The following is a 144,179-nucleotide window of genomic DNA, read 5'->3' on the forward strand; positions in this document are numbered from 1 at the left end:
TTTAATTTAAAAGAGAAGCATTCAAATTAAATGAGACTTGGCATAAAACCTCACAAAACATCATGACATCATCAAATCATGAAAGCAGGATTGGGATTTAAGGAAACAATCCTTAGTAGGAGCATGGAAATACCATTTCTGGCTAAAACAGCACTTCGCTATACAAATTTTAAGTGAAGGCCATAGAAGGATTCTAACTGCAGAACTCCTAGAAGGAAAGAAAATACTATAATAAGGAACAAAAATGTTTAATCTATATAATAGCTGTTCTCTAAGGTTACTTACACCTTTATGTGTGTTTTATATACATGACTGAACACTCGTTTTTATTGATTTGCAACCAGCAAAGCCATTGCTACCAGTTTTAGTGTAGGAAGCAAGTACTCTAGAAAAATAATTTGAGAAAAGGCCCTGTATTTATGGATAATCAGTCATTTCTTAACCAAAATCTGTTACCAAGAAAGTAAATATTAATACATGGCCACAAAACTACCAATTCCCTCAAAAATGCACAGAAATGAGTGAGTTATAAAAAATTGGCAGGTGGGGATTTGTGATTCGTGTATAAGAGACCCCCCCCCCCCATTCCAGCTGTTGATAGCTGTGCCTGGGCTGTTGGAACCCATGGCTCTGGTCTCACTGTATGACACATGGTAAGCTCACCAGGGTCTCAGCAAGAGTTTGTAAGGGGAGAAAGTGACACTTTTTTTGGTACAAAATGTGGGATTTCATCCAAGTATTTCAGCAGGGCCTCACTTTGGAGAAAACCTAATATAGAAATTCCCAACTTACGAAATGAATATATTTGGGGATTATTTCTTACTCAAGGTAAATCACCAAGGCTATAACCATTGACTCATTTATATTATGTGTGACAGTATTGATTCTAACGAGGCATTCACTATTTACACAAATTTACACACACACAGAATTTAGGATCAGAGCTCGAGGTCAGACATGAGAGACATTATTACAAGCGAAAAACTGGCCGTCGGACTCTACCATTCACTTAGAGGTCCTTGTTTCCCAGATTATACATGAAGGGGAATTGGCCTAGTCTCTTTTAACTCTAAAATTGTATGATTCTCTGATTTTTCTGAGTCAGGTCTGCGGCTGCATCAGTGGATGTAGAAGTTCCTCGTTCCTTCGTGTGTTCCTTTCCGCAGACCTCCTATTTTGAATAGTGATTTGGACCAATGCTCTAGGAACCACACAAGCAGTGGACTCCCTGTGGTTCTAGAACTATGGCTAACTGCACATCTGGATTTTTATGGACATGTCAATCATAAATCATCTTTCAATCTCCAAACACCAGTACAGAAGTCCATGTAAGTACTGAAGTATTCTAAGGCAAAATACAAACAATGGTTTACAAATACAAAAGAAAATAATAGTTTGTCTTTTCTAAAATCCCAAAAAAAAGTGACTACATACAATTTTCTCAATTTCTTGTGTTTTTCCATATAGTTTCTCACGTTTGAAGTGCCTGCTCCCACAGGTCTATTGAAGGAGGAGAGCAATACAAACGGGCAACAAATTAATATATCTGGATAGACATAGAAGACCACTGACTTTCAGTTCACTAATTTATTTATGCCTGGAAACTTATGGCTGCAATTTTCCATTCCTACATAAACTCTCATCACTTATTAATTCAACAACTGTATCTTGAACTCTTACTATGTTCCAGGTCTTGTGCTGGACAGTGGATACCAGACGTGACAACCACACAGGCTCTTCGCCTCATGAAAGTGACAGCTAGCGTAGACCTAAATGTTAAATAAATGATTATACCAAATACATATACAATCAAAAGTTGTGCTAAATGTCATGAAGGAGAAGAGAACAATATTAAGAGAGAGAATAGGTCTCCCAGGCCAGAATTTGGGATCCCGGAATCTTCAAAACAAGTCATTTTTGTATAAGATGCTTCCTATACGTCAGACACCATAACTAAGGCCAGGCCGGGGAACGCAGGACATCCTGTCTCTCCTTTCCCTATCTCTCTTTTCCTTCCTCATCCCCAGGTGCCCACGTACCAACTTCTTTCCTTTCTCCTCCTTCAGAACAAACAAACAAATAAACAGGCCCCCATGTCCATCCAATTATGAAAACCAATACCTAAGAAGTCTACTACTCTCCTGGGAATGAGCCAGGCATCAGAACTCAGGGTGGTAGGCCAGGTCCCAAACCCTATATTCATTTTTCGTCCTCATTTTCCTTGGTTTCTTGGCAGCATTTCACACAGTTGACTATTACCTCTTTCTGGAAACATAACGCCCTTGGCACGCTCTCCCCACGCCCTCCCCCATTTCTCTAGCCTCCTGTTCTCCACCCGATCTCTAAATGTTGGAATTGCTCAGGGTTCGGTCCTGGGCACTCTCTGTCCTTGATTACTCTCCTTTTCTCCTTGATTAGTCATGTCTATTCACACGGCTTCAAATGTCATCTGTGAATGATAACTCTCAAATGTATCTCATGCTGAAATCACTCTTCTGAGCTCCATTTAAAACTTTAATTCTTTTTTTTTTTTTTTTTTTTTTTTAGTAAAGGAAGCTCTATGCCCGATATGGGGCTCAAACTCATGACCCTGAGATTAAGAGTTACATGCTCCACCAACTGAGCCAGCCAGGCACCCCAAAACTAATGCTTAATTCACATTTTTAAAATCCTGTTCTTTCAGTCTATCCGACTGTGTTTAGTATCACCACCATCCACCCAGCCGTACCAGTCAGAAGCTTAGGAGCAAGCTTGATGTCCTAACTTCCCCTTCTTCATGCATGCCATCATATAACCTTGAATCAGCCCACATCCTCTCATCACCTCTTGCAGCACACTGAGCCTAACTATCATCGTTTCTTACCCGGACCACTATAGTAATCTAAGAGTTCACTTACATTCCCTTCTCTATGAGACAGCCATTTTCTCCAGGTTAAAAACCTTCAATGGCCTCCTACAGTACTTTGAAAAAAAAGTCCAAATATTTTACTAAGAGTCCTGCATGATGACCTCTGCAAGCCTCTCCAACCTCACCTTGGGCCATTTCTCTTTTGTTCATTGTGCCTAAAACATCCTGATTTCCTCTTCACTTCCTTATTTATGCCAAGGTCCTTCCTATCTCAGGGCCTTTGGGCATGCTCTTTCCTCTGCAAGGAATACAATTAACCTTTACTTTTCACATAGTTGGCTCCTTATTCCTTGAGGCTTAGTTCAAATATCCCTTTCCCAGGTCTTCTCTGATTATTCTCTGTATCAAGGCTCTCTTGAGAAGGAGAACCAGTAGGATGGGTAGATAGATAGATAGATAGATAGATAAATTCGATCCATCCATCCATCCATCCATCCATACACACGTATACATACATTATAGGGGTAACAAATCTGAAATCTGCAGGTCAGCAGCAGGCTGAAAACTCAGTTAGAAACCGATGCTGTAATCCTGAGGCTTATTTCTTATCTTCCTCAGGGAAATCTGTTTTGCTTGTAAAGCCTTTCAGCTGATCCGATGAGGCCCAGCCTCATTGTCTAGAATGATCTCCTTTATTTAAAGTCAACTGATTTTATATATTAACCACATATGCAAAATATCTCCACAGCAACACCTAGCTTAGTATTTGGTTGAAAAACTGGGTACTATAGCCTTAATGAGTTGACACATAAAATCAACCATCATTCCCTGCTAGAAAGATTGGACTCTTTTCAATCTTTATTTCTATGCTGTTAGCATATGCATTTTATTTCCTCATGCCAGGTACCTCGATAAGGACCTAGAATTTTTTCCTCATTACTACTCCCAAGGCTGGACTGAGGTACTTTTGACATGCAGTAGAATTTCTGGGCGAGGGAACCGCTTCCACAAATTCCCCCTTCCTTGTATTTTTCCAGTCAAAAATTTTGCCACTTAGAGATAATACTTAAGTGTCAACCACTGTCAAAATGTAAACTCCATTAGTGGTAGTAATAATAATCTTGTTACTGGACATTCTAAGCTGGTCTTGACTTCCTCCTCTCTCCTCACTGTGGCCTCCTATGGCTCTGAATCTTCTTTCTTTGGTACTTGAGCCTAATTAGTTAGGAATATTTAACTAATGTCTGATGTTCCCCAAATTAGCACCCAGATGTGTTACTTAGTACTTGAGAATCCTGAAATTTTCCTTGCAAGAAAATGGGTGTCTTTTTTTTTTTTTTATAATGACTTATAACAGTAAAGTACCTTTCTCCTTACACCACAGTAGGAAGAATACACATTATAAAATGACAGGGGAAAACACGTGGGAGACACAGAGAGCCTCGACCATTTTCCAGTAATTAATTGATAGGCTTGTCCTACTGGAAATAATGCAAAATCTACCCCTTCCTTCCCAAAGAATGGGAGAGAGGGTAAAAATACATAGTTCACCAACTGTAGTCAAGTAGTAACTTCTTTAGCTATAATTATGCGAAGGTTCCCAAACTTGGTAAAATCTAGGGTATTTGCAATTGGGAAACATATCAAGACCAGAAATGATTTTCATATTAATTCTCATCAGTATCAAATAAGTGGCACCCACCTGCAGTCTTTGCACATTTAAGTGGGGTGGGGGTGGGGGTAGATGGCGAGCTGGATTGTGAATCTCCTGGGCCACTTGGTTTGCCTCCTCCTTGTGATAATGATCTTCCACTCAACCAACTGAGCACCTCGGAGGGTGGGAGAAGGCAGTTGTAGGGACAGGATATTATCTTCAATTTGGTCTACTTTGCTTTTCTTTAGAAGGGAACAGAGGTTGGAATTAATGAGGTAGAAATGAGATTCTGAATTATCAGTGCATTTCAATTATCTCTGCTCACCCTTGCAGGTTGACTGCACTCAATTTCCTTTAGACTTCCCTAGGTAGAGAAGTCTAGACTCATGAGAAAGAATTATTTCTTTTTCATGGGAGCTTTATTCCCTGTATCCCTATATCTACCTCTATTATTTTAAAGGGAGGTTTAAAAAATTTAATGAGGCCTAAGTAGAAAAACATTTTTATTTTGTTTGTTATAGAAAGCCTTGAAGACATTTTTGTCAATAGAGAAAGGGTTTCCCCTGGTGTCTTTGGACCATATTTCTGAAAAGCTTCTTCACATCACTTCCCTACGTGTGTTCCCTGGACTAGAGGAATGTAACATAATATACCCTCTATGTACTACTTTCTTCCTCAGTTCCTTCTGTCCTTGTTGGAGAAATAGCTTTCATTCTTTAAGACTGCTTTTAAGTTCTAATGTCAGAGAACTTCTGCAAAAACTAGATATGGGCTTGATGTGCAGCGGATCGAGAAGTTGAAATAACATGTCTGCATACAACAGCAGTGAAAAGTCGAGTATGTTCTAGCTCTGTGGGTACAGTAAACAATGATAAACCAGACAGAGATCATAAAGTTCTTTTTTGTTTTTTTTTTTAAGGAAAAGAAAGAGTATAGCTAGGAAAGAAAGAAGAAGGGCTTTTGTCTCTGGTTGACCAGCTAGCTCAAAGATTTTATCAGAAATAGTAAAAATTGCAGCAATTTAATGATGACTTACAAGAAGGAGAGTGCCATTGGTTTAAGACCCTTTGTTGGGTATTTTTTGAGGCCCTGGAGTGGGCCTGCAAGGAGGTAAAGTTTGGGGTAAAGAGAAGTGAGGAACAGGAATTCCAGTCAGAATCTGGCAGGGGGACAAAGGTCAGAACGAGCACAGTGATGGGGGCGGGGGTAGACACTGAGGAAGGTTGTCTGCCCTACCCAAGGGAGGGGCTGCCTCACCCGAGAAGGATATAAGCCTCCTTTTCTCTGAAGAAGGGTCAGGGACAGTCCTCAGTGTGATGGAGTAGTGGCTTGTGCTGGTTCTGTCTGGCAGAGAGCCTTCATGAAGGGCTTTTGAGCTGCCAAGGAAATTAGGCCCCAGTTCAGCCAAGTTAAAATTCAACCCTCCACCTCCAACCCCACCCCTTCAAGATCCTTTAAAATTGGACCATAAGACCTTTAAAATTGCCGGAATAATGCGGCAGAGAAGAAAAGATTAACGGTTTTCCCTAAGCAATTAATTTGGGCCTGCTATTTGAATAACTAATGTTCTAGTATCCTCTTAATTTGTTTTCCACTTAAAATTCAAAGGCTCATAACTACTCTATATGAGGACGAGTTCTGGAGTTTTCCATCTATCTGTCACCTATATAGAGAAATTATATAGTTACACACACACACACACACACTGTCAGAGTTACAATCTTATTTCCCTCATTCAGTTTCTAATACATTCTGACCTGGTACCCTTCAACTTTTAAGTAGTGAAGACAGTAGAGGAAATCTTAGCATTTGATTTTCAGCTCATCAAAAACATAGCTGTATATGCAAGTTGTGTAGGAAAGCACAGAATTATCCTACCACTTGAAAAAAAGATTGGCCATTTCCTCCAGGAAAAAAAAAGTTGGCCCAAGAATCTTGTATTGTTCTCCGTCTTCTTTTTTCCTCTTAATTCCTGAAACCTACCAAGAAGATCCCAGGGAATGAGTCAAGTTTCCAGGTTTGGTTCTTGGTTATTCCAAAACACTCCTTTTTGGGATATACAGGGATGTGTGGATCTTTATTAGATATGGTCTTTGCCCAAACGCCTAAGTCAGTCTGTTTTCTTGCTGTTATCTTCAAGTGAAATCCAAATCTCTAGGAGGAACTTAAAAAAAACAAAAACAGAAAACACCTGGTCTGGCACCCAGAACCTTAAGGGCCGAAAGCCAGAGCAGATTCTCCAACTATAAGAATCAAACCATTCATCGTCTGGCCTTTGGGTCTGCCAGCCAAGAGGGAACAGGAAGCTTGCTGTGAGTCCAAGACTGTGGAATGCAAAACCCCAAGCAGTTACTTGCTGTGGTTTTAAGCTTTGTCCTGAGAGTTAAGAACAATGTGAATGCTCTTCTAAATAACATTCTAGTCAATAAATACCCAACTGGCACCTGAAGTCTTTGAACCTACTCTGGTAGGCACTCTTTACATGATATTTCAACACCATATTCGTCTTTAAAGCAAATTTAATACGAGTACTTGTGTACCAAGTGCCCAGATTGCCTGCCTGATTAGGTTGCTATTTAAGACTGAGCAGATCAAATACCCTCCCTAAAAATCCTTAGTAGGCATTTTGATGCCTTATGGAAACCTCAGCTAGCCATTGGACAACCTTTCTCATATTTATAGTTTACAGATTTGTATGGGGTTGAGGGGACAGTTTGAGAAGGAACCAAGTTTGTTGCGGTTAACATAGATGTGCATTTAGACTATATGCTTGCTGGCAATCCAATGTAATAGCTTATTTCCAAATCCTTTCTTGGAAGAGGAATTCAGATTACATAATCATGAAAAACAAACCTGTTGCCACCCAGCATGAGCTAACATGCTACAGTACTTTATGGCCTCAGTTATTAAGCCGGCACCCAGTTTCTTGCACCGAGGAGAACGCTGGGAAAGTGAGGATCTGCCAGCTTTGTTAAAGTAATGCCCTTCGTGGTAATGACATAGGCAATTCACCTTTCTCCTTAGATCACAGTACCTTAGGACTGTGTGATCATTAGTAACTGAGAAGCCTATTAGAGCAATTCTTCGAGTTAGCTCGTCTTAGTAGAAAAGACCATCTTGGATGTTTCCAGTCATCCTCAAGATTCCCCTCGAATGCATCTTGGCGGTGCAGGCACCCCCGAGCAAGTGAAGTCATGAGCTCTGATCCGACGTAGCCGTTCACGAGCATAAATTGTCTATTAAATTCAACCAAAGAATTCTGGTGTTTTGGGTTTTCAACTGTTTTCATTCAGGTGGGCTTGGGGATAAAAGCCACTAAACTAAATTCTAATCTATATATCCTGGCTTAAGAGCCATACACAGGTAACCCTGTGATTAACACACCTAATAAACTTGCTACGAGGTGTAAAAGTCACCTTTATTTTTCCAGTAGAAATTACAGATGATTAGGTGACGATCTACCCAGAACAGTGAGTACCAATAGCTATCTTTTTTTTTTTTTAAAGATTTTATTGGTTTATTTGAGAGAGAGAGAGAGCACAAGTAGGGGGAGAGGGACAGAGAGAGAGGGAGAAGCAGACTCAGCGCCGAGCAGAGAGCCTGACTCAGGCCTCTATCCCAGGACCCGAGATCATGACCTGGGCCAAGGCAGATGCTTAACTACTGAGCCACTCAGGCGCGCCACCAACAGTTATCTTTTCAATAGTCACTGTGTGGCATGCTGCTAAGAGCTTTACACAGACGATCCACTGAATTCTCATAAGAACCCTAGTAGGTAGATAAGGGTGAAGAGAGTAATTTGCCCAATGTCTCACAGCCGTAGTGGTGGTGCTGGGACGTGTTCTTCCATCTGCTGCATACCCTGCACTGGGCTGTCTCCTGGTTATCACACAGCCCAGGAATCCACACCAACACACTCTCCAGGTGCCGTGGTCAGTGGGTCACTGTTATACATCCAGAATACGTATTCTGTCCATGTGGCTTTTTCATGAAATAATACCTTTTTTCATGGTAATTAAAGAAACATACGCAAATCTGAAAAGTGTTGGTTACCTGGTGTTTTTTTTTTTTTAACACTCAAGTCTTCCTGTTTTCTGGTTTTAAGATCTCAGAAGTAAATTCTCAAAATATAAGGGTAATTTTAGATACACTTTCTCTCCCAAGTATCTGGCTAGCCGATACTAGCCATGAGGGAGAAGTGAGGTCCCCTCAGCAGCTACTCCTTCTCCAACTTCTAGGAGGCAAAGGGGACAGGAACAAACAGTTTACTCAATTTATTTTTTTTTTAAGATTTTATTTATTTATTTAACAGAGATAGAGACAGCCAGCGAGACAGGGAACACAAGCAGGGGGAGTGGGAGAGGAAGAAGCAGGCTCCCAGCGGAGGAGCCTGATGTGGGGCTCGATCCCATAACGCCGGGATCACGCCCTGAGCCGAAGGCAGACGCCCAACCGTTGTGCCACCCAGGCGCCCCAACAGTTTACTCAATTTATTTGTGGTTCATTTGCACTCTGCCTCATCCACGGAGCTTCTAGATGAGGCAAAAGCAGAGTGGCTATTCTCTAGCTGTGTCTCTCCTCTCCTCTCCTGATGTCTTTCTTTCACCAGATACCAGGAGAGTACAGTTTGATGCGTTTCCGCTATTTGAATAGGGGCCCTTGGATCTGTCTTTCACAAATTCTACACACATTTATTGAAAGCATACTATGCACCTGGCTGTGAAGTAGGTATTAAGGGTTCAACACTCAGCTTTTTTTGGTGGCTACGTAGTGAACTGGATTCTGGTAAAGTCAGGCAGGCCTCACTCTGCTCAAATATCACATTTACTCTCAAAGGCAGTAGTAGTTCTAGGGTTGTGAAGTCTGGAGGTTAGTTAGGAATTAGGAAGGGTTAGCAGTGTAAAGAAGTCATGGCTCCCCTGGGGAGAAAGGGAAAGGAAGGGTATCCTCATAAGATATTTGTCTATGATTTTTCTGGTTTGAGAAGGGAGGGCTGGAATATAAGGGAGCCACAAAAGTTGCTGTCTGTTTACTTTGTGATATACTAAAGGTAAAGAGTACCTTTCCCGAAACCGTGGCTCAGAGGCTCAGTATTTATGATTTCCCTTCATCCCCATGACGACTAGGCCTCACCTAAACACACTGGGGTCTGAATTCATGTAATAGCTGTTGGGTGACCACCAAGTTAGGCTTGGCTGAGACTGTCACAGTTTCAGCCTTTAGCCCACCTCCCGGAAACCCCTCCTTCCTGGGCATTTGGTCACGCTGGTCATCCTAACTACTCCTTGAAATTCAGAAAGCTAAACCTATGTGACCTTCGTATGAGGGTTTTATTTTGCTGAGAATCAACTGAGACAGTTTTAAAATGTTATATCCTCAGGTTTTTTTTTTTTCCATGTCCTATACCCTAAAATAAAAACAAAAGAACCTCCATCCAAATCCATTAAAAAATATTCCAGAACTATTCTCACCAATTTAGGGCATGAATGATTTAACTGTTTCTCCAGTTTGGGTTTAAAGTAGAATGACTATACAATTTAGCTGCCTAATTAAGATATTTTTGAGAATAAAAGGGGGGCTAAATTATTTAAAATGTGTAATCGTAACATATATATTTGCCAACAAATTGGTTTTTTTATATTGTTGGATCTTTTAAAAAAAAGAATTCTTTCTTAAAAACATATATACCCATGTATATTAAAATAAAAGATTTGAAGCATTTATGTTGATTATCAGAATATTAAAAATAGCCTAAGCAGGATATTGTTATTGGTATATACTCATATACTTTATCTAGTTTCTTATCTTTATCATTTGCTAATACCCAGAAATATTGAGGTATTTCTGAAGAATGTATTTCTTCAGTAGGGTCTTATTATAGATGTATTTTTTTAAATAAATTTGCCACATTCCTTATCAGTTCATCCCTCTCTAGCCCACAGTATTTTCAACTGAGAACAAATAGTAAGTTCAGAACAAATTCTGCTAAATGGAGGAAATTCTCAATTCCCTTCTTTTTATTCTGAAATGTGTAAGTATTTCAGCCAAGCTATTTTCATAGATGACTTTTGTTTGCTTCTTTTCAGAGTAGATTTCTTTAGCAAATACTTTTATAAGACAAAACTTGTCAGTAAGTTGTCTCTCTTTATACTTTAAAATATTTTATATATGGGGCGCCTGGGTGGCACAGCGGTTAAGCGTCTGCCTTTGGCTCAGGGCGTGATCCCAGGGTCCTGGGATCGAGCCCTGCATCAGGCTCCTCTGCTGGGAGAGCCTGCTTCTTCCTCTCCCACTCCCCCTGCTTGTGTTCCCTCTCTCGCTGGCTGTCTCTATCTCTGTCAAATAAATTAATAAAATCTTTAAAAAAAATAAAAAAATAAAATATTTTATATAATGTCGATGCTTCAAAATTGTTAGCTTTTATGATTTCATTCCATTCTACCACAGAATATACATTTATGAAATTAAACAAGGAGCTCCGTCAAAAGATTATTCCACAAGTCTGGATATTCAAGGCACAATTGTATAACTTCAAAATTAAATCTTGTAAATTGATGAAGTTCTCATTGTGTTTTCAATTCTTTCTTTGTTTTTCTAGGATAAATTTCAATATTTCCTTGTTTCCAATTTTTTTTAAAAGATTTTATTTATTTATTCAACAGAGATAGAGACAGCCAGCGAGAGAGGGAACACAAGCAGGGGGAGTGGGAGAGGAAGAAGCAGGCTCCCAGCAGAGGAGCCTGATGTGGGGCTCGATCCCGTAATGCCGGGATCACGCCCTGAGCCGAAGGCAGACGCTTAACCTCTGTGCCACCCAGGCACCCTGCAAATTTTGTTTTTTAATAACCACAATCCTCTAAAAGCTTCATGGAATATTTCTGCTCTATAGACATCTTATTTAGCATGAAATTTATTGACAAAAGATAGAATGTATGCAGAATTTATATTTACGATACTCATAAAACAAATAATTTTATCTTCAAAGTTAAACTTTTTAATTGAATTTACAGTAGTATTTACAAGATGGCCAGATGAACTTTTTTTACTTTGATTCCATGAATTTCGTGAAAAACATTGAACACTTACTGAAATTAATCAATTTGTAATTGGAAGCATCTGTTGACACATAAGGAAAGAGTCATTTAGCTGTCTGCAGAGTTCTTCTGTTAATTAAACCAAACACATTAACAGCTATTGCTTCATATTTCATACTTGTCCAAGAAAATCTTAAAAGGATGTCTCACGTTTAAAGTAAATCCTGGGGCATCTACAGCACATTCATTTTTTCCCCCCTTGTTTTCATTGCTACAGGTCTCATGGTGGATAGTAAAGGGGCAAACATTTTAGGTACATTATATATTCCTCATCAACAGCACTGAGAAATGAGAATTCTGTACTTAATTTGTTCACTAAACACACGTTTGCTTTGTTTTGTTTCTTGAGTTCATTGCTGCTGAGAGGGTTCACTGCAAAATCTTTAAGATGTATTACCAAACAATAAATAAAGACTCGTAGACTTACACTATCTACTATATGACAAAACCGTTTTAGCAGGATTGTTCACACTGCTCTATAGAAGCCCTTTGACAGGCACGCTTAACCCCCACTTCCACTTCTATCTCACATTCACCAGATTTCTCATTTCTTACATTCCACAGTGATCCTACCCACTGGCCTACTGGCAGCCTACTGGCTTCATCATCTCATCATCTCCCAGGCCTCTGGACTAAGGCACGACTGCCCCAGATGGCCACTAGGGGCAGCAGCAACAAACACTTCTCCCAATCACAGGACCCAAAGCTGTCCAATGCCACCTGTACGCAACCACTCTTTATCAGCCAGCATCCTGTGTGCTACCTTTAAAGTGCCGAAGTTGGTTCACTGTGTCAAGAAAGTTTTAGAAAAAGTGAGAGGAGTTAGCACTGATAGTTCAGATTTAACCTCTTGTTACATGTTGAACCCTGTTTATTGCACACATATATACCACACACTCCTAGGGAAGACCATGGTGGAAAACGGAAGTACGAAGTGACCTGCCAAACCCATCCTGGTTTATTCTAACACACCTGCTAATAATAATATCTCCTAAAAGCAACAACAATAACAACGACAGCTCTGGGACACATGTTAAACCAGAGGGATGCCAGCACAGTAGAAGTGAACGAAGAAGTACATTCGCTTTGTCTGTTGACCACAGGAATGCTTCATAAAGTGAATTTCTGCGCTCTCTCTTAAACCTATTAAATCAGAACTAGATATAACCTCCAATTTTGCATTTTAGAAAAGCTTTCCCTGATATTCTTAGGGACACTAACGTTTTATTCCTGGTTTAGAAAATACCTTCACCTTTTATTTCAAGGTGTCAAACCCGCTGATTACAGAGATCGGGAGAATCATGCACTTCACTGCATGGTAAACCTAACACCTGGATCAAAACTGTTATTGAAAGTGAGCTGGAGACAAATTGAACTTAAATTCAGTCACGTGACGATAAATACTGTCATCTCCTTCGGCAAACTTGTCTTGCAAGTCGGGAGATTTATTTTTGGCTGTATCATTGTCTTTTTGGAAACTTGGGCCTGTGATAACAGCCACATTCTTTCTTTGCGGATCAGGTTTCCAGCCAAAGAATAGAAAATACAATGAACATTGATTTTAATAGTTTGGAAGAAATAAGCACCAGGTAAGCATTTTTTTTTAAATGAAATGCTCCTGAAATTTTTTAAATATGTAAATTATTTCACTTCATTTATAATAGTTGCAAGAATCATAAGATGTGTCTCTAATTTCTGTAAGGTAATTGATTCCAGGTGATGAGGTTTTATCTGTTTCAACTATTTTCTGTATTTGCATTTTTTTTGCCAGTAACTTGTGAATTTTTAGAACTATCTTAATCTCACTGTTCTCAGCTACAAAATGAGGATTTTAGCCTAGTGGATGTCCAATATTCATTCTAGTTTCTTAGATTCGTCTTTCACATCTTTTTGAATGTTTGGAATTTCTTATCATGTGCATGTGTTATTTTATTATTTTGTTAATAATTATGGGCCATTATTTTTTCTGTTATTTTCCTCTACTTTAAACAAGCAAATGTTAGCTTGAAAAGGGAGTAAACAGTAACATTAGATACATAGAGGAAATGGACTGAGAGGGATAGAAAAGCTAAGGTAGTGAGTCAGGGAATGTGGTACAGTTATTTTTAAAGATATTCTAAGGTATAGGGAATCACCTAGTGGTGGAAAGAGAAAACGCTTTGTGAAAGTTGAGGATCCTTTTTGTACTTTAATTCAGTCCAGATCCCTGAGTAGTGCCCATATGGTTTGTAATCAGTGTACTTAAAACGGTATATACCAAGACGTTGACTATTTATTTTTTGTAACCAATTTTTTAAAATCATACTAATATGTTGAATATGTAATATTTATCCTCAGGCTTTTTTTTTCCTAGAGGGATCAAAAATGCCCTCATATCAAGTTTTGAAAATTAATTCTTGTCCCAAAGAATGTGTTCAATTCATGGTTCTGTAGTCAAAAGAAATCTAGATATGCACAAAACAAGCATGAAAGCATGACCCTTATCTCCCAGAAACGCCTGGTCTAAAACTATCAGAACCAGGCAAATCTATTATGATCACACTTCTAATTTCACAGATGAGGTAGCTGAGGTTCCATCTACATAACGGAAGCTTTTGCAACATTTGAGAAACCGAGATAGATTTTTCATTTGTTGAAAATAATAAATCATATGTATATGACACCTTCCGTTTAGTTTGGGTTCTCCTCAAAGCAGAGACTAAGATAAAGACTAGGATGGAAGGAGTTTACTTGGGTGATAATTCCAGGAAGCAAAGTGGGGACCAGGGAGAGTGAGACAGGGAAAGAGGAAAGGTCAGGAGAAGGGTGTGATTTCTCAACCGTCACTGCCAAGTGCTTGATTTCTCCACCATCTTTCAGAATCACACGTGTGAAAGATGAAATACTGAGCTATCTATCCGCTGTGTCCTGACCACGTTCACTGAGGATTAGCCCAGAAGCTATAATTACCCCTATATTTTCAGGCTGTGCTTGTGTGGTGGGTTGGCAGGCTCCTTTAGCTCCAGAGAAATCCGTGGATCAGAGAAGTGGAGTGACCCATGGCTTGCGCTTGGTGGGGAGGCGTCTGAGTGCACACAGAGCTGTCTACTACAGCTGTGGCTGAAATCACAGGTGGGCAAAGGGGATGTCCTAAAAGTACTTGCTATGACCACACCTTACCCTGCTCATTTGTCCCCGTATTAAGTTTACTCTGTCATTGTACCTTCAAGTGGTGGCCGCAATCTCTAAAGCTGTTGTACAGAAGAATTACTAGAATAAGCCACAGTGGTTCCTGCTATCACAGCTGGTCCCAAGGCCATGACCGATACCAACTCTCTGCTCCATCCGTTCTAGATTTTTCCATTCTTGGCCAACATCAACAGATCTAATTTATTTGCCTGGTGGGGTATTCCAGAACTTCGTCTCAGAGTGGTCAAGCCTTTGTGGTTGCCTTGCCCTTGTTGGACTGTGGTGGCTGCAATGACTTGTTCACTGTTATTATCAGACCTAAAGGCCCATAGGAATACCTCCAGTGATTCCTCTGAGTTCCAGACATATTCTTCCTGCCCCTTTATGTAACAGCAAGCCTAGTTTCTCACAATAATCTGGGTTGATTAGCCTCACCAGTATTGTAACTCCTTTCTTTGCCTGCTGGTTCAATCCCATTAAAAAAAAAAAAAAAAAAAAAAAACAAAGACCAGTTGTAGCTTCAGGGTTTGTGGGACCCTTTTGTGTCACTAGGAGTAGTGTTCCCCACTCCCCACTTTATCCAGTAGAGCCCAAAGTAGAATGGGAAACACATATGGGTTATTGGGGGTGGTAGTGAGAAGGGCTAATTTTTGTTCCATTCCTTAGAATCTGGACCTGGATATTCTAGCTATTGAGAACACAATTTGCGATACTGGCTCAATACAGATAGTACATTATGTAGGATGTTTCCCACCGGAAGTTATGCCTAAACTAGCACCTTAATAGGCTATTCCAATGTGGTATCTGTCTTCGTTTCCTAGGGCTGCTGTCACAAAGTACCAAAACCGAGTGGCTTCAAACAATAGACATTTATTGTCTCTCAGCTCTGGAAAAGTCTGGGATCACAGTGTCGGCAGGGTTGTTCCCTCTGAGGGCTGTGGGGGAGAACTTGTTCTCTGCCTCTCTCCCAGCTGCAGGGAGTTGGCCAGCACTCCTTGATGTCCCTTGGCTTGCGGCAACTCCATTCTTTTCTTGGCATTCTCCCCGTGTCTCTGTTTCTGTGTCCAAATATCCCCTTTTTATAAGGACATTGTCCTATTGGATTAGGGCTCACCCAAAGACCTCGTGTTAACTGATTACATCTGAAACAACCCTGTTTCCAATCAAGGTCACATTCTGAGGTGCTAGGGATTAGGACTTCAACATGTGAAATTATGGGGGACACTATTCCACCCATAACAGCATCAGACCAGCTACTTCCAGGAAATAGGCAGGATATGGTAGAATCAGCAATCCTATGGTCACGTACGTATTTCTCAATGGGTCCTCTGGTCTAAGGCAATTTTATGCAAGATCCTATCACTGTAAGTAAGGTATTCTGTTAGCCCTCAGAAAGGAAAGCTGGCAGAGGCTCTGTAGAAAGAAAAGATAAACCCACATCTGGTGTAGGTATTGATTCCTTCAGAGTGGAGTTGGGATTCAATGGAAAACTGACTTGCCACCAAAAAGCTGGTTATTTCTATATCTATAATGCAAAGATATCTAGAAAATCTACAAATGTTTGATAAACAATATACTTCTAAATAACCGATAGGTGAAATACAAAATCATGAGGGAAATTAGAAAATACTTGAACTGAATGAAAATGAAAAGACAAACAAAAATTTTGTCATCCATTTCTCCAAAGAAGACATACAAATGGCCAACAGACACATGAAAAAAATGCCCCACATCACTAATCATCAGGGAAAAACAAATCAAAACCACAAGGAGACACCACCTCACACCGGTCAGAATGGCTAAAATTAACAAGTCAGTAAATGACAGATGTTGATAAAGATGTGGAGAAAGGGAAATCCTCTTACACTGTTGGTGGGAATGCAAACTGGTGCAGCCACTCTGGAAAACAGTATGGAAGTTTCTCAGAAAGTTGAAAATAGAGCTACCCCACAACCTAGCAATTGCATTCCTAGGTATTTACCCCAAAGATACAAAAGTAGTGGTCCGAAGGGGCAGGTCCAATGTCTATAGCAGCAATGTCCACAATAGCCAAACTATGGAAAGAGCCCAGATGTCCATCAGCAGATGAGTGGATAAAGATGTAGTGTATAATATACACAACAGAATATTACCCAGCCATCAGAAAATGAAACCTTGCCATTTGCAACAATGTGGATGGAACTAGAGGGTGTTATGCTAAGTGAAATAAGTCCATCCGAGAAAGATAATTATCATGTGATTTCACTCATATACGGAATTTAAGAAACAAAACAGAGGAGCATAGGGGAAGGGAGGGAAAAATAGAACAAGATGAAATCAGAGACAGAGACAAACCATAAGAGACTCTTAATCATAGGAAACAAACTGAGGGTTGCTGGAGGGGAGGGGATAGGGTAACTGGGTGATGGGCATTAAGGAGGGCACATGATGTAATGAGCACTGGGTATTATATACAACTGATGAATCATTAAACTCTACCTCTGAAACTAAGAATACACTATATGTCAATTAATTGAATTTAAATAAAAAATTTGTGTCATCAGGTAAAGTTAATATAAATTTTAAATGCTTATGTTAGCAAAAGAAGAAAGGTCTAAAATCAGTTATCTAAACTTCCATTTTAAGCAGTGAATAAAAGAAAATTAAACTTAAGGTAAGTATAAAGAGCAAAAATCAATGAAGCAGAAAATGGACAAATATTAGAAAAAACTCAATAAGATCAAAAGCTGGTTCTTTGAAAAGATCAATAAGATTGATAAAATTCAAGCTGGATTGATGAGATAGAGGGCGGTGGAGAGAACACAAATTATTAGCATCCAAAATGAAAGGAAAAAGATAATTACATACAATAAAGTCACTAAAAGGATGATAATAGGAAATTTTGAAAAACTAAGTTTCCAAAATTTTGGCAACCTAGATGAAACAGAAAAATTCCTTGAAAGACACAAACTACTGAAATTGGATAAAGTAAAAACAGAACACTTTAAAAACCTCTTTTCAATTAAAAATTTTAATTCCGAATTGGAAACCTGCATAGAGAAAACTCCAGGCCCAAGCACTAAAGAATAAATGACACGAATTCTATATAAACTTCCTGATAGAGATGAGGAGGAAATGCTTCTCAACTAATTTTATGAGGTCAGATTTTTTTTTTAAATATTTTATTTATTTATTTGATAGTGAGACAGAGAGCAGAAGAGACTCCCCGCTGAGCAGGGAGCTCGACGTGGGGCTCGATCCCAGGACCCTGGGATCATGACCTTAGTGGAAGGCAGACACTTAACTGACTGAGCCACCCAGGTGCCCCTATGAGGTCAGATTTAACTTGATACCAAAACCAGGCCAGTTTTAATCTTATTTAATGATATGACAAGATAGGGGCAGCTGGCTGGCTCTGTTGGTACAGCAGGCAACTCTTGATCTCAGGGTTGTAAGTTTGGGTCCCATATTGGGTATAGAGATTACTTAAAAATAAAATCTTTAAAAAAATGATGTAACAAGATGGAAAACTATGAACCAGTATCTCTCCAATACATAGTTGCAAAAATCTTCGAGAAATATTAGCACTCCTCATCAATACATAAAAAGGGTAGCATACCATAACCAAATGGAGCATATAACAGTAATCCAAGGTTGCTTTAACATTTGAAAATCAAACAATGCAATCCACATGATATCTAAATAAAGGAGAACTACCGTAGGATCGTCTCAATAAGTGCAGCAAAAGGATTTGATAAAATCTCATACCTAACCATAATAAAAACTGTCAACAAACTGAAACAGAAAGAAACTTCTTCAGTCTGATAAAGGGCATCTATAAAAATGTACAGCTATCATCATACTTAATGGTGAAAGGCTGGATGTTTTTCCTGAGATCAGAAAGACAAAAAAGATGTCCGCTCTCATTATATCCATTTGACATCACACTTGAGGTCTTAACCAGTGGACTAAGGAAGGGAAGAAAAAATAAATAGAAAGCATACAGACTGCAAATGAAGAAGTAAAACCATGTTGATTCACAGATAACACATGTAGAAAATAGTAACGTATAAAAAAGCCACTAGACCTATTAAGAGATGTTATGAGTTAACTTGTACCCCACTCGCCAATTCATGTGTTGAAATCCTAATTCCTAGTACCTCAGATTGTGACTTTAATTGGAGACAGGGTCTTTACAGGGTTAAAATGAGGTCATGAGGTCGGGGCCTGTTTATAGACTGAATGTTTGTGGCCTCCGCAAATACATATGTTGACATTCTAACTCCAGTGTGATGGTATCAGGACGTGAGGCTTTGGGAGGTAATTACGTCATGAGGGTGGAACCTTTGTGCATGATATTAGTGCCATTATAAGAAGAGACACCAGAGAACCTCCTCTTTCTCCTCTTTCTGCTCTGCCGTGTAAGGAGGCAAGAAGATGGCCATCTGGTGAGGAAGAAGGCTCTCGCCAGAACCCAAACATGCTGGCACACCTGATTTCAGCCTTCCTAGGCTTCAGAATTGTGAGAAATAAATTTTGTCACTTAAGCCACCCAGTCTATGGTAATTTATGATAGCAGCCTGAAAGAAGGCAGGCTCTAATCTAATCTGAGTGAAGTCTTCACAGAAAGGGGGAATTTGGAGTTGCCATGCATATAGGGAGAATGCCATGTGAGTATGAAGACAAGCCAAAGAGAAAGGCCTGGAACAGATTCTTTCCTTATAGCCTTCAGAGGGACTCAATCCTGACAACACATTGATTTTGGACTTCTAGCCTTAAGAAGTTTCTGTTGTTTAAGGATCCAGTTTGTGATGCCTTGTTATAGCAGTCCTAGCCAATAGAAGTCAGCTTAGCAAGTCTGCAAGATGCAAGGTCATTTTATAAAAATAAATTGATTTCTTTATACAAGCAACAAAATACTAGAAACTAAAAATTTTAAAAATCCACTTACAATAACATGCAGAAAAGGAAACACTTATGGATGAATATAACATTTCTTAGATAAGTCTCAAAAAACCATGACCTATAGGGGCGCCTGGGTGGCACAGCGGTTAAGAGTCTGCCTTCGGCTCAGGGCGTGATCCCGGCGTTCTGGGATCGAGCCCCACATCAGGCTCTTCCGCTGTGAGCCTGCTTCTTCCTCTCCCACTCCCCCTGCTTGTGTTCCCTCTCTAGCTGGCTGTCTCTATCCTGTCGAATAAATAAATAAAATCTTAAAAAAAAAAAAACAAAAAACATGACCTATAAAACAGAAAATTAAATTGACTCTATCAAAATCAAAAGTTTCTGCTTTTGAAAAGCAGCATTAAGATTTTGAAAAGACAAACAACACATTTGGAGAAAATGTTTGCAAAATATGTATCTGACAAAGGCTTTGTGTCCAGAATATATGAGAAATTATAGGAAGAAGACCAACAACTCAATAAAAATAAAGGCAAAATATTTTAAGAGATACTTCACAAGAGAAGACATACAACTAGCTAATAAGCACGTCAACAGATGGTCAACATATTAGTCATCAGAAAAATTCAAATTAAATCCACCGTGAGCTAACATTCACACCAAGTAGAATGGCATAAATTAAAGACTGCCAATAGCAAGCATTGGTGAGATGTGGATCTGATCAAACATTCATGCACTGTAAAACATACAACTGCTTTGGGAAAGATTTTGGGCCTTTCTTAAAAATTTAAGCATTCACTTACTCTTTGATGCAGTAATTTCACTCATACGTATTTTACAGGAGAAATGAAAGCATACGTTCACGCAAAAGCTTGTACGTGAAAATATGGAAGCTTTATTCATAACAGTTCCAAATAGGAAACAACACAAATCAACAAGTAAATGGCTAAACCAATTGTATATCCATGCAGAGAAATATTACTAAAAAGTTAAAAGATAGGTAAATACAAGTACAGTAAGTCTCAAAACATTATGAGTCTCGAAAACATTATGCAGAGCAAAAGAAGCCAGATACAAAAGAGTAGGCATTATGTAATTCCAGTTATATGAAGCTCTAAAATATATATTTATAGATTTAATGGATAGTGAGAGAAAGCAGATCAGTGGTTGGAGTTGTCTTGGACTTTTGGGCAGTGGGTAGGAAAGGGGCACAAGGAAATCTTCTAGTGTGAAGGATTATTTATATTTTGATTTTGATGTTGCTTATGGAGGTGCATATACTTTTCAAAATTCATTGCACTATACACCTGAAATTAGTGTATTTTATACGACTTATATCTCAATAAACATTTAAAAATAAGGTCTAGATTTTCAAAAATGGATAAAAACAAAATAAAATCATGCTGCTTGCAAGAGAAGCATCTAAAGCAATATAGACACAGAAATGTTGCAAATAAGAAGCTGGAAAAATATATTCCACCTAATACTAACCACAATTGACTCTAAAACAAACACATCAAAATGACAACCTCTTCACCAGAGCCACCATCCAGATAGCTCTCCTTCGTCACAGCACCAACACTGTAGGGAGAGAGACAATCTCATAATTAGATTCATATAAAATTGTAAAATGGTTTAAGTCTTCATTTAGCTGAAGCATTATTATGAAATCATAAAAAATAAATTGCTGCTTCCAATAGTAGTTTGTATTGTCTTCATGACTCAGAGAGACAGCCTTCATTTACAGAAAGAACTTTTATGTTTTGGGGAGGGGGATAATTGATTAAAAGGTGAATGACAACTTACGTAATCAGATCTAAAAAGGAAATGCAGTGTGATGAAAGAGGTATGATGATTGGACAGAGTGTAGCTTCAGAAAGTAGTTATTAAAGAGAAAGATTTGAGCCGTGGTAAGGGCTATGAGGAAGACTCAGGAAGGTAGGAGCAGTGGATGATTATTATTTACAAGGGCACAACTCAGAGTGGAGTTCCTGAGACACAAGAGGCTCCAGAACACAGAGCCTTTGAGTCAGAAATATGCTTCCTGTGGTTGTAGCAGGAAAAATGGATTTGGGCAAATTTATAGATGTGGGTGACAGGCCGTTGCAGGTGTTCCTGTCAGACATCTTTCATTTTCTGTCAACTGGGAGATGTGGTCATCCTTCTGAGAGCCAGAGTAGAGATAGTAGCTGGAGGAGATTAGAGAAATTTTGGACTTGGGAGAAAGGACTGTGGAGCAGCATCGAGACCCCAGTTAGAGGTCATATATTTAAAGTGGTTCCTATTGGGGTGCCTGCGTGGCTTAGTCGGTTAAGTGTCGGATCTTGATTTCAGCTCAGATTATGATCTTGAGGTCCTGCGATCAAGCCTCACATCCAGCTCCATGCCCAGTGTGGAGCCAACTTGGGGTTCCAACTCTCCTTCTCCCCTTCTCCCACTCGTGCTTGTGTGCTCTCTTTTTCTCTCTCTAAAATAAATAAATAAATCTTTAAAAAACAAAATAAAGTGGTTCCTATCTGCACATTCCTGGGACTTTTCTCCAGCCCCATTCTGGAGCAACAGTGCTCTTAGGAAGAGTCTGAACAGGTGCATGCTTATAGGTTTGAGGAGACAGAACAGGAGGCAAGAGAGTTGAAGATACCAGCAGAAGAGTGGTTTAAGTGATGGACCCTGCAATCTAAGCCGGAGAGGAAAAGATAGAAAGACTCAAGGGCACGGATTCATAGGCAGAAAGTAGAGATAGTGGATGAATAGCCCAGAGAGAGTAGACCCGCTCAAGGAGGGAGCAGCTTTAAAAGGAGAAGTGAGGGAGTTGAAAATGACTGTCCGAAGACATCTGCATTTTGTTGGATGGGATTCACCCCCTTCAGCCCCTAAAAATAGAGGCAGGGGAAGGAAATCATAATTGAAGTCACAGAATAGCCTTCATCACACGATTCCCCTGTTCAAGAAGTCAATGTATTTCTTTACTGGTTATTATAGATGAATGTAGTACAAGGCTTGGCTACACAGTGACTCCTCAATAGGTGACTACTAAAAAATGAATAAATAAGTAGTAAATGCAATCCTTGAAAATCCCCTGTTATGTCTTCCTAGTTCTGTTTTCCTTAGGGAGCTAATAGTTGAATAATTACCCCCTAGGAAGCAATGAAGTTGTGATTAGTGTTGTGATTAGTGTTGGAGTCAAATCCCAGAACAGCCAGATGCTAGACTAATCATAGCAGTGCCCAGTAAAAGTTCTCCCTACCTACTGGCTCCCTCTTCATTTTGGGGGGATTCAAGGATAGTGGAGAACAAGGTCTTTCTCCAGATGGTAGTTTTACATCCTAAGATGGTCTTATTTTTTATCTGCAAAGTTACTAGGGAGTTACTAGAGATACAAAAATGAATCAAAACTGATTTCACTCTACAAGAATTTTCGAGACTGCTAGGAGAGACAGACAGACAGACATAAATATAATGTATACACCAATTTCTAGGAAAGATGTAGGAAATAATTATTTCTAAGGGGTGGATGAGAATAGGGAAGTTTTATGTAGAAAGTGGCATTTGAATTGGGTACTGAAAGATGAGCAGAAAAGGTAAGGAACAGTCTAGATATAGGTAACCACCTAATGAACGGTGGAGAGAGGGTTACAGAAAGCTTGGAATCTATTGAGGAGGACAACAGCATCAGAGATATATTAATTTAACAATTCAGTGTTTTGGTCCTGTCTTTAGAAGCTTATTTTTTTTAATTGAATAGGGAAATAGAACAAGTACATAAAAACACACAAAACTAGTGGGCTCCATAGTAAGGAGAGATTACATCCAGTTCTGGAAATTCTTCTGGCTGCAATGTCCTTCCTTGGAATCCGGCTAACAAGCGTTCAGACTCACCTCTTCAGAATATGATCATAGAGGACAGCAGTTAAGAGTGAGATCCTGTATGTCCTAGATTCAATTTCAAATTAGGGAGCTTCTATGTGCCTCAGCTAACTTTTAAATAAAATGGAAATACTTTCCTCAAAGAATTGTTAAGAATGACACTGGATGAAGAATGCACAGCAAGCATCATACCTCGTATCTATGTCCTAAAATAAGTAGATAGCTAGAGTGTTCGCCAGACTGCAAAATTCCGCTGGCTGTAGGCGATAGACCACACCCTCCTAATCAGCCTGCCGGGTTACCGGCTTTTGCCAAAGTAGCGGTTCAAAAAGTTTTACAGCCTCTGAAAAAGCACGTGGTCTCCGCCCTCCCACAACAACAAAAAACCACTCTAACTCTAGCTCCGGCTCCAGGTGGTGAGGGCTTGATTTTTAAATCCATCCGAAAGAGCCAATCAGAGCCGGCAGTCCGAGTGCACGGAAGCCGATTGGCCCATTACTACTTACGGTGACCAATAGGCTTGGAGGATGAGTTTGGTCAGCCCCGGAAGCGGGCGAATCGAAAACCGGTGGCGGCCGCGGGCAGTTTGAATTGGAATGTGGACTGAAGCCCGCGGAGGCTGCACCGGAGCCCGACTCTCTGAGGGGTCGTCTTTCCCTCCCCGCCAGCAAGGTGAGTGTCCTGCGTGGGTCGGGGCTTCGGCGGCGGGCGTTGGCGGGGGAGGGGGCGGCTGACTTTCTGCCCGAGGATCCTGGGCGTGGATGCCTGTGGGATCTTGCTCCCGGGCCCGGTGGGTGCAGGCGACCGCCCCCTCCCACCTGACGGGACTGGAGGATCCGCCCGGATTAGATTTTTTGGGCTGTCGGCGCCCCTCTGCTCCTCGGAGAGATGTGCTCGCACTAGTGTCCGCAGACCCTGCTCGGTCAGGAGCTCGCACTTTGGGGGATCAGTTTCTTACTCTTTAAGATACATGAATTGGAGACTAGCAGATATTTCCTAGCAGCCGTCTACGTCCAGAGCCCGTGGCTCCTTTTTGAAATTTGGACGTCGGTCCTTTGTTCATGGAGGAAATGAAAGCTTGGGTTTTGATCTGCGCGGCACGTTGGCGTGCCTATTGTTAGTTGCGAAGCATTTCTCTTGTCTTCCACATTTATTTGGACACGCTTGAGTGCCTGGCTCTGCTATGTTATGAAGACCCAGAAATAAATAAATGACGAGTCCTATCCTTGAGCTTTGTCTAGAGGAGCAGAGTCTTCACTCTTAGGCTCAGCCATGGCACTGTAGGCGGCGACTTGGGAAGCTCCTTTTAAAGGGAAAGCGTGAAAGTAGGCCTCCAGTGCTGGGGATGGGTGGTTCGGGCATAAAGAGTGCCCTCCCCATATTTAAGATAGAAAGAGCATTTTCTGCAAAATCCTCCTTGCAGGAACCTCGACACCCAGAGCTTTTCTTCACCTACCCACCCTCCTTTACACCTGCTGCTCATCTTAATCTGGAGATTTAACACTTTTTGTCCTTTGCCCCGGTGGCTCCATACAGACTGTGGTTGATGCCTTAATCCGATAAAAATTAGCTTGGGTCTGGGGATTGTTTTAACCACTTCTTTATAGCTGTATTTTAGGCTTTGAAATGGAAAAGCTTTCAACTTGCTAGTTTTCCTTCTGTTTATTTTCCTCCTCTCTATCATCTTTCTAAATTGATCCTTTTAGTATTTTGTTGGTGATGGCGTCTTGACGTAATGATTTCAGTGGCTTGCAGAAGTGTTTAGAACGGTTATGGTTGTGTGCCTCTGGGGTATTGTACTCCCACCCCTGCATGAGCAGGCTAGATTGGAATGGAGGGAGAAGCCTAGTGTGACAGTGTAAACTGTCCTTTGTTGGTGGAGAGGCATAAGGTTTCTTTCAGCAGTTTTTGGGCAGATGGGAGTGGAGTTTAAGATGCTGTGTTCAAAGAACTGAGATCTGGAAAAAGAAAAAAATTAAACTGACAGAGAAAACAGTGCCTTCCAAGGCTTAATATCTCAACTATGTTTTCCATGAACTTTGCTCTTTCTCTTAACTTTTGAACATCTCTTTATCATTCTTGTAATTTTATCAACTGTTTATTAGTTCTGATAAAGTTTCATTGGTACAGTCAATTGAAGCAAGACGCTAAAATGTTTGTGCACTTCATTTAGTAAAAAACAGATTCTCACCTTGCCCAAATAGCCGGAAAACGAATGCTTTTCTTTCACTGAAGTTCTAGAGGCTAATGAATAAAGAACAATTGCCATACTTTTCTCCCAGCTGTTTTAAATTTCCTAAGATGTGGCTGAGAAGGAGGTAGGCCACTTCCCTCTTGGTGCCCGAGGCTGAAATAAACAAATGAAGTGTTTTCGGGGATTAATATAATAGCTAACAGGTACCGAATGCTTATCAGGAAATACAGTACTGTTGTAAGGCTTTGGGAAGTTACCGCCATTATTATCCACACTTTACAAATGAGGAAACTGAGGCACAGAGCAGTTAAATAACATGGCCAAGGTCACATATCTTGTAGGTGGCTGAGCTGAGATTTGAATTACTGAGGCTTTACCGCAGTTTGCAGTGATTCTAGCACTAATATGGCATTCGCTCTTTGCTCATTTGTGCATTAATTCAACACATGATAACTGCTGGGAAGCGGGGGGCTGTGCCATGACAAACTATGACCAGGAGCTATGGCCAGGTTAGGGATCTCCCCAGGGAAGACTTCCCAGAGGAAGAGGGACGAAGTATGCATGGCAATGATGTGAAGAGGGAAAGAAGAGCATTTGCAAAATAACTTATCATGAGTTTTGTTTGTTTATAGGACCTATTTCTCCTGCAACCTCCTGTTTTGTATCATGAAAACAAAGTGAGCGGTAGAAAGCAGGTAGCTAAGAAGTCAAACCTGAGAAATAGGAAAAACAGAGAGCCAGGGAAGCCACACGAGCATCTTGGGTACCTCACAATCAGAGCTGTTGGTGGTCATCTTTCAGGGGGTGGAGAAGATAGATGTTATACTTCCTGATATGTAGAAACGTGAAGCTTGGAAACTCCTTAGAGACTCCTTCGTTTCTAAGACTTTTTGGACTCTTTTTACGACAGTAAGACTCACAGTCTGCTTATTCTTTCCAGATTATTTTTAAATGTGAATAGTGAAGAAAGGAGAGCAACATGAGCTGGGCTTTGGAAGAATGGAAGGAGGGCCTGCCTACAAGAGCTCTTCAAAAAATTCAAGAGCTGGAAGGCCAGCTGGACAAGCTGAAGAAAGAGAGGCAGCAAAGGCAGTTCCAGTTGGAGACTCTGGAGGCCGCGCTGCAGAAGCAGAAGCAGAAGGTATCACTGCAAAGCTAGCATTTAAAGTCGTTCACTCAGTATTTGGATTATTTGATCTGGGTCTGAAGTTTTGAGGAAAGGGGGTGTGCTTTCTTCGGGTGGTAATCCGCCCCTCTCCTTTTTCTCCAGGCTCTGTCCCTTGCTTCTGCTTACCTGCTAATATTGAGAGCTCCATTTTAATTCTGTTTGGGACCACACATGGGACATTGCTTTTGGATTCCATACCAACGTGGCCAAAATTCTCTGGCTCTGAATTTGGGGGCCAATATTAGCACTCTTTGTAGTCCAGATGGATATTGCTCCCCGAGGGTGGGCTTTTCACCTTGGTATTCCCAGACTTCTCTTCTGGGCTAGGAAATGAAAACTAGAACAGTGCTCTTTCCTTCCCTTTGCATTGGCCAAAAAGGTAGTGGTACAGTCACTGCTTCTAAAACGGCTCCGCTAGTGGGAGAATTTTTACAACAACTGGCTTCAGGGACTGGACTTTCTTTTTTTCTTTTTTAAGATTTTATGTATTTCAGAGAGAGGGAGAAAGAGAGCATGAGTGGGAGGAGGAACAGAGAGATAAGTAGACTCCCCGCTGACCAGGGAGCCCAACCAGGGGCTCTATCCCAGGACCCTGAGATCATGAGCGAGCCAAAGTCAGATGCTTAACTGACTGAGCCACTCAGATGCCCCAATGGCCAGACTTTAAAATTAATTTCTAAGGAAGATTTATAGGGTTTATTTTTGATTTTGTTATACTTGAAAGGACATTAAGCCTCCCTTTCCAGGAGGGGTACATATAGCCCTGACGAAAGACAATGTAATTCATGACTTTGTAGAACTTTTCTATCTACAGGCTTCAAAGTGAGGTCATTTAAAGTGGCTGTGTTCTTGGGGTGCCTGTGGGGCCCCACCACTTAAGCATCTGACTCTTGGTTTCAGCTCAGGTCATGATCCCAGGGTTGTGAGATTGAGCCCCGGTCAGGCTCCGGACTCAACATGGAATCTGCTCGGACTTTCTCTCCTTCACCCTCTGCCCCTTTGCCCTGTGCTTGTGCTCTCTCTCAAAGAAATAAATCTTTACAAAAAAATTTTTGTGTTCTTGAAGGAGCACTGACTTGTGGATTACAGCAACCACATCTCAGAATAATTAATCATGGGTGTTATGCTCAGATTTACAAATACTTGGTAAATTCACGAAGTAAGAGACCCATTTCTTTCTGCATGTTCTCCATAAGGTTGAGAATGAAAAAACCGAGGGCGCAAACCTAAAAAGGGAGAACCAAAGCTTGATGGAAATATGTGAGAATCTGGAGAAGACCAAGCAGAAAATTTCTCACGAACTTCAAGTCAAGGAGTCACAAGTGAATTTCCAAGAAGGGCAACTGAACTCCAGCAAAAAACAAATAGAAAAACTGGAACAGGAACTGAAAAGGTAATTATTTTTGAGTGGTATTAATGTGGATATTCTTTACGTGTATTCATTGGATGCTTTTATCTTTTCATTTAATGATGTAATTATATGTTGCAGTCATTTTCCCAGTGAAATAAACAATGACTTGAGGAAAATTAATTCTACTGTACTTCAGTCCTATCATTGCATGGCTCAGTACTACGTAAATTCATTAAATGGCTTCTCGCTTATTCATTTATTCATTCAAGATGTATTTATTAAGCTGCTTCGTGGGCCAGATGCTGTGTTTGTTACTGGATGATGTGGTTTAAATAATACCAAATCTCTCAACAGCGAGTACTGGAAGATGGAGGGGAGTTAAGCACGGCTAATACTGATGGCTTATGTTTCTTTCTCTGAGTGGAAAAGCTGTTGTAGAGAATGTCAAAAGACCTAGGAACACTGAGGGCCCAGTTGAGGTTGGAGACCAGGAATTTATAGTGGGACCCATCCATAGAGTTGTATGCCTTTTTTTTTTTTCCATTTACCATCTGGGATGTAAATGCTGAGAATGTGAATGGGAGGATGGGCTTATGGTTGTTTTTGGCCAGGGTCATGGGATGGAAGATGGTGGAATAATTGAGGTTGCTGGGAAGAGAGTGGTTAAAATCGTGTGCCGTGGAATCTAAGCTGGAGACGGAAGGAAGTGTCCTCAAGAAGAAGTTTCCATTGAGATTCCCATCTTCCATCTTAAGTGGAACCATAAGCCATAACCAGTTTGCCAGTTTAAGCAATAAAACACAGTGCTTATGACTTATTTTCCATTAAAAAATCCCCAAACAACTTGAGACATTAATCAAAATAAATCCAGTGGGACCAAAATACTGTTAGCTTGTAGATGGTATCTTCTTCTTCTAACAGTGGAATTTTGTCAAAATAACAAGGAGTAATACAGGTGGAAAGCAAAGTGGACGTTAGCAGATTGTCCCATTGTTGATTCTGCTAATACACACCCAGAAATTAAAAAAAAACAAAAACAAAAACTTTCATTTTGAAATAACTTTAGATTTATAGAAACCATTATTAACATCTTACATAAGCAAAGTGCGATAACCAAACCATAAATAAACATTGATTCAATACCATTAACTAAACTATTGACCTTATTTGAATGTCACTAGTTTTTCCAGTCCTGTGTTTTCTCTGATCCAGGATTCCACATTACATTTAGTTGATATTTTTTCTTTTTTTTAAAGATTTTATTTATTTATTCGACAGAGATAGAGACAGCCAGTAAGAGAGGGAACACAAGCAGGGGGAGTGGGAGAGGAAGAAGCAGGCTCATAGCGGAGGAGCCTGATGTGGGGCTCAATCCCATAACGCCAGGATCACGCCCTGAGCCGAAGGCAGACGCTTAACCGCTGTGCCACCCAGGCGCCCCTAGTTGATATTTTCTTAGTCTCTTTCTAAGCTATGACCATTTCTTGTGTTTTGTGTCCTTGAAATTTTTGAAGAGTCCTAGTCAGCTCTTTTGTAGAATAGTCCTCAATTTAGGTTTGTCTACTGATGAGATCAGGGCTTTTCAGCAGTGGCATAGTTCACATTTGGTACTAGATAGTCCTTTGCTATGGAAGGCTGTCCTGTGCGTTGTAGGACACTTGACAGCATTCCTGGCCTCTTACCCACTAGATGCCAGTAGCACCTCTCCCACCTGCATGTTTTGGTAATCAAACATGTCTCTAAGTATTGCCAAATGTCTTTTGGGAGGGTAAAGTCATCCTGGATTGAGAACCACTGGGTCAGACTGAGGTTATGAATTTTGGGTGAGAATACCACAGAAGTGGTGATGTGCCTTTCTCAGTATATCCTATAGGGGGTTCGTGCCCTACTAAGATTTTTACCCTGATTCCTTGGCTGAGATGTTGTTTGGGTTTCTCCACTGTGAAGTTACACTATTTTTCCCTTTGTAATTAATAAATATCTTGATACTAAGAAGTTCTTTTTCCCTAATGTGGCTGCAATAATCTTAATTCTACTTACTTCTCAAATATATTTTGGAAAGTTAAAACACTTTATAGTTACTCTTGTCTTCCTGTGAAGATAATTTAGGTACACAGAAATCTCTTCCTAATTTTGTTTCCTACCCACATAGGAAGGTGGCTCTCTGTAAGTTGCATGTTGGAATGATAAATAACTTCTATCTCATTGAGTTTTTTGTTTTCTTGTTTACTGTCTGCCATACCAGACTCCATGAGAACAGGGACTTGGTCAGTGTTACTGGTGTACCCCGTTCACCTGGCAGGCCCTCAAATTTTATTTGTCGAATGAATAAATGAAAGATAGGTAGTTGTTCTTGGAAAACACATGCTAGAGAAGTAGGAAGCTTACTTTCTGAATGCCAGAATAGTTTTCTTTGAAAGCATATTTTGACTGCTGGTTTTAGAAATACTGGTTTTATTTTTATTTTTAAAGATCTTATTTATTTATTTATTTATTTGAGAGAGAGAGAGAGAGAGAGAGACAGAGCAAGTGAGCAAGCAAGCTGAGGGAGGGGCAAAGAGGGAGAGAGAAAGAAAGAATCCCAAGCAGACTCCCCGTCGAGTGTGAGACCGATGCAGGGCTTGATCCCATGACTCTGGGATCATGACCTGAATGGAAACCAAGAGTCGGTCTCTTAACCGGCTGAGCCACCTAGCCACCCCAGAAATACTGGTCTTAATAATTTAGACAGAAATGTTTGTATTTTTAACATTTTAGGTAAACATATTTTTATATACATGTCTGTATTTTATTGCAAAGTGACATTTGGTGGCAATACTTGCAGGTATAAAGTGTCCAGAGTTGTGTGTGATACCTAGCAACTTGTAAGTGTTAACATTATTATTATTAGTTGTTATAGTTGGGGTTAGGATAGCACATTTAGTTTTAAAGTATTTTTATTGGGGCGCCTGGGTAGCGCAGTCGTTAAAGCGTCTGCCTTCGGCTCAGGGCGTGATCATGGCATTCCAGGATCGAGTCCCGCATCAGGCTCCTCTGCTGGGAGCCTGCTTCTTCCTCTCCCACTCCCCCTGCTGTGTTCCCTCTCTCACTGGCTGTCTCTCTGTCACATAAATAAATAAAATCTTTAAAAAAAAAAGTATTTTTATTATCTGTGATGTAGATATAGATGTTTATAAATGTTTATAAACTTTATAAACCTCAGACTGTAAAAACTTTATTAAGAGTTCAGTTTTCTAGAATATAAAAACTATAAACTACAAAAACTATTGAGTGTATTCAAATTCGCAAAACTAATCTTCACATGTAGGGCAGAAACTTATTTTCTCCATCAGTGGCCATTGATTAGGTTTCTGGAAGGTCTCAAACAAGTTAGGCTGAACCATTTGAAATGTTGGTCAAAAACTGTTGAGTAGGGACATCTAGGTGGCTCGGTCAGTTGGGCGTCTGCCTTCAGTTAAGGTCATGATCTCAGGGTCCTGGGATTGAGCCCCACATCAGACTCCCTGCTCAGCAGGGAACCTGTTTCTCCCTCTTCCTCTGCCTGCCACTCTCCCTGCTTGTGCTCTCTCTCTCTCTCTGTGAAATAAATAACTAAAATCTTAAAAAAAAACAAAACTGTTGAATATTGACAATCTTGTACAGTTAAACTTAATAGAAAACAGCTTAACTTAGTGCTGTTTTGGTGGCAGTTTTTGTTTTTCTTCATAGGAAATAGGAGAAATAAAGGTTTATAGAAATAATAGGGTATAGTTTTATATTTAAAATAAATAAACTTTTTTTTCTAATGAAAGGATAGGCACATTTCTAATGAAATGTGAATTTAAGAGGAAAAAGAAACACTGATTTTTCAAGGTTCTTTAAAATTCATCCCTAAAATCACCAAACTTGCTACACCTTTGGTATTCTATAGACCTGGACCATTCATCATGGTAGCTACTTGCTACATGTGGCTATTAAGTGCTTGAAATGTGGCTATTATAAATTGAGATGTGACAGGGCACCTGGGTGGCTCAGTCGGTTAAGTGTCTGCCTTCGACTCAGGTCATGACACCAGGGTCCTGGGGTTGAGCCCTGCCATCGGGTTCCCTGCTCAGCAGGGAATCTGCTTCTCCTTCTCCCTCAGCCCCTCTCCCCTGCTTGTGCACTCTCTCTCTCTAATAAAGAAAGAAAGAAAGAATCTAAATAATTCTAAATAAGTAAAGAAAATCTTTTAAAAAAAACACACAAATTGAGATGTGCTATAAGATTGCAATGCACACCAAATTGTGAAGATTCAGTAGAAAAAAAATGTAAAATATCTCAATAATTTTAGTATTGACTATTAATTGAAATGATAGTGTTTTGGAAATACGGAGTTAAATAAAATACTAAGATTAAATGCATTTGTTTCTTGTTGCTCTTTACATGTTGGTAGAACCTTTCTATTGGACAGTGCTGTTACCTACCATAAGTTCGAATGTGATGATTTGATTTGCAGAGCAAGCCTTCTCAGCCCAGACATTGCTTTTTCCTTCCCGGACCGAGTTTGGAGCAGGGTGGAGCTAGGGCTCTGGAGCACTTTCACTCCTTGTTCTGAGCAACATGTCCATGAGAGAGAGACTGCTGCACATCGTTAGCTGTTCTATGGGTGTTCATTTCTTGTGTTGAGCTAAAATCAGAGACATTATAGACTTGTGAGAATTGAATCCTCTTAACTCAGGTTGCTTGATTCTGAAAGGTGTTCAGAACTTAAGTGATAGAAATATTCTGTACATATGTACAATATATAGCTTACTTTTCCCATTTCTTTGTGACTGTTTCCAGCCCTGTCTTCTCTAAATGCACTATGTTAACTTGATTTTTGTGTCTGTGTTTTTAAAATGTCATGAAATATGTGGCAAGTCTATGTTTTTGGAATGCCTTAATATCACAAGTGATGTCATTCAGGTTTGTGATTTGAGCCCGTGCTTCAGTGACACTAGCATCTGTTTCTGAAATTCTGGGTTTTTTTTGTTTTTGTTTTTAAATATTCCTGTGTCTTTCTTTGGCTTGGAGTATAAAATTGGCTCAGAACATATCCCTAGCCTCCCAAGTCTAAAACCATATTGTCATTACAGATCTTCATTTTAACCTTTATAACATTGTAATTGTTGGCTGTTTCCCCAACCAGACTGAGTTCCTTTGAAGAGGGGAGACTGAGTTTAGATCTGTCCCATAAGTTAGCTCTTATTAAATGTCTGTTGGACCAATGAAGTGGTAAGAATTCTTAGAGGGTGGAGTTTTTGTAAGTTTATTACCCTCTGGGAACAGGGTGGGGGGTGCTGGCATTCGGTAGCATTTGCTCTGATTTGCTTCCTCTTGGGTCCTTTTCTAACAGGTGTAAATCTGAACTTGAGAGAAGCCAACAAGCCGCACAGGCTGCAGATGTCTCTGTGTATTCATCCAGCACACCACAAAAAATCTTTGCAACTCCACTAACCCCAAGTCAATATTATAGTGGTAAGGATTTTTTCCTTTCATAGCTCCTTTACTGGGATTTTAATCCGGTCAAAGAAATCAATTAACTCATCTTTGAATTCAACTTTTAAGTTGGGCATTTAAAAAAAAAACCAACCTTTTAATTTGGGCATGAATGGGCTACATACCCATTTGTGTATCTGTATCTGAGCTTCCAGGTTAAGCCTTTAAACTTTTCATTTTATCCTGTAGTGTGTTTTAAAAATAATTCAGGTTCAGAATATTCCAACCCAGCATCTGTTTACTTAGTGTACCACAGTATTCATTTCTAGACCTTTGTAATGAATAATTCCTGATCTGTGAATTCCTTCATGAAATCAATGACCGAAGTAAAACTGTGTCTCATTGTCTTTGTTTAGGTTCCAAGTATGAAGATCTAAAAGAAAAATATAATAAAGAGGTTGAAGAACGAAAAAGATTAGAGGCAGAGGTTAAAGCCTTGCAGGCTAAAGTAAGTTAATTATGGGCCTTATAATAGAGTGTGCTATTGAAGAAGTACTTTGATATATAGGAGTCCAAGGTTGGAGAAGCATCTGGTTCGTGTAGAGCTTGGCACATTTTTCTTACCTTGAGAAGATAAAGTTCCTGGCTGATTACATTAGTTATAATTACTTTTTGGTTTTAAAAGCAAGTAGGAGTAAAAAAATAGTGTGGGGAGATCAGTTTATCCCTAAGCATTAGATGTTCATCAAATTCTACCGAGACTGTAGCCACATAGTTATTTCCCTGTTGAGATCTAACGGTAAGGAGAGGGTAGGACCAGGGTCATTCCAGACACTCACTGGCTGGCTTTATCACCTAGAGGCCATTGATTGCTTCCCGTTCAGTCCTTACTGATTGCCGCAAGAGACATGGGGTTTGAACGTCATTATTCATGAAATGTTTATTTAGAGGAGAACATTATCAAGATAATCTCCCCAGGGGCACCTGGGTGGCTCAGTCCTTAAGCATCTGCCCTCGGCTCGGGGCGTGATCCCAGAGATCCGGGATCGAGCCCCACATCCGGCTCCCTGCGCCACTGGGAGCCTGCTTCTTCCTCTCCCACTCCCCCTGCTTGTGTTCCCTCTCTCACTGGCTGTCTCTCTCTCTGTCAAATAAATAAAGTCTTTAAAAAAAAAAAAAAAAGATAATCTCCCCAGTTCTGTTAAATAAGTTGCTGGAGAGGGTTTTAAACTCCATTTTGGTATGGGTAAATAGGCAGAGAGGTGGGCGAAGAGGTTTGTTTAATGTCAGCAAAAGAAACAAAATGCAGGTTTTGGAAACCCCTGCTTCTAGTTTAGGGACCGACCCTAAATATACCTGCTATCTGTAGAATTTACCCTTACCATTTCTGCTTCTGTGATGTTATTTGCTAAAAAAAGTGGGGGGAGGGGGGACAACAACATAAATCCCAGTTTTGCACTTAATGTTGTATTCCTGTTAACCATAAGAACTCGCTGAGATGGGACAATTCAAACAGTTTAAGGCTGGATTTATAAGTAGATAACTTACATACTGAGGATCACAAAGTACCTATGAGAGCTTTAACACTTTAAATTATTCTCATGCCTTTAACCCTTGTTTGGAAGTCACCAGGATTCTGATATGTAGCAAAGGTATTACTTCTCATGGTGAATAAAAATTAACAGTAATTCTCTGGTTTGTCTTAGAAATATCATGTACTTTGTGATCCAGTCCAGTCATTGGTGCCCACTTTTGCTCCTGGCTTTGATTCTCAGAGATTTTTTTGGTGGAGAAATTTGATTCTCTGCAAACACAAACCTCTCCGTGTGGCAAGAAAAGCTTTTGCTATAAAAAATTTAATGCACCATCTATAGCCATGTCTCGATATTTGTCAGAATGGAGGTAGACGGGCGCCTGGGTGGCGCAGTCGTTAAGCGTCTGCCTTCGGCTCAGGGCGTGATCCCGGCATTCGGGGATCGAGCCCCACATCAGGCTCCTCTGCTGGGAGCCTGCTTCTTCCTCTCCCACTCCTCCTGTTTGGGTTCCCTCTCTCACTGGCTGTCCGTCTCTGTCAAATAAATAAAATCTTAAAAAAAAAAAAAAAGAATGGAGGTAGAGAGAAGAACAAAAGAAGGAGATAAGGGGGGTTTATTTGATGAGCACTGAGAAATACATAGAATTGTTGGATCATTGTATACCTGAAACTAATAGGACACTGTATGTTAACTATTTGGAATTAAAAAAATAAAGAATTCAAAGCAGTAGCAAATCCCCAAATGTGTGTTATATAACATAAAACACCTTATATGACATTTTTTGGGAATGGTATGGTGGAAAGTGAGATTCTTGAAAGAGTTCTTCAGGTTAATATTTAATTTTGATCCTCTTTATGCAAAGCTGAGGGGGTGGTGACCAAGGACAGGCAAAGGACACCAAATTTCAGAACTCAAAATGGTAGTGAATATTCACTTGTATTTAACGGAGTATATAAGGAATGCAGAATAGATATAAACACTGAGCCCATTTTAATAGATTGGGACTCAAATGGTACTGGCTTAAGTCTTCAATGCTGAAATCTAACCATTAGACAGTTCCTGCCCTGGATATTGGGACCTAATGGTTCCCTTGACTTGATGAACATTCTTTCTTGGTATGCAGTGGAAGTGGTAACTTCTTGGCATTATGTCTTATGTTCTACCTGAAAATAAATAGCCTTGAATATTGAGATGTTTAAAGGGCTCTAAAGAGTTTCTATCTTTACAGAAAGCGAGTCAGGCTATTCCCCAAAGCACAATGAATCACCGGGACATTGCACGACATCAGGCTTCCTCATCTGTGTTCTCATGGCAACAAGAAAAGACCCCAACTCGGCTTTCACTGAATGCACTAAAAACTCCGATTAGGAGAGATTTCTCTGCATCTCACTTTTCTGGGGAACAAGAGGTGACTCCGAGTAGATCAACTTTGCAAACAGGGAAAAGAGATGCTAATAGCAGTTTCTGTGATAATTCAAGCAATTCTCATCTTTTGGACCAATTAAAAGCCCAGAATCAAGGTAACTTTTTGAGCTAAATTAAATTGAAATTAAATTTTCCTGAGATAATTTCTGAGGTGATTCCAGACGTTCTTAGTCCCAAAAGGTGCTTGTGTGTTTTGTCAGACACATCAAAGCTCAACATCTTAATCTGGTGATGTGAAACACTGTTTTTGGGATAAAAGATACCACAGTTTTGTAATGTCCTTTCATTTGTACTAAAAAGCTGGTGCCCTGAAGCCTACAAAAGTAGTCTGAGTGGCTTTGTCTTTCCAGAAGTAGGGTGAATAGGTCAGTTACAGTTGTCACGCACCCACGCTTCTCCTTTGGCTTCTTTCGTGGCCCATGGACCAAGCCTGGGGTCTGGCCAGCGTTGGCCAGAGGTGTGGCATGTGTCTGCGGGGCAGCTTTGCTCTGCACTGCCAGGTTGTCCATATGGGAGCAAACCTGTGACCTTGGCTGGGGTACCACACCACAGCTAACAACCAAGGGCACCAGGTGGTTTGGCATCTACTCTGCAGACGACGATAATTTCCAGTGCTATGATCTATTGAAAATCACCGTCGGTGTTCACCGGTGAGAACTGTCATGCTGCCAGTGCCGTTGGAACTGGTATTGTGTATATGTAGGAAAAAAAATGAAAAGAATTATTGTTAATTTTGGCAGTATAGGAGGTTCACACTGTCTTGGTCTTTATTGGAGGTGAAGTTACCAGAGAATACAGGAGGGTGAATTTTGTACTGCTTAGCACTCATTTGCATTGATATGGACACAAAACACATATTAGTTTGCCAGTGTATAAAAGCAAGTGGTAATTTTAACGTGGGGGTATGATATGGGTTGCACTTTTTGCAGCCTCAGTAAGATACTCCTCATGATTTTAGAAAACCATTTTCTTTCCCAAGTTTCTCTGAAAACATTAGGAAGTTTGTTTCTCCTGCTTCCTATGGGATATTTGAATACAAATGACAATAGAGACTAATTATTTGAATTAAATCCAGTTAAAGTAGCTTCCGTGTTAAGTGTGAATTGATTTATATTTGTCCCACCAGAGATTTCAGAGCAGAGTAGTAACATAAATGATACATTCTGAATTGAGTTGTAAATTTTTTTGAAAAATATATATTAATTCAAGTGTGGGTTTTTTCTTTGTGATTTAAGAGCTAAGGAACAAGATTAGTGATTTGGAACTACATCTGCAAGGACAAGAAAAAGAAATGAAAGGCCAAGCGAATAAATGTCAAGAACTCCAACTCCAACTGGAGAAAGCAAAAGCAGAATTAATTGAAAAAGAGAAAGCCCTGAATAAAAGTAGGGATGAACTGGTGAGATCGACAGCACAGTATGACCAGGCATCAGCCAAGGTACTGGACTTTTCATGAGTTGTTGAAAGACTACATTTCATCATACAGGTCTTTGGAAATTCTTTTCATACAATACTTTAACACTTAAATTTATGAAATAAATGTTAGCGATGAACCTCATTAGTACATACTAGGCAGTATTGGTGCAGCTGAACTAGTAAGTTCTTTTAGAGTTGGGTAGATGTGGGGTCAAATCTGGACTGCATGTTTTCCAGGCAGAGTGATTTGGGCAAGTCACTGATCTCTTGTCCATCTAAGAGGCTGGGGAAGAATAAATATTATGTATGTATGGCACTTGACACATACAAAAGGCGACTAAGTAATGGAGCTTTAAAAGAAGCAGGGACGGCTGGGTGGCTCAGTTGGTTAAACAGCTGCCTTCTGTTCAGGTCATGATCCCAGGGTCCTGAGATCGAGTCCCACATTGGGCTCCCTGCTTAGTGGAGAGTCTGCTTCTCCCTCTGCCTGTCGCTCCCTGTGCTTGTGCTCTCTCTCTCTGTCTGATAAATAAATAAAATCCTGAGAGAGAGAGAGGGAGAGAGAGAAAGAGACAGAAAAAGAAAGAAAGGAAGAAAGAAAGAAAGGGAAATGTGAGACTTTAAGAAGTAGTCAAGAGGGCAGACTAGCTGGTAGAGTCAAGAGTTTTTGAGGTTTACAATGAGAACCTTGCAGAATTAATCCTGTTAGACGCTTGTCTGATGTGGGCCTAAGAAATCTACTTTTAATAAACTCTAGATATTTCTAAGGCAGTAGGTAAGAACCACTATAGTAGGTAGACTTATATCTCCTGTTTGCCTCTTGAGGGCAGGTTCTTTTTTTTTTTTTTTTTTTTTTTTTTTTATTTTAAAGTAATTGTAGATTCACATGTAATCGTACAAAATAATAGCTTGTTAATATGGTGGGTTACATTCACTGCTTTTCAAATATTTCAACAAGCTTTGTATCCTTGGAATAAACCCTACACTACCGTGGTATAGAATTCTTTTTATATATTTCTGGATTTTATTTTATTTACTTATTTTTTTTAAGATTTTATTTATTTATTTGAGAGAGAGAGAGACAGCCAGCGAGAGAGGGAACACAAGCAGGGGGAGTGAGAGAGGAAGAAGGAGGCTCCCAGCAGAGGATCCTGATGCAGGGCTCGATCCCAGAACACTGGGATCACACCCTGAGCAGAAGGCAGATGCTTAACAACTGAGCCACCCAGGCGCCCCTGGTTTTTATTTGCTAATAAATTTTGAGGATTTTTGTGTCTAGAATCAGGAGAGATATTGGTCAGCTGTTTTCTATTTTTCTGGCGTTAGTGTTTGTATCAGAGGTCATACTAGCTTCATAAAATGAATTGGGAACCATTCCCACCATTCTGTTTTTTGGAAGAGATTGTGTAGAATCAGTGTTATTTCTTCTTTATGTGTTTGATGGAATTCTCCATGAAACCATCTGGTCCTGGAGATTTTTTGGGGGGAGTTTTAAAATTACAAATTTAAGGGGGACCTGGGTGGCACAGTTGATCGAATGTCTGACTCTTGGTTTCGGCTCAGGTCATGATTGCATGGGTCACGAGATCAAACCCCACATTGGGCTCTGCACTCAGTGTGGAGTCTGCTTGAGATTCTCTTCCTCTCCTGCTTCTCCTGCTCATGCACTCTCTCTCTCGCTCTCAAATATGTAAGTCTTTAAAAAATTACAAATTTAATTTTTAAAATATGTAGCTATTAAAATTATTTATGTCATACTGGATGAGTTGGAATAGCTTGTGTTTTTAGAGGAAATGGTCCATTTTATCCAAATTTTTAAACTTAAAAATGTAGCTATTTGTAGTATTTTCTTATTCTTTTGATGTTGTTAGGTCAGGTGATATTCTCTGTTTCTGATATTTCTGTCATTTTCTCTTTGTCAGTCTTGCTAGAGATGTGTCAATTTTGTCAGTTGTTAATAACAATAAAATTTGTCAATTTGTTGATCTTTTATTGATCTTTCCAAAGAATCAGCTCTTTGGTTCATTTATTTTCTTTTTTCAACCTTATGTATCTTTGCTCTGTTATTTCCCTCTGCTTGCTTTAGGTTTATTTTGCTCTTCTTTTTCTAGGTTGTTGAGGTGGGGAGCTTAGATGATTGATTTGAGAATTTTCTTTTTCAGTGTAGGCATTTAAAGCTATAAATTTCCCTCAGTACTTCTTTAGCTGTGTCCCACAAATTTTGATACATTGACCGGAATAAGAATAAAAATACAAGATATTTTTAGAACACTTTGCTTGAGACTTCCTCTTTATCCCATGGACTACTTAGAAATACCTTGTTAAATTTCCAAGTGTTTGGAAATTTTCTTCTTTCTGTTATTGAATTCCATTCTGTTCAGGGAACATAGTCTATGATTTCAATTCTTCTAAGTTTGTTGAGGCTTATTTTATGGCCTAAGATGATGTTCTATCTTGGTATATGTTTCAAGGGCACCTGGGGGGGGGGAGTATATTCTGTTAGTGGGTGAAGTGTTTTAAAATTATCCTTAGCCCCAAATTATCTGTTGGTTGATGGTGTTGTTGAATTCTTCTATATTTTTGCTCATTTCCTATCAGTTGTTGAAAGAACGATGGTGAGAGTCTTCCGTGATTGTTGATTTACCTATTTCTCCTGTCAGTTTTAAGTTTTCACCTCACATATTTTATATCTTTGTTGTTTGGTGCATACACATTTAGGATTGCTATGTCTTCTTGGCAGATTGACCTTTATCATTATATAATAGCCCTCACTGTCTCTGGAAATTTTCTTTATTCTTGAGTCTACTCTTTCTGATTTTAACTTAGCCACTCCAGCTTTCCTTCAATGTTTGCATGATGTATTTCCTTCTGTCTTTTGACTTTCAGCCTATCTTTTTATTATTATATTTGAAGTGAATTTTGTATAGACTGCAAATAGTTGGGTATATTTTTAAATTCACTTTTCCACCATCTGTCTTTTAATTGCATGTTTAGGCCATTTACATTTAATGTAATTATTGACTGGTCATGGTTTAAAACTGCCGTCTTATTTTTTGTTTTCTATTTCTTTTCGTTTTTCATTTTGTTGTTTCCTGTGGGTTACTCAAACATTTTGTAGAATTCCATTTTAATATCTAGTGTTTTTAGGTTTCTTTCTTTCTTTCTTTCTTTCTTTCTTTCTTTCTTTCCTTCTTTTTACTTTTTTTTTTTTTTTAGTAACATATAATGTATTATTTGTTTCAGGGGTACAGGTCTGTGATTCATTAGTCTTACACAATTCACGGCACTCACCATAGCACATACCCTCCCCAATGTCCATCACCCAACCACCCCATCCTTCCCACCCTCCTCCACTCCAGCAACCCTCAGTTTGTTTCCTGAGATTAAGAGTCTCTTATGGTTTTTCTCCCTCTCTGGTTTCGTCTTATTTCATTTTTTCCTTTCTTTCCCTATGATCCTCTACCTTGTTTCTCAAATTTCACATATCAGTGAGATCATATGATAATTGTCTTTCTCTGACTTATTTTGTTTAGTATAATACCTTCTAGTTCCATCCACGTCATTGCAAGTAGCAAGATTTCATCTTGGGTTTTCCACATAAGTATCGTATCGTCTTCAAAGAGTGAGTTTGACTTCTTTGCCAATTCGGATGCCTTTTATTTCTTTTTGTTGTCTGATTGCTGAGGCTAGGACTTCTAGTACTATGTTGAATAGCAATGGTGATGGTGGACATCCCTGATGTGTTCCTGACCTTAGGGGAAACGCTCTCAGTTTTTCCCCATTGAGAATGATATTCACTGTGGGTTTTTCATAGATGGCTTTTATGATATTGAGGTATGTACCCTCTATCCCTACACTGTGAAAAGTTTTAATCAAGAAAGGATGCTGTATTTTGTCAAATGCTTTTTCTGCATCTGTTGAGAATATCATGTTCTTGTTCTTTCTTTTATTAAAATGTAGTGTATCACATTGATTGATTTGTGGATGTTTAACCCCTTGCAGCCCAGGAATAAATCCTACTTGGTCGTGGTGAATAATCCTTTTAATGTACTGTTGGATCCTATTGGCTAGTGTTTTGGTGAGAATTTTTGCATCCATGTTCATCAGGGATATTGGTCTGTAATTCTCCTTTTTGTTGGGATCTTTGGTTTTGGGATCAGGGTAATGCTGGCCTCATAGAATGAGTTTGGAAGTTTTCCTTCCATTTCAATTTTTTGGAACAGTTTCAGAAGAATAGGTAGTAATTCTTTAAATGTTTGGTAGAATTCCCCTTGGAAGCCATCTGGCCCTGGGCTTTTGTTTGTTGGGAGATTTTTGATTACTGCTTCAATTTCCTTGCTGGTTATGGGTCTGTTCAGGTTTTCTATTTCTCCCTGGTTCGGTTTGGTAGTTTATACGTCTCTGAGAATGCATCCATGTCTTCCAGATTGTCTAATTTGTTGGCATATAGTTGCTCATGATATGTTCTTGTAATTGTTAGTATTTCTTTGATGTTGGTTGTGATCTTTCTCTGTCATGTGATCTCTTTCATTCATGGTTTTATTTATTTGAGTCCTTTCTCTTTTCTTTTTGATAAGTCTGGACAGGGGTTTATCGATCTCATTAATTCTTTCAAAGAACGAACTAGTTTTGTTGATCTGTTCTACTGTTCTTTTGGTTTCTATTTCATTGATTTCTGCTCTGATCTTTATTATTTCTCTTCTCCTGCTGGATTTAGGCTTTATTTGCTGTTCTTTCTCCAGCTCCTTTAGGTGTAGGGTTAGGTTGAGTATTTGAGACTTTTCTTGTTTCTTGAGAAAGGCCTGTATTGCTATATTCTTTCCTCTTAGGACCATCTTTGCTGCATCCCAAAGATTTTGAACAATTGTGTTTTCATTTTCATTTGTTTCCATGAATTTTTAAAAGTCTTCTTTAATTTTTCTGGTTGACCCATTCATTCTTTAGTAGGATGCTTTTTAGCCTCCATGTATATGAGTTCTTTCCAACTTTCCTCTTGTGATTGAGTTCGAGTTTCAAAGCATTGTGGTCTGAAAATACACAGGGAATGATCCCCATCTTTTGGTACCTGTTGAGACCTGATTTGTGACCCAGGGTGTGATCTATTCTGGAGAATGTTCCATGTGCACTAGAGAAGAATGGTTTGGGATGGAATGTTCTGACTATATCTGTGAAGTCCATCTGGCCCAGTGTGTCATTTAAAGCCCTGATTTCCTTGTTGATATTTTGCTTAGATGATCTGTCCAATTCAGTGAGTGGGTGTTAAAGTCCCCTACTATTATTGTATTATTGTCAATGTGTTTCTTTGATTTTGTTATTAATTGGCTTATTTAATTGGCAGCTCCCATGTTAGGGGCATAAATATTTACAATTGTTAGATCTTCTTGTTGGATAAACCCTTTAAGTATGATACAGTGTCCTTCCTCATCTCTTATTATAGTCTTTGGTTTAAAATCTAATTTGTCTGATATAAGGATTGCCACCCCAGCTTTCTTTTGATGTCCATCAGCATGGTAAATGGTTTTCCACCCCCTCACTTTAAATCTGGAGGTGTCTTTGGGTCTAAAATGAATCTCTTGCAGACAGCATATCAATGGGTCTTGTTTTTTAATCCAATCTGATACCCTGTGTCTTTTGATTGGGGCATTTAGCCCATTTACATTCAGGGTAACTATTGAAAGATACAAATTTAGTGACATTATATTGCCTGTAGGGTGACTGTTACTGTATATTGTCTCTGTTTCTTTCTGGTCTATGTTACTTTTAGGCTCTCTCTTTGCTTAGAGGACCCCTTTCAATATTTCTTTGTAGGGCTGGTTTGGTGATCAAAATTCTTTTAGTTTCTGTTTGTCTTGGAAGCTTTTTATCTCTCCTTCTATTTTCAGTGGCAGCCTAGCTGGATATAGTATTCTTTGCTGCATCTTGTTTGGTGCCCTGAATATATCATGCCAGTCCTTTCTGGCCTGCCAGGTCTCTGTGGATAGGTCTGCTCCCAATCTGATGTTTTTACTATTGTAGGTTACAGACCTCTTGTCCTGAGCTGCTTTCAGGATTTTCTCTTTGTCTCTGAGATTTGTAAGTTTTACTATTAGATGTTGGGGTGTTGACCTATTTTTTATTTTTGAGGGGGGTTCTCTGTGCCTCCTGGATTTTGATACCTGTTTCCTTCCCCAAATTAGGGAAGTTCTCTGCTATAATTTGCTTCAATATACCTTCTGCCCTCTCTTTCTCTTTCCTTTTCTTCTGGGATCCCAATTATTCTAATATTGTTTTGCTTTATGGTATCACTTATCTCTCGAATTCTCGCCTCGTGATCCAGCAGTTGTTTATCTCTCTTTTTCTCAGCTTCTTTATTCTCCAGCATTTGGGATTCTATATCACTAATTCTCTCTTCCACTTCATTTATCCTAGCAGTTAGAGCCTCCATTTTTTTATTGCACCTCATTAATAGCCTTTTTGATTTCGACTTGGCTAGATTTTATTTCTCCAGAAAGAGATTCTTTAGTTATCTTCTATGCTTTTTTCAAGCCCAGCTAGCATCTTTATAATTGTCATTCCGAACTCTAGTTCCGACATCTTACTAATGTCCATGTTGGTTAGGTCCCTGGCAGTCGGTACTGCATTTTGTTCTCTTTTTTTTTGAGATGAGTTTTTCCATTTTGTCATTTTGTCCCGAGAAGAATAGATGAACAAGAGAACAAAATGCTAAAAGGGTAACGACCCCAGAAAAATATACACTAAACAAATCAGAAGAGACCCGAAAGCAGGGGGAAAAGACAAAAAAAAAAAAAAAATATATATATATATATATATATATCATCAGACTGGTGAATAGAACAGAGGGCACACACTAGATTTTGAGTGTATTTTGGCCTGTTAGAAGAAACTGCCTCCCAAAATTTTAGAGAAAGAAAAACTTATATATATATATACACACAAAAATAAGGGCAAAATACACTGTAAGGATGAATATGACTGTAAAAATGAAAATTAAAAAAGATTTTAAAAGAATTGATAAGTTGATTGAAAAAAAAAAGAAAAATTAAAAAAAAAGAATGTGATCAGGCAGGTGAATAGAATAAAGCCATACACTAGATTTTGAGTGTATTTTGGTCTGTTAGAAGAAACTGCATCCCAAAATTTTAAAGAAAGAAAAGCTTATATATATATATATATACATACATATATATATATACATATATATATATATACATACATATATATATATACATATATATATATATACATATATATATATATGTATATATATATACACAAAAAATACAGCTAAATACAATGAAGGGATAGCATATGAGCGTAAAAATGAAAATTAAAAAAGATTTTTAAAAAGGAATTGATAAGAAGTTGGTTGAACAAGGAAAGAAGAAAAATTAAAAAAAAAAGAAATAGAAAAAGAAAAATAAAGAAAATTTTAAAAATTAACTTTGAAAGACAAGAATCATGGGGAAAAAAGCCATGAATTCTCTGTGCTGTATTCCCCTAGCGCTGGAGTTTTGCAGTTTTCCTTAATCAGTGAACTTGGTCTTGGCTGCATGTTCTTGCTGATCTTCTGGGGGAGGCACCCGTTGCATTGAGTCTCAGGTGTCTTTGCCCCAGGTGGAATTGCACCGCCCTTGCCAGGGGCCAGGCTAAGTCATCTGCTTGGGTTTGCTCTAGGTAGCTTTTGTTCCCTGAAGGCTTTCTGCACAGCTTTAGAGGATGAGAATGTAAATGGCGGCCTCTCAATCTCTAGCCCTGGAGGAGCTGAGAGCTGGGGGTGGGGAGCCCTCCTCAGTGAGCTCTCAGAGAAAAGCAGTCACTCACTCTGGTCTCCCGGGTCTCTGTCCTCACTCCGTGCTCATCCGGCCTGTGACTGTTTCTATCTCTGGCACATGGCCCCATTTGGAGTCTCCAAACCCAGTAGATTCCTGCGTCACACTCCGGTGCTGCACCTCGGGGAGGAAGGGGAGTCTCCCTTGATCTGCCGCTTGTTGGGCCCCAGCTCCAAGAGCAGTGGCCTGACTGTGCTGCAGGTCATGGTTTATGGCCACCCTGAGCTGAGAGCCCACTCCTCAGCTCACTCTTTGCGACCAGCTTCCCCGCTTTGTTACCTGGGAGCTCTTCGTCTCTCAGGCCGCCACAGTCTTTCTGTGACCGCAAGGGTCCTGAGACCACACTGGCCCAGCGAGGATTCCACCCCCTGCTTAGCCACTGGAGTGCCATTCCCTCACCGGAGCAGACTTCTAGAAGTTCTGATTTTGGGCTCCGCTGCTCTATCACTTGCCTGCAGCTGGCTGACGGCGGCTCCCCCCCACCGCTGGCAGTCTGTCTTTCCGTATATCACCTCAGATTTACTTTTCTGTTCATTGAGTTGTTGCTATTCTTTTCTTTGTCCTCCAGTTGAGTTGGTAGATGTTCAGAATGCTCTGATAACTACCTAGCTGAATTCCTGGGACCAGACAAAATGTGGGTCTCCGCTCCTCCGCCATCTTGCTAGCCCTCCCTAGATGTGTTCCTCTGTAGAGCTTTGGTAGTGACTGCTCTAGATACTACACCTTATATACACATCCTTTATCGGTTTGTTGGTGTTGTCATGTAAGCAGCTCTAATGGATTACAGAAAATTTACTCCTCTTTTCATCCATTTACCCTCCCGTATTTATAATACAATTTTCTTAAGCGTTTTCTCTACCTACATTCAGAACTACATCGGACAGTGTTATAATTTTTGCTTTAACTGTCTAACATAACTTAGACTTTCTTTCTCTTCCAGTTTTCTATCGTTTATACCAATATTGTTGCTTACCTCGTTTTTCCTTCTTTCCCGATTCCTTCCAAGGTTCCTTCTTTCATCATTTTCTTTTTGTTTAGGGAACTTCTTTTAGCCATTTTTTAAGGTTTGGTCTACTAGCCACATATTCTCTTCGTTTTCCTTTCTCTGGAAATGTCTTGATACTTCATTCTGGAAGGTGTTTCCTCAGGATACAGGGATTCTGGGTTGACGGTTCTCTTCTTTCAGCACCGTCATGTTTTTCTCTTGGGTCCCAAAGCCCCTAGTCACTCAGTCTTCTCCCCTTTCAGAGCTTTCTTAATGTTTGTGCAGGGTTTTGAATTGTTCTCGATGGGAGAGATCGGGAAATGTATGTTTACTCTATCTTCCTGGAAGTGGTAGTCTAGGGTTATTTTTTAGACATTCTCCTAGTGCAATGCTTTGCACAAACACACTGTTCATAAATACTAATTCATTGTATGAGAATGCAGTGGAGGGTCAATGGGACCATGACTTACCTGGACCTATATGTTTACTCACTTTGTGCAGTCTGAGTATGTAGGTTGGTTTTCTAAGCTAGAAAGGCTTGAATTTGAGCCCTGCTTCTGCCACATCCCAATCGTTTTGCTTTTGAATTCTGAGCTTCCATTGCCTAATCAATAAAATGGTGTTAAAAATGTCTGTGTCATAGGCTTGTAAAGATTGAGATAACTTGTAAAGGCTTTAGCATAGTGCCTGGCACATCGTGAGTTTATAATAATACATTAGTTATTATTGCATTGAGTTCCTTGTCATTTAAGCTTATTTTCAGTTGCATTTCTGCCAACTCAGGCATTCCTATAGGTAAGAATTAACTTATCCTATTATACTTTGTCTTACTGGTTTTGGTGTGACAGGCTCACTGAATCTTTGTTCTCTCTAGCATATGTGATAAGGTCTCTTCTTACAAGATCATGAATTAAAACTTTTGACTAGGACAGTGCTGAGAACACATCTCTGGCTTTCTTTTAGAAACCTTCCTCCAGGTTCTTAAGACTCATTTGTTTAGTGCTTTCTGGATTCCTTTTTCCCAGTGAGCGACAAATCTCCCTAACTAACAATTCAGACTACCTTTCTCCCTCTTGCCTCTTAGGATAGTAGGACTCGGTCAAATGTGTTGCTGAAAGCAAATTATGCTTTCTTTGTGCTGTTCCTTGACCTACCATTAGAGTTATCCATTAAGTAAAATGGAGCTGATTTAATCAAAATCAATACCATGTGCTTTTGTGAGCATATGCTGTTTCTCCTATGCTTCTTTTCCAAGTATTTGCAAACTGTGTGGGATACAAAGTTTGATCATGTAGAAACACTGAGGCTGGCAGCAAACCTGGAGTTCAGCACCCACATTTCACAGATGAAAACTCAGGCCCAGGGCGCTGAGTGAGCCCCCAGGGTCGTATACGACATAGCTTCAAGGATTTAGCTCTGGACACTATTTTAGAATATTATGGAACATTCATGACACCTAGTGGTCAGCTACTCTTACATGGATTGTGCATTGTCCGTATCAGAATGTCATTGTAAAAAATTTAAATAAAATATAAGTATCTTCTAAAGGCTCTTTTTAAACCTGTTTTGTAGTAAGAAAGTTGTTACTTGGTGTTATACGCAAACAATGAATCATGGAACACTTCATCAAAAACTAAGAATGTACTCTATGGTGACTAACGTTAGATAATAAAAAATTAAAAAAAAATAGGGGTGCCTGGGTGGCTCAGTGGTTAAGCATCTGCCTTCAGCTCACGCCATGATCCCGGCGTTCTGGGATTGAGCCCCACATCAGGCTCCTCCGCTGGAAGCCTGCTTCTTCCTCTCCCACTCCCCCTGCCTGTGTTACCTCTCTCACTGGCTGTCTCTATCTCTGTCAAATGAATAAATAAAATCTAAAAATAAAATAAAATAAAATAAAAAAAATTAAAATAAGATGGCGGGCGGAGAAAGAAAGTTGTTAGTGGAATGTGTTGCAGTTTGAAGGAGGACCAGCAGAGGGCACCAAGGGTTTATTCATCTCTGCCTTGCCATGGGTCTTTTCCCCCTGAGAATTGTCAACCACCAAAATTTGGACCATCATCTGGGCAGTGATTTTTGTCTGGGTTGTTTACTGCCGCATCCCCCGTGCCTAGCACAGTGTTTGACATATAGTAGGCTCTCGATAAATATTTGTTGGATCCATATTTGTTACTATGAATAATTTCTGTGATACTTTTCTTTGGGGATTTAAAATTTCAAGAACAGTAAAGATAATGGAAAGGTGTCTTAATGGCTCAATTATTTTTCTTTTTGAATTTGGTATATTTGAATTTCTGATAGTTGGAAAATCATTTAGTCATTAATGACTGGCTTTGCTTTTTTCATCTTTGGTTAGTTAATAATTGGTGTCTGGTCTTCTGGCAAAGTATTACATAGTGTTTTCTTTTCCTCCAATTTTTCTATTAAATTTCTAATATTTCCAATAGTTCTGATTGAGATTATAGTGATTCTCAGAGAAATACTTTTGAAGAGAGATTTGCCAAATTGGGGCACATTTCTTTTAGACCAGGGGGGTTCTCCCTCACCCACACGAAATGTTCTTATTCTTTCCTGGAACTTTAGAGTTGTTTGGTAGAGCGTTTTAAGGATTTGAACACTGTGGGGAAGATTCAGAGGAATGGGTTTCAGTACTTGATGATTTAAGGCCATTTTGTTCCAATTTAATTTTAGAAGGGCAGCCTAAGTTTTGATTTAGCTCATGTTTTAAAACTTATTTTAAGGGTATTGGCTATGTACAAAGGCAACAAGAAAAAGTTCTTTGTGTTGCTTATGGCAGCTTGCTTAAAAACTAGTTGTGATATTCTCTGGAGTGCAGTGAACCTTCAAAAATTGAAAATGGCATAGTGGGAGCTTTGCGGAAAGAGGCATTTTAATATTGAAATTTCTCACGAAATCTATTATGCTTGAAACAGACTATCATTTGAGGGTCATGGGTACCCACTGATTATTTCACAGCTTGAAAACTACACAGGTCCACATCACTGCATTTGAACGTCTCATTTCTATGCAACAAAATATTAGATGAACCTTTATTCAGAAATGCTGATTTCTTTTTTCGTAGTGCAAATTATGAAGGAGTTATTTAAATGGTCTAATATTTTATATCTTTTTTCTAATATTTCTCAAATACAAACTTTAGGTGTGCTAAAATAATTATAGTGGTTTTAGTATTTGTTGATCATTTTATTTTATTCTGTTTGTTTGCTTTTTAAAATTTTATTTATTTAATTAGGGGTACCTGGGTGGCTCAGATGGTTAAGCGTCTGCCTTTGGCTCAGGTCATGATCTCTGGGTCCTGGGATCGAGCCCCATGTCAGGCTCCCGACACAGCGGGGAGTCTGCTTCTCCCTCTGCCTCGCCCCACTGCTCGCACTCTCTCTCTTTCCATCTCTCTCTCAAGGGAATAAATAAAAATCTTTTTTTAAAAAAGTTTTATTAAGTAATCTCGACACCCAATGTGGGGCTTGAACTCACAGCCCCAAGATCAAGAGTCACAAGGCCCTACTGACTGAGCCAGTGAGGCACCCCTGCTGATCACTTAAAATTCAACTTTTAGTGAAACAAAAATGTGAAAACACAAAGATGAACTTGAACCAGATCTTAGGACTAATTTTTCTAAAATTCAAAATATTTCCTTCTCACTTTGAATAATTTTGTATTGACCATTTTTATTTGTTGTTAAGTGTACTGCATTGGAACAGAAACTGAAAAGATTGTCTGAAGACTTGAGTTGTCAGAGACAAAATGCAGAAAGCGCCAGGTGTTCTCTGGAACAGAAACTCAAGGAGAAAGAAAAGGAGTTTCAAGAGGTAAGGTGAATGGATTCATGAGGAGTTTGCCTGGAAGGCTCTTGTTGGGCATTTCATAGTTTCGTCATTTGAAAAGAGTGGCTGTTTGTTATCACTTGGGGTGTTCTGCGAGTGGGGAACTCCTTTGTGAGGAAGAGGTTGCCCATATTTTCCTTCACACTTCCATCTTTCAGTTTTCGATTGGAGAAGCGACTCAGTAGTCAGAATGTTCTTTTTTATCTGTGTCCTCTGATTTCTTGTAAAACCTGTGGGTTGGCAAATACATTAGAGAGGTAGTTGATACAGTGGGGAAAGACGTTGGCAGACATGTTAGGGCTGAAGACTCCTTTCCAGAAGTATTGCTGCCAGTGGAAATTGAATTAACTTGGCAGGATGTATCCTATGGGGTGAGGCTCTCTAGTCTTTCAATAAGAGTGCCTGGAAATGGAAATGTGTTACCCGATGTGGTTATCAAAGTTGATTGATGGCATATCCTTGCTGTCATTCTAAATTGTAAGTGGTATTATGATGTTTGGTATCTTCAACCCCATTTTTGAGTGTCTGATTTCCTAGCTGAGTTGTGACCATGACAGCTCAGGTCTACTCCCTTTTGCCCCTGGACTTGTCGAAAGAGAGATGAAGAATTTAATATTGGGGATGGGATGGAAGCTGGCTGGTCTCCGTGTGGTCAACCAGCAGACTCCTTCCCCTTCCCTCCGAAGGCCTGTGTTTGATCACTGGGACCAGTGCTAAAAACAGTTTATGCTTATCATTAAGTGAATGGTCGGCCTGACTCCCTGTTGTCTCCTGCTCTTTCAGCCAGCATGGCCATCCCATAGGAGGCTTGCCACCCACCCTGGTGTCTCCTTGTCACCCGTCGGCAGTCCGACTGATGCTTGTGCCTTTGATGTTTCAGGAGCTGTCCCGGCAACAGCGTACCTTCCAAGCCCTGGACCAGGAGTGTGCACAGATGAAAGCCAGACTCACGCAGGAGTTACAGCAAGCCAAGAACACTCACAACATCCTGCAGGCTGACCTGGATAAAGTAGGGAGCTGGCTTATTTCTCTCCTCAATTTGTCTCCCTTTTCCTTATTCATGCATTTTCTACACCGCTGCTGAATGGCTCTATCCTCCCTTTCCTTACTTAACCGAAGAAGAGAGCAAAGTGAGTCTAAGTCTGGGTTTTTGCATTGATAGAAAGAGGGGAGGGAGTGAGGATCTCAGACCTGAAGGTCCGTGCAGGGGTGTGATATTCTGGTGGTTCTTGCGTGTGTCACCAGGTGGGAGCCCTCCCCAGTAATTTATGCTCCTCAAACAGTCAAAGTGCTGAAAACTATAATCCGTTTACTTATTTAACACTTACTCCAAAAATGATCTCATCCAGTATCATGGCTTTGCCTCTCATCTTTATGATGGCAACCCTTATATTATCTTCAGCCGGGACGCCTGTTCTAAACTGCACGCTTGTGAGTGTGTACCTGATATTTCCACTCGCCTGTCCAACAGGCATCTCCTGCTTAGCGGGGTAATAGGGGAACACCCGCTATCTGTTTTAAATGTGCTTCTCCCGTAGTCTTCTTTATCCCAGTAAACAGCAATTCCATCCTTCACATCGCTGAGGCCTAATCACTGTGTCATTGTCAACTCTGCTTTTCTCTCACACCCCAGTCTTCCATTAGGATTCTTCTGACTACACTTTTATTTACACACACAGACATGTGTGTGTGTGTGTGTGTGTGTGTATTTGTGTGTGTCTGTATGTGCCTATGTGTTTTTGCATATGTGTGGATATTATACGTATAGCTATATTTAAACCTTTGTGTTAATATGCAAAATCTACCTAGAACAAATTTACAACTCAGTAAATTATTATAAGGAATGCTCTCTTAGAACCATTATCTGTGTCAGGGCATAGAATCTTGTCAGCTACCCCCAGAAACCCTCCATGTGCTCCCTCCCCCCCTCCCTGCTAAGAATAAACCTGACTTGTATGACTTTTTTAAAAGGGAGTAAATATAAGTTATGTTTTATTGGTTTTCAGGTTCTAGAATAGAGATAGGAACAAAACACTTAATCATAGTTAGAGAATATAATGTGTATGTTACAGAATATAATGTACAAAATTTACCAAACTTGTCTGTTCTTTGCCAATCTGTATATTTGTGTGAATTACGAAATGGTGTGTCCTCCTGTCCCGCCTGCCCGCCTGCCCCCATGAGGACTATGAATGAATGAATGGTGCCCCCTGGAGTTGCCTGCAAAACCATAAACTCAGGCCCTGGATAAATGAGCACAACTTGAAGAGTAGAGAGAAGACAAAAAGATTGCTAGAAACACATGTTTATACGTTTTACCTAATAGGGAGTCAAGATACATATTTTAAGTTATTGGATCAAGAAAAAGAGATTTAAGTTTATTATTTAAAATTGTTATATTAAGGCAATGGAAGAAGCCAATGTATTTTTTACTAAAATTTGTAAATTGTATGGGGCGCCTGGGTGGCTCAGTCATTAAGCGTCTGCCTTCGGCCCAGGGCGTGATCCCAGGGTGCTGGGATCGAGCCCCGCATTGGGCTCCCTGCTCAGCTGGGAAGCCTGCTTCTTTCTCTCCTACTCGCCCTGCTTGTGTTCCCTCTCTTGCTGGCTGTCTCTCTCTCTGTCAGATGAATAAATAAAATCTTAAAAAAATTTTTTTTGTAAATTGTAGGGGAGGAAGGTATTACTGTATGTGGGAATCCACTGATAAATCCATAATGTTGTTATAGGATTGGTATTCGATTAATGAAAGTAGCCATCAGAGGAGTAAAAATAGAAATGATAAAAAACTGTATATAAAAAGGGGGATGGTATTGGACAGAAATCAGTTTTTTATTTCCTGCCGTTCGCTGTGGTGGTTTTTTTATCGTGCATTTAGGTTACTTTTATAATCCTTTTCAGCAGTAGCACTGCACATTTATGAACCAATGACGATGGCCAATACATAGTTTTATAAAAGCTATACCAACCTTGAGTTTTGCTTATCTCTGGACTATACAGTTAAGCAATTTTGTTTTATTTTGGCTTTTGCCTACTTTTAGTTTTTCCAGGTAGTCCTGTGTAATATGCTTTATAAATAAAATAAATATTAGACTGCCATCAACAACTGGAATGTTGTTAGTAAACTCTTCCGTCCCTTCCCTCTGATACTGTTATCTCCCTGAATTTCTGTCTCATGAACGTTGGTGTCTAGCTTTGTGTTTTACTGTTCACCATCGCCGGTCCCCTATCTGGTCTAAGACACTGTCATTTTTCACCTGGATTACTGTACTAGCCTCCTCGCCGCTCTCCCTCCTTCGGGACTTGCTCCTCACAGTCGGTTTTCAACCAGCTGCTGGAGTGAGTCTTTTAAAGTGTAAGTCCCTATGACGTCACTCCTCTACTCACAACTGCAATCATTTTCCGTCTCTCTCCTAGGAGGAGCCACGTCCTTCCAAGGGTCTGCAGGGCCCTGTGGCCTTCCCACCACCTCACTCATAGGCCTCCTCGCTGTTGGAGCACGTTCCGCTTGTGCTCTCCCGGGAAGCGCTGTGTACAGACAGATCTGTAGGGCGTTTACCTACCTCGCTTGCATGAGCTTTCTGCTCTAACATCATTTTATCAATGACATCTGCTCTGGTCACCACATAGATTCCTACCCTCCAGTACTTTCTGTTTCCTTTCCCTTACTGAACTTGTATCCATAGGGCATATCATCTGATGAGGACAGGCTTTTTTCTGTTTAGCTCCCAGCTCGACCTGCAACATGCAAACACTGAATACCATAGCCGGAAAATGGCAGGTGGATTGCAGGTGTTCATGCTTTTCTTGACTTGACCCATGTTGCTCGACAGGGTGATGTATTCTGTTTTATTATTAGTAGTAGTATTTTTAAGATTTTATTTATTGAGAGAGAGCGTGAGCAAGCACGAGCCAGGGGGAGGGGGGAGAGGCAGAGGCAGAGGGAGAAGCAGGCTCTCCGCTGAGCAGGGAGCCTGATGTGGGACTTGATCCCAGGACCCTGGGATCACAACCCGAGCTGAAGGCAGAGGCTTAACCGACTGAGCCACCTAGGCACCCTAGGGTGACACATTCTGGAGTTTTCTCGGAATATGTCTGGTATTCATCTATAGTCAGAGTTCCATTTATTTTCTTAGTGCTTGCTTCTTCGTTTATTTTCCAAAATTAAGGCTCTGCCATTTAGATAGAGTCTCATTTTATGGAAAATATTGGTTAACTCTCAAATTCAGGATATAACCAGGTGGACATGTTGACCTCTCTTAATAGAGAAACCAGAGATGGGAATGCAGCCAAAATGAGAGAGGTGACACTCCCTGACATCTGTTTGTACTAGGAGTTAGTCCCCTACCCAGCTATTCAAGGTTGGGAAAACAAAACAAAACAAACCCCCAAACAAACAAAAAACTCCTTTCCCAGGATAAATTGTTACTGTTTAATGGGCTTCCTCCAAGGCCTTTAAAAAAAAAGGGCTTTTTGGTTTTTTTTTTTTTTTTTTTTTTTTTTTGCTTAAGCCTTGCTTTTATTAGATGTTTTGTAGTTTATTTAATTATTCTATGGGTGGATGTTTAGGTTCTCAACATTTTCTTGTTCATCGTAACCCTGGTGGTAACATCCCTGAGTAATGTTATGGTGTTTCTGTGTTGGTCTTTCTGTAGGACAGGTTTCCACGTGTGAAATTGACCATCTCTGGGGCAGGTGTATTCTCCCTTGTGATCGATTCTGATGAATTGCCCTCCAAAAAATTGTAATGTACCTTCTCACCTGGTCAGTGTAAGAGAGGTCCTGCTTTCACCCCTCCTTGTTAATAGGAGATAGTCCTGGTTTTATAAATTTTGCCAACTAAGTGAAAAAGTCATCTATCGTTGTTTCATTTCATTCTTCCTTGATTACCACTGAGGATGTTTCTTTCAGAAGTTGATTTGCCGTTTGTATTTTTTTGTAAAAAATGGTCTCGTTCTATTATTTACTCTTAAAAAGTCGGTTTACCTTTTTCTAAATTGAGCCATAGACATGCTTTGTTGTATCATGGATATATAACTTTTAATCTGTCATATGGCGAATATGTTCTTCCAGTTTGTTTCTTAGCTCAACTTTTGTTTTGGTTGTTTATTACTGTTTCATTGTTTCATTTTTTTGTGGTTAAATTTGTTTTTTTCTCTCTCTGTGGCTCCCTCCCCAGCCCCAGCCCTTTTTCATTTTCTGTCTGCTGAGCCCCAAGTTGATCGGATGGTATTTCAAGTTAAACCTATAATGTTGTATCCAGCTGTGACATAGATCATGTCTCATCCAAAATAGATGGTGTCAGTTATATATTCCATGACTGTTTTATTTAAGAATAAATAATTTATTTAAAAAGTGAAGAACATAAAAATGAAATTTTCCTTTGTTTCCTCTTTGCAGGTCACATCAGGAAAGTACCAGCTAGAAAAAACTTTGGAAGAGTTTAAGCAGAAGTTCTGCAGAGCCGAACAGGCGTTACAGGCGAGTCAGGTCAAGGAAAATGAGCTGAGGAGAAGCAGTGAAGTAAGTATGGAATCAAGATGAGAAGTTATCAGCTTCTGTGTGGGGTGAAGTGGGAGGGGACAAGAGAATTCCTACACTGTTTCTCCGTTGTTTATCATGACCGTACATAATTTTCCTTTTTATTTGTCAGAAATATTACCAAGTGTTTTGTATATAACCTATGGCATAGAACATACGTGCTTTTTTCCCCACTTTCCTTTCGAATATGATTACTAATAAGCAACCAGCAATTATAGGTAAACATGGCTTGTATTAAGATCATGTAGTACTTTTTCTTTTTTTTAAGATTATTTTATAGATTACCCGAGGGATGGAAAGAAGTGGAAAGAAATAGAATTTTCTATTTTAAGAGGAAAGAGACAAAATTGGTGATGGAAAGTATAATTTAAATCCCCTGTCTAAGGGTTGGCTTTTGAGTCATCAAATATTAAAAACCTTGTGGCAAGCCATAGATTTAAATAAACAAAAGCAATGACAGATGAAGGATTTGTAGATTTAAAATTCTTGTAAGGGGTTTCTGGGTGGCTCTGTTGGTTAAACCTTGGACTCCTGATTTCAGCTCAGGTCCCTATCTCAAGGTGGTGAGGTTGAACCCTGTGTCAGGCTCCGCAGTGAGCATGGAGCCTGTTTGATATTCTCTCCCTCTGCTCCAGCCCCCACTTGTGTGTGTTCTCTTTCTCTCTCTCTCTCAAAAAAAAACCAAAAAACAAAAAAAAAAAACCACACCAAAAAAAACCCAACCCAAACCAAAACCAACAAGTCATTGTTAGTTGTTGCCCTACTTTCCAAAGTCATGTTGGCATGTGCAAGGTTGACAGTGTCCTTTTTTTTTGGAGATTCATGCTTATTACACAAAACGGTGGATGAAGTTTCTCCAGTGGCTTGGATACGAGGAGAGTGACCTGATGTTGTTATGGGGGCTTTATCCATACTTACTTTAATTCGGCTTTTCTCTTCATTTAGTGGCCTGGAGTTTGTTTTATTTATTTATTTATTTTAAAGAGGGAAAGTAGAGGTTGAAGGGACAGAGGGAGAGAGAGAATCCTAAGCCGACGCCCCGCCCAGCACAGAGCTTGATGGACAGGTCGATCCCACCACCCTGAGATCATGACTTGAGCTGAAATAAAGAGTCGGACGCTTAACTGGCTGAGGTGCCCTGGCCTGGAGTTTATCTTAAAGGGCTTATTTGAGAACTATTTAGGGATAGTTAGTAGATTGAAACAGCCTGACTAAAACCATAAATCAGCACTGTAATCTTACAAAGAAGTATAGCAGAACAGGAGTTTTTTTCTCAAATGTCACAGGAAACAGTTTTTCCCACTTCTTTAAATCTTCTGCAATCATTTTTTAGACCAAAGATTCTTTAAAAAAAAAAAAAAACGGAATTCTATATAAAAAACGCTTCTCTATCAGATGGGGAAAGTCTACATGTATTTATCCCCACAGCTTTGAGAAGTGTATCCTGATTGCAAAATCTGAACATCTGTCAGTAGCAAAGAGGTGATCGCTAGAGCAGCAGGCCTCGGAGGGGTCATGCTGCTGGGGACAGGAGGCCACAGCTCCAGCCGCCCAAGTGGCAGCAAACTTCGTGTCAGATGATGGTTTCATCAGCGACCATTTTCAAATGGGAGTGTTTGTTTCAGCAAAACAAATGTTTGCCTTTTTGGCCAGTGGGGACCAACCAACAGATGCTTCTGCTAACATTTCCACAGGCAGACTGGCACCGAACTCTTCCCCCTGTGAGCTTTCCTTCCAGCCAGAAACTCTCCCGCGACTCCACTGGCTGCCTCGTGGAAACATCTTGTAGAAGCAGTAGTCTGGTGAAGAGGGTCCAGACACTGTTTGCCCGGCCAAGTCACAGTAGTGGGCTGGACATTGTCTTGCAGGTGTTTCTGAAGACATGTGCGCCCCCACGGGGTCTGGTTTGCCCACTGTAGAGCTCATCCAGCAGGAACTCTAGCCTGGGGGTCAAATGCATATCATGTTGCACTTAGATTTCATCTATTTCTCCGTCTGGTGAAAGTGCCTAGCCCAGGGCTAAGGGATTCAAGCTCTATTGACCTCCATTTATGTTTGTGGATATGTGTCTTCTGTTGAGGATGATAACAAGAATTCCAAAGGTTTAACTGGCTCTTGCATTTTGAATTGGGATTGGCCTTAGAAAAGTGATTTACCCAGCAGAACGGTAGCTTTAGAGGAAGGGAGACCTGAGATTGCATCATTTTCTGCCACCTCCCTGCTGTATGGCCTTCGGACAATGACCTAGGCCTTCTGAGTCCGACTTCACTCATCTGCATCTAGGGGCTAATAATACCCTTCCCTTTTCCAAACTGTATTAATGATAAAGTTAAATATTCTATGTAATGTGCTTAGACCAGTGCCCAGCACATGAGTGTTTATTAGCAAAGTATTGCAGGCTACCCGTTCATTGTCCTGGTCTCCACAACAGCTATGACCTTTTGATGTTCCTGCCGTTTGCTGTCCCCTGTAGGCACAGAAAGTGATGAGCAGGGGATAGTGCCTTTGAGATTTTTCACATTAAACATTTTGCCTGTTCTACTCCTCTCTCACTCTGGTATCTTTCTGTGTCGAATTCCAAGTAAGGACAAACAAGCCTAGCATGCTTCTAGGGTTTGGATGCTGAAATAATGCGACAGTTGCAATGAAATTTTCCTTGTCTGCGTTTAGTAAACAGGCTGCTCACAACAAGAAAATATCCGTACTAGAAATGTGATTTCATGGCCCAATCAATGGTAAAATGAACATCTATATCAAAGTGAAAGGAGGCTTTAGGTAAGCTGCTCATCCCACATCTGGTACCAGCCCTCGCATGGGGGGTAGGCACTATAATATCATCATGTGATAGCCAAGATGAGGGAACACTTGCCCAGAGACCTCCCTGAGCTTGGGGAGCTCTAGTATACAAGGTTCTCTGAGGAGCTTGGCCTGGCAGGCAAGAATGATGAGGTGGAAGGGGACAGACACATCCTCTGTATCCCTCCCTTGTTCATGATAGAGATTTCGTCCCAGCAGGGGGCGTATTCAGCTCCATTCATGGATGGGATCATGAAATGCTACACAGTAACTGAAATTTGTTTTGTCTGGCCCTAGGAAATGATGCTTCCCTTGTTGCTCCTAAACTGAATTGATCTGGGTGGAATTGCTTGCTAAGCTGTAATGCTGGTTTGTGGTAATAGGGATTTTTGTTGTGTTTTTCTAGACTAGTGCCCAATTTTGCAAATCATTTGAGGACACAAGAGATGCCTAGGAGAATACATCCTTGTATGCTTAACTCATTGTTGCTAACGAGCTAGCCCATCAAGTCTTAAGTGGCTGTGGCCTCGCAGGAAACTAATTGCTGATGAAGGGCAGCCTACAGATCCATTTTCAGACGTCCATTTCCCCACATTTCGGCCTAAAATTCTTGGGTTGGTCGTAGCCATAGTATTATAAGCCTGCTGGGTCCCAGGAAACTAATTGCTGATGAAGGGCAGCCTACAGATCCATTTTCAGATGTCCATTTCCCCACATTTCGGCCTAAAATTCTTGGGTTGGTCGTAGCCATAGTATTATAAGCCTGCTGGGTCCCAGGAAACTAATTGCTGATGAAGGGCAGCCTACAGATCCATTTTCAGATGTCCATTTCCCCACATTTCGGCCTAAAATTCTTGGGTTGGTCGTAGCCATAGTATTATAAGCCTGCTGGGTCCCAGGATTGGCTGAACATTGTGTTAGAAACAACTATTTACGGAGCCTGAGCCAGAGTAGAGAAAGACATGTTAATCTTCCCATCGAGCTGATTACTCATTTACATGACCCCAGTTATGGACAGAGATGGAGAGAGACCAACAGACATATAAACAAGCATAAGTTGCCCCCTTCCCTTTCTCTTCTCCTTCTTTTTACCTGGCTTCCTTCTGTTGGGATGCCCTCAGCTTTGAACAGTGTCTTCTCAGCTTTGTGGCCCCTCGTCCAGATGCAGATGCCACTTGATTGGATTAATTTTTTAGGGTGAGAAAATATGTCATAGGTTGCACAATAAAAATGGGAAATCAACACAGGTGGTTAAACAAACTGGTTACAATTTTACATTGAACTCATTCCGCTAATCTTAGCCCAGATCACGCAGATCTGGCTGCAGTCAAATTTGGGGAAGAAATGCTAATAATAATGCTCCATTACCCTTGTTGAAGTGCTTTAAGGTAGTTTTCCTTTCACATCTGTGATCTAATCTGAGTGGTGATTACTCTGAGCCTGGAGAGCAGACAAGCGATTATAGTTTCTATAGTTTAATGTTGCTCGTTCAAGTCCGCAACATCCGTGCACCTTGATGGTCACTCTTGGCAGAATTTAACACTGACTGGGGTGAACGTTTGCCTCTCAGTCTTGAGATCAGTCGGAGATGCCCGTCAGTCCTGATTGATAGTGTCCATTTAGCTCACGGAAGGGAGGCAGGATTAGGACAAAGGAGCCAGAGGAGTGTAACTACAACAGGCTCTGTCTTATTCTGAGGATGAAATGAACATATATGCACGAACACAGCAGCTGCCAGGAAGTTTTCAAGTACGTTCTACTAGCAGATTCTCCCTCTTCTTGAATTTGGCTTTGCTGCATGGGTACCCATCTGCTGGTAGTAACCAGACTGATAATTGAAGGCAACCTTCCAGCACAGCTTTGCCAGGGCCATCTGTTTTCTAACGGGGCTGTAGGGTTTTGGAGGATGGGTCTTAATTGTTTCTTTAAGATTCAGAAATTTCCCCTTCTTCTCAGGGGGCGTGTTTTTGAAGTGCAGTTTTAAAAAAAATGGTAGCCTTATGAAATGTTTTCCCCCTGAGGATGTGAGGAGCTTGGTTCTGCCTGTTTGTAACAATATATGCCAATCCCCGGTGGTCCAGAGAGTGGCATAGAATATAGGCTGAGATACTTATCACCTATACAGTCATCGAAGGTTGAAAAACAGACTGAGGAATATAATTAGCGGATTTATTTATTGGGCAAGTCTTATGTGGTTGATAAGCAATAGTGTTTTTATTTTATTTTAGATTATTTACTTATTTATTTGAAAGAGAGAGAGTGAGCACGAGCAAGGGAGGGAGAGGGAGAAGCAGACCCCCCACTGAGAAGGGAGCCCAACACAGGGCTCGATCCCAGGACCCTGGGATCATGACCTGAGCTGAAGGTAGATGCTTAACGGACTGAGCCACCCAGGTGCTCCGGCATTACTGTTTTTATTTGGCATGTAAATAAACTTTGCTTGGTTTTAAGATTCAAAAATAGTCATAGTCATAGAATGGACACACACAGGAGTCTCTGCTACTTTTTTGTATGGCTACTTCTCCTAATCACGTACCCAAAGAACCTGTTTTCACCGTGAAAGCTCAGCTTCCCCATGTAGAATGATTTCTTCCTTCCATGTATCTGTCCTCTGTTTTTCCATAGCATACTCCACCTCTCTTTAGTATTTAGCACATCCTGGTTTGATCTGGGTGGTTAGAATCAAGTCCTGCCCCACCGGAGTCGGAGACCTGCCCTGAGGGCAGAAGACTCTAGTCTTATTTATGTTTGCATCTTTCATAACACCCTTCCCAGCATCTTGCACACTGTAGATTTTCTTAATAAAAACTTAATGCTCATAAGGATATCCTCATTACAGTAAGCCTTAAGATGGTTTTACAGTGAAAAATAAAAAATCATGTCATGTGCATTTTGGTTTATTAGCACATCAGATCTTTGCAAAAATGAATTTGATCATTCAGGTGTGATGGAAGCTTGGAGCGTGTTTCTTTGAGGATCTTGTACAAAGGATTTTCCTATGAGTTAACTCTTTAACAAGCATAGGGACATCCAGAAAGTTCAAAGAAGTGTTTCTTGAAGGGAAAAGATTATTGTCCATTTTGGGGTTTGTGCTTTTGTTTTGAGTTCTATTCATAAAACCATCTGATTGAAGTAAGAATGTCTAACTTCATTAAGTGCTCAAAGGGAAAGTGAGATTCCTCCCCTAGTGAGATACACAAATAGTCCTATTAGGGACCCTTATAAGGCAGAAGTCATAACTAGCTTGAGTGTTTTTGATTATAACCAATTAAATGTGTGCTTTAGGAAGCGAAGAAGGAATACAGCCTCCTTAAGGGTCAGTCTGAGCAGCGGGCCAGAGAAGTCTGCCACCTGGAGGAAGAGCTGAGGAAGGCCAAACAGAGTTTGAGCCAGAGCCAGAATGTGGCAGAAGAAATGAGGGGTAAGTAAACTGAGCGTTTGGAGGTATTTTTCTAAGCTGATATCCCATGAGGGAGGATGGATGGCCTTAGAAACATTTTTTGATTTTTCTATATATCTTCCCAGAAAGATGTCTGCCGTTGAGGTGGTGAAAGCTTTCTCTCTTCCACTTTTTAGTTTCAGAGTGATAGTTAGATTTTTTTTTTTTTAATTGGAGCACACGGAGTCCCTGTGAAACCAGAAGGGTAAATATTCTCCATACAATAGTAAATTGTTGGTGTTGTCTCTCACCCCAGAGTGTTATTCTTTGTGTCTCAAGTGTGTTTGTTCGTTTTATCCAGACAGCTCATCTCCTTGCTTGTTATCATTTCCCAGATGATGGAAAAATCCTGTATTAAATGCATGTTTTCCCAGCCCTTAATGACCATTGTTCTTTCGATGACTTACTTGACTGAGTGATTTTATTTCCTCACTTCCCGCACAGACACCGTATAATGCTGCACGCACAAGAGCCCACCATTTCACATGTATCTGTATTTACTGTATGTCTTTTATGTACATTAATTTTCTCAGCTGGCGTATTTGCACCTTGAGGACCTCTTTTAACTTGCCTTGTGGAATGTGCACCACACTTCTCTGTGACTCCTTTCTCTTTTAAACTCTGATCTCTCTAAGAGGGCTTTCAATTCTTCCACAGCAGGGGGTAAAAATGTCAGTCTTCAGCTTTCTTGAAAGAAGACTATAAGAAAAGGAAGGGCGAGGGCATTTTTCAGTGTTGGTCACCAGTGTCGTCGTGTGAGTTCCTCACAAGCGAAGTGGAATGATGGCTTGGGAAGACAGAAGCACAAGGGCCATCAACTCTCAGTAGGTAGACTGAGATTAACAGGTTAAAACTAGGAATTGGGGGCTCCCGGGTGGCTCAGTTGGTTAAGTGTCTGCCTTCTGCTCAGGTCATGATCCCAGGGTCCTGGGATCGAGCCCCACATCAGGCTTCCTGCTCAGCAGGGGTCTGCTTCTCCCTCTCCTCCCCTCTTGCGCTCTCCCTTGCTATCTCTGTCTCTCTCAAATACATAAATAAAATCTTAAAAAAATAAAATAAAATAAAACTAGGAATTGTTTTCCTTGTAGTGTAACAAGTGAGTTTATCATACATGCTAGCTTTATCATTTTCTACTGAGATTCTCAACGCTTATACTCCCCCAACGTATTTGAGGAACATGGAGCCTTCCCATCACTGCTGAATGAAAGCACTGTCGTATTTCCAACTAGGAGGGGCCCGTGGGTAGCTATGAGGTCCTAGGGGGAAAACAAAGTAGCAGTGGAGTCTGGAAAATCTTCCATTTGATCGTCCTATTCATAGACACCAACGGTGAGGGGCTGGGATGTGGGAGACATTGTTCCTCAACAGTACCTATAGGCCTTGGGGGTTGTTGATACACAGCATCATTTACTCTTTTGTACTTAAGTCCAAGCCTATGGATATTTGGCTAACATGGTGCAATAATTACCCACTTTCCTGGGGCATCAGAATTACTCCATAGTGAACTAGAATATTTCCACCTCAATGCCTCTCTTCTCACAGGTTTCTTTCTCTGAATAAGTATTTCAGAAGGGGAAAAATACACATTTGTGAACATATAAAAGAAAAGAAGTTTCAAGTACTTAGGAAAATAACCTCTTGCTTTTTTATGCAGCAACACTTTATTAAGTTTAGAAAGAAGATGAAGAAATGTCTTGCCATCCTTTTTTTTTTTTTTTTTTTAATTTTATTTTATTTGTCAGAGCGAGTGAGCACGACACAAACGGGAGCAGCAGGCAGAGGCAAAAGCAGGCTCCCCGCTGAGCAGGGAGCCTGATGTGGGGCCCCATCCCAGGACCCTGGGACCATGACCTGAGCCGATAGCAGACGCTTAACCCACTGAGCCACCCAGGGGTCCCTCTTATCCTTATAAGGACCATTTCCTCATTGTCTGTTTGTAAGCTCAGATAATTATCAGGTGATCTACTTTCCAGGAGGTACCCAGGCAATAATTCTGATTGTTACAGGGCTTGAGAAGCTGTTCGTTTGTTTGGATTTTTTTTAAAAGAGTTTAGAATTCTTGCAGAATAAATATTTATTAAAAACATGACAACCGATTTTTTTTTTTTTAATAGCTAAGAATGCCTCTCAGGAAACCATGTTAAGAGATCTTCAAGAAAAAGTCAATCAGCAAGAGAATTCCTTGACTTTAGACAAACTGAAGCTTGCCTTGGTTGATCTGGAAAAGCAGCGAGATTGCTCTCAAGACCTTTTGAAGAAAAGGGAGCATCACATTGAACAACTGAACGATAAGTTAAGCAAAATGGAGAAAGAGTCCGAAGCTTTACTGATTGCCTTGGAGTTAAAAAAGAAAGAATATGAAGAATTGAAAGAAGAGAAGACTCTGTTTGCTCGTTGGAAAAGTGAAAACGAACAACTTTTAAGTCAGCTGGAATCAGAAAAGGGAAGCTTGCAGAGTAAAATTAATCACTTGGAAACTTGTCTCAAGACACAACAAATAAAAAGTCACGAATACAATGAGAAAGTAAGAACACTGGAGATGGAAAGTGAAAATCTCCATGTTGAGATCCGAAACCTTCACAACATGATAGACAGCAAGACCGTGGAGGTAGAGACACAGAAACAAGCTTACGCAGACCTGCAACAGAAAGCCGAGTTCTCGGACCAGAAACACAAGAAGGAAACAGAGAATATGTGCCTGAAGATTTCTGAGCTTACTGGGCAAGTGGAAGATCTCGAACACAAGCTGCAGTTACTGTCGAGTGAAGTCATAGACAAAGACCAGCGTTACCAAGACTTGCAGGCTGAATACGAGAGCCTCGGGGATCTGCTAAAATCCAAAGACTCTTCTCTTGTGACAAATGAGGCTCATCACAGAAGTCTTTTGGCTTTTGAACAGCAGTCTGCAATGAATAATTCCTTTGTAAATATAATTGGAGAACAAGGAAGCACGCCTTCAGAGAGGAGCAAATGCCATCTAGAAGCACTCCCAAGTCCAAAAAGTTCAGCCATCTTACAAAATCGAGTCTTGTCTCTCGAGTTTTCATTAGAGTCTCAAAAGCAGATGAACTCAGATCTACAAAAGCAGTGTGAAGAGTTGGTGCAAATCAGAGGAGAAATAGAAGAAAATCTCATTAAAGCAGAGCAGATGCATCAAAGTTTTGTGGCTGAAACAAGTCAACGCATTAGTAAGTTACAAGAAGACACTTCTGTTCATCAGAATGCTTTTGCTGAAACTTTAGTTGCCCTGGAGAACAAGGAAAGAGAGATCCAACTTTTGAATGAAAAATTAGAAACTGAGCAAGCAGAGATTCAAGAATTAAAAAAGAGTAACCATTTACTTCAAGAATCTCTAAAGGCACTACAACTATTGTCTGAAACCTTGAGCTCGGAGAAAAAGGAAATGAGTTCCACTATTTCCTTAAACAGAAAGGAAATTGAAGATCTGACCCAAGAGAATGAGACTCTCAAGGAAATTAATGCAACCTTAAATCAAGAGAAGATTAACTTACTCCAAAAAAGTGAGAGTTTCTCAAACTGTATAGATGAAAGAGATAAAAGCATTTCAGAGTTATCCAATCAGTATAAGCAAGAAAGACTTATTTTACAACAAAGATGTGAAGAAACAGGACGTGCATTTGAGGATCTTAGTGAAAAATATCAAGCAGCTCAAGAAAAGAACTCTCAGTTAGAATGCTTGCTAAATGAGTGCACTAGTGCTTGTGAAAATAGACAAAAGGAACTGGACCATCTAAAGGAAACATTTGCAAGGGAACAGGAAGTGTTTGTAACAAAATTAGCGTTAGCTGAAGAAACAAACCAGAATCTAGTACTGGAGTTGGGGGCAGTGCAGCAAGATCTGAGATCGGAGATTGCGGATATCCAAAACAATTCCAAGAGCGAGGCGGATGGCTTAAAGCAAGAAATCATGACCTTAAAGGAAGAACACAGTAAGATGCAAAAGGAACTTAATGCCTTAATGCAAGAGAATGAGCACCTGATGATGTTAATGGAGACGAAACAAGAGCATCAAATTCTAGAATCAGAAGCAATTAGCGACTCTGTAGAAGGAGAGAGTGAGATAAATAAATGTCATGTTCAACTTCCGATGGATCTTGAAGTTAAAGATCCTTCTCTAGACTGTTATAATGCACAGCTGATGCAATTAGAAGCAATGAGGAGAAATAGGGAATTGAAACTTCAGGAAAGTGAGAAGGATAAGGAACGCCTACAGCACGAACTACAGACAATTGGAATAGAACTGGAAACTGGAAATTTGCAACGAGACGCTCAGTCACAAGAACTTAGTGGCCCTAAAGACTGTGACATAGGTACAGAAGAAAAGTATATTTCAGTGCTTCATGAGCTGTCAGCAAGTCAAAATGACAATGTGCTTCTGCAGTGCTCTCTACAAACAGCAATGAGCAAGCTGAGTGAGCTAGAGAAGATGTGTGAGATGCTGCAGGTCGAAAAGCTTGAGCTAATGTCTGAGCTGAATGATTCAAGATCAGAATGCATCACAACAACTAGTAAAATGGCAGAGGAGATGGAGAAACTAGTAAATGAAGTTAAAATACCAAATGACGAAAATGACCTTCTCCAAGGTGAGTTGGTGAAAGACATGGTGGAAGGTGAATCTGATGAACGACAAAATGAGCAGAAACGTGCGTCCTTCAATCCTTTGGATGACAGTAATTGTTATGAGCACTTGACATTGTCCAACAAAGAAGTCCAAATGCACTTCGCTGAATTACAGGAGAAATTCTCGTCTTTACAAAGCGAACACAAAGTTTTATATGATCAGCACCGTCAAGTGAGCTCGAAGATGTCAGAGCTACAGTCTTATGTGGACACATTAAAGGCTGAAAATTCGATCTTGTCAACAAGTCTGAGAAACTTCCAAGGTGACTTAGTAAAGGAGGAGATGCTGGGACCCGAGGAAGGGCATTTTCTGTCATTATCATTCTCTTGTGTGACAGACAGCCCTAGCCTTACACGTTTGGGGGAATCCTCTTTTTGCAAAGACCTTTTAGACCAGACAGGAGAAACATCACTTTTGAACAATTTAGAAGGGACTATTTCAGCAAACCAGTCTAATATAGAGGAAGGATCTTGCTGCAGTCCAGGGGAAGAGAAGAATCTGACCAGGAAAGAAATTCTGTCTGCCCCAGCAAGGAGCGTTGAAGAACTTGAGACCCTCTGTCAGATGTACCTGGAATCCCTCAAAAAGCTAGAAGACAAAATTGAAAGTCAGGAGATTATGAAAAATAAGGAAATTAAAGAGCTCGAGCAATTATTAAGTTCTGAAAGGGAAGAGCTCGACTGTCTCAGGAAGCAGTATTTGTCAGAAAATGAACAGTGGCAACAGAAGCTGACAAGCGTGACCATGGAGATGGAGTCCAAGTTGGCAGCAGAAAAGAAGCAGACTGAACACCTGTCATTTGAGCTCGAAGTAGCACGACTCCAGCTACAAGGTCTGGATTTGAGTTCTCGGTCTTTGCTTGGCCCTGACATAGAAGAAGTAAGTACCTGGGATTTACATGCTATTTCTCTAGTTACATGCCCAGTAGGTACTCGAGAAATGTTTGTTGAATTGAAATCTATATTAAATCAAACATAAAATATTTTTAGAGTTCAAGGGTATAAAAACAAAATATACCAAAGGTTTTGTTTTGTTTAAACAAAGCACAACTTTGGACAAAGTAAGCCTGATTGGGACCAGGGGGATGTAAATTTCTATAATGATTCCACTCAAACATTACTATATGGGAAATTACTAAAGATATATTTTAAAGTCTCCTGGGGAAAATTATATTATGGAGTCAAAGTCATCTTCAGGATGTGTATGTTTTCACTCTTTGTGAGTTAATAAACCACAGTTAAATATTAAATTAGAGTTTATGGATGGCAATATGATACGAATATTAAGTTTTCTTGCCCTTTTCAGACTATTTTAATATTACAGAGTTAAAGTCATGAAACTAAATGCAGGAGTTTATTACATATTACTGAATAATTTTCTTATCAGCTTGCTCTGATACAAATCTATGATTTATCAGTCATTTAAAGAGACATCTCTTTCTTTATGGAATATGAACTTGTTTAGTCGTAACTTTGCCCTTTCTAGTCTACCAGCTAAACTAATAATGCTGTACCGTCAGCGAGTCTCACTTGCTTCCCTCTGTCTGCCTCAGTAAGGTAGGGAGGGCAGGTGGTGACATGACGGTCATAGTGGTCACAACAGTAGATCCCCATTTCATAGATGAGAAGAAGGTGAGGTCCATGTAATTTATCCAAGAATATGGAGAGTGCTGGCTCTGTGATTAAGTCCTTGGGGGTGGGGATCTGGTCATGATCTGGTCATGAACTTTTCTCAGTGAAGAATATCGTAAATGCCGAAGATGGAAGCTGAACATTTTATATGGAATTTGTTAGCCTCTTACTTGATAATCACGAAAAGAAATTTTATATGTAGGCTATCAAGAATATCTCTAGCAAGAAAAAATTATGAAAGTTAAGTATGTTATAATTTAGATGATCAAATAACTGACCTGAAGGGTTTGTCTTTGTGATAAATACCTTACCCAGTGTCTTGCCTGTGGAGAATACTTACTCAATGTTTGTTTAATTGCATTGGATATTTGGATGGAGAGAGAAGAACGAGGTGGGAAATATATCATTTGAAGAGATGTGTTTAGCAGAAGCAAGAAGCCAGTTTCTATAAAGTAATAATTAAGCCAATTTATTCTATTTTGATTCCTCTTGAAAAATAAAATGAATTCTCATTTTATATTACAACTACAGGCTCTTCAGGTTGGAAACAATAGCTGTGATGTGAAAGAATCAGAAGAACATACTTTGGAAACTAAAGAGAGAACACCAAAACATGACATTCATCAGATCTGTGAAGAAGGTGTTCAGCAGGACCTCAATCTGGAGATGGAAAAAGTAACCAAGACCAGTCCAGTCAGATTCACAGAAGAATGGTCTAGGGAACAGTCCCTAGAAACCCCAGCAGAAGACAAAACCGAGGGCTGTTTAGAACGCATTTCTGACTTGTCCTTTTCTGGTCCTAATGCTCTGGTACCTATGGATTTTCTGGAGACCCAGGTCACCATTCAGAATCTTCAACTGCCCGTAAAAGAGTCATCAAATGAGCATTTGAGGTTACTTCACATCATAGAGGAACGTGACAAAAAAGTTGAAAGCTTACTAAATGAAATAAAAGAGTTAGACTCAAAACTCCATGTACAGAAAGCACAAATAACCGCCAAGATGGAAGCATGTATAGAATTAGAAAAAATGGTTGAGGAACTCAAGAAAGAAAAATCAAACCTAAGTGAAAGATTGGAATCCTTTTCTTGTGACAAGCAGAAGTTACACCAGAGAACAGAAAGTTTGGAAGGCCTCAATTCTAGTTTAGAAATATGCGCAGATAAATTGTCACATGCAATTATTGAAGATAGTGTGGCCAAGGTGAACGACAACTGGAGAGAGCGATTTCTTGATGTGGAAAATGAGCTAAAGAGGATCCAGTCTGAAAAAGGTAGCATTGAGCATCACGCCCTCTCTTTGGAAGCTGACTTAGAGACAGTTCAGACAGAGAAGCTATATTTAGAAAAAGACAATGAAAATCAGCAGAACGTTATAATCCGCCTTGAAGAAGAACTCTCTGTGGTCACCAGTGAGAGAAACCGGCTTCATGGAGAATTAGATACTTTGTCAAAAGAAAATAAAGAACTGGATCTGATGTCTGAAAAGATGAAGCAGAAAATCCGAGAGCTCGAATCTCATCAAGGTGAAGGTCACATTGATGTGGCTGGAGCTGAGGTAAGGGACCAAACACAGCTCATTGAGACGTTGTCCTCCGATGTCACCAAGCTGTTGGAAGAGAACACTCATCTCCAGGAGCAGCTGCAGAATGTGGAAAAGGACTCACAGGCCCTGTCTTTGGTAAAAAGTGAGTTGGAAATCCAAATCGAACAACTGAGTCGAGAGAAGGAGTCACTTGCAAGGGAATCTGAAAGCCTGCAGACCAGACTGCATGAATCAGAACATGAGAAGCTGACCGTCACCAAGGCCTTGGAGGGTGCACTGCTGGAGAAGGGTGAGGTTGCCGTGAGGCTGAGCTCAACGCAGGAGGAAGTGTACCAGCTAAGACAAGGCATTGAGAAGCTGAGGGTCCGCATCGAAGCTGATGACAAGAAGCAGCTCCATGTCCTAGAGAAACTGAGAGCGAGCGAGCGTAAGGCTGATTCTCTTCAGGATAAAGTCGAGAACCTTGAAAGAGAACTGCAGATGTCGGAGGAAAACCAAGAGCTGGTGATTCTCGATGCTGAGAGTTCCAAAGCTGAGGTGGAGGCCCTAAAAACACAGATGGAATTGATGACCAAAAGCCTGAGAGATCTGGAATTAGACCTTGGCACGATAAGGTTCGAAAAAGAAAATCTGGTAAAACAACTACAAGAAAAACAAGGTCAGGTGTCTGAATTAGACACACTACTCTCTTCATTGAAAGGTCGGTTAGAAGAAGAGGAACAAGAAAAAATTGAGATGAGAGAAGAATCCAAAGCTGCATTGGAAATGCTTCAAACACAATTGAAAGAGCTCAATGAAGAAGTGATAGCCTTGTGTCATGACCAAGAAATCCAGAAGGTCGAAGAACAGAGTCTGGACCCCTCAGTGCAGGAAATACATCAGCTGAGGAACAGCATTGAAAAGCTGAAAGCCCGCCTAGAAGCTGATGAAAAGGAACAGCTCCAGGTCTTAGGAAAACTGACAGAAAGTGAGCATCACGTTGACCTGCTTAAGGATAGAGTAGAGAACCTTGAAAGAGAACTAGAGAGATCAAGGGAAAACCAAGAGCGTGTGATTCTTGAGGCTGAGAATTCCAAAGCAGAGGTGGGGACTCTAAAAGCAAAAATAGAGGAGATGGCCCAAACCCTGAGAGATTTGGAATTAGATCTTGTCCATATAAGGTCAGAAAAAGAAAATGTGATAAAAGAATTACAGAAGGAGCAAGGACGGGTATCTGAATTAGAAATATTAAATTCTTCCTTTGAAAATCTATTGCAAGAAAAAGAGCAAGAAAAGGTACAGATGAAAGAAGAATCTAAAATTGCAGTGGAGACGCTTCAAACCCAATTAAAGGAGCTAAATGAGAAAGTGGCGGCCTTGTGTCATGACCAAGACACCTGGAAGGCCCAGGCACAGAGTCTACGCAGTCAAGTAGATGCTCTTGGATATGAGAAGGCTCAGTTGCTCCAAGGCCTTGACGAGGTCAAGAATAACTACCTTAATGTGCAGTCTTCTGCGAATGGCCTCCTTCAGCAAGTAGAAGATGGCAAACAGAAGTTAGAGAAGAAGGACGAAGAAATCAGCATACTGAAAAACCAAGTTCAAGACCGAGAGCAGCTCGCCTCTAAACTGTCCCAGGTGGAAGGAGAACAGCAGCTTTGGAAGAAGCAAAAAGTGGAACTGGAAAATCTGATGGTAGAATTGGAGGAGAAGATCCGAGTGCTGCAATCCAAAAATGACACTTTGCAAGACACCTTAGAAGCACTGCAGGATTCCCACAGGGATCTGGAGAAAGAGCTCGAATTGACAAAAATGGAAAACGTGTCCTTTGTTGAAAAAGTAAGTGGCTTAACCTATCTACATTTGAATATGTAGTCACGAGGGAGGGAAACCACTGTGTGGATTAGATTTCCTTCTGGACAGTGTTGGCAGTATCGGAACAAACTCTGTAGAGGTTTTAAGTTTGCGGGGCGTTGAACTTCTGGGACGTTGAGTTGGCTCGAGCGGTAGTGACTCTGGTTTGGCACACATTTACATGGGACACTTCTATGGATTAGGCCAGGTTTTCAACGTGGCACCTGGACACGGGAGAAGCTTTGGGTTAGGCATAGTTCCTGGTTCTCATTATAGTACTCTTTCTTACAGTACATTAGAGTCATAGCTTCCCAATACCCAGCTGGGAACTACTGCCAAGGAGACTAGAACAGTTACTAGTGAGGGTCAGGAGGGAGCCCAATTACCCCTGCCCTGCCTTTTTGCCTTCAGGAGAAAGTACTATCAAAGGTAACAGTAACCAACAGAACCCTTGTGCTACCCAGGGTATGTCTTGGGGATTTTACGCTTTCAGCCCCTCTTACACCTTCTCTTTGGGCAACCTCTTGTTTTGTTAGCTGGTGGCTAAAGGGGAAAATCTGCCATCATGGGGCTCAATTAGTAATGAAAAATTAAGTTTTTGCCCTCTAGGCTTACATACTGATCTAGGAAAATGATTGCTTCAAATTCACTTTTTACTGGGCAAATATTAAAAGGAAAAAGGAGTGTCCAGAAAACGGGATCAATCATAACTATAATATTTTCCAGGAATTTCAAGTATTGACACAGCTTGCAAAAGATGGCAGTTATGATAGAGATCATCTGGCAAATTCTGCCAGGCTCTTTCAACATCAGGGGCAAATGCCAATGATAGGACTTTAATTGGTTTTAACTAATCCTAGGCATGTTTCTTGCAGATTAGTATGGCATCAAGGGATTAGTAGAGATCCCAGAACTGATAAAAATATAAGATGCTACCTCATACAATGGTCTCTAATGTTTATGTTTAATACAAATTAATACCTTTATGAAGGATTTTAAGACTTTGTAATATTATCTTTCCTTGTCATTGCTTTCCTTATTGCCGTCTTTTATTAAACCTTGGCTGAGAAGAAAAGGTAAGCTTGCCAGTAGGTTTTGAGGGTAGTAGTTGAGTGGATTAGTAAAGGGAGGATTAGCCTGGTTCCATTTTATTACTGAAGGTGAAAGGAAATGTTACGAGTGTGTTGTATCTGAGTGATTAATTTGCGTAAAACAGGTAACCCAAAGCAGATCCTAACGAAAGATGAAATTTCAGGTAAATGCAATGACTGGGAAGGAAACTGAGCTGCAGAGGGAAATGCGCGAGATGGCGCAGAAAACAACCGAGCTGAAAGAAGAATATTTCGGGGAGAAAAATCGGCTAACCGAAGAATTAAATATAATGTCGCAGGAAATAAAGAGCAGCAAGGTAAGTTTCTCTGTGACACACTCATGACACTCCGATATTGCACCCTCTCCCTGTTTGTTTTCGTAAGACCTGGAAGGTACCAGACTTTTTAGCTTTTAAAATAGCCCCGCACTTGGGTCTTGATGAGACTTGCACTCCTCTTCACCCTCCAGCCCTGTCAGGGAGCCCAGAAGGAGGCCCAAGTGGCTTTGGCACCCGTGAAAATTCCTGTCATGGAGCCCCAATTTTTTTTCATAGAAGGCGAGCCTGGTACTACTTTAACTCGCATCAGAAATAGATTTCATGCAGCTTTCCCCAGGTTTATCGGCTTTTCTAGCCTGCCTCGGATGAGGAGCCAGAACGTTGCCAGAGACAGATGCCCCGATCTTGCTGAGAACCGCAAAGTCACGGGAAGTCACAGAGAGATGTGAAGTTGGAACAGTCTCGGGATGTTATTTTAGGGCAGGGTTCCTGTGGCAGATCTGTAGCATCTGGGCCGCCCTCCCCACTGCTGTTTGCAGAGCACATGTTGCTGATTCATGCCCTCCCCTCCTCCGGAAACTTCACACCGGGGCCCCCGGAGCAGCTACCATGCACGAGAAGCTGCAGGTGCAATGAAACCTGTTTGCCAGACCCGGTTAAACCGTGAACACTCGCATACCAATAACGTCCTCATGCACATTCAGCCCCGGGAAGTACTTAGCAAAGGGTCACGAGACAGAGTTGTGATTGTGACCCCAATCACCAAGAGTTGACATGCTATTGGTAAGAGCCTGTGTTAAGGAGTTGGGGAAATTCGTACTTTAAATGTGGTATTTAATCTAATGAAAATCAAAAAGGTTTGGCATCTCATCTCAGCGCTTGACTCCTGGAATTTTCTGGCAATGGTGCATGGAAGGAGTTTGTACAAATGATATTTGAGTACTGCACATGCTGGAATTTCCTTTGGTTCTGAGCAGCTTGGGAGTATCCTGGCTGGAATCTGGTTTACAGGCTCTGCTAAAAGGAAAAGGGAGGTGTTTAGCCTCAAGTCCATAGTGCTGTGCTGTGGTTTCTGCCCTCAGAGACCTTACAGTCTAGACACACAGTAAATCATTAAATAGGAGCTATAGAAGAGAATCATAATCTCACAAGTGCCATAAATGAATCAAACAAGATTCTTTACTGCAGACTAATTGGGAACCGGGGTGTGTGCCCACCTAATTTAGGTGGGGAGGTCAGAGAATGTCACCTGCAGGGTGAGGGGTCAGCCGCGCGAGGAACAGTGCAGAGGAAGGAAGCTTCTAGGTCTAGACAGTAGTGTGGCAACATCTCTGATATTGGAAAAATCTTAGTTTTGTTTTTCTTTTGGTTTTTTTTTTTTTTTTTTTTTTTTTTTTTTTTTTTTTTTTTAGAAATTGAAAGGAAGCCATTGTGAGACAGAAAATGATAAGAAAAATGACTGGAGGGTCTAAAGCCAGGTTGGAGGGCGTGAGTCAGGGGAGATGAGGAAGTGGAGGCTCATGTATAGAGACATGTAGCAACAGTCGTTGGGGATCAGGCACGGAGAACACGGGCCCCGGAGCTGGAGTCTTGCCTGTCTCACACAGTGAAGGGAGAGGGGCAGAAGAGCTGAGGGCATTTGGAAGGAAATGCTCACAGTGATAGAACATGGAATCGAAGCTGGTCAAGGAAGTCTGGAGGGGCTTGAGTGCGATGGTGGGGGTGGTAGGGATGCTGCTGATGACGTCAAGGAATTAGTGCAACGCAAGCACTTCAGTGAACGAGCCTGGAAAGCCTCAGAGGGTATGGTCCAGAGTGGTTCAGCTAAAGCTGGGTTCTCAGAGAGTCTGGGGTCCCAGGGGATATGACCTTGGGGGTGGTTGGGCTGGAGCAGAAGAAATTGTCATCGGAGGTGAAGTCACAATTTCAAGGGAGTACATCACTAAGGGCTACAGCACTCTTCTATACAGATTTTGTCTTATCTGTAAATTCTTTTGTTTTCTTTTTTTCATTTTAGTACTCAGTATTTCCTAAAGCTATATATCCAAGTTCCTAATTATTTTCCCGTGATTTTTTTACTTTTCTCATTAGGGTCAATTGAAGGAGCTCATGCTAGAAAATAGTGAATTGAAGAAGAATTTGGATTATATACACAAGGACCAGATGGAAAAGGAAGAGAAAGTGCAAGAAGAAAGAGCTGAATATCAGCTACAGCTGCAGGAAGCTGAAAAGAAACACCAGGCTCTGCTTCTGGATACAAACAAACAGGTAAAACGTGGGGTTTGGTTCCTGGAGGAGCCGGAGAGTGGTGAGTTGACCATGGTAATGAGGCATTTTTTGCAAGAAGGTCAATGTTCTGCACTATTGCGTGATACGGTCTTCTAAAGGGTCTCATCATATTACCTGCACTGTCTTCCCCAGTTACCGCACAGGTCTTATTTTACAATGTGAAATAATATTTTCTTTCATCTTGGAATAGATTAATAGCAGGGTCCAAAGACTATTTGAAATGGTCCTTGGGACAGCAGTTTTCTTTATTGTTTGTTTTCCTTTAAATTTTTTTAGCTGAGCCTCCTGACTAAAGTAACATTTTTTCATCCTAGTACGAAATGGAAATCCAGACATATCGAGAGAAACTGTCTTCTCAGGAAGAATGTCTCAGCTTGCAGAAGGCAGAGGTAGATCTCTTAAAGTCCAGTAAAGAAGAACTCAATAATTCTTTGAAAGCTACCACTCAGATTTTAGAAGAATTGAAGAAAACCAAGGTATGTTCCTTTTTTATTGCTTCATGACTTAGAATGATTCATACAGGTAATGGTGGTTTTCATCGCATGGAATTAATGCTTCCATTTCAATTGTTATGACATTTTTTGTTTTTGTAGTCAAAAATAAAAGCATCAGTTCTCTGCTGAGTTATTTTTTAAAAATCAGTGGATGATCTGCAATCTCACGGCTTGAATAAACTTTATGCATTGCTCATGAATCCTCTCAAATTAGAGGATGGTAAAAGACTTTCTCTAGATTCATATGAAGATCGAGGTGATAGCAGATTAGAACAGGCCTCTCCAGCTGTAGATAATAATTTCATGGGTAATTCCAAGGTCTTGCTTGATTGGTCTCCCGAGTTCACTACCATCACCAAACCCACTTTTCCCGTGGCTCATGGGGAGATCAAGGTAGACCAGAGCGCTTGGTCGTGCACACATCTGTACGTTCTCCTCTTCCTCTGCACGCAAGGATCATAAAACTTTCTCCTTTCCAAAAAAACAAGAGGTGAACCATAGTCTTAGGATTGTTCAATTATAGGTGGTGCTGCAGAATTCTACTTCTTAGAAAGAGAGGCTTTTTGATTCATTCCTATAGATATTTTTCATAAGATGAATACCATCCAGGATGTATAATAACAAACCTGGGAGGTAAATATCTGCAAAAGTCTACTTGAAGGTGATTTAAATTGCAAAAATTAGGATAATCGTATATCCAATACATTGAAACAGAAAAGTAGGGGTAACCTTCTTATGTCTGTAGCTCTTAAATAATTCTCAAGGTGAAGGAAGTATACCAATAAAATATAAACTAAGAAAAGTCAGGGTAACATTCACAATCACTAATGTTCTGCTGCTACAAAATGAAACATGTTAGGTTTAATAACAGAAAGAAGAGCTTCAGGTCTACTTTTTTATTTACTCACTTTCTCTCTTTTAAAAAAATTGAGGTAAAATTGGTATATAATATTTCAGTTTCAGGTATGCTTTCTGCTTGTCTAATCTTTGACAGTTCTGTGGGGAATGCCTATATTTACACATACTGTGTACAAAATGACTTGTCAGTTGAGCCCATTCAGAGTGCATATAATTTTAATGAGGTCCAGTTAATAAGCACTTTTGAAATGGAATTAAGTAGATCTCTAATCCAATTATGGTTGGAATCAGAAATAAAAATCCTGAAAATGCAGATTTCTTGCAAAACTGCTAATATTATTCCAAGATGAAATAATATACAAAGAATGAAATCTACTTGGAACATGAATGTGATGCTCAGGTTCTTTTTCTTTTATTAAATAGTTTGGTCTACCTTTGTATGTTCATGATCTCTTACAGAAACTCGTAGAACTAGCTTATTTTAGAAGTCTGCATTTTTTAGATATTACATAATACAATTCATGTGCCATATATTACATAATATCCCTGCAAGGTATGGGGTAATACTTCATAATCAAATTCATATTTCTGCAACAAATTGTAGGACTATTTTCACAAGGTGGGATAAATAAAGACTATAGATAAATACCTCTGTATCTGTTCAGGTCAGGTTTTTCCTCTAAATCATTGTCTGAGCTTTTGTTTGGAATTTGCAGATATGGTTAAGGAATCGTGAACTTGTACTCCTGAGAAGCGTATGATGCTATCATTCTCCCACCATTCTATTCGTTTTCTATTTGAGCAACTGTAGAGTTTAAGTATTGTGAGCCATAATATTATTGGGCCTTCACTTGGTGTCACCAAGACAAATGCCATCTTGGGTATTGAAATTGTGCAATGGCATAGACTACAAATGGAAATACAGTTCTATCATTGAGAAGTTTTGCTTTTTTTTTTTTTTTAGATTTATTTATTTATTTGAGAGAGACAGAGTGAACACGCAGAGGGGAGGGGCAGAGGGAGGGGAAAGAGAATCTCCAGCAGACTCTGTGTTGAGCGGGGAGCTCAACGTAGGGCTCGATCTCATGACCTGGAGATCAGGACCTGAGCCGAAACCAAGAGTCAGCCGCTCAACTGAGTGCACCACCTAGGCACCCCCATCATCAAGAAGTTTTGACCCACCAAGAATATGCCCACATATCTCCCATTCTAACCCCCCAGGTGTGATTCCCATTGGACAAACCCAGACACGGTGGGCTCCTTAATAGAACACTATCTCAGAAACCAAGATTTAGGCTTGCCGATACTCAGAAAGTGACAAAACCACAGTGTCTACTGGGGAGACCTAGGAAACCAATAGAGAAGATGAATTGGTATATTTTGAACATCATAATTCTTAAATTTATAATATATGATTCTTAATTATATCTCATGATTATTTTCCGAAATGCTCATACAAAGAAATTCAAGGTTTTAAATTCAAGGTTTTGTTTCGTAGGCAGACAACGTAAAATATACAAATCAGTTGAAGAAGGAAAATGAACGTGCCCAGGGGAAAATAAAATTGTTGATCAAATCCTGTAAACAGCTGGAAGAGGAGAAGGAGATGTTGCAGAAAGAGCTGTCTCACCTGGAAGCTGCACAAGAGAAACAAAAGACAGGTAGCCATTGATTGGGCACATCCACGATCCAAAGCTCTTTTCCACTAGTGAAACCATACACGTATGGTGTGTAGGCACAGAAATGTTTTCAGTGCGTGTTTTTTTGTTTTGTTCTGTTTCAGTTTTATTTATTTATTTTCATTATGTTCAGTTAGCCGCCATATAGTACAGTACATCGTTAGTTTTTGATGTAGCGTTCAACGATTCGTTAGTTGCGCACAACACCCGATGCTCATCACAGCCGGCGCGGTGTTCTGTTACTGCGTATCGATTTCCAGCAGTTATCCATTTTCCAGTTTCTACGTTTTGTGCTCAGTTTAGGGTCATGGGATTAATAGGATTCAGAATGAAGTCTGCATTTTGAAATAGAATTATTGTATCTTCTGTTCTACAAAACATACGAAAAACTGGCAGCACTTTTTGCTAATAAGCTGTTCCTAGAAGAGTTTGCATGTGGATGTCCATTTATGCAAGCCCTACGTCAAAGGCAGATCGACATTCTGAGCTGGCATTGGTGGTTTATCAGCAGCTGATTCTGGTTGTCCTTGGCCCATCCTCGTGGGTCAATTAAATGGAAGGCTTAGGGGCTATATGTTTGGGTGTGGAAGTAAAAAAAGAAATGGCAACTGTCATTGTCAGTTTTTTCCACTTGTGTCTTCGGAGTAGAATGCTTTCACTGTGTGGAAAGATGATTGCAAGTATAGTATGAGGGACCTTCTCGACCACAGCTTCACATGGGGGGTCAGTGATCTTCCCTGCTGAGAAGAGCATTTGGAGTGTATTGTGGATTCAGGGAATTTTTCCAATGGATTTGGTGCCAACCAGGCCCAGCTACAAGTTGACCAGGACTCCCACCTTTGAAGCATCCCCCAAGCACTTGTCCATCAGATCCTCCATTGCTTAAAAATGGTTTTCAGAGCTGTTTTTGACTCGTCTTGTCACTAACCCTCTTCTGTTGCCCAAAACTCTTCCACCAGGCTTCATATTCTTTACCAACTTTTATTGTTCATTCACTTATGCTGGAAAAGAATGGGCAGGGGAAAATTGGGAATGAGATCAATTAATTCATCTGATCTCATATGGACTGCAAGGAAGTGTTGACGGGGTGGCTGGAATACGAGTTTGAGATTTTGATGGTTTTTCTTTAAGCTATCTTAGTCAAAGTCATGCAGTCTAGAATATCTACCTTGATATGATCCCTCCCAAACAAGACTTGTTTGGTCTATAAGAACACATACAGGTATATCTCCCCCACTTCTCTTAAGCGAAAATCAAAGAACAAACTTGAGCTTATCTGCTTTATGATGCCCAGTGTTGATTAGAGAAGCGTCAAGTGACGTGCGGTGTGTCACTTTATTTTTGACAGGTACTGTTGTGGATTCTAATGTAGAGGATTTAATGGCTGAGATAAAAGAACTGAAAGAAACTCTTGAAGAAAAAAACAAGGAGGCCGATGAATATCTGGATAAGTACTGTTCCCTGCTCATAAGCCACGAGAAGTTAGAGAAAGCCAAAGAGATGCTGGAGACACAAGTTGCACGTCTGAGTTCACAGTCTAAACTTAATCTCCAGCATTCTCCTTTGCTAAATTCAGTTGTTCCAGAAGCCTCTCCAGCCCCTTCTGCTACTGAAAAGAAGTTGTCATCCAGCCAAAGTAAAGCTTCAGGCAAAAGGCAAAGGTCCACTGGGATTCGGGAAGATGGTGGAGGCACAGCGCCTTCTACCCCGGAGACATTTTCTAAGAAGAGTAGGAAAGCAGTCAAAAGTGGTATTCACCCCGCAGAGGATGCCAGAGACACTGAGTTTGAGCCAGAAGGACTTCCAGAAGTTGTAAAGAAAGGTAGGCATTTAAAAGCAAAATCATTTGTGTTCTTTTGAAATGCCCTATAAAAATCCACATACAAAAAGACAGGAGCATTTACGTTTTAGATTATTGTGCAGCAATACTAAATGGTTTTCAGAAACAACAGTCCACCTTGAAGTTGGTACGGTATACTTTCCTTTCTGCAGGAGAAAAGGGCTAGGATCTAATGACTCACGTTACAACACAAAATGTGCTAGGAGATTTCTAAAATGACTACTCAAAACCTGTTTGGAATTTGATGTTTCTCTGCTGAAAAATCCCCAAACTGAGGACATTCTTCAAGCTTTTTCACCTTTAGTCTACATCTCACCCGGGTAGGAGGTGAGCTGGGGGATGGGCCCCCTTGGTTGGAGCCACTAAACTGCTTTTTATTTTCTTAATTTAAACCCAGTGATCCTTAAACTGTGTCCCAGGGACTGGGGCCAGTCTAGGCACAGTTTATTACTGGTCTGTGACCAAAAAAAGTCATGTTCAGAAATCAAGAGTAAGAATTGAGAAATTTTCATAGCAATTTGACCTCGTTGCAACATGCAAACACATCGTGAGTTTTCTGTTGGTTCATTCTTGTGTTATGCAGAAGTTATCATTCCACAGCAGGTTGGAAATCACCCCCCACCCCTTTCCCTCAAAGAAATATCAACACTGAGTCTTTGCCGTAGATGATTTGAGGAGCACTGTTCTGAGTAACTGGCCCTTAGGAAGTCTGGCGCCAAAGTAGCTATCTCTTTCTCATTACTGCTTTTTATTTATAATTAAAGGGTTAAACGCAAAACCAAATGCTGCTTAAGTTAGCCATCAGCACGGCTCTGGAGTGTGTGTGACATGCCAACCATTAGTGTCATTGGGATTGACTTTCTCCTCTTACGTACCTCCAGTCATGTCCACTCGCACTGTGGAGGGAGACTGTGTGAGCAGACGGTGAAATCCCTCTTTTATGGGGTCGGCTGTCTCCTCCCACCTAGTCTCTGCCTGAGTTGCCGGGGCTGTTACCATTTTACCTTTTCTTGTTTTAAACAAGAGCTGGCTTCCCACCCCCTTTCTATTTGATCCTCCCTTTTTATCTCCAATCCAGATTTTATGGGAAGGCTTGCTGGTATGTTCTTCAGATCTTAGAAAAATGAGAGTTAAGACATCTAATTAGAAGAAGAAGAAGCAGGGGGAAAAAAATTCTGTTTAATGTTATTTTCCCTTTTCCATTGTGTTTTCTTGTGTGTCTGGTAAGAGAAAACCCACTAGTTACTTGTTTGATTTAGCAACTGTGAAGTCAATCTCTTGTCTGCTGTGGCCGGCAGAAAGTGTTTCTGGAGTTACTCTTATATTGGTGAGAACTTCACCTGATACCGATTGTTTCCATTGTAGATTCAGTTGGACCTAGCAACGTTGACAGCCAGCCTTTTTTGCCCTTAGGGTTTGCTGATATCCCAACGGGAAAGGCAAGCCCGTATGTCCTGCGGAGAACAACCATGCCGACTCGGACCAGCCCCCGCCTGGCTGCACAAAAGTTAGCACCATCCCCACTAAGTCTCAACAAAGAAAATCATGCTGAGACCTCCCAACCAACAGCTGGTGGCAGCAGATCACAGAAGGTAACTCCTAGGAACGTGTACCTGCCGTCCCAAATCCGGGAAATTACAGTGTTATCGGGCAAGGGTCTGACACTGACTCAGGGGCTCTTTAAAGTCTGACCTTCTTCTCCAATCAGTGTAAGTAAGCCAGTCCTGAGGACAGTAGTGAGCCGACCCGAGGATAAACATTACATTATCCTGCACCTACAGTCTCCTCCTTGATCCAACAGGCCACTTAGAGTTGGATGGAAAATGTTAAATGAGGAGAAATCATAGATCAGAACTCAAAGGGTTTGTAAGCATGTGTTAAGCAGTACATTGAAGGAATTGAAGAGGTTGTCTTTTTTTTGGCCACAGGCATTGCTCATTGCTTGTTTCACACTTTTTCCTCTAACCGTTTGGCCCCCCCAGCTGCCAATTCTTTTTTTCCTAACTTTTTTACTCCTTTACTTTACAAAAAGCAAATACTTCAGCAGACATCTAAAGAAAGGAGCTCTGTTGACACATTGCTCTATTTTGATTGTTGATGGCAGAGCTATGATCTCAGTGACCTCTGTGTACCTTGCAAATGGCCCAGTAAATGTTATTTAAAGCATCGAGAATATTGGCTTTGCAGATCTTTATTATACCATAAGATATACTAGCATTATGTATGCAAAGTATATGCATTTTATTGTACTCACGGTATAATAAAGTATTACAGAAGCATTATAGAAGAAAGAAGGAAGTAAAGTTAATAAAGATCTAACCTGCTCAGGTTTATAACACTATCTTTCACTTCCACAGTCTTGTTCTTCTCCCCAGTGTTTCTCAAACAAGGGGTCACAGGAACATTGTTGGAAGTTGCTGGAATAGCTCTAAGAATTCTAAAAGTTTTATGATTTTACTTTGATTGCTCACTTATTGCTCACTTATTACTTTGCTCACTTAACTATACAGTGTGAGTATCTTGACCCAGAGACAAAACTCTGAAAGTGTCGTAACCCCTATTTGTGTCATGTAATAATTCTTTAAGTGGGCATGCTCATTAGGATTTTAGATACCAAAATAACAAAGACATTGGGGATTAGCTGCATCAAAACAAGAACGTATTTGTAAATGTTTGTTCTGTTGATGTATAAGAGCCGTAAGCATTAAGGAATGTATACCTAGTATTAAGTTTTTTCAAAACTTACATTGTAGTAAAATTTTTATTAATTCAGGGGTGAGGAAGAAGGGTCTGAGGTTCTCTTTCACTTATTAAAACAGGTCCATCCATTACTTGTATTAGAAATATTGACCGTTGTGTGCAAATCCTCCCCCCACCCCAAACCCCACTTTTCTTTCTTTCTTTCTTTTTCTCCCTCCTTCACATTTGGCTCTATCTTTTGAATGCTGGTAACAACAGAACACTGGCGAGTGTGCTGGAGTAGGACTTGACTTTCCAGTGACCGTAAGAACAGCTCCTTTTCCCAAAAGCAACCAGTGTTCCTAAAGAGGGAAGCTTCCAAGCTTGACCCAAAGCTCTCCGCCCCCGGCTAAGTCCTGACCTGCACATCGGGTCTGGGTTCTGGTGTAGGCTGTGCCATTTCCTTAGATGGGTGGCTGAGTGGGAGCCACTCCTCACCCCTGCATACAAGCTAACCCATTCCTGCTTGTGTCACACTTCTGAAGATGAAATGAAGTATTTGTTCGGCTCTCTGAAAACAGAAAATCTTGACACGTACATAGGACTCTACTTCGACCTTTTAAGGTGGCTCGCTTTATTGTCGCTCCTGGCTTAGACAGCTGCCTTCTGAGCTGCAGTATGAGGTCTGCGAGGCTCTGGATGATGATTCCGCTTCCCCTGTGTCCTCGTGTCTGACACAGGGTCGGGCATTCAGCCGCTAGTTTGTTGAATGACTGGAGCTGCTCATGTCCTAAAGTGATTATGATAGGAGATGTTTAAAGGTATGTTAGGAAATCCTCTCATGAGGTCACCACTTGGGTCATTTTTTTCTTCTTTTATGAGGACTCGGTGCAAAGGCAGTTTCCATGCAGCGTTCAGACTTACTATCCAGGAGCGAGCGCTTTGCACACTAGGGGGCCTGCTTTCCACGCTGCTTGGAGCCTGTTGAGTCCAGAGGCGTAACCACGGTTTCCTGCAGATTTGTGTTCGGTGCTCCGGCTCCGGGCTGCAGCGAGTGCCAGCTGTTACGAATCGTGAAGCACTTTTGTGCACTTGTGCAAATGAATGGGGACCTTCCTCTTGAGAGGAGGTCACGGGAGACTTCATGGTTAGATGCAAACTCTTCAAAACCCAGCCTATTGATTTTTAATTTAATTCAGCATTTTCTATAAAATGCTTACCGCATCAGTTAAGCAAATTTCATCATTCAGGTTGAGAGGTCCAAGGTGTATCTTTTCCAGAAGCAGTTGCTTAGAAACGCAGGATGATGAGCGCTTGCCTGAAGGACCTGGCTGAGGTCTGAGAGAGACATTTCCCTAGGTCATTTAGCAGGACCTTTAGTGACATCTGTCGGGTTCAAGGGGGGAGATGCGAAGTTGGTGAGGATCATTCTCTGTGATGTCACTGGGATGAGTAAGCCCAGGAGCTCCTCGTTTGCTGGGGACAAGCGAGTTGTGATTGCAGAATTGACCTGAACCTGGGGTTGGTGGTCGGTGCCCGAGGACCTGCCTCTAAATTGTGGAGGATGATGGTGATGCCGTCACCACGGCGTCGGTCCGCGGGCTAGCGGGGCCTTGTGTTTCTTACTCTGAATGAGGTTCATTTTCACTGAGCCATCCATGTGCTTGTCCTCTGGCCACTGCGGATGCAGACAGAGTTTGTAGGACAGTCAGGATAGGGGCCTGCCGCGGGGCTCCATCCCAGCACCCGGATCATGACCTGAGCTGAAGGCAGACACTTAACCGACTGAGCCACCCAGGTGTCCCCACACTTAATCGTTCAAATACTTGGTGAATTGGACCTCATCTACTTCTAGAGACAAGTCTGAGGCTAACTGACCAACACGAGGATCAAGTTCACGGTTTAAACTGATCACGGACTATAATTTCCTTAGTTCAGTATAGAGAAATTGAGTCTAGAGGGGGAAGACAACGGGTGGGCTTTGGCTATTTCGTTGGGATTAAGAAAGAGTTTTACTGGCTCAGATATTCTTTTCCCAATGTGAGTGATCTCTCTCTCTCTTTTTTAAATGGTGAACCTGAGTATCCGACTTTCCTGCATCCGATGGGTTCACGGGAAATGCCTGTCTTTTCTATCACTTTCTACTTAAAAAAAGAAAAAAGAGTGCCAGTAAAACTCTGTTTTTTTCCTTTAACTTTCCATGGATGGTAATTTTCCACTAAGTCCTGATCGTGAGAGGCTGCTCCTTTCAAGTGTCCTGCATATAATCTGAGTTAGAGGCAAGCTTTCCAGGGATTTGATCTGTTGGCCAGATTTACTATGTCTTCTGTAATGAAAAGTATTTAGCTGCCTTTTAAAACCACATACTTCCTACGGAAAGAATATAAATGGGGAAATAATTTCCATTCTTTTTTCTTGCTGCTTCGGAAGGAGGTCACTGGAGTCCGTTGCTCTTTGTCACAATAGCTCCTTCTCCCTGCAGGGACTGAACATGGGTTGCCTTGTTAAGAGTGCCCTTCCTCTTTACCTTTTAAAGATCTTCCTGCTGGAATCCTCCACTCTTGCCTGTAACGTTGGCTAAATGAAGCTTTTCTGTCGTTCATCTGTCTTGCTCCTCTTTCTCTTTCCTGACCCCATATCTTCTGTCATGACTGTGTAAACCGCAGAAACTCTTGACTGTACCAGCTACCCTGCCCTTTTTTAAAGTTTCACATTCTTTCTTCCCTTCCCTACCCTTCCTTTCCCTTCTCCCCCTCCCCTCCACTTCCCTGCGCTCCCCTGCCCTTCCCTTTTTTTGAAGATTTTATTTATTTATTTATTTATTTATTTATTTATTTATTTATTTATTTATCAGACAGAGAGAGAGAGAACACAAGCAGGGGGAGCGACAGGCAAAGGGAGAAGCAGGCTCCCCGCTGAGCAGGGAGCCCGGTGCAGAACTTGATCCCAGGACCCTGGAATCATGACCTGAACTGAAGGCAGACGCTTAATCGACTGAGCCACCCAGGTGTCCCAAAGCTTCACATTTTCTGAGATCCCTCTTCCTCCTAAAAGGCAGGGCATTAGAAAGGGGATTTACTCTTTTTGGACTTTATTATTTATTCTGCTATAATCCAAATTCAGTATGAAAACAAAACAAAAATATAAGATGAGGGCCATCTGGGTGGCTCAGTTGGTTAAGCGTCTACCTTCGGCTCAGGTCAGGATCTCAGAGTCCTGAGATCGAGTCCCATGTGGGGTTCCCTGCTCAGCGGGGAGTCTGCTTCTCCCTCTGCCCCTCCCACCTGCTCGTGCTCTATCTCTCTCAAATAAATAATCTTTTAAAAAAAATGTAAGTAGAATGTTTAAAATGACGATATATGAGGACAAGGTTCTAGGTCTTTCAAATGTTGTAAATGAAGCTCCCATCCTCTGAAGGTAGTCTTTCTCGTTTAGATCCCATTCATCTGAATGACAGCAGGGTTCACTTAGGCTGAGCGAAAGCTGGTTTGGGTTCGCACTCAGGCGCATATTGAAATTTGCCAGGTAACCAAGCCTATTCTGGGCACTAGGGATATAACGGCCAGGAGGACATAGTCTTTGCCCTCAAAAGCTTACCTTCTGATCTAAGAATGTCATAGTAGCCTTGAGAGTGAGACTTTTTTGGCCATCAAAGGTGTTTGCAAGGTGACTCATCAGAGTTCATGTCGGACACAGCCTCTGTTAGGTGGGGCCTTTTCTCAGTGAAGAAGAAATGGTAAAGCCGTGTACAACACCTGCAGAGGGATTTAACTTAAAATTTGGTGACAGAAGCACTTTATTTTCATGTTGTAGAAATGTGAATGTGATTTAAACCTCTAACACAGATGCTTTGTTACAGGTCAAAGTTGCTCAACAAAGCCCAGCGGATTCAAGCGCCCCATTCCGAGAACCCACCACGAGATCTCTCTCGGTCAGTAACCTTCCTGAGAGAAGTCCAGCTAACAGCCCCAGGGAAGGCCTGAGGGCCAAGCGAGGCCGGCTCGCCCCCAGCCCGGAAGCTGTCCCTGAGTCCAAGAGCAGCGAGAACTGTAGGGTCCAGTAGAAGCGACCTTGTATGTCAGGACCTTGGCAGGTGGCAGTATTTGGCCAGAAGGCAGTGTGCCTGCAAAGACTTTTCTTTAGTCAGGGAGCACGTTATCAGTGGGAAGAGAACATTTCCTTATAAATCGAGATACATTGTACTCTTTAGCTCTCCCCTGTAGAAGTACTGGAGCAGTTCGAAAGCACTGATCACCAGCTCGCCATTGATCGTTTTCTTCCGTGGTGTAAATGGCGCCGTATAAAGCTTTTTGGTAATGTTGCACTTAAATGTCAAGCACTATGTAACGACCTCTGTTCGTGTGTGGATTTCACCCTAAGAGAATCCAAAATTCAGGTCTACTTCCAACGGAAAGCTCCCAGGAAAATGTAAACTTTGCTTTATGATATTTTCTATGTGTAGAGCTAGGCAGGAAATAATTTTAGATCAAGAATTTCTTTTAGTCCAGTACCATGGAGGAAAATCATGCACACATACACACACGCGGACGTGCTCATCCTGCTCTTCCAGTGCGTTTTCTAAATGTTTGCCCATATAACCTGTACATAAGTCACGGAAGGTGTGTGTGTGTGTTTCCACTGGGCCGGCTTTGCAGGCTCTGGAAGATACAGTGTATCAAGTTCTCTGTCACTGTACTGTTTCTTCCTAAGACCAACTTGTTGCAGTTCTTTTAGTGTGCATTCTCATAAACAGCGACATTGTATTAAAATAGGGCATTTTTTCCTAATAAAAATATCATTTTTGTTTTCTGTAAAAATGATTCTACGTATAAATGCATTCTGAGCATTGGTACTATTTCTTGCTAACGTCAACAGCCTCTTATAAAAGTAAAAGAGTTTTGGGGCGCCTGGGTGGTTCAGTCGTTTAAGCGTCTGCCTTCGGCTCAGGTCATGATCTCAGGGTCCTGGGATTGAGTCCTGCATTGGGCTCCCTGCTCAGCGGAGAGCCTGCTTCTCCCTCTGCCCCTCCTCCTGCTCCTGCCCATGCTCGTGTGCTCTCTCTCTCTCTCTCTCAATCAGATAAATCTTAAAAAGAAGAGCTTTAACAAATGATATTAGTATATTTAGTGAACATATTCAGTTATATTAAAAGACGTGATTTGGAATGTGAGTCACAAGATTATATAGGACTTATACAGGGATAATACGTCCAGCCAGTGCTTGGCACATTGTGTGTACCCATTAAATTGCATCAGAAAAGATACAAATATGTGGTATTTTCCAGCTCATTTATTGATGACAGAGTTTGGAAATATGCAGGCATTATGAGCCATATCAAATCCCCAAACTTTGGAACAAGTCCTTTTGTCCTTGAATCAGGGTAAAAAACTTTTCCAGGACATGAGCTAGTGAAAGATAATTTGCTCTTGGCTTTCAGTTCAGACTGATGTATGAACCTTGACAAATACTATCATTTATATTTTAAAATTGGCCTTTGTAAGGTGGCCTCTGTTGTTGAATAATGCTTCAATAATATTAAGCTACTTAGTATTCATCTACTGAAAGCGATATCCTGACTTTCCTTTCTTCAGTGTCTCGGGGTTGTGGTCTGGTGCAATATCCTTATCATAAATCATCCCAAGGCTGCCATGTGCTCAAGGGCATGGCCCGGAGTAGACATCACTGGGATCAGCTTTGCTGGCTGTCTCCAGTTACTGGAAGATTCCACTCAGTAGGTCTCACTGGGTAGTTCCATGGGTCCTTGAAAACATCTTCATCTTTTTCTAGGTGGACCTTAGCTGCTGTTCTTTGTTACAGGGAATACTTAGCATGCTTTTTGTAATTGTTCACAGTCATTATAAATGGGCAGCCAGAATATTAAGTATTTTTTTCCTCGAGCTAACATGAGCTGAGCTGCATATTGGATGGAAAGTAAATGTATCACAGTCCCAACTCTGAGGTACTTGATAAGCCAGTTAGGTCACAGATAAGATTCCAGTGAACAAATCATATGGAGAAATAGACCACCTCCAGAGATCCAGGAGTCAGATTCTCAATCTGTACAATGAGGGGCTTGGTGGAGACGATTCTTTCATCTTGAATATTCCGTAGGATCTCAGTTGGCTCTTTGTTTTATTGGGAATTGTTGAGTCCAAAGAGACTGCATCTTTAATAAAAAGGGAATAAAAACCAACACTTAACTGTAGCCTGATTTCCTAAGAATCACCCCTCCACCCGGGCACACATATTAACCTTTGAGATTTATTTGTGGTTTTTCTCGTTTGTCTCCAATCTTTTTATTTGGTTGGAACTATGAAATTTGCACAGGTTTCTTTGAACCTGGAAGGAAGTCAAAACCTTCTTCCCAGGGGCCCCCAACTTTAGGAGGGGTGGGAGACCTGTTCCACTTCCCAACTGGTTTGAGTCAGGGAAGAAACTTCTAACTCCTATTAGGGTGCCTGAGCTCATCGGTCTTAGGATTTCCAAGTTAGTTCTTCCAAAGTCATTCAGGTTATGGCAGTATGTCACGAAAGTAGCTTAAATGGGAAATAAACTATGATCAATTCTTTAGATTCATCGGTTTAATACACCACAGTCAGAAGTTGAACTCATCATTGGTGTATATTTTATATTTCTCACTTGTAGTTGACAAGGGGAGTATCATTGTTTCTTCAGGAAGACACTAAGTGCCTGGAATGGGTAGTTGCCAACTGCTTCGTGGAGCATAGTTGAGTTATGCCCTCCCTCCCGTCTCTATTCTATAAGCTGAATTCCCTTGAGAAGAAGGGGCTTTATGCTGGTTCACTGACCGGAGAGAACACTCAGAAGAAGAGAACTGGGAGTGCTTCTGAAGAGCTGGGCCATTGTACTGGGAAAAGCCTGAGGACCTAAAACCAGCATCCCACTTCTAGGTGACGCCATGTATCTGGCACCACTATGCCCCTGAGCTATGGCTCAAGTACTAAAAACACCGTGTGGAACGTTACATGCATTTTACAGTGTTTTTACATGTTTGCTCACACCACCTTTGCGAGGTAGACGTTAGGATCTCCACTTTACAGGCCGAGATGGAGAGACACAGAACTTCGGACCGATACATGTGAGGAAATCTTCTTTATAATAATGATGCGTCTCACGACAACCTTGCGAAGTGGGGATTATCCTCATTGGGTAAAAGATGAAATAGGCTCAGGGAGTAAGTATTTCAACCTCAGTTTTGTGACTATAGAACCCAATCTCTTGTGTGTATTGTGCGTCTCTAAAGGCAGGCTGTTCCAGAATAATTCTGAGAGCACAAATATTCAAGAGATAGAGGTAGCTTTTCCACCTTTTCTATGCAGCGGAGATGTCCTTAAGTCTAGGATGATGGCATCTGACTTGGTTACTTCCAACTGCATTTTGTATGTAAATATGAGACTAGCGATGCATTTCAACTTGTGAAACTATAACTACTCACTCGGTGCATAAGCATTATTTACTTAAAACTAAATCCTTTTAGAGAGTCTGCCTTGGAAAGTCTTGAAAAATCTTGAGATTTGTAAGGCTTTATATAGAAACGTTCAGTATAACGTAGACCTTAAAAATGAGAAGCTTCAGGGGCGCCCGGGTGACATAGCTGAGCATCTGACTCTTGATTTCAGCTCAGGTCATGATCTTGGGGTTGTGGGATCGAGCCCCACGTGGGGCTCCATGCTCAGTGTGGAGTCTGCTTGTCCCTCTCCCACCCCCTGCTTGCATTCTCTCTCTCTCTTTCAAACAAATAAAATCTTTATAAAAGGGAGAAGTGTCAATGCCTGGGCTCCCCATCTGACTGACCTTGGGCAAATTACTCAACTCACTGTGCCTAATTTTCCTCTGGTAAAATTGGGAATAATAATACCTTTTGGAATTGTCATGATTAAATTAATTAATATTTAACTATACATATGATTTTGCCAACAATAAAATGGTTATTCTGTATACAAATAATTACAGATAATTTTTAAAAAATATTGCGGCTTAAAATTGTTAGATAAATCTGTCTGTCCAACACTATGCATTAATTTCAGTTCTATGCTACAAGATTCTCACCATTCTCAATATCACTAATGCTTATTTTGCAAATGAGTGTAATCGCTATAGGTTTGTACATACCATCCAATTACTGATCTTGCAAATTAATCCTCCACTGGTTTTGTTTTTGTTTGGCTCATTAAAAATACCCAAAGAAAACAATTATTGCAACTAAAAAAAAATGAGTTGTATTGCTGACGTTTCTATATAAATTAGTCGTTTGGAACTCAGAATACATTTCCTTCCAGGAGTGACATTGCAGACTGCGGCTAAATTCAAGCTCACATAGTTCCTGTAGCTCCTAATATGGTAAAATGGCAATTACATTGGTTCCAACTATGCAGAACCTATGCTCACAACATTGTTTTTCCTGAAAAATATAAATTTTAAGCATTGGGTGACCAGAAACTCATTTTTCTACCCCTCAGCCATTGTCCAGTGTGACCCACTCTTCTTTTCCCCCGGAATTCATAGTGATCTAGAGATCCCAGGAGAGACATGGGCGCATGGATGCCTGTCCACCACATTTCTAACCGCAGCTGCTCCTGGTATGAAAGGAAAAGTGATGGCTTTTATGTCGGTCCTGATGCTGCAGGCAAGGTCCGTCCTGTGCGGTGTTGATGTATTTATGTGAGTAAATGTAAGTGATTTGTGCTATTGATGTAGAAAATCACAAGGAAACACACATACCCCCAGACTTCATACATTTTTGTTCACTTGCAGATGGGAGTTCCAGCCCACAAAATGCTCACCAGCCCCCATCCCCTCCTGCAAAGAAATGTGGCTGATGAGTAAGATGACTGTACTTTGTTATTCCTCTCTCTTCTAGGGCAGCTGGAGGACGCTCAGAGGGTAATGTGGATCTGCCTAAAAATACCATAGTTGCCAAATGGAACCCTTGCATTTCAGGTGCTTTATAGCCTTTGAAATTTAATAATCTTGTGAAGTGGGTCCTATTTTACCACTTAGGAAGAGACCTAAAGAGGTTATTAAGTTTGTGGCAAAACAAAACTGAGGCTCTCTTCTTGATCCCCAGTCCCAGGCCTGTGATATATTACCATCTGCCCCCAAGCAGAGAGTAAAGGGATTCAGGAGGCCAAGAAGCTAGACACTGGCCTGTCAAGTTCTTTTTTGAATCCCATTCAGAAACCCAATGTGGGAAATTGCCCTCTTTCGTGGCTTAGGACAACTGTGTACCTAAGGAGAATGTGCTTTCTTTAACTTCATTTAACGCTTTGAGATAGGGATTTGGCATTGGGGTTTCCAGCAAAAGTTACCCTGTCGTCATAATAAGGGATTTCTCTTCCACTTTCCTTTTCCCCCAGTGGTGCTTTTGCAAGGAGGTAGAAAAATGGCAGGTTTCCACAGTTGCAGACTTTTTAGCGAAACATTGGGATATTCCTGAATTTTAAGTGTGAACAGATCCTCTTGGTGTTGAAATCACAGCTGTGTTATCTAACAGAGCGTTTGCTGGGCGCATGCCCTCTCCTTCCTGCTCGACCTTGGGCAGTCCGCATGAGGGTGTTATTTGTCCTGAATGCCAGCTGCTTCTTGGTTTAATGGCCATATTCTTGGGCCTAGGCCAGCAGAGGGTCACCGGGGTGCCCTGTGCTAGCCCACAATGCTCTGTCCCTTCTGTGCTATTTATGGGCAGCCTTTATCCTATGCCCACACAGCAGGCTGGTGGTCACTGCTTGGAATCACAGACACATGGGAAAGAAGTGCCCCTGCTCTGGTTTGTAAACAGGTGTATTCAGGGTGGAGACTGTTTTCCTTCTGAAACAGCCACAACTCAAAGCAGACAGGTGAGTTACATCTTGGTTCTGCTCAGCTAGTTTTTTTAAGAGGTTGAGTATTCAATTTATGAGACAATCAGGGTCTCCCTCCAGGTGGAAACACGTGTCCTCTGACTTGCAAGTATCCTATTTTAATGGCAGAACTAATAAATGGAGGGTACCTCTGTTTCCTAGAATTTAAAACAAGTATTCGTATTGAGAATACTGCAGATTCCACTTACCAATCTGTTGTTATAAGAGCCAGAAGCCCAAATTAGCAACCCAAATCTTGTTCCAACATGTATAACAAAATTAGACTTTTTCCCCCCTTGAGGTTGTCATAAATTCGTTTAAGAAGAGAATATGTTGGTTTGGAAGAGTCTCACGCTGATTTCCCAAATGTGGCATAGGTTGTAGTCAATGAAGAGTTATTTTTTAAACCGACGTCAGCCAAGTTTTTTTTATCCCCCAGACAGAAAATTTTTGTTGCTGTGGTGAAGGCAGTTGATTGCTTACCCAACTGTTACTTCTTTCTTTTTGCCTGGAGAACCCCACTTTTGTTCAGACACTGGGCAGCCTTTGCTCAGGAAATAATGGCCCCCAACCCCAGGGAAGGAATGTAATTGACATAAGTCAATAATGGTCCTGCCATTGTCTTGTGCCAGTGACGGTTATGCCACTCAGCAGCAAGTAACCGACTCTGAGGCCAGAAATCAAGCATTTCCAAAATACAAGAGGTCAGATCAGAAAGATGGGTCCTTGATAACTTTGTTAAGCCTCTGAAGGAACCTTGGACTCCTTGTCATGTCAGAAAAAACCCTGTTATTCTTTAAAGCAACGTCCAGTAGGAAATTCTTTTATTTCACCCACAAGCAAGCTGACATAAAGGCAAAGCCTGTTTTCTGATTTTTTTGACTAGTCTACACCTACATTCTTTACATTTTCTGGGAGTTCGGCCCGCTGTGACCTGAGCAGGAGATCCCTCTGAAACCCATTCCCTTAATGGTCTTCCTTCCACCAGACCTATCATGAAAAGCAATTCTGCTAAATTGGCCCAGGGCACCTGTTTGAAACCTAAGTTACATATGGAGCGACGTGAAGAAACCACGGAACTTCCTAATGCTTCTTGATGCAAATCTTTAGTCATTCATTATTCTGCTTTGTGGTGATTTTCCTACACATCAGGTGATCTATAATAGCTGTAAGTCCAAAGTCAAAGGAATTGTGAGCGTCCATAACTTCTGTTATAACAACATGATTTCATTATCTGGATTTTCTTTATCACTTTGAAGATGAAGAAATAGAGGTCCCAAAGAAGAAACAGTTTTCTCTGCATCCCACACTATGTCCTAAAACCTGGATTCTAGCTACTCAGATGGTGCTTTTCAAAAGTTGAGCACATGGCCAGTCAATGTGAATAGCTATTTACACATTTTCTTTTTTCTAAAAGTGCTCATTCACGGCACTGAAAGGAATAGCAAGTTTGGATCACATTAAGAAAATTAGATCTTGCATTCTCTGCAGATGGAATATTCCCTCCATTCTGCCATGGCCTTAAAGACCAGGGGATGATACTAGGGAACCCAGTAGGGAAACTATGATTAGATTGCCAGCTGCATAGAGATGTATGTGTGTGCATATTAATGGACTAGCCATGGGGACAGACACATGGGGCATGAACACCCAGAGTTTTTGGTGGCAGGACCACGGAACCTTAACACTTCCCTCACCAGGCTTTTACCACAAGCCAAAGCCCACCCAAAACTCCCCCTCTTTATGGGATACGTGGGTGGCTCAGTCAGTTAAGCGTCTGCCTTCAGCTCGGGTCATGATCCCAGGGCTCTGGGATCAAGCCCCACGTCAGCTCCTTGCTCGGTGGGGAGCCTGCTTCTCTGTCTCCCTCTGCCTGCTTCTCCCCCAGCTTGTGCCCTCTCTCTCTGTTAAATAAATAACTAAAAAAATTTTTTTAAACTCCACTTCTCTTTTAGTAGTTCTTGAACATGGCTGTATATGCCTTTGACACAATTGGTTTTTAAATGAAAAGAAAAAAATTTCAGATACAGCGTGTCAGTACTTTAAGATCTCCTCCTTTCTTCTCCCAGACTCCTACTTGAATTCGATTCCATTTATGAAAACCAGAACCAAAGCAGAAGATCAACCTTTCCAACTTTTTTCCGGGTATTTCCTTTAAATGACAGTGGATGGGAGCCCTGCCATATTACTTTAGAGACAATTAACCACTTGACAGAGAGACTGAGTTTTGGAGAGAAATTTAATCATAAGGTTAGAGGCCACCTCAGAGATTCTTCCATATTTCGACTTGATCTTCACACCCACTGAAGATCAAGTAGAAATATGGAAGAATCTCTGAGGTGGCCATTGGAAATGCAAAATACCTTTTTTTTTTTTTAATGATTTTTATTATATTATGTTAGTCACCATACAGTACATCCCCGGTTTCCGATGTAAGGCTCGATGATTCATTAGTTGTGTATAACACCCAGTGCACCATGCAATACGTGCCCTCCTTACTACCCATCACCGGTAAAATATCTTTTAGTCAATATAATAATGACAGAGAATTAGGAAAATAGAAAGAAATATTGTTTATAAACCCACCCTAACTCAGAAATTAATATTTTTATCTGTAATAGAGATATTGAGAAAACATTTTTTTCTTGTGTAACTTTTCATGACATCAGCAAAGGAGAGTTATCAACCATGTAGTCATCCTATTCAGATAGTTACTTACTAGAGTTCCCTCTCGGCTTTATTTTTTTTTTACAATAAAATAATAAGATAAACATTTTTAAAAGGTTTCTGTTTTCTGGTATCACATACGAAGTTCCCACTCTCACTGGTTTCTAGTCTCCAAAAAATAATTTCTTGAGTTGTTGAGGTAAATGAGCCCTGGGGCTTTTTAAGATTGGTTGTGGCCCCGAAGGCATCATCATCTCACCATGACTGATGTTAAGGGGTGGTGATGGGTCAGGAGACGCTGAGGGAGGGGCAGTGAGGGAAGGAGGAAGAGCCAGCAGATGGGAAGAGGCATGGGGAGGGGGAAAGGATTGCAAGCTTGGGGCCACGCCCCACAGAGAGGCAGGCATTCGCTCTGTTGCAGTTTTAGCTCGAGCCCTAGAAATCTGATGGATGGACAACTGCTAACCCCAGGCCTGGGGAGACCTGGCCTCGTCAGCACAGCTATCCCGGCAAAGCTATCTCTTGCCTTATTCAGGACTGCCGAGTCCTGAAGGCCCCGGGTGCTCCCCTGCTCTCTCACCCAAGCCCACCTATCATCCAGGCATAGTCAAAAAGCCTCAACTTATTTCAAGAAGCCAGTAGAGAACTAAAAGTGGATTCCAACTCCAACCCTGTCTTAATGAACGATTTTAGCTTCCGCCACCACGTTTTGGACGAGCGATGCCTCCAGGATTGACCCGGACTGGTTTGCATTCCTCCCCACCTAGTCCTACTTCATCTTTTAACAGAAGTTCCTCTATTACCCTTTTCAGTCTGTCTTTATCCTGTTCTGTCTCCCCTAGGCTAAGAGGCAATTAGGAGGAAAGTCACAAGATGTAGATAATTCCCAAATGACAGGTAACCTTTGTCACCTTAAAAGAAAATGTGTTCTTCCCCTCTTTTACCTCCAGTGGTTTCCCCTCTCGTGTTCCTTCTTCCATCATTGCATTGCTCCTCTGCTGCTTTTCTGGGCAAAATTCCTCACAATCACCTTGGATTCCACCCTTTTGCCCTCCTTTCCTTCTTTACATGTTTACAGAGATATTTTAAAAGCTTGTGTCAGTGACAGACGTCCCCTACATTCATTCTTCTTCATTCCTTTCTTCTTTTTTATTAGAGAGCTCCAGTTTTTGGCTGGGCACATTACTGCCATTATTAAAAATATTTTATCTACACTTTATCGGTCTCCAAAACGCCGCAGACGTCACTGCTTGAATGACTCACTTTCTGTCCCTCGTACATTGCTTTTAGATTTTTTACTGCTTACTACTTCATGTCTACTCTCTCCAAATAGAACTTCTCAGAAAATTCCTTGTAAACTTGGTAAACCTTGCAAAGTGTCCTGCACGGGGAAAGCTTCAGTGAGTACTGGTTGATCCACTTACAGCTGAAGGATTAATTTGAAAAACAACAACAACAATAACAACAACAAAAGAACAAAACAAAACCAAAAAACACCAGATCTACAATTGCCCAGAGTCAGAATATAGATTTTTTTTCCAATCAGAGAATCAAGAATGTAATTGTGGTCTTTTGGATTTTTATGAAAAGAAGAAGTCTCCAGAGTTAAATGAATTTTATTTTTAAGGCTGTCATAGCCACGATCACCTCCCCAAACATTTTGCTTCACTGTACCTCGGAGCAAGCGTTCACTCCAACCAAATTAGATGGTTGGTGGTGTCCTAACTCATCCACTACGATTCCTGCTTCCAAACTACTTTTCGTCATTCCTTGGAGTCATTCCTGATCCCTAGTTCCACCTAACCCTCCAAAGCCAGGGGAAGTGCCATCTTTTCTGTGGAAGCTTCTCTGACCATGAACCTTGGGTATCACCTCCTTCCTTCGGGGAGAGACTGAGTGGCCTCAATCACAACGATGCAACATATGCTATACTTTTATGTGTAGTCCTATCTCCTCATCTGAATTCTATGACTCCTTGGGGACAGTAGAGTATCCTATAGAGTATCCTATACCATTTCAAACACAAGTCCAAACACAGGTGTATCCCAGTTCCAAACACAAGGGCCAGCCTATAAATACTTACTGATGATGATGGCCCAGATGACCATTGCCTTCTCTCTCTCTCTCTCTCTCTTTTTTTTTAATCAGGACACAGAAGGATGAGAAATTGACAAGAGATGTACTGACTTCTCAGCCTTAGCCCTGGTGGCATTAAAAACCATCTTCTCGGTTTTGTTTTTGATGAAGGTAGACCAAAGTCTTCTTAATAAGCAATCAGATCTTTGCCGATAGCCGTTTCAACTGATGGACTGGGTGAACATCGGATGCTAAATTCCCGTGGGATTAATCTCTGTCACAGAATCCACAGAGCTATTCCTATTATCCAGGAGAATGGCACTTTGTTCCCACAAGTTTGCTAACTATTTATTTCTAGTACAGCTGATTGTTAATCTTTCTTTGAGAGAAATCAAAGCATATAGCTCAAGGATCTAATCACGGAAAGGTTAAGAAATTGAAGCCCAGGAGATTTGTATGAACTTCTTTTCTCTTTTAATAAGATTACCTTATGTGACTCTTCAAAGTACAGAACTGAATGTATCCATTCCTCATAAATTTGAAATTTGTGAAAATGTCTTACATCCTTTAGATCGCCATCTGCTTGCATCATCAAAGAACAGGTTTCCCAAATGAACTTTAAAAGCTAGCTAAGCCCTCAGGAGGATAGTTAATCTATTTAAATGTTGAAGTTTATTTTTTAACATTCTTTTTTTTTTTTTTTTTTTTGCTTACAAAAAATGTCCTCCCTTTCCTCAATGGTACTTTGTGGAAGTACCATTTATAGAACGATTTTCTCTCTGCTCCAAACCCACCTTCTAGATTCGCTTTGTGATGCTGCAGCTGGTACTCTGGGGACCGCATTTCTGCTTTGCCATCTGGCTCCCTGATAGGCCTTCCCGGGACTGGGTGTAGGGGGTGCTGGAGAGTTAGAGGAGGAGGGGAAGTCGCTTCTTCTTGCTCGCTTCCTCTCAGCACCGCCCTGAGCCTTCCTTCTTGAGTCTGGAATGGCGGTTTACTTCACTAGCAGCTTCCGGATTCACTTTCCCATTTCCCAACCCTCATCAGCCTCCTTGGGCTCCCTCACCACCAGCACCAGCGACACCCTTCTCAGGTTTTCCCATTTTGATAATTTTCACCTCTTCCCTTTTATCCTTTGCCCTAAGGAATGGTAACTGTTTGTTGCAGTTGCCACCTCTGTGAATACTTTGTGTTCTTTTTATTTTTTTCTCCTTCAGTTCTGCAACAGTTAGTTTACAGTTCTTTACTAAATTTCCTCAGTCTAAAGACCTGTGGTCATTCCTGTCTCCTGATTGGACCCGGGCTGACACAGATCACGTAGGCTGTCTTACGTGTTTGGAGGTAATACACATATTTTAAGTAAATTCTTTCATCTATATTTTTTCACTTTTTAAAATTTCCACCAAAGGTGTCTGAATGAGTGACATGTTCTGGAAGCCGTATTTTTCCCCTCTAGAATAATCTATTTATCAGTCTTGATGCTGACACTTAAAGACTTAAAGAATTTTTTGCAAATCCCCATTTTCAACAAGTGTGAGTTTACTGTTTGGTGTTACCCTGTCTTCCTACACCCCAGAAAGAGGGGATGACTCGGACCTGGAGCATCCAACTCACCCCAATCTTGTGACACATTCCAAACCACAGGAAGGGACAACACAGGACACTACAGGAACCATCAGCCCCAGGAAGCCGATGATCCTGGACCTTTCTTGCTCTAGTTGGGGGAGGAGAAGCCCCAGTGGGAACAACAGAATTGATTTAAATATTCTTTTCAACATTGCTCAGTGTGAGTGCTAATGGGTTTTAGGGACAGATGCTTTGGCTTGAAGTTGGCTATTCTGAGATCAGAGGAAAATTTCTCCCTTGAGAACTGTGCTCAGAGGTGGTGCTTGTTGCCATTACTCACTGAATAGTTACTTCTGCTTTTCTATCAGATTTTTTGGGTCATTATGGAACAGAGCAGAAGTTTTTAATTTTGCTGAAGTCTAATTTAACAATTTTTTATTTCACGGATCATGCTTTTGGTGTTGTACCTAAAAACTCATCGCCAAGCCTAGACATGTGGATTCTTTCCCCTATGCTTTCTTCTGGAAGTTTTATAGTATTGTGTTTTATCCTTAGGTCTATGATCCATTTTGAGCTAATTTTTGAGAAAGGTGTAAAGTGTGTAGATTTGGGTTTTGGGGGGCATATGAACATGCAATTATTCCAGCACCATTTGTTGCAAAGACTATCTCTTCTCTATTGAGTTACTTTTGCTCCTTTTTCAAATATTAGCTGACTGTATTAGGGTGGGTCTATTTGTGAGCTCTTTATTCTGATCCAGGTTCACTCATTTTTCAGATACTGTTTATTAAGCACCTTCTAGAGAGGGCTTCTGCTTAGGCACAATGAGGAAGACAAAGTCACTGCTCTTACGTAGCTCTCAGTTCTGGTCATCCACACAGTAGTTCACAGTAGAGCTTGGTAAATGACACAATGGAAGTACACACAGAGTCCTGAGAGATCTTGGCATACAAACACACAAAGCATCCAGGCATCTCCTCCATCTCTATTATGACTCTTTCCAAGACACTGTCATCTTTTACCCTGGATTTGTAAAGCCCCCTCCTAACTAAGTTGTCTAATTCTGTGCTTGCCTTTCCTTTATTTTTAATTTATTTATTTTTAAAGATTTTTAAAATTTACTTGAGAAAGAGAGAGAGCACCTGGGGGCGGGGCAGAAGGAGGAAGAGAAACTCAGGCAGACTCTGTACTGAGCGCGGAGCCTGATGTGAGGCTCGATCTCACAACCCTGAGATCACTACCTGAGCTAAAACCAAGATTCAGATGCTTAACCAGCTGAGCCACCAGGGAAAGGGCCCTTGCTTTCCTTTAAAAGAAAGGGGGAATTCTGTCATTCCTCTGCTCAAAATCTCCAGTGGACTCCCTTCTACCTTAGAGTCAAAGTCGAAGTCTGCACATCACCTTTGTGAACTGGATGCCAAGTGCTCCTGACCTCATCTCCTACTCTCGCCTCCTCATTCTGTTCTGGCCTCGATGGCCTCCTCGCTGTTCCGCAGAGACGCAAGGCACTCTGGTTCCAGGGCTTTGTATCTGCTTTGCTCTCTGCTCAGAATAATCTTGCCAGATAGCTGCACTCCTTCCTCTTCCCAGTTCCTTCAGAGCTTGACACAATCTGTACCATCGGGGCTCATTACCTGCTTGTGTTTTACTTCTTCCTCTTCGTCATCTTCGTCTTCTTCCTCTTCCTCCTGCTCCTTCTTTTTGAACTGTCTCTCCCAAGTGAATTCCCTGAGATTATAAAGCATCGTCTCTCCTCCTCTTTCCTCCTCCTCTTCTCCCCCCGCCCCCAATAGTGCCAAGAATAATGCTTAGAATATGGCATGAACTTGTCAAATATTTATGGAATGAAGGAATGAAACCATGGGAAAGAAATGGGGATGCTTTGGGGCTAATCCTGGTAAACCATCAGCTTCTCAAGGCAAGAGGAGCTTATGAAGCCATCATTGATTCTCAGTGCCTGGGCGTGAAACTCATGTTTAATAAATAGATAAAAACCAGTATTTTTGAATAGCTACTTTGTAGTTGAGAACATTGAGGCACAAAACTTGAAATGATTTCTTAAGATCATGCACCCCAGGAGAGGCACATGTGACCTTTGAGACTGTAGGGATATGTAGATTTTATTCCACCATTGTAAAACTCTAATCTCTGAAGCAAGAGGAGCTGATTGGGTCGAGGGGATTAATTATAACTCATGGGTTTGAATATTTCTTAGTAGGATTTTGAAGGAAGGGAGCCTCAATTAAAAGCCACAGAAAAGAATTCTCCCTCCCAAGTCCCGGATCCTGGCGGAGCTGTCTGCTAAAGCAGGAGCATGCCCCAGAGGGTCCTGACAGCAGCCTTGAAACCAGGCCATGGAGGGTGGGGGCTGATTGAACTTACCATCCCACCAAGGCCCTCTTTCATTTGCATCAAAAAGGAAAATGCTCGAGGATTAGGAACACCTGAGGTACTTAAAATGAGGAAGCAATTTTCTCAGACATGGGCTCTTCTCAGGGAGCACAAGAGATTACCTCGACAAATCTATCCTTCTCTGAGTCCTTCTCCAGGATGTCTCTTGGACTCCAGCCAGAGATCCCTATCCCAGCACAGCTCTTCCAGAACAAAGTGGAAAAGGATGAGATGTAGCTGACTCACCACTGCTTGCTCTCCAGCATAGGGCTGTGTACTGGGGGTGGGAACTGTCTGCATCAATACCTCACCGAGGTTCAAGAGCAAGTTGCTGTCAAACTGCTATAATAATGTCGCCAATGCCCTTGTTGGGGCTTGTGCAGATAAATGGGTGTGGTCACGTCCAATCTCTCCATCAGATGGCATTTATAGCTATTGTTTGTATTAACTGTTTTGCTGATAACTTCTACCGGTAGAGAACAAATAATACTGACTTGTCTTTCAAGATTTATATAACGGATTCCATATGCTTTGACAATTCTATCACATTTTTAGACAGTTACTTTTTTTTTTTCTCATGGGATGTCAAGATAGTAACCTGGAAAGTTGAGGGCTGTCTTGTGAGGAATGTGAAAGGTTAGAAAGCCAAACAACAAACTTCAAATCTTCTTACCAAAACTGGTCTGAGAAGAAATGAGAGAGATTCTTTATTGTGATGCCCCACAGAGAAAGAAATGCTGCTTTTTTTTTTTTTTTTGGTTCAAGACTGCTGTTAAAACATTTTTTGGTGTATTGTCTATTGGTAAACCACCAGTATGTTTTAAATATGTTCTGAGTTTTCTCTTTAAATTTTCCATGCTTATCACTATTCAGTGTCCTTGATTGAAAGTTTGATTTTGGAATTTCAGGAACTTGATGAACTGAACTCAGCATCAAAAAGGAAGAAAGAAGAGGACACTTTTAAGATTAATGTTTTGCTTTGTAATTTTAGACTTTTATACGTGTTACAAGGGAAAAAAGTCTTCTCCAGAGGAGAAGCATCATGACACCAAATCTCCTCATCCAGTTATTTGTACTCTTAGGACCTTTTCAATAAGTCAACTGCTCTTTAAGAGTTTCGTGACTTTCAGTGTGGTATGTGATTGTTTTTTCTGGTCTCTATTTTCTTTCTTTCTTTTTTTTCTTTGTTATTTCCTTCCTCTACTAAATTTCAGCTAAGTTTCTTCTTTCTAGTTCCTTGTGGCATCATGTTGTTTATTTGAACTTTTTTCTTAATACACACATTTATAGCATAAATTTCACTTGAACATCTGCTTTTGCTGCAAGACCCATAGGTTTTAGAATACTGTATTTTCTTTCTCTCTTGTTTTGAAACATATTTTGACCTGCCACTTGATTTCTTATTGGCCCATTGATTGTGCAGTATTGTATTGTTTAATATTTACATTTTAAGTATTTAAAATATACATTGTAGATTTTCCAGCTTTGTTTTATGGTTTATTTTTATTTTTATTATTATTTTTTAAAGATTTTATTTATTTATTCGACAGAGATAGAGACAGCCAGCGAGAGAGGGAACACAAGCAGGGGGAGTGGGAGAGGAAGAAGCAGGCTCATAGCAGAAGAGCCTGATGTGGGGCTCGATCCCAGAATGCCGGGATCACGCCCTGAGACGAAGGCAGACGCTTCACCGCTGTGCCACCCAGGCGCCCCTGTTTTATGGTTGATTTTTAGTTTTGCACCCTTGTGGTTGGAAAATATACTCGGTATGACTTCAGTCTTCTTAAATTTGTAGTATTGACTATGTCTCTTTTTATGTGATTTCACCAGGGGATTCTTCTGAGTGTACTTGAAGAAAATGTGTATTCTATTTTTCTTGGATGGAATGTGTTATATATATCTTTTAGAACCATGTATTTTGAAGTATGTTTCAGGTAAAACCTGTTCTTGTTGAAAAAAGAATTGCTTTAACCGAAGGTACTCTTCTAACACAAAGCATATCAGAGGGGAAGTGGGGTGGGGGTGAAGTAGGTGAAGGGGATTAAGAGCACACTTCTCATGATGAGCACTAAATAATGTAGAGAACTGTTGAATCACTATCTATTGTACACCTGAAACTAACATAACACTGTAGGCTAACTACGCTGGAATTAAAATGAAAAACTTAATTAAAAATAAAGTGCAAGAAAGAACAATGAAGAAAAAGTTTTGGAAATGGAAAGAGAGACAATTTTCACTCAGCTGGGTGTGACTGGCAGCATTGGATTTTTCTTTGCATATGGATACATTTTCTTGTACTCACAATGAGAAAAAAATAAGGCTGGAACTCTTTTTATTCCCTCTGAGCTTTCTTCTCTTTCTTTCCCTCCTCCATTTGGCTGAAGGAGCAAAGATGAATGCAAATGGTTATTAAATAATCACTTGTTACAAATAACTGATTAGGATTTGGACTATGTCAACAGTTGGTGCTTCCCAGTCTCTTGGCAGAGCTCTGATCACGTTAGGTTTTGGGTAATCAATTTATTCTAACACAAACCATATTGGATTATTGAAATTTTATGCCTTTTTATTTCCTTTAAGCAGCCTTCTGAACCAAATGCTTATTATTCTGAAATGCAGCCAGATTCTGGCTACTACAGGGGCCCAGTGTTAAGATGGAGCTCCTGGTACTTTAGATATTTTCTTGGCTTACGTCTAAGAAACACTTAGGAACTTGGACAGAAAAATTATGCTTCTGATTTTCTTTCTTATCTGCTGGTTATTTGAGTTTCATTAGGCAAGGGACAATAACCTTTTAATCTATGTAACTTTTTCTGTACTAAAACCTTTCTCCTCTTGCTTTGTTTTGCCTGAATTTTAGTGAAACAAAGAGTGCCCGATTTTAGTATTCAAATCCTGTAATGAACAGCCACCAGAGGAGGGTGGAGGCCCACAGAAGGGTGCGGAGAGGGGTTTCTGGGAAGACATCACCCAAACTGACTAGCAGTTGTGCAGAGATTGAAAGGCAAAGAAGCTGAGAGGTGGAGCACAGGCGCTGGTGGGAATGGGGCGGTAACAAAATCATATTCTAGGGGCTATCCTGGGATAATGTCAACAAGCTAAATATTTTGAGATATGGGGCAGGGAGGAGAAAGACAGGAACTTCAGATGAGCACCTGTGGATGAGATGGGGCGGCAGCTAAGATGTGAGCGGAGGTGGCAAATTCAGATGCCTTGTGAGGAGTAGGCAGGTGGCCTACATGCAGGAATGCTATTAATAACATTGCACAGATGATATGGTACCAACCCGTACCCATCGGGACAGACACTGGCCACGGAGGTGGAGCAGGTCCAATAGCAGGCTTCCTTGTGACACCTGGCATTTCTCCTTTATTTCTTGGATCCTGGAGAGAATCTGAAGGACCTTTGGAGGGGGATGGGTCTGGGACAGCTAGAGAGGCAGGGAAACATTTGGAAGGCACACAATAGTACTGATTTACCAACCAATATAAAGTATTTCAATAGCCTAACTCATTAAACTAAACTGTACTGGCAGATTATCAGCCCTTCCCATGTGGGTAAAGTGGACTCCATGAAGAGACAATGGAGCGGTGTAGACCATGGTAAGCCCGAGCAGGCATGCGTGATTAGCTGAGTCCACTGGATTTTGCTTTCAGTGGAAATCTTTTTAAAAACTGGTAATACCAATGTCTCAGGTGAGAAACCTCAGTTGCTTTTGACCTCTTTCATTCATTCATTTCTCCTTTCCTTCATGTATTTATTCAACATTACTGAAGATCTCTTTTGTTCTCCACATTTTATCGCTTCTTTCTTGATACCTTTCTTAGGCTCTCCATCTCCATCTCCCAACTAAGCTCCTGGAATAGTACCTGAGCTTGTGTTTCTGCACTTTAACATCCTATGGTAATCCCCAAATTCATTTGCTTTTTTGTTTATCTATTTAACATTTATTGGATAACTTCCATGCACCAGGCACTCTACTGGGTGCTGATATAAGAGACTTGTAAGAGTCTTTTCTTATTCCCCTTAAAGAAATTTTGGTCTAACTCAACCCACTGACAAAGTGTAATTGACATTCTGGTTGACACCATCTTACTCAGTCCTTAGAGATGCTGATCAGACGGTCTTCTCTCTCTCTTTTGTTTTCCCATCCCCTGCTCCTCACGCTACCCTAGTGGTTTCCTCAGCATCTCACCCCAGGGCCTAGTTCTTGGCCTGTGTTTTCTTTACACCCTTCCTTCAGACTCTCTGCCCTACTGAGCCCTCATGGTCGTCTCAGGTCTCCAGTGGTACCAGGAAGACTTTCAGCAGCCTAGTTCATCAAGGTCCACAGCTTTCTCTGAGCTGCTGCCGAGATCATACTTCATCTGGGGGAAATTTGTGCCCTTTGCCTGTGGGTGTTACATAATGTTACCAAGTTTCCTGAAAGTTTGATGCAATGCAAAACACCCTGTAAGTGGTAGAAAGAGGCTGCTTGACAAAAAGGAGCAGTAGACACATCAGACTGACTTAGCAGAGAGGAATGGGGGCAGGGGGGAAGGAAAGAAGGACAAGTGCACTTTTTTTTTTTTTTTTAAGGGAAGGCTTTCCTCATCTAAACTTCCAAGAGGCTGTGAACAGTGATGAGTTCTGAAAGCAGCACTCTGTAGGCCAGACCATAGAGGTCAGCCTTGGGTCCCATTCAAAGTTGCTATCTCCTCCGTTTGCCACCAAACCAGCACCCAGCTGAGCAGAGAAGACACTGGGGAAGATTAAACACAAGTGAATGAGACTTCTCCATATCTTCCGCTCAGAGCTGTATGGTCAAGGATGTGTATGTGGACATGGGAGCCTGCCAGGACATCTGACCTAGTCCTGCTGCCTTTCAAGGATTCGTGTGGGAAAGAAGCCCTGTCAGCTTTCAGGGATCTGCCCACTTCCACACAAGAACATTATTGCTATACCAAATGTTGTGTGTTGAATTGTGTCCCGCCCCACAAAAAGACATGTGGAAGCCCTAACCCCCAATATCTCAGAATGTGACCTTACTTAGAGTCTTTACAGAGGTAACCAATTAAAATCAGGTCATTAGGGTTGGCCTAATCCAATATGACTAATGTCCTAATAAAAAGGGGAAATTTGAACATAGAGACAGACACACAGAGAGAAAGCAATATGAAGACACAGAGGGACAGCTATAGGATTCAAGCAATGCATCTATATGCCAAGGAATATCAAGAATTGTTGGAAAACACCAGGAGCTAACAGAAGCCAGAAAGGATTCTTCTCTAGAGTTGTCAGAGAGAGCATGGTCCTACTACCACCTTGGTTATGGACTTGTAGCCTCCAAAACATGAGGCAATACATTTCTACTGTTTCAGGCCACCCAATTTTTGGTATGACAGCCCTAGGAAACTAATACTCCTTCTTAGTTTGTCAACAGTGCCCCAGCAGACCTACCTATGGCCTACCACAGACCATATAAAAAAAATGAGAAGTTTCTTCTGCTTAGAGCATGGCAAACACCACTGTGATTTGCAGACACATTTGCACACAAAGGCAGGGTTTATCTATGGGCTAATGATACCTTCTTGTTCTAGAAAAGCACTGTCCAATAATACAGTAGCCACTAGTCTGCAGAATGGGAGAAGATATTTACAAATGTCTTATCAGACAAAGGGCTAGTATCCACAATCTATAAAGAACTTATCAAACTCAACACCCAAAGAACAAATAATCTAATCAAGAAATGGGCAGAAGACATGTACATTTCTCCAAAGAAGACATACAAATGGCCAACAGACACATGAAAAATTGCTCAGCATCACTTGGCAACAGGGAAATACAAATCAAAGCCACAATGAGATACCACCTCACACTGGTCAGAATGGCTAAAACCAGCAAGTCAGGAAACGACAGATGTTGGCAAGGATGTGGGGAAAGGCGAACTCTCTTATACTGTTGGTGAGAACGTCAGCTGGTACATCCACTCTGGAAAACAGTATGGAGGTTCTTCAGAGAGTTGAAAATAGAGCTACCCTATGACCTAGCAATTGCACTATTAGGTATTTACCCCAAATATACAAAGGTACCGATCTGAAGGGGCACCTGGACCCCAATGTTATAGCAGCAATGTCCACAATAGCCAAACTATGGAAAGAGCCCAGATGGCCATCGACAGAAAATGGATAAAGAAGATGTGGTGTGTATACACACAATGGAATACTACTCAGCCATCAAAAAAAATGAAATCTTGCCATTTGCAATGATGTGGATGGAACTAGAGGGTATTGTGCTAAGCGAAATAAATCAGAGAAAAACATTATCATATGATCTCACTCATATGTGGAATTTAAGAAACAAAACAGAGGAACACAGAAGATGAAATCAGAGAGGGAGATAAACCATAAAAGACTCTTAATCATAGGAGACAAACTGAAGGTTGCTGGAGGGGAGGGGGGTTACAGAGATGGAGTAACTGGGTGATGGACATTAAGGAGGGCACGTGATGTAGTGAGCACTGGGCATTATATAAGACTGATGAATCACTGAACTCTACCTCTGAAACTAATAAGGCACTCTATGTTAATTAATTGAATTTAAATTAAAAAATAAATTAAAATTTTAATTAAATTAAATTATTAAATTAAAAATTTAGTTCCTTAGACACATGAGCCATATATCAAGTGCTCAGTAGTCACGTAGCTGGTAGTTACATGATGCAGAATACATGCTCATCATTGCAGAGAGTTCTATCGGACCACATTGCTCAGCTGAATGTTCTAGTTAACAGAGAGATACCATATGCCTAAAAAATAAAAATGAAGAAAGAAAGAAAGAAAGAAAGAAAGAAAGAAAGAAAGAAAGAAAGAAAGAAAGAAAGAAAGAAAGAAGGAAGGGAGGAGAAAAAGAAAGAAGAAAGAAAGAAAGAAAGAAAGAAAGAAAGAAAGAAAGAAAGAAAAAGAAAAAGGAAAAAGAAGCCAATACAATTAACTCAATCCTGAAACTCTACTCTGATATTTCTAAAAGGGACACTATAATCTTGAAATATTTTAGAGGTGGGAGGAAGAATTTCGACACTCACTGTACAGACAGAGGGCCAGAATGTTGGCAAATTGAGAGTTGGGTTGATTGAATGTTAAATAAATCAGCGTTTGCTGTCTCAACTATGGCCCAAATACAAAATTTAACCAAGTCTGGGGAATAATTTAGAAACATTTAAAGTCATTAGGATCATTAGGTCTGACTTGAGCAAAGCAAAATAAACAACCCTCCCAGACTGATTTGGAACCAGTTCTTCTACGCCTTCTAAATCAAAGCTAAATCCTCTGAGTTTAAATGTATTACAACTATTTTTCTTTGTTTGGCTGTGTATCCTCGCCTCCATGTTTTTTCAGTGTTCGTTCCATTATTTTCTGTACCCTAATTACTCACTGTCTCAGAGCCTTAAGACCGTTAAGACCGAAGAGTCTAGTTTGTCTCTGCCTCCAGTCAGAAGTCAACGGAACAGACTGTGTCCTAGGTCCTATCTTTCACGCGAATGTAATCAGCCCACGAGTGTACTTTGCATTAGACATTACCACCATGATTTCTTGTGCCCCCTCAGTTTTCATAATGGAATTTTTACATTCTTTCCAAACCTTTGGGTCAGAGTGACATTTAATTTGCCCCTCTGAACTCTTAACTGCAATTTTCGTTGTCTGGCCAACAGGGAGAGAGACTAAATTTCCCTTTTTATTGTGGTTAGGGGTTCACCAAGTAACAATGGCAGGAATGTGGCTCTAAATTCTTAAATTATAGATAGCTAAATAATACTTTACAGACGGAGAGGACTCCAAAAACTTCTTAGCTGACTGGTTGGCTTAAAGACATTAACACTCTTCTTTAAAAAGTTACTTGGTCTGTAATTAAGAGATGTGTGGTGCTCTACATTTGAAATAATTGCCAGGGAAGGACTTACCTTACCAAGGCCAGCCATCTGAATACATGATTGAGAGTTTATTATGTCAACTAAGAACAGAGATAAGTAGATAAAACAAGAGAGAAATTTAATAGAACATTTTCTGTCTTGAGAGTAGAGAAGTTCTAACACATCTTCAATCCAGGTTTCTGTCCCAGTATGGAAGATACATGGCATTTCTCACTTTAAGAAATTCAACAAACAGGGGTGCCTGGGTGGCTCAGTGGGTTGAGTGTCTGACTCTTGATTTTGGCTAAGGTCATAATCTCAGGGTCATGAGATCAAGCCCCACATTGGGCTCTGTGCTGAGTATGGAGCCTGCTTAAGATTCTCTTTCACCCTCTTGCTCTGTCCCCCCTCCCTCCCTCTCTCTCTCTCTCAATAAATAAATAAATAAATAACAAATAAATAAATCCAACAAACAAAAATCTGGACAAAAAGATTCAGAACAAAGTTCTAAATTACCAAAGAATTTACACACACACACACACACACACACACACACACACCAAAGTATGTATACTGTATACACACACATACACACACACACAGAGGATTTCTTTGAATAATGAGTTTGGCAGACATCTCTGTTCTGGTCTTATGCAAATTAATTATTCTTTTTCTTTTCCACCTAGGTTCTGGACACCTCATGATTCACTCATGCCCATTTACAATGGGCTGCTTTTTCTCTTGTATCAAGGTCCTTATTGTAAGTTATAGACATTTCTCAGTCTTTACTCTGAAATTTGTAGCTCCAGGCCAGACCTCTTTCTTGGACTCCAGAACAACATACCGGATCATCCAGGCAGCTTCCCCACTTGATGGTCTCATGGACATCTCAGACTTAGTGTCCAAAACTGTCCTTGAACCCCAGATCTGTTCTACTGATAGTCTTCCCTCTATCAGTATCTGGTAATCTCAAAATTCCATTTGCTTAGGTCAAAACCTTTGAAGTCAACCTTAACTTCTTTATTTCACATCCCACGTCTACCGCATCAAGAGATTCTCTCTTAAAATATCTCCAGAATCTGACCACCACGTCCCACCCATCCCCACTGCCGCCAACAGCCGCCACGATCTCCCTCTTTCCATCCTTTCTATTTATGGTTTCCTGACAGCAGTCTGAGTGTAGGCCCCATTGCAGGGTTCTGAGCGGAGGGGTGACAAGATCTGACTTACGTTTTTAATCAATCTCCTTCCTTATCAGTCACTCAGTAAAGCCTACAGTAAATACCCGATTGAAGGTGACAAGCTACCAGCATTATTTACACTAGCCAAGATGTGGAAACAACCTAAGTGTCCATTGACAAATGAATACGTGAAGAAAATGTGGTATATATATATATATATATATATATATATATATATATATATATATATATGTAATGGCATGTCATGCAGTCATAAAAAAGGAAGAAATTCTGCCGTTTGCCATAACTTGGGTCGCTCTTGAGGGCATTATGCAGAGTGTAATAAGTCAGACAATGACAAATACTGTATGACCTCTCTAACATGTAAAAACTAAGACTAAAAAAGACTAAGCTCAGAAAAAGAGAGCACATTTATGGGTACCAAAGAGGGGGGAGAAGAGGGGAAATTGGATGAGGTGGCCAGAAAGTACAAACTCCCAGTTATAGGAGGAATAAACACTCGGGATATTATGTACAACATAACTATAGTTAACACTGCTGAATGAAATACTTTAAAGTTGTTAAGAGAATAGATTCCAGGAGTTTTCATTACAAGGGAAAAAAGCATTTTTTTCTTTCTCTCTTTTTAGAATTGAAATATTTTATTTTATATTTTCATTTTCTTTTTTTTTGGTATCTATATGAGATGATGGATGTTAACTAAACTTATTGTGGTCATCATTTCACAATATATTATTATTTTGTATACCTTACACATACAGTGCTGTGTGTCATTTTTATTGAGATATAGGGTAGAATTACAAGCTATCCTCCTTGGCATTCTTAATGATCTTAGCTCAATCAATTTCTCATAGCACCAATCACTTTTATCATGTTTATTGTTTGTCTCTCATCCAAACTGCCTCTCCCCCCGCCCCAATAAAATATAAGCTACGCGAAGGCAGATATTTGGTTTGCTCACCGATACATCCCAAGTTTTGAAACTATACATGGAACATTGTAGGCATTCAATAAGTACTTGCTGAATGATTAAAGCCAATTTTCTTTGAAATCCACCCAGGAATCTTCAACCCTGTTCAGTAAGATCTACCTTTTCCCCCTACTCCTAGATAAATTCCTTATCACGTCCTATCACGTTTCCTGTTAGAGTTAGATAATGGGAAGTCTGTGGGACACTTCCTGTCACAAGGACAGTCTTATTTCAGTGCTGTAAAAGACCGGTTCTGTGTGATACATGTAATTTGGACTTTCAGTCAAATTTAAAGGGTTTCCTTCTTGCCTGGGTGCCTGGGTGGCTCAGTTGGTTAAGCATCTGACTCTTGATTTCACCTCAGGTCATGATCTCAGGATCTGGAGATCCAGCCCCACAATGGGCTCTGCGATCAGCATGGAGTCTTCTTGTCTCTCTCCTTCCCCCTCTGCTCCTCCTCTCTCCTCCTCGCTTGCTCTCTCTCAAATAAATAAATAAATAAATAATCTTAAAAAACAAAACAAAACTGTTTCCCTCTTGCCAGTACCTGGATCCTGCAATGGGGAAAGGGATCATGGATGCTTCTGTCCCACATTCCCACCTTGTTCTACTTTTCCAGCCTCTAATCACTAGTTCAGACTTCTGACTCCTGAAATGAGAAGGAATTAAGGAAATGCCCAGTACTCAGAGATTGGTATTTTTACCATCTATCCCCGGTGTTCATGAGGCTTGGCAAATGTATCTTTGGGATACATTTGTAGTCTTTCCCTTGGGATACATTTTGTGGGTTTCGAGGAAACTCTCCCTGGAATCCTCCAATGACCACTTCTGTGATGTGGGGTATGGCTGGCCACTTAAGAGCACCAACACTAAGCCCCTGGGCATTGGGCCTTCCACTTCACAAGACTCTCTGGTAAATCTCTTTAGCAAGATCTCTTTGAAGATGGCTCCAGTCTGGTTCCCACAAGACCCATACATGGTTCATGTGAACCTCTCCAACATCCTTGCCTGTGTAAAAGTGCAGTTCACTTTCAGTGCTGCCACTTCCTCTGAATGCTGCTCTTTAGCATGGCTTCAGATATTTCAGTTGAGCCATTGGTCCACTGAGTGGTTCCCCCACTAGAAACTCCCTCACTAGGTTTCAAAGTCTGGGATAAAATACCCTTTTCTCTTCCCCTTACTTGGAGAGACAGGGCAAGGGAGTGGATGCAGAGCAAAATGACAACTTCTCCAGAGAAGTTCTTATTCTCAGCCTTTTCAACTCCAACCCCGTTGTATCTTCAAGATTGGTGATAGATTAGGGATTGACAAATGGATATCTGGGTACCCTCTTTGCAAAGTTTTACGGAGGCTGTGAGATCTACTATTTTGTTGTCAGCCTGTAGGAGAACAAACAGAATGAGCCACAGTTTAACATGTTCTTACAACTTTAAAATAATAAAGAAATGAATTGCTGTTGTCAGGATGTCCCCTGATTTAGCCTTACTCCCACATGCTGCCTCCTTCTGGTCTTGGAGCCTTCCCGTGCCTGGATCCTCCTCCATTTCAGGGTTTCTCTTAGATATAGCTTCCCACAGAGCCCTGTCCAGCCTAAAGCAGGCTCCTGTTATACTCTCTGAAGTTCCTCTCTAGTTCCTTCATGTATTTATTACAGTTTGTAATCGCATATGTATTGAAGTGATTAATTTCTGTCTCTTGTGTCAGACTGTGAGCCCCAGCAGATCAGTCTGCTGGTTCACAGTAGCCTTGTTGGAGCCCAGGACAGAATTGAGCATACAGCTCCTGCTCAGAAATGTGAGGGGATCCTACAGGGCAATTTGGTGCCACACTACTTGGTGTGGATGTGGCCTCTGCTGCTGACTAGCCGTGCACTCTCAGGAAAGTTCTTTTTCCTCAGCTGTGAGGTTGGGACAACAGTAGTACCAGTTACTAGGTGATGTTATGTGAATTAATATGAATACAGTGTTGAGAAGAGGGCCTGGCACATAGCAAGTAATTTAGAGGTGCTTGTCATGGTTATTAACAGCATATGGAGGAAGTATTGTCTAAGTAGTAGGTGAAGTGTTTCTAGGGAACATTCAGTAAAGAGTTACCTTTCCACTACAAACCCAGAGAAAACTCCACAATGCAACAGATTTCGGGGAATGTGAAGGCGTCCCTAACGGCCTGGAGCTAAGAGGTGCTCTCTAGCTCCCGCATTACACAGACCTGGGGACAGAATTGAGAATAACCATCTAGTTTAGCAGGTCAAACTAGCTTTGGAGACGGAGAGATCAGGATCCAATCTTGCCTCTTTCACTTATGACCTCTGCGATATTGGGAGATTATTCAATTTCTCCAAGGCATCCTTATATTTAAAAGAAACAATAATATATAACAATATGATAATAATAGTATTATAATAGCACCTGCCATCCTTATATTTAAAAGAAACAATAATATATAACATATGATAATATATAACAATATCTATAACAATATGATAATAATAGTATTATAATATATATATTATATCATATATATTATATATATAATATATAACAATATATATAACAATATGATAATAGTATTATAATAGCACCTGCCATCCTTATATTTAAAAGAAACAATAATATATAACAATATGATAATAATAGTATTATAATAGCACCTGCCATCCTTATATTTAAAAGAAACAATAATATATAACATATGATAATATATAACAATATCTATAACAATATGATAATAATAGTATTATAATATATATATTATATCATATATATTATATATATAATATATAACAATATATATAACAATATGATAATAGTATTATAATAGCACCTGCCATCCTTATATTTAAAAGAAACAATAATATATAACAATATGATAATAATAGTATTATAATAGCACCTGCCTCCCAGGACTGTTGTGAGGATTGCCTGATTTATTTTATGATTTATATCATAAATGCTCAAAAAAGGTAGCCATTATTAATATTGTTACTAGTAACAGTAACAGTAACTGAAGCCATAGAAAAACAGTGGACAAGGATTCTGTACTTCAGAGGTAAACTTCTAGAAATTGTGCAGATAGAGTGTGTCCTTTGCCATTAGTGTTGTGACTAGCATGTAGCTGTTGGATATCATCCCATTATGAGAAAACTAAGCCAAAAAAATGTCTGTACAAATTAATAAAAGGTATTTGTATTCCCTGCTTATTTCAAGTAACATTTGCTGTATTTCTAGCATCTAACATAAATCATATTGCAAGCATGAGGAGTCATTTGAATTCTGATAATCTCTGGATTTACAGGCATGTGAACCACCTCCCTGAGAACTTTGAACTCCTAGAACTGAATGAACCATCGAAATCGAAGGTACAGGTGGCATTTCAACCAAACTCAGCTTCTGGGAGGCTCTCTCCTTACTCGAATAAATCTTGTAGTTTCAAATCTGCTAAACATTCAGATAAGATTCTTAATGTCTCATTTACCAGTAAAAATATGTTTGCTTCAGAAATGCAGAGTTCTTGTTAGTTCTCTGATAACCCAAGTGAAAAAGCTAGATTTCTTTTTAGTATTTCATTTACATTTATATTTTTGTTGAAACTAGATACCCATTCATTTTTAGCAGAGAGCAAAGGACGTTGATAAAAGACATTCTACCTACAAGATTAGGTCTCTCTTCAGAGCAGACTGGGAAGGCGGTAGCTTGCGGCCAGCACTCAGCAGCTCCCCATCATAATCGGTCTTCATGATTCAACATTTTGAGGACATTAAGACAGTTATTGTCTTCAACCGTGTTTACTTGACATGATGTCATTTTCTTGTTTTCTCAAGAAAGCTAAAAGCTAGAGTTCAAGATTTTGTGGTCAGTGCTTATGGAAACCCAAGTGGTACATTTAGCAGGACTCCAGATCTGTGGTCACTCATCTGCTCATGACAATCACATGTGTCTGGGCTTACCAGAAGCCTGGGGTTATGGTAATTTCTTTGATCTCCCCAGGCTGCACTTCTGAACCGCAGGCTGTAGAATGTAAAAAAAAAACAACTGTGTTCCAAATGTTAGGAAGCCCCGTGACCTCAGGCAGGGGCAAGCCCTTGGGTTGCCTCTTTGTCCTGGGTCCATTTCCTGTGTGATCCTTCCTCTCTTTCTGCACTTGGGCATTCGGGGATCTGACTCAAGATTCAAAGAGCCAGAGGTTGGGAGCTGGGGGGATGTGGTAGAGAAAAGGGGCCTTTTCTTCCACTTCTCAATATATTGAAATGCCTGCTCAGGATGTTAAGAAGGAGGCTGAGTCACTCCTCTCTCCTAATGACCCTTTCTTGTTGCCTTTCGTACTAAACCTCCCTGCCTTCACCCAAAGCTTTTCTTCTATTGCAAAGTCATGGCCTGCAGCACTTGGGTGTTGCAAATCGGCAGAGAGGGAATGGACCCAAGGGTGACATGGCTGCCACTTAACTCAGTGCAGGTTGGCGTCCACGTTCACCATGCTATCTGGAGTTGTGTGTACCTGCACCGCTACATGGGGTGACCTTAACCAAAACACCACCGCACGACGGAAATTTACCTTGAAAATTACTGCTCTACTTTCAGTATCGGCAACTACCTCATTAAGTATTTCAGTTTTGCTTATGAAAACACTTCTAGCACACTGGAAAAATGAAGTATTTTAATAGCAATTTCTTTTGAGAACTTGCAAAATCCATCTTAGCTGTCAAAAGCATGGTTTATGGAATTCAAGAGACAATACAGATATGCCAATATCACCGCCTTGTCTCTTAGAGAATGTAGATAAGGTGGTGATGCTGTGAAAAGAGCATATGAACACCTAATATTTTATCAAGAAACCTGTGGTATGATTCAAAGTGAAGGGTATGGTGGCTTACCAGATTTTACAACATCCAAACAGAGAAAATAAACGATCAAAGTATATATATATACTTTGTATTAAAAAAAAGTATAAAAATAAAACTATCAAAGTACTATATGCAGGAGGATACTTTTGAAATCTTGAAGAGGGGCGAAGCCTTTCCAAGCAGATACAACACCAGAATTAGAAAGAAAAAATTGGCAGAGCTGACTCTAAAAATTAATTTCTTTCTTTCTCTTTCTTTCTTTCTTTCTTTCTTTCTTTCTTTCTTTCTTTCTCTTTCTCTTTCTTTCTTTCTTCTTTTTTTTTTTTTTAAAGATTTTATTTATTTGACAGAGAGAGACACAGCGAGAGAAGGAACACAAGCAGGAGAAGTGGAAGAGGGAGAAGCAGGCTTCCCAGTGAGCAGGGAGCATGATGGGGGGCTTGATCCCAGGACCCTGGGATCATGAGCTGAGCCGAAGGCAGACGCTTAACGACTGAGCCACCCAGACACCCCTAAAAATTAATTTCTTGTGAATTTTTTCGTTTTCATTAAACGTTTTATTTTGAGATAATTGTAGATTCACTTGTAATTGCAACAAATAATACAAAGGGAGCCACTGTAGCTTTACCCCATTTCCCCTAATGGTAACATCTTGCAAAACTATACTACCATATCACAGCCAGGATACTGACACCCACACAGTCAAGATACATAATATTTCCACCACCACAAAGAACCTCCAAATTACCTTTTACAACCACACCCACTTTCCTTTGAGCCCTGCCTTCTACTTAACCCTTTGCAACCACTAATCTGTTCTCCATGTCTATAATTTTTCATTTCAAGGATGTTATGCAAATAGAATCATATGACATGTAATCTGTTGGTATTTTTTTTTTTAACTCCGTGTAACTCTCTGGAGATTCATCTAGGTTGTTGTGTGTGTTAATAGATTACTCCTTTTTATTGCTGAGTAGTATTCCAGGGTAGGGATGTACCACTGTCTGTTTAACTTTTAACTCCTTGAAGGACATCTGGGTTCTTTCTAGTTTTTTCATATTATATATATAATATTTCCACATGTAAGCATTGATTGGGCTTGTTTTTGGGTGAACATAAATTTTCACTTCTCTGGGGCAAATGCTCAAGTGTGCAATTGCTGAGTTCTATGGTAGTTGCATGCTTCATTTTTTAAGAAACCGCCATACTATTTTCCGAAGAGGTGTAATATTTTACATCCCCACCAGCAATGTAGGAGTGACCTGGATTCCTTGCAGTCTTGCCAACATTTGGCATCTCCACTAATATTTATTTTAACTACTCTGAGAGGTGTGTACTGATGTCTCGTGGTTCTGATTTGCATTTCCCTAGTGGCTAATGATGTTGAACATTTTTTCACGTATGGGTTTGCTATCTGTACATCCTCCTTGGTGAAGTGTCACCGCATGTCTTTTGCCCATCCTTGAAATGGATCGTTTGCTTTTTACTTGCATGTTTGCTTACTGTGTTCTTTCTTGCTCTATGATATACCAGGGTTCCTTCTTTTATTGTTTACTTTTTGTCTGGAGGACTTCATTTAGCCATTTTTCTTTTCCGTGGGCAGCAAAGCAAGGTTTATTGAGTGATAGCAAAGTGATGGTACAAAGCTCCTGAAGAGGGAGGATATTTAGCCATTTTGGGGGGTAAGTCTGCTGGTGACAAATTCACTTAGTGTCCCTTTGTTTGAGAATGTCTTGGTTTCCCCTTCATTCTTTTTTTTTTTTTTTAAGATTTTATTTTATTTATGTGACAGAGACAGCCAGCGAGAGAGGGAACACAAGCAGGGGGAGTGGGAGAGGAAGAAGCAGGCTCCCAGCAGAGGACCTGATGTGGGGCTCGATCCCATAACCACTGGATCACGCCCTGAGCCGAAGGCAGACGCTTAATGACTGTGCCACCCAGGCGCCCCCCCCCCTTCATTCTTAAAGAATATTTTCACTGGGCACAGGATTCTGGGCTGACAGGGCTTTGTTTTGTTTTGTTTTGTTTTTCAGCACCTGAAAAATACAGCACCCCTTTCTTATGATCTCCATGCTTTCTGATAAGAAATCAGCTCTCTTTCTAATTCTTTTTTTCCTATAGATAGGTTTTATTTTCTTTGGCTGCTTTCAAGATCTTCTCTTTGTCTTTTGTCTTCAGAATTTTAATTACAATGTATTTTGGAATGGATTTTTTGGGGGGTTTACCTTTTGGACCTTGGGATTCATTCAGATTTATGGTTCTGTAGCTTTTTGTCACTTGCTAAATGAGATGTTTTCAGTCAATATTTCTTTGAGGACTTTTTAGCCCCCCCCCTTTTCCTGTCCTTCCAGGACTACAATGACATGAATATTAGATATTTTGTTAGAGTCTCACAGGTGCCAGTAGCACTATTCATTTTTTCTTTTTTGGTCTATTTTCTCTGTTGTCCAGATTGAGTAATTTATATTGTTTTATCTTCCAATTCATGGTGTCTATTCTCTGTCCTCTCCATTCTGCTGTTGATCCCATTCACTGAGCTTTTTATATTGGTTATAGTAGCTTTCAGTTCTAAAATTTCCACTTGATTCTTCCTTGTATCATCTTTATATTCCTTTGATGAAACTGTCTATTATTTGCTGAGCCTTTCTTTTTTCATTTGTTGCAAGCAAGTTCCAAATTTTTCATTGTAGCATCATTATCATAACTGCTTTAAGGTCTTTGTCAGACACTTTTTTAAAAAAGATTTATTTATTTGACAGAGAGAGAGAGAGAGCACAAGTAGAGGGAGTGGCAGGCAGAGGGAGAGGGAGAGGGGAGCAGGGAGCCTGACTAGGCTGGATCCCAGGACCCTGGGATCATGACCTGAGCTGAAGGCAGACGCTTAACTGACTGAGCCACCAGGTGCCCCTTTGTCAGACACTTTTAACATCTTTGTCCTCTTGGTGTTGACATTCATTGATTTTTTTTTTCTCATTCAGTTTGAGATATCCCTTATTTATGATATGACAGGTGATTTTCACTAGAAACTTAGGCAATATTGTATTATGCTAAAAGACTCTGAATCTTATTTAAATTTTCTGTTTTATCTGGCTTTTCCTGACACCACTCTGGTACGGACAGGGAGCTCTGTCCTGTGATTGCCAGGTGGAGGTAGAAATCAAGTGTTCCTACCTGGCCTTCATTGACAAGTGAGAGCAGAGCCTCTTTGTTATTGCTGAACGAGGCTGAAAATTCCTGCTTCCCAGACGGTTTCTAGGGACACCACAGCAGGATGGTCTTACTACTGTTGGGTGATAGGGAAAGTTCTGAGTCTCCACTAGACCTCTTCTGATGCCATCCTAATGGAAAAGTTTCTGGATGCCTTGTTACAGCCTTACTGGGGCGGAAGCCTGGCTCACTGGCCCTTTGCTGGCATGGATAGGAATGGAGTCAGCATTTTCTGGGGTGTTTGGTGGAGGAGAGGGATTATTGTCTAAATTGTTTCCATTTTGCTAGGCTTCCCCTCTCTTGGTTCTCTGACTAGAAACAGTGGACTTTTCTTGGGACTTCTTATTGGCATTTCTGGGTTGGCAGCTACTACAGCCTGAAGTCTGAGCTCTCTGAGGCAAAAAGAAAGCCCAGGAAGAGCATCAGTGTGTTGCTCCTTGGGTCCCAAGGTCCTTAGCCAATCTGCCTTCTTTTTTAGTTTTTAGTTGTTCTTGGTGAGAGGAATAGGGAAAAGCACATCTATTTCATCTTTCCAGATGTGAAAGTATTTCTCATTGACTTTTAAAATTTCTTCTAATACCCAGATATTAATACTTTTCCTGTTACTTGTGGATATTTTCTTCCCAGTGCAACTTCTCTTTTAATTTTACTTTTGAAATCTTTCATCGTTTTGTTCACAGGAATTTTTAAGAAGACAAAAATATAAGAACAGGTCAAAGAAAAGCAGACAATTAAAACAGAAAGAAAAGTGACTGGCTAATAACTAGCATATAACATTTGAAATCAACAAGTTCATTTTGAAGGATGATGGTAAAATCATAGGGGTGCTAAAATGTAAGGTTTTAAGGTTACATTTTAAGGTTCAAAATATAAAAGCCATGATGAAAGACTTTAGCAAAATATCAGTCAATCCATGGTTCCCTGTACTTAAAAAGAACTTTAAAAACTGTATGAAAAATTTTCATTTTATTATGGAATCACTAGCTGTAAAAAAACCAAAAATATGTATAAGCCAAACGAAGATGTTCAATTTACAAGGAATATCGTGGAGATGTTAGAGATTCTTCCAAAACTAGGGATGTAAAGAATCTGTTTTATTCCGTTTTTGTTATTTTTGTGCAATCCACAGAAGAGATACAAAATTAAAGTGCTGGAAGTATCTAGAGAAGAGTTCCTTTCAAAGGTGTAGAATTCTTAGTAATCCAGGTAAGACAAATAATTTCTATAAGGGCTAAATGATCTTTTAAGTGTATAATAGAACCATACTGTAATTTACTAAATGCATCAAATTACTAGGCCCCAATAAAGAAGGAAATATTATCTAAATATAAGTTTCCTTTTAGTGTAACGGCCTACTTTTCCTGTTCCCCAAGATGCCTTCAGCCTCTTATGTGCTTTTTGTATGTAGTATTAACCCTGCAACATAATGCTCTTGAGAATTCACAGCGTATCTAGTTTCCTCTGAAAAGTATTTTAGAGGATTACTTTGGTTGGTTTTGCGTTACTGGCCTCACATAATCACATATCCTATATTCGACTGGATGAAAATTACCTTGGAAGGTTTGGGAAATTTTATGGATGCTAATGTAGATATCTATTTCACCATTATATCTGCAATTGGCATTCAATTTTTTCCCAGGAAAGGGACATAGGCCCTGGATTAATCTCTAAGCCTCATTTCAGCCTTGCTCATAATAAAAAGTTACCTGAACTATAAACTACCAGGAAAATTAGTTTGATTTATATTTGCCATTTACTTCTCTATTTCCTGAGACAGTTGCTAATGCAATATGCAAGATAGGAATAGTAACAAAGAGAAGCAAGTTAGCCATAGTTGGCTAGGAAATGTTCTCCTCAAATTATAGTCTGAAATACCAATTAAATGTCTTCATGTCATGATGTAGGTATAAAATAAAAGAATGATACATGGTTAATTGTTGAACTGTGGAGATGTAATGGTAATACAATATTTGATAGCCTGGAAAGGAACATTTTTTAAACTAGCAGTATATTTCACTGTACTGGAAGGTGATGTTTGTATAGAGGTTTTAGGTTGGAACCATATGGAATTGCCATTTTTGTAGGTTAAATATTGTCAATTTCATATGGTTTGATCTATAAAAATCCCCTAAATAGACTGTACATATTGGGCAAGACATTTTTAAATAGCAAAATCCTAGATTTCTCATTGTAGTGGGTGAGAGGGGATGAAGTTGGGGGGAGCCGGTGTAGCATGTTGGATCACATGACACACGAAACAGGAAAGCCAGCTCTTCTGCCCAGGAGGAGAGCAATTTTTAAAAGGTTGAACTTTACTTCCAGGCCAACGAGGAAATTTTCATCGCCTTCCCTCTTCTCCCTCCCTCCCCAACAGGTGCACTGGGGTATAAGAGTGTGGATCGGTCCAGTGGCAGAGGAACCAGCCATTCCCAGCATGACAGGGACCTGCAATTGATGCTGAAGCAGCAAGAAAAATAACATGGAAAATACAGGAAAAGTAATCATGGAAAGATACAGAACTACAGAAAAAGGAGCAGTACCTCATCTCTATTTCTATCTTGGTGTGTGACCTATATTATTTATGTGGTGCTTTATAGAATAATTCCCCAGGAAGCTCTAGGTATTTTTCCCCTCGCAGACAGATCTGTGTGCTGAACTCATAGCACTTGAGAAGTGGTTTGGATTTATGAACTAACATGCTTCCGTGAGAAGCAAAGCCACAGTTCTCTATGGGAAATGTAGCTGGGTTTCTTGAATTAGCTATTCTAGTTGCTGGCACAAGTAGCCCACTGAAGTTTTAAAAATCATACAACTTTTTGGATCTAAGTTTCTGTTACCTGTTCTCTGCCAAAAATGGTCTCTTCAGTGTATTATTAAGAAGAAGTACATCACAGACGACAGAATGTTCCGGAGTAGGGAGCACTGGCTCCACACAATAGGCAGATAAAAGGAAAAGCAGCACAAAACCCAGTCATTCGTTTCTTGTACCATGTGCAGTAATTGTCTCTGTGTATGTTCTCTCTAATTGAAGAGGGAAAATATTAAAGACATGGAGCTATACAGAGTTTTGGAGTTATTCTCAGGGAGTTGTCCTTGTTCACTTGGGATCATGCATGGAGAATAACCACGGCACATAGTAAACAAAATAAAAACATACAGGTATAGATTCCAAAGACATGTGTCACAACATCCTGTAGGAAGGGGTGGGATTTATACCTTTGGCTGACTCTGAGGGACTCTAAGGTAATGCCTGGCGTGGACTTCTAAGAGAATACCCAGATGGCAACAACCATTGGAAAATCAGCACCCATGGGGAGGAGAGGCCATTAAAAAGGGAAACAACTCTGAAGTGAGTCCAAGGGGGGGAAGCATGGATCATTTCTTTCCACAAAGTTCCCTTTTGTCAAGAAGATTAACTGATTTTAAAAGATTTCAACTTCTTCCTCCTTAAGTGACTCTTCACTGCCTACTAAAGTCATTCAAATTAAAAGGTAAGCAGCCTTGAAAACTCAATTCTATGCTAATTGAGACCTCATGAAGAATCTCAAAGACATCCTTTTGCATTTAATGTGCTTTTTAAGTGTGTAGGTCGTGATCAATGGTCAGACATTTCATTCTCACGTTTCTATCAAGTAAAAGAATGTAAAACTAGCCATCAGGATGCTGACATTGTCTGTGTGGAAAAAGATAATGCCAGGAAAAAAATGTTGGCAAATGTTCAAAAAAGTAGGGCCAACCTGATTTCTCCACAATTTGAATAACTTTATTTTTTAAATTTTTTGTTATTTTTAAAAGATTTTACGTATGTATGTATGTACGTATGTATGTACGTATGTATGTATGTACGTACGTATGTATGTACGTACTTAGAGAGCACGTGAGCGGGGTGAGCGGCAGAGGGCGGAAGAGGGCATCTGAGGCAGACTCCTTGCTGAGTGCAGAGCCCCACGCGGGGCTCGATCTCACAACTCTTGAGATCGTGACCTGAGCTGAAGCCAAGAGTCCGGCCCTTAACTGACTGAGCCACCCAGGTGCCCCATCTCCACAATTTGAATAGCTCTAAAACCATATCACATTCATTTCAGAGATGTCCTCTGCTTCTGATTTGGTTACCAGAAAACAGCTAAACTCACATGAATATTATCGAAATCTTGGAGAAGTGATCACTACTAAGATTCAGATACATTATTTTAATTATTTAGGTAAAATGAAATTGCTTGCAAACATATTTCCTTGAGGACAGATTTCTCGTTTATTTCTCAGAGGTCTCATCCTTGTGGTCAAAATAAGTGCAAACACTGCATCATCCTACTGTATTTTACTAATCACTTGTCTCCCCAGGCAATGCTAACTCAGTAAATCAAACCAGCTCCTTCCACACTGTCTGACAGGAGAATGCAGCCTGTTGGCCAGACAGCAGGTATGCAAACAGCAGTACATATGCCACAAATTAAATAAAGGAAGTGGTTTGCAAGATCAGTTTAGCAAACTGCAGGATATTACCCACATGGGATTTCAACCTCTTACTTAATATTTTTCTATACATAATAGTCATTTTCAAATATCTAAGACAGGGCTGATGAGACACCGTCGATAATGAGATTTCAAAACTTTTCTGCTTTTTAAATGCTTTCAACTAATCTTTGTTCCTCTGTCTCATGACAAATAACCTTAGATTCAATTTTATAGACAAGATTGAGCCTTGTCTCGCGCGCATGCCTTAATTTTCCTCCTTGCCACCTCTAAAATCCCCATGTATATTCACTAGACCTTTGTCTGCTTCTTTTCTAGGTAAAACTAGCCTTTGTCCTTGCTAAATCGAAAGCTGATGATCTGAGCTCATGGTTCCATTTCGCTTGTCCTCACACGTGATCACACACCATGTGTGATGTCTCATCTCTTTTATATTTTCACTTTGCCTTCTCTGCTTGCTCCCTCTCCAAACAGATCAGGTGTTTGTGTTCAACATGTTTTTCCTTGATCGTGCCACCATTTCAAGTTCCAAGTATCTCAATATAGGGCAACGGTTAAAAATCTAAAATCTATAGCTGGACTGCCTGGGTTCAGTTTCAGTTCTGCCTCTTTTCAGCTGTGTGACATTGTGTGAGAGCTCTCCTTCTGTAAAATGGGTATAATAATAACAGTGGTGTTCTGTTATAGGGGCCTGGGGGCAGGTGAGAGAGGAAGTGCTGATTTGTGTGCCAATTTCCATGATGTAAATACTTCCACCCTGGCTGGTTTCACGCTACCAACATGACCTCACTGAATTCTCAGTTGGAATGAGATGCTCCCATTCAGTTCCAGGGAGCAGGGTCCAGCCGGCTCCCGCACAACCCTTTCACAGGATTGTTATGATTAAGGTAATATAAGCAAAGCACTCAGAACAAGACCTGTTAATAGTAAGTACTCAATAAGTGCTGGCTATTACTATGTCCTTACAGAGATAATTTAAATATTATCCTTAACCATTCATTTATTTCTTAAATGCTGGGGAGATTTTTGGGCATAGAGCATGGACTTTGTAGTTAAATAGCCCTGGTTTGTATTTTTCACTGTGTGAGTTTATGCCAGTTTTTTCTTAATCTAAATGAAATAGCGACGATAATATCTACATTTTAGGGTGGAAAAATTAAATGAGATAATACATGTGAAATTCTTAGAACATAAAAGATGTTTATTAAATGTTTATTTCCTTATTTTTCCATACTCTGTTGAAATTGCTTTCAGATAACTGATACAATGCAAAACAAAAACCTATAAATCTGATGGGAATTTCTCAGTCTTTATCTTCTTGACTTCTGTCTTATTTCATACACTTGATTACCCTCTCTCTGGACTTCCATAATACTGAATCCTTCTAATTTTCCTACCTTTTTTCCTTTTACTCTCTCCATTGATTTCTTTTCCCCATTCTGCCCTTTATAGATAGACATTCTCAGGGCACCTGGGTGGCTCAGTTGGTTGAACTTTGGACTTTGGTTTAGGCTCAGCCTGTGATCTCAGGGTTGTAAGATAGAGCCCTGCGTCGGGGCTCTGTGCTTAGTGTGGAGTCTGCTGGAGATTTTTTCTTCTTCTCCCGCCCCCTCTGCCCCACCCCGATCTCTCTAAAATAAATAAATAAATCTTTAAAAAAAGACCGACATTCTCCATAGTTCTCTCTCTCTCTCTTTTTGCTTCCTCATCAATTGTTTTTGTTGTTACTGAGGTATAGTTGATACACAATGTTATATTAGTTTGAGGTGCACAACATAGTGATTCAACAGCTCTATATGTTTTGTTGTGCTCACCACGAGTGTAGCTACCATCTGTCAGAATACAGCGCTATGACAGTACCGTTTGACTATACTCCTTATGTTGTAACTTTTATTCCCATGACTTATTCAGTCCATAACGAAAGCCTGTACCTCCCACTATCATTCACCCACTTTGCCCATCCTCTCCAAACCCTCCATTCTGGCAACCATCAGTATATTCTCTGTATATATGGGTCTATTTCTGTGTTTTTTGTTTGTTTGTTCATTTGTTTCCTTTTTTAGACTCCACGTATGAGTGAAATCATATGGTATTTGTCTTTCTCTGTCTGACTTACTTCACTTGGCGTCATACCCTCTAGGTCCATCCATGTTGTTGTAATGGCAAGATCTCATTCTTTTTTATGGCTGAACAATATTCTATTGTATATATACACCACATCTTCTTTATCCATTCATCCATCCATGAACACTGCTTCCATATTTTGGCTATTGTAGATAATGCTGCAATAAACATAGGGGTGCATGTATCTTTTCAAATTGGTGATATAACCTTTTTTAGAGTACCTTTTTGTTTCTGGACATACCAGCTACCCCACTTTTGTTTTATCACCTCTGGACCAGACTGTAAGTTCCTGGAGGAAGACATTATTTGCTTTTCCTCACTGTACTTCCTTAAAACACTTACGACAGATATTCATACCTCCGTAAGTACTTAAATGCACTTTTAAGATAAAATTGGTAACTACAGTAGAAAATTACTAAATTGATGCTGACACAACACTGCTGTCATTGCCAGCTATAATGATTGTGTTTCTTTGTGCCAGGCTGTAAAGAATTGCCCTCTCAGGAAAGTCATACCCTATATACTGTCCAGCTGAACAGGTCCGTCGAATGAGCAACAAGCTTAAGAACTGCAAGGAAATGATTATATTATTACTTTTGATGTGGCTCATATGTTGACCTAGGTCAATGAGCAACTTGCCCCCTCCTTTCTAGATGCCACCAAACTGTGAAAGGGTAGAAAGCTAATGACAGTGATTATTCTAGCTCTGCATGTATTTGGCTAATCCAATGAAGCTAAATAACTTAGAAGGAACAAAAATGCTACCACTTCTTATTTTTATACCCCATAGCTCACCACGTATGTCTACTTCACTGCTTGCTGTAGATATTTGACACTCTCTCCACCTCAAATAGATTGTGGTGTTTATCATTTGGTTAGAAATGATGAGTAAGAGTCATTATTTCTAGGTCCCTGAAAGGCATTAATATGTATACTTTCCACTTTTAAAATTTCTTAGTTAATTAAAAAAAAACAGAGGCTAGGATATGAATAAACAGTCTTAAGTCACTCACTGGCACAGGACTTTCATAAACAGTTTGATCTGACCGTCCTTCCATCACTGCTTTTATGCTATTTATCGTCCTGACCCTAATTCTTATTTATGGATGACAGCCTAAAGAATGTGACCCAGGACAAACGAGCGTTCTGCTGCATCTATTGGTCACAGTGAAGAAGTAACTATGGAAACAGCAATCTCTTCCCCCCTCCACTCCCTGACCCTCTTACCATTTACTGTTCAAAAGCTTCTGGGCCCATTCATGCGCATTGCATGGGCAATGATAATTGTAGAAAAGATGACCTTAATTTTGAATGCAGACCAAAGTTCCTTGGAGGAAAGAAAAATGTCTTTGTTTGATGTATAGAGAGTGATTGAGAAAGAGCCATATCTTTGGACATATATTTAAAAAAGCCTCACCTACTCCAAATCAGCTAGAGAACCCTCCCCCCACATAAGAAACATTTATATGCAGCTTTATATTTAGTTGTTTTATTTATTTATTTATTTATTTATTTATTTGTTTGTTTGTTTATTTTATTTTTATTATGATATGTTAGTCACCATATGGTACATCATTGGCTTTTGATGTAGTGTTCCATGATTCATTGTTTGTGTATAACACCCAGTGCTCCATGCAATATGTGCCCTCCTTAATATCCATCACCGGGCTAACCCATCCCCCCGCTCCCTGCCCCTTGCCCCTCTGAAACCCTCAGTTTGTTTCCCGGAGTCCATAATCTCTCATGGTTCTTCTCCCCCTCTGATTCCCCCCCCCCCACCATTTCCCCTCTCCTTCTCCTAATGTCCTCCATGCTATTCCCTATTTTCCACATATAAGTGAAACCAGTCTTTCTCTGTTTGACTTATTTCACTTAGCTTAATCTCCTCCAGTTCCAACCATGTTGATGTAAATGTTGGATAATCATCCTTTCTGATGGCTGAGTAATATTCCACTGTATATATGAACCACATCTTTATCCATTTTGTCTGTTGAAGGACATCTTGGCTCCTTCCACAGTTTGGCTATTGTAGACGTTGCTGCTATGAACTTTGGGGTGCATGTGCCCCTTCTTTACACTACATCTGTATCTTTGGGATAAATATCCAGTAGTGCAATTGCTGGGTGATAGAGTAGCTCTATTTTTAACTTTTTGAGGAACCTCTACACTGTTTTCCAAAGTGGCTGTACCAGCTTGCATCCCACCAACAGTGCAAGAGGGTTCCCCTTTCTCCGCATCCTCTCCAACAATTGTTGTTTCTTGCCTTGTTGATTTTTGCCATTTTAACTGGTGTAAGGTGGTATCTCAATGTGGTTTTGATTTGAACTTCCCTGATGGCTAATGATGTTGAACACTTTTTCATGTGTTAGCCATTCGTATGTCTTCTTTGGAGAAGTGTCTGTTCATGTCGTCTGCCCATTTTATGACTTGATTATTTGTTTTTTGGGTGTTGATTTTGAGAAGTTCTTTATTGATCTCGGATACCAGCGCTTTATCTGAAATGTCATTTGCAAATATCTTTTCCCATTTTGTGGGTTGCCTCTTAGTTTTGTTGACTATTTCCTCTGCTGTGCAGAAACTTTTTATCTTGATGATGTCCCAAAAGTTCATTTTTCTTTTGTTTCCCTTGCCTTTGGATACATGTCTTGAAAGAAGTTGCTGTGGCCTATGTCAGAGAGGTTACTGCCTATGTTCTCCTCTAGGATTTTGATGGATTCCTGTCTCACATTGAGGTCTTTCATCCATTTAGAGTTTTAACAACATATTTTGGTGCTTTATTTTCATTTCTTTAGGTATAAAATGTGTTTCCAGACATATTGTACCTATAGGGAATAACAGCTCAGTTTACATCTTGACGTGTAGCTCTTGTCCAACAAACCAGTAAGGTTGGAAGTTGGAGGTCGTTTGCCTCTGAATATCTGTGTTCATTTCTCTTTGTATAGAGGCATGCCTCATCACAAACAATTTGCTTCCTGTCCCATGAGTATTTTCAGTCCATTCATTTGTTCATTCATTCGTTCACAGAAGATGCCCATTTTCCCCTCATATTTCTACAGGAGGAGAGTGCTACTCTTCTCCCACTGGATGAAACAGTAATGGGATGAACACTTCAGTGTCTTTCCCTTTTCACCTAATTAAATGGACAACCCAAGTTTATTAAATGGACGATCCAAGTTTATTGGTCAGTGCTCTTGCCTGATAGTGGGAAATTTCTCTTTCAGAAAATGCCTATGGCCTATATTCATGCAAGATGGGCCTACATGACTATTCTCCATATCATAGGCCCACTGGGTGGGACTTTTTAAGGGACTAGAGGTACAGAAGGAAAAGTCTGACAGTTCCCATTTGTATGCAGGCTCAATAGTTTTAAAGGCTCCCAGTCTGGCCTCAGATTCCAGCTATATTCTCTGATCTAGCTATATCAGTCTTTGTTTGTTTGGTTTGTTTGTTTGTTGTTTGTTTGTTTTTATTGGATCATCATTAACAAAACTGATTTTTAGATCTCTATACTAAGCTTCCAGTGTCTATTCTCTACTGCAAAGGGCCTAGACAAGTGTGTGTTTGAATTCCAAATCTCTAATATTATGAGATATAAAATGTGTAAGGAGATATATAAAACATGTAAAGCAGCCTTTGGGTAGCTTATAATGTAGCTGAGGAAGCCAGGAATGAGCAAATAAATTCAATTAAAAATTTAAGGTATTGTGAATAAGTTTCAATTTACTGATGCAGACAGGGATTCCTAAAAGACAATAATCACCGAGTGTTGGAGTGCTCAGAGCAGGATTTGTAACAGAGGAAGCGGAACTCTGGAAGCGAGGTGGTTTCAAGTAAGTAGAGAAGCATCCCAGAAGGCAGAAATAGAGCCCACAGAGAAATTTTAAAGGACAGATTTGGGACTAACATAAGGAAGCCCTTTCTAATATGGAAAAGTCATATTAGTTTAGTATTATTGATTCTAGGAAAGGACCAATTAAAGTAATACCACTTAGAACAGAATAATACAGTCAATAAAAAAGTTTGAAATTTAAAATTGAAACTACAATTATGCAAACAAATCTATTTTATTTTAGAGTTAACAAAATCCTGGTTTTAGATGCGCAAGTGTACTAATTCTTTTTTTTTTTTTTAAGATTTTATTTATTTATTTGACAGAGATAGAGACAGCCAGCGAGAGAGGGAACACAAGCAGGGGGAGTGGGAGAGAAAGAAGCAGGCTCATAGCGGAGGAGCCTGATGTGGGGCTCGATCCTGCAACGCCAGGATCACGCCCTGAGCCGAAGGCAGACGCTTAACCGCTGTGCCACCCAGGCTCCCACAAGTGTACTAATTCTTAGGATAAAAAGAAATGAAATGATTTTTAATAAAATGTTTCTGATTACATTATATGATGCCATGATGTGGTAGTTTTTGTAACAAGTTTGATCTTTGTAACCTGATCAAAAAAAAAATTAACGCTTGAAAAATTATTCTCTCCTTTTCTTTTTTCTTTTCTAAATTTGGATGCCCAGTGTGCAGTACTGGGTTAGTCATTTTCCTTGCTCATTATATTGTTTAGTCATTGGCTTTTGGGTTTATTTATTTAATGATATAAATGATATCTTTGAATCCACGATCCAATTCAAGGGCCATAGTGCAACTTTCATCTTTGTTCCGTTTGCCTCTATCCTTCCCGTTATCACTAACTTGAATCTTATGCTTATCATTCTCTTCCCTTATTTTCTTAGTTTTGGTGCTCACATTTGCTTCAACATTTAGTTTTACTTGCTTTTGAACTTTAAAAACAAAAGTTTCATGTTATACATAGTCTTTTAGGATTTGCTTATTTTTCTAAATGTAGCATCACAAAAATTCAGCCATATTGCTGAATGTGGCTTTGATTCATTCATTTCACTGCAGTATACTATTTCATTACGTGACTAGATCACGATTTATCTGTCTGCTCTTCTGTCAATGTACTGAGGTTGTTTCCAGTTTTGTTATTATTATTAGTTCATGCTGCTACAAAAATTCTCTTCAATGTCCTCTTGTTCACATGTACAAGATTGCCTTTTGTTAAACTATATGTCTAAGAGTAGAATTGCTATATTGAAATGTATGCATATTTTGAATTTTATAAGGTAATGCTCAACATTTTTCCAAAGTAGTTATACCAATTTGTATTCCCACTAGTAATGTATAAGAGATCTATTAATTCACATTGGCCGTAACACTTGGTGTTGTCAGACTTCTTCATTTTTATCAATCTGTAGTTATGAAATGGGATCTCATTTGGTCTTGATTTGCATTTCGCTGATTCCTTGTAAAGCTGAGCTCTTTGTATGTGTTGGTCATATGTGGTCATATGTGATTCCTCTGAGATGACTGTTTTGTTTTTCTCTGAGCCTCATTTTTTTCTTTTCTTTTTTTTTAATCTAGAAATTCAGATAATAATGTATATTTCATGGAGTTTAACCAGCTGCTCTATGCAAAGCATCTGGTTCAGTGTCTGTCGGGTAGTAGATCTTTAAAAGAAAAAATTTTTTTCCTTTAATAGAAATTGTTTTTTCCTGTTCCTGATGCTATTTTCTGGTTTTCTCACACATTTCTGGATTCCTTCCTTCCCTTCCTCTCTCCCTCCCTTCCTTCTTCTTTCCTTCCTTTTGTCACCCCACCTCAGAGCCCTTCTCTTCTGTCCCAGCTCAGTGTCCGAAGCTCTGTAACCTACGTGGATCATCTAAGAAGCTCAAAGGTGCTTACTACCTTTCCGGACTTCCAAGAATTCCATCCGAATTGACCACTGCTGTCTTTCTCCCACCCTTTGGGAAGTACTTCTACTTGGTCTTCCACCATATTTTGTTGACAATCTGTTCAGCTTATGATCAGAGACTTTTGCTTCCTTTTAGACCCTATGCCTGCTCCTCAGACTGACTCTGTTTCATATCAGCTGTGGGATCTGTTTTCCCCAGGCCTCTCATTTCCAACCCATCCTGTGGTGGGTGACCACGCTTGATCCCTGGATCCCTACATAGAACTCTGCTGTGAGCATCAGAGTCATCTAAGTCTGGCCCTTGCAAACTTTATCGTGCATGCGAATCACCTGGGATTGCTTAAATACGGATTCTGCTTCGATACATCTAGGTGGGCTTTGAGACTCTGCACATCTAACCAAGTTTCAGGTGATGCTGGTGCTGCTGGTCTGTGAACCACACTCCGAGGAGCAAAGGTCTAGGTAATTTTTGAAGGTTTCTTCCGGCTCTAGGTTGTAATGATCTGTGAATGGTAAACCATCATGTTCTATTTCTGAGAACATTTTGCTGTCTTTTCTCTGCATCCTCCTAGTGATGTATCAGTGATTGATTCATTTATTGAATAAATGTTTTTTGAGCACCTACCATGTGGCCGGCATTAATAAAATGAAAGAGACGTATCAGTGAACAAAACAGACAAATGCCTCTGGCCTTAAGGAAATACCGCAGTTTAAATACAACTTCTAAGTACAAGCAAATGGTATTTATTTTTTATACCACCTTTCTTCTGTTCTTCATTGCACTAAGTAACACTTTAAATTATTTTTACATGACAGGGATAAATAACACTCTTTCTTACCCTGGGCTCTATGTGAGGGTCTCTATTTAACACAATTTTAAAATTTATTTGGATTTTAAAAAATACTCAAACTGTTTACAATATTATCTTACTTAGCATGAACAACTTGTATCTTTTGGTTGAAAGTTACTCACAGAAGAAACCATGAAGAAAAAGCATGCTAAAACTTCTACAAAGTAAACATTTCAGTTTTTTTTTCGTAAGGGAAAAACTTAATGTCTCTATCTCTTCAAGTTTTCTTTGAGACTGACTTTCCTGCATTTATTATTTTGCTTTTGTTTTTCACCACAGGAAGTAATTCTCGATAAACCTTAAAATTCAGGATGTCTTGGTGTGCCTTTCTCTCCATAACACACTTCAAGGCAAAGCTTTTGAAGTGAAACGAACTTCAAAGTTGGACCATAAGCTTTTGAAGTGGATCTACCCTGAGACTGATTTTCAAAGCAAGAGAACGATATGCTCATTCTCGCTTGTGCTTCACACACGACAGAGAAGACATTTGCAGTGACAAACAGCAGCTCTACCAAGGCTGAAAGGATTTAAACCAATGAGTACAGCACCCAAATGCTTTAACTTAAGATTTTGGAGGCAGAAGTAAAAAAAAAATAAATAAATGAAAGGAAGGTTGGAGGCTGTCTTTACTATCCGCAAACGCAATGGATGAAAACAACTAATTTTCAAGCTTGGTTTGGAAGATCTCACCTGTTTGTGAGGTGACGACCAAAATGCAAATTTAAGATATTTAAAGTTACCCATCTCACCAAGCGTAGTTCTTAATATGTGTTTGAAGTGTCATCAAATGTCTTGTGAAATAGAATAAACAACAAAAACAGTTGATCAGAAAAGTAAAATAAAAGCGTAATATCTAGCTCCCTTAACAAAAGCAAAAACATTAATGGGATATTGATTGTGACACAGCAGTCATACCAGGAACAAATTGTAACTCTATGTCAGACTCCCTTGTTTTCTAAATAAAGTTGTAATTTTTTAAAACTTTCAGAAACTCTCAATATCTACATTAATCAATGACCTGTCAGACTGGAAAGTCTAGAACTCAATATCTTCTAATTTGTAATTATAGTTCCCAACTAGGGCTAAAAGATTTTAATACAAAGAAAATACAAAAGTGTAAATATTACAATGCTAAACTATGATAAAAAGATACATTTATGAGAGATAAATATGTTATTTTCATCTGAGCATTACCTTAGAGCAGAATTTTTATATTGTCACTTCTGGTCATAGTTTTTGGTTTCAATCCTCTTCCTTCTCATTCCTAACACTCAATTACTGAAAATATATTTTATTAAAATAATTTGAATTCCTATAGCTTGTTCATGTTGATTTCTTAAAGAAAAACCTACCTTTTGATTCAGCACCACAATGTTTTGATGTATCAACCCCTCCTACTTTCAGAAAGAAATTATTTCACACTCTATATTCCCTGGTCATGTCTTTGTCACCATCTCTGTTTTATAACTATTGACTTTTTGATTTCAGGGCTTGCAATTTAAATTTTTCTCGTTATCTTACTAGAGGTGATTGCATGGCAAATGAGTGAATAACCCAAATGATCATAGATATTATGCTTAATTAGACTGCATTTGTACTACCTTGTTCGAGGCAACATTTTATTCTTCCACTCAGTTCCTCCCTGTTAGTTGATAGGGGAAATCAATCATACTAATTTGAATATTAATACAAGAAGTACACCCTTATGAGACCGACCCAACCTGCTGAATCCTGCACACTTTTTCCATTATTCCCTGGAAAATTATAGAGACATGAAACCAGGGTCAGAGATTCAAATGCTGTATAAGCTGTTTGGTGTCTCTGTCTTCTCCAGCCTGGTGGGCTCATCATTGTTTGACTGATCGCAGTGAAACCGGGTGAAAGAGTGGAGGAAGATCAGCTCCTATCAGTGACACCAGATGGGAAAAAAGGTGAAGACTTGTGGGCTATTTGTGAATCAGTGACACCAAATTTCTAGGAGTATTTTTTGTATTGCAGTGTTTGCTAAGAAACAATGCCAAAGTTTATTAGCTTCAACAACCATTTTGCTTTGTTCACAATTTTGTAGTTAGGATTTTGGGAAAGGCTCCTCTGGGCAGTTTTTCTCTCCTCCCTGGGGTGATCACTGGGGAAACTTCTCACATTGTAGCTGGTGTCCCCCAGAACAAGAGTTTTAAGAGAAAGTGAAGCTTATCAAGCTGTAAGGCTTCTAATTACTTAGCTTCGAAAGTCCCAGAGTATCATTCCTCTGCATGCCATTGGTCAAGTGAGTTTCCCAGGCCCGTCTAGTTTCAAGGGAAGGATGAGAACAGATTCCATTTTCTTAAAAGGGGTCATGACATCAAAAATAGATTCTCCTGTTTGTATCAGGATGGTAGAAATTAATGACAGTTATCTGGAAACAAGCGATCACAAAGACTATTCTTTGTATGGTATGGGAATTGATTATTGCAAGACTCTGGGGGCTGAAGTCTATCACTATGTATTAAACACTTACCTGCAGGAGTTTACATGATTTCCTAATGGTGAGCTCTTTGGGGGAGAGTGTTTCTAAGGGTTCAATTCCCTTTCATTTGAAACACATTAAAATTCACTTTGCAGGGGTGTGAATAGAAGCAAAAATAATTTCAAACAAACTTAAATCACGTTAGCAAATTCAACATTATAAAACTGATTTTTCTTCATTACACTTTTATTAATAAAATATATCTTTGAAATCATATTATCTGCTGGTAACCATTTCATTAAGGAAGCATGACTATAATTCTGGACTTAAACTTCTTAAGAACACTATGAATGTATGAACACAGAACTTCATCATAAATATCTACCAAATGTCTTTGAGGTTAAGTACTAGGAGTTCCCTAAAATTCTTCAGTCTGGCATCTATGTCATGAAGAGTAAAAGTTATTCTATTTTTAGGAAACTAGCAGAGGGGAAAAGAAGGGAAAAATTAAATACAAACAAATATTTCCCCCCACTTTTATTATTCTCACATCCAAATTCTTGAAACGTAATTATGACTTCATCTATCTCCAAGAAATTCTTAGTAAGTTTAGACAATTTTAATTCCATTGGAAATGAGTATTTAAAGGCTGAAAAAGACTGGGGGGGGGGTGAAGCCCTGGAAGAGTTGGAGCCCAGAGATTGGAAGGACTCTATCGAAGGCAGAGGTGCAAAACCCAAGTCAGGAATTATTCACAGTCCTAATCAAACACATTTCTATTGCCACCTCTTTCCACAGCACTGAAGTTCCCAAGTGTCAACCTTGTTCTCTGGTTTCTGATTTCTACATCATGAAGTGCTAAAATGCACTCATGCATTTGCTCTTTTGTCAACAAATATGTATTTAGTGCCTCGTATTTTACTAGGAGGTGAAAATATTTAAGGGAGTTGAAATACATAAAATGCGTCTCCCTAGTTCTTGTATCCAGAGACTTAAAAAGAAACTGTGCTTTCTGGGGCGCCTGGGTGGCACAGTCGTTAAGCGTCTGCCTTCGGCTTAGGGCATGATCCCAGCGTTCTGGGATCGAGCCCCACATCAGGCTTCTCAGCTGGGAGCCTGCTTCTTCCTCTCCCAGTCCCCCTGCCTGTGTTCCCTCTCTCGCTGGCTGTCTCTGTCAAATAAATAAATAAAATCTTAAAAAAAAAAAAAGAAATTGTGCTTTCATGTTTGAAATAAACAGAAAACCCAAAGATTTAAGGTAGCACCTGACTCAACTTTCATTTTTGTTTTTCATTTTTATGTCACGTCTGGGGTAGGTTGAAATAGAATTTCCGTGAAAACCATGGACTTGCAATCAGCTGAGACATGACCTAGTGAATTTTGTTGGCCAATTTCCTCCTTGATTAAGGAAAAGTCAAGGCCTGAGCATGTCTACGGCCAGAATGATCCCTTTGTATCCTGGAGGACATGGCCTTGCCTCCTCTAAAGCTTGTAACAAACTCGCATTGAAAAAAGACTTGAAGGGAAGAGCTTTCTTTTTGCTCGTGGTGGTACAGAAACTGATGTGGAAAATGACAGGTGTGACATGAGGAGTAAAAATACCCTTGGGGACGGGTGGTATTATTTCTCTATCTTTTTCACTTTCTTTGATTTTTGAGATATACTTTTATTTTTTAAAATTTTTTATTGTTTTTTTAATATCAGAGAAATTTCTATACTCTAGTGCCACCTTTATTTTGAAAAAATTTTTAAATTTAAGTTCAATTAGCCAACATATAGTACATCATTAGTTTCAGATGTAGTGTTCAATAATTCATCAGTTGCGTATAACACCCAGTGCTCATCACATCACGTGCCCTCCTTAATGCCCATCACCCAATTACCCCAACCCCCCCACTTCCCCTTCAGCAACCCTCAGTTTGTTTCCTAGAATTAAGAGTCTTTCATGGTTTTTCTCCCTCTTGGATGACTTCCCAGTTTTCCCTCCTTTCCCCTATGATCCTCTGCACGGTTTCTTATATTTCACATGTGAGTGAACCCATGTGATAATTGTCTTCCTCTGATTGGCTTATTTTCCTCAACATAATACCCTCCAGTTCCATCCACATTGATGTAAATGGTAGGTATTCATCTTTATGATGGCTGAGTAATATTCCATTGTGCATATCTATCTATCTATCTATCTATCTATCTATCTAATCACATCTTCTTTATCCATTCATCTGTTGATGGACATCTCTTATCTTTCCACCCTTAATTTGTATTTATAAAACTAAGACACCCTAGGGCTCCTGGGTGGCTAAGTTGTTTGAGCTTCCAACTCTTGGTTTTGGCTCAGGTCATGATCAAAGGGGTCATGAGATTGAGCCCTGCCCCAGACTCTGTGCTGAGAAGGATTCTCCCTCTCCCCCTACCCCATGCTCTCTCTTGCTCTAAAATAAAATAAAATAAAATAAAATAAAATAAAATAAAATAAAATAAAATAAAATAAAATAAATAAAATAAAATAAAATAAGACACAAATGGCAATACTTAAATCTTAAGGCCCTTGCTGCTTTTTGCAGTACACATTTCTTTTATGGCTCTGGTATGATTCTGAGGGGAAGTGCTTTGGGGAGGGGTGTGGGTCAGGGTAGAAGGTCTATCATTAAATTAATGTTTTATTAATATTAAATGTGAAAGCACATCTCCACAATAGAAAGGGAATTTTGGGATAAATAATGACATACAAACTGCTCATGTTACAAAACCCCTGAAAACTCAGAAGACAATAGCATACTACAGACTGGAACCACCAAACTAGAAAAAAGGACTGGAAGGAAAAATAAAGTAAAATAAAATAATAAAATAAAATAAAATAAAATAAAATAAAATAAAATAAAATAAAATAAAATAAAATATTAACTGTGTTATCCTTGGATGGGAATGTTCACTGTGGTTTTAATTTTTTCCTGGTTCTTCCCTGTGTTTCTAAACTGTCTGTGGTGATCGTGACTCTAATAGAGAAAAAGTTCATCAGGAAAAGTGAAGTTGTTTCCTGGTCTTCAGGCTTGAACAGTGAGGTTTCCATTATGTTCAGATCTAGTTAAAATGCAACCCCCCCAGATGTTATCCTTACCAGTTTCTTGTTCCTTCATCCCTTTGGTGAAGTCTGCATACTCACATGGCACCACCCAAGAGGAGACAGAAACTGATGAGACATTTCACATAACATCCCCAAAGAGAGAAAAGAGCAAAGGGAAGAATCCAGTAGTAAAAGCAGACCACAACCGGGGCAAAGACTCAGTGTTCTCACCCTCCGTTTGAGTGAATACGACCAGAGATTTGCTCAAGTCCTGTGCTCTTCCCTCACTTGCCCTTTTCTATTCAGTAGATTTCCCTTCCTCCTTCCTTTCTCATATGCTTCTCTTGCCTTGTCTTTCAAACTCTGGTTGTTTGGGTAATCATAATTATGGCTAACCATGATGTGCACGGCAATGTGAGTTTATAACGGGCAGGGCCAGGATTCAAATCCAAGGTCCTTCTGACTCCCAAACTCTACATCATATGGCTTCCGTATGGATTTATCATAATTTCTCCATTTATCCAAGATCCATGGGAAAAAATTGTTTGATTTTTTGTTCTTGTTAAAAATAAAAGAAAATGCCAGTTGCAAAAATGCTTGGGACATTTCCATGTCATTTTGATTTGCTCTCAAAGAAAAAGAAAACCAAACCCAAAGTAAGTGTATCTTCCAGCTTTTCCAATGTCAAATGGCAATCATAATATGTGAAACAAAGATTCGGATGTAATCTTCATATCAGAATATAAATACAAGCTAGGGAAGCCAAGCAAGTAGGCTGTTGAAAACAAAGGACTGACCATAAACCACAGAAGATTTATATTCATGTTTCTAAATAGCTCTCATTCATTATATGCTGAGATATAATTCTCATCTTCAGCAGAGTTTTAAACTTTAAGCAGGAGAAATTTCCCACTTGTTATGGTAGCAGCGTTGAATCAAAAAGCAATTTGTATTTTGCTAGAAGATAAAGGTGCTTCAAGGCTTTTCTGTACAAATGTGGCAGAGATTCAGCATCAAGAAACCCTCCCTGCTCTCCTGACAATTTTTGTTTCTTCAGTAAACTGCAAACAAATTTGCAACTTTGCTTGTTATGTTAATATGTTAGCAATGATGAGTGTCATTTGCTGTGGTTCTAATCGTTAAGAAGTGTTTCTGAGAAAATAAATCATGTTAGTTATTACAAAGCTTAATTAGAGCTCAACTAATTGACAATTCACATCTAAAGCTTGATTACATATGCCATCTATTGTTTTGGTCTAGTAAGTGTTTTTTTTTAAATAACAGATTGAAGTGAAATTCACATAACAAGATGAACCATTTTAGAGTGAACAATTCAGTGGCATTTAGTACATTCCCGATGTTGTGCAATCACCAGCTCTACCTAGGTCCAGAACATTTCTATCACTCCAGAGTTGAACTCTTATCTATTAAGCAGTTTCTTTGCATTCCTTCCACTCCCCAGCCCCTGGCAACCACCACTCTGTTGTTTCTGACTTTATCTCTTCTGGATGGCTCATATAAATGGAATCATCCACTATGGGACCTTTTGTGTCCAGCTTCTGCCTCTCAGCACAATGTCTTCAGGTTCCTCCATGTTGTAGCATGGATCAGCCCTTCATTCCTTCTTTGTCCAGCAGTTTTTTTGACCAGCTGAGGTATAAGGGACAAATGAAATCGTAAAATGTGAAAGTGTACAGTGTTGGGGGGCACCTGGCTGGCTCACTCAGCAGAGCATGAGACTCTTTTTTTTTTTTTTATATTATGTTAGTCACCATACAGTACATCCCTGGTTTTTGATGTAAAGTTCCATGATTCATTAGTTGCGTATAACACCCAGGGCACCATGCAATACGTGCCCTCCTTACTACCCATCACCGGTCTATCCCATTCCCCCATCCCCCTCCCCTCTGAAGCCCTCAGTTTGTTTCTCAGAGTCCATAGTCTCTCATGCTTCATTCCCCCTTCTGATTACCCCCCCTTCTTTATCCCTTTCTTCTCCTACCAATCTTCCTAGTTCTTATGTTCCATAGATGAGAGAAACCATATGATAATTGTCTTTCTCTGCTTGACTTATTTCACTTAGCATTATCTCCTCCAGTGCCGTCCATGTTGCAGCAAATGTTGAGAACTCGTTCTTTCTGATAGCTGAGCAATATTCCATTGTATATATGGACCACAACTTCTTAATCCAGTCATCTGCTGAAGGGCATCTCGGTTCCTTCCACGATTTAGCTATTGTGGACAATGCTGCTATGAACATTGGGGTGCATATGGCCCTTCTCTTCATTACGTCTGTATCTTTGGGGTAAATACCCAGTAGTGCAATGGCTGGGTCATAGGGTAGGTCAATTTTTAACTTTTTAAGGGACCTCCACACTGTTTTCCAGAGTGGCTGTACCAACTTGCATTCCCACCAACAATGTAGGAGGGATCCCCTTTCTCCACATCCTCTCCAGCAATTGTTTCTTGCCTTGTCAATTTTTGCCATTCTAACTGGCATAAGGTGGTATCTTAGTGTGGTTTTGATTTGAATTTCCCCGATGGCTAATGATTTTGAACATTTTTTCATGTGTCTGTTAGCCATTTGTATGTCATCATTGGAAAAGTGTCTTTTCGTATCTTCTCCCCATTTTATGATTTGTTTATTTGTTTCTCGCGTATTGAGTTTGAGAAGTTCTTTGTAGATCTTGAATACCAGTCTTTTATCTGTAGCATCATTTGCAAATATATTCTCCCATTCCGTGGGCTGCCTCTTAGTTTTTTTGACTGTTTCCTTGGCTGTGCAGAAGCTTTTTATCTTGATGAAGTCCCACAAGTTCATTTTATCTTTTGTTTCTCTTTCCTTTGGAGATGTGTCATGAAAAAGTTTGCTTTGGCCGATGTCGTAGAGCTTGCTGCCTATGTTCTCCTCTATGATTTTGATGGATTCCTGTCTCACATTGAGGTCTTTCATCCATTTGGAGTTTATCTTTCTGTATGGTGTGAGAGAGTGGTCAAGTTTCATTCTTTTGCATGTAGCTGTCCAATTTTCCCAGCACCATTTATTGAAGAGACTGTCTTTTTTCCACTGGATGTTTTTTCCTGCTTTATCAAAGATTAGTTGCCCAAAGAGCCGAGGGTCCATTTCTGGGTTCTCTATTCTGTTCCATTGGTCTATGTGTCTGTTTTTGTGCCAGTACCATGCTGTCTTTGTGATCACAGCTTTGTAGTACAGCTCAAAATCTGGCATTGTGATGCCCCCAGCTTTGTTTTTCCTTTTCAACAGTTCCTTGGTGATTCGGGGCCTTTTCTGGTTCCATACAAATTTAAGGACTATTTGTTCCAGTTCTTTGAAAAATGTCATTGGTATTTTGATCGGGATAGTATTGAAAGTGTAGATTGCTCTGGGTAGCATGGACATTTTAACTATGTTAATTCTTCAGATCCATGAGCATGGAATATTTTTCCATCTTTTTGTGTCTTCCTCAATGTCTTTCAAGAGTGATTTATAGTTTCTAGAATATAGATCCTTTACGTCTCTGGTTAAGTTAATTCCAAGGTAACGTATGGTTTTTGGTGCTATTGTAAATGGGATGGATTCCCTAATTTCTCTTTCTTCAGTCTCGTTATTCGTGTATAGAAATGCAACTGATTTCTGAGCATTGATTTTGTATCCTGCCACATTACTGAATTGCTCTATAACTTCTAATAGTTTGGGAGTGGATTCCTTTGGGTTCTCCATATAGAGTATCATGTCATCTGCGAAGAGAGACAGTTTGACTTCTTTGCCGATTTGTATACCTTTTATCCCTTTTTGTTGTCTGATTGCTGTTGCAAGGACTTCTAGTACTATGTTGAATAATAGTGGCGAGAGTGGGCATCCTTGTCGTGTTCCTGATCTTAAGGGAAAGGCTTCCAGCTTTTCCCCATTGAGAATGATATTTGCTGTAGGCTTTTCATAGATGGTTTTTATGAGATTGAGGAATGTACCCTCTATCCCTACACTCTGAAGGGTTTTAATCAGGAAAGGATGCTGTATTTTGTCAAATGCTTTTTCTGCATCTATTGAGAGAATCATATGATTTTTGGCTTTTTCCTTCTGGATAAAATCTAAGACACTGATCGATTTGCGAATGTTGAACCACCCTTGCATCCCAGGGATGAATCCCACTTGGTCATGATGGATAATCCTTTTAATGTACTGTTGGATTCTATTAGCCAGGATCTTGTTGAGGATTTTGGTGTCCATATTCACTAGGGAAATTGGTCTGTAATTCTCCTTTTTGATGGGGTCTTTGCCTGGTTTGGGGATCAAGGTAATATTGGCCTCATAGAATGAGTTTGGTAGCTTTCCTTCTATTTCTATTTTTTGAAATAGCTTTAGGAGAATAGGTATTATTTCTTCTTTGAATGTTTGGTAGAATTACCCAGGAAAACCATCTGGTCCTGGAGTTTTGTTTTTTGGAAGGTTGTTTATCACTGTTTCAATCTCTTTGTAATTAATTGGCCTGTTTAAAAAAATCAATTTCTTCCTGATTCAGTCTTGGTAGTTTATAGGTTTCCAGGAAGTCCTCCATCTCTTCCAGATTGCTTAATTTATTGGCATAAAGCTGTTGATAAAAGTTTCTAATGATCCTTCCAATTTCATTGGTCTTGGTTGTGACCTCTCCTTTTTCACTCATAATTTTATTAATTTGGGTCCTTTCTCTATTCTTTTGGATAAGTCTTGCCAGTGGTTTGTCAATTTTATTAATTCTTTCAAAGAACCAGCTTCTAGTTCTATTGATCTGCTCTACTGTACTCCTGGTTTCTAATTCATTGATTTCTGCTCTAATCTTGGTCAACCGCTTCCTCGTGTGTGGATTAGGCCTGTCCCTCTGTTGCTGTTCCAGCTTCTTGAGATGAGAATGTAAAAACAGCATTCTAGATTTTTCTATTCTTTTGAGTGAGGCTTGGATGGCTATGTATTTTCCCCTTAGGACTGCCTTTGCAGTATCCCATAGGTTTTGGACTGTTGTGTTTTCATTCTTTTTGGTCTCCATAAATTGTTTAAATTGATTTTTGATTTCCTTGTTCATTGAATCATTCCTGAGCAGGATGTTCTTAGTCTCCAAGTGTTTGAGTTTCTTCCAAATTTTTCCTGGTGGTTGAGTTCCAATTTCAAAGTGTTGTGGTCTGAGAATATGCAGGGAATAATTTCAGTCTTTTGGTATCGGTTGAGACCTGTTTTGTGACCCAGAACATGGTCTATTCTTGAGAATATTCCATGGGCATTAGAATAGAATGAGTATTCTTTTGTTCTGGGGTGTAGTGTTCTATATATATCTATGAGGTCTAACTTGTCAAGTATGGTATTCAAAGCTCTTGTTTCTTTGCTGATTTCTTGCTTAGGTAATCTGTCTATTGCTATTAGTGGAGTGTTGAGGTCCCCTACTTTTAGTGTATTTTTATCTATATGTCTCTTTATTGTGGTTAAGAGTTGGCTTGTGTAT

At 40.2% G+C, this 144,179-nt stretch overlaps 1 protein-coding gene across 1 annotated transcript; it reads left to right on the forward strand.

Annotated features, from left to right (window-relative positions):
• Positions 1-24,054: 24,054 nt before the first annotated feature.
• On the forward strand, positions 24,055-91,526 carry CENPF (centromere protein F). The gene is made up of 20 exons (XM_045771995.2): positions 24,055-24,184; positions 26,647-26,847; positions 28,071-28,267; positions 33,582-33,703; positions 34,081-34,172; positions 36,428-36,719; positions 37,860-38,062; positions 50,559-50,684; positions 51,580-51,708; positions 56,100-56,222; positions 62,322-62,457; positions 64,590-67,996; positions 69,280-72,111; positions 73,382-73,534; positions 75,587-75,763; positions 76,099-76,260; positions 78,635-78,797; positions 80,164-80,637; positions 82,069-82,247; positions 87,194-91,526. Exons 2-20 carry the CDS (start codon positions 26,686-26,688, stop codon positions 87,395-87,397), a joined length of 9,333 nt encoding a protein of 3,110 aa, XP_045627951.2. The 5' UTR covers positions 24,055-24,184; positions 26,647-26,685; the 3' UTR covers positions 87,398-91,526.
• Positions 91,527-144,179: the final 52,653 nt, after the last annotated feature.

Source organism: Ursus americanus, chromosome 2, assembly GCF_024610735.1.
Source record: "Ursus americanus isolate L20-20 chromosome 2, mUrsAme1.1.p, whole genome shotgun sequence".
NCBI lineage: Eukaryota > Metazoa > Chordata > Mammalia > Carnivora > Ursidae > Ursus > Ursus americanus.

Bases quoted from the DNA above. Each gene is read 5' to 3' on its own strand.
- CENPF (XM_045771995.2), top strand. From the start codon at position 26,686: ATGAGCTGGGCTTTGGAAGAATGGAAGGAGGGCCTGCCTACAAGAGCT. The intron at 62,458-64,589 runs GTAAGTAAACTG...TTTTTTTAATAG, and splicing joins TGTGGCAGAAGAAATGAGGG to CTAAGAATGCCTCTCAGGAA. The intron at 75,764-76,098 runs GTAAAACGTGGG...TTTTCATCCTAG, and splicing joins TTCTGGATACAAACAAACAG to TACGAAATGGAAATCCAGAC.